Below are 117,500 nucleotides of genomic sequence, written 5' to 3' on the forward strand. Positions count from 1 at the left end.
ATATATATATATATATATATATATATATATATATATATATATATATATATATATATATATATGTATATATATATACATATATATATATATATATATATATATATATATATATATATACTCAGGAAGATCAGATGGAATTGGAAGAGAAAAGGTAGTAGGTTGGTCAGGGCACCAGCCGCCCATTGGGATACTACCACTAGAGAGTTATTGGATCCTTTGACTGGCCAGACAGTAATGCATTGGATCCCTCTCTCTTGTTACAGCTTATTTTTTCTTTGCCTACACACATACACAGAATAGTCTGGCCTATTCTTTACATATTCTCGTCTTTCCTCATACACCTGACAACAATGAGATACTAAACACTTCTTCACCCAAGGGGTTAATTACTGTACTGCAATGGTTCAGTGTACTTTCCTCTTGGTAAGGGTAGAAGAGACTATTTAGCTATGGTAAGCAACTCTTCTAGGAGAAGGACACTCCAAAATTAAACCATTGTTCTTGGGTAGTGCCATAGCCTCTGTACCATGGTCTTCCACTGTCTTGAGTTAGAGTTCTCTTGCTTGAGGGTATACTCGGGCACACTTTACTATATTATTTTTTTTTCTTCCTCTTGTTTTTTTTAAATGGTGTGTTGGGCAAGCTTAATAGAAGGGCCATGGATACCTGGTCGTTTATCAAGAGGTTGTCTTTTCCTTTTCTGATTATTTTTCTTCTCAAAACCATCCTTACTGTCCTCCCTTCAGTTGAAGTGGCTATCCTGGAGGGTATTTAGCCTAGCATGGTGTATCGGCTCCTCCATGTTGACCAGTTTTTCTGACTTTTTACTATAGTCTATGGGTTTCATCAATCACTTTATTTATAATTTTGTACATATTGTTTTTGTTATAATTTTTGTTAATCTAGTTTTTAAGTATGATGTCTTTTTTTACTCCTATTAATTCTTATGCTGTCTGGAGACATTAAGCGAGATCTGGGACCAGTACGTCCTAAATTTCGTCAATGTCGCTTCTGTATTGCAATATTCGTGGTCTTCATGCAAATATTCAAGACCTTACAGTTGCGTCCAGACAGTATGATATTCTTCTGTGCTTCAGTTCCATTATCAGATGGAACCAGTTGCTCTTGGGCCACTTGGGAGCCACTAGAGCTGTCGATCCTCGGAAGGATCTTAGCCTGTTTAGGACCTTCAGCAGGAGATTGGTCAGAGGGAACAGGTGAATCCGGGTCCATTTGTTCCAATTGAGGGACATGGCGTCGGTCGCCTCCGCTAGAGGGTCCTCGTATGGGGCTACATATCGAGGTAGTTTCTTGTTGTCGCTCGTCGCGAAGAGGTCGATCTGCAGTTCTGGAACTTGTTGTAAGATGAAGGAGAATGAGTCTGCGTTTAGGGACCATTCTGACTCTATCGGCTTGAGCCTGGATAGAGCGTCCGCCGTCACATTGTGGAACCCTTGAAGGTGAACTGCTGATAAGTGTCATCTATTCTTTTCCGCCAGACGGAAGATTGCCAATATCACGTGGTTGATATGGAGCGATATCGAGCCTTGTCGGTTCAGACATCTCATTATCACTTCGCAGTCCAAGATCAGCCTGATGTGGGCTGATCTGCGAGGGGAGAGTTTTTTCGTCAAGAGGACTGCCATGGCCTCCAAAATGTTGATGTGAAAGGTCTTGAACAGAGAAGACCAAGTCCCTTGGAATTTCCTTTGGTGGGAGTGACCTCCCCATCCTTCCGTCGAGGCATCCGTGTGGATGGTTATCGATGGTGGAGGTGGTTGTAAGGGTACGGTCCTCTTTAGGTTCTTGGCCTTCGACCATGGCTTGAGAAGTGATCGTAGTTATGTCGGTATCGGTCTTTTTAGATCTCTTCGAGCGTTTGATACATATCTTCTCCAGACTCCTGACGCATCTTTCAGCTGTGCTCTTAGCACTGGGTCTGTTACTGCTGCGAACTGGAGAGAGCCCAGTACTCTTTCCTATTGGCGTCTTGAGATCCTGTCGGATTTCAGTAGTTTCTTGACAGCCCCCGCAATCTCTCTCCTCTTCCCTGGGTGAATGGAGAGGCGGTGTGACTTCATGTTCCAATGGATTCCTAGCATTGAAACTCCTGAGCTGGAGAGAGTCGAGACTTCTTGAAGTTGATGTTCCAGGAACTGGATCACTTTCTTGGATGCTTGCAGACAAGCCGTCCTGGATGCTGCCCACACCAGCCACTCGTCCAGGTACGCTGCTACCTGAACACCTTTTAGGCGTAGTTGTTGAACGACTGCGTCTGCAAGTTTCGTGAAGATCCTTGGGGCTATGTTTAGTCCGAAGGGCATGGCTCTGAAGACGTACTATTTCTTCTGTAACTCGAATCCTAGGTAGGAGGAGAGGGGACGGTTGACTGGAATATGCCAGTAAGCATATGCTAGGTCTATTGAGACTGTGTGCGCCCCTTTTGGTAACAGGGTCCTTATGTGTTGAAGGGTTAACATCCTGAACTTGCTGTTCTCGATGAACTTGTTGAGTGGCGACAAGTCCAGAATGACTCTGAGTTTATCCGAGTCCTTCTTGGGAACACAGAACAGCCTTCCCTGGAATTTGATGGACTTTGCCCTCCTTATTACCTGTTTGCTCAACAGTTCTGGGGTATATTCTTCCAATAAGGGGGTGGAGTGTTGGAAGAATTGAGGAAAAGATGGTGGAGGCTTGCTCCAGCTCCATCCAAGTCCATTCTTGATTAGGCTGTGGGCCCAAGGATTGAAAGGTCCAACAATCCTGAAATTGTTGTAGCCTCCCTCCTACCTGAAGCATCTCATTGCTTCGGTTGTTCGGAGGATTTACCTCCCTGACTGCGTCCTCCCTTACCTCGTGAGGGGTGTCTTGAGGAGCCCCGTCTGGAGCCTCTACCTTTCGGATGAAAGGTAGTGGTTTGCCTCTCGAACCCGGGTTGAATGCTGGGGACTGGGCAACCAGCTGCTGAGGCATCACCTGGAATGTGGTTTGTGGTTGGGCAACCACTTGGGGCATCGCGGTTATGGTGACTGTGGGATGTTGTAGGGCAGGCCGAGGGGGTAGTCTGGGTTTCTTGGTCTTCCTCTTAGGTTGGGGACCCGCATCCGAGGAAGACTTGCGCTTAGACGAAATGCCCCACTTCTGGAAAAGGTTCCTATTCTCCGTGGCGGCTCTATCGACTACATCCTTGACCACTTCATTTGGGAAGAGGTCCTTACCCCAGATATTGGAAACTATCAGCTTCCTGGGTTCGTGTTTCACTGTTGGGGCAGTGAACACGAACTCTCTACATGCTCTCCTGGCCTTCATAAAGGCGTACAGGTCCTTTACTAAGGTGGCCATGTGCATTTTGGCCATGACCATGTTCATGTCTGGGGTGCTCTTTAGGCCTACACACATCTCCATACAGTTCTGTAGGGATAGGGATGCCGCCAGTCTCTCCTTGCTCCCTATGCAAGAGAAAGTCTGACAGTTTCGGGAGATTCTTGCTGAACTGTTATCCCGCAATATCTTCACCAACTTCCCTACTGAGAAGGTTAGGTGGACTTCTTTCCACTCCTTATCCTCCATGGGCAGGGCTAACGACAGAGGTCTACACTCCTCCAGTGTAGGACATGGTTTGCCTGCTCCACTGCCTTGGCAAAGGCTTTAAAAGCCTTCGATGTAAAGGGGAAGGCTATTGAAGCAGGAGCAAGAAAGGTAGGATGCTTCTTGCTCAGGGCTGACACTTTAGAGTTTGTGTAGCCCACCTTCTTCAGGCTGCTCGACAAGAGAGCCTGTGCCTTGTCGTGATCGAATATCATGACCTCCTTGGGTTCCGTCTCCTCTTTCGACGCTGGCTCCTGCTTCAGTCAGATGAAGCAGTCTGGGTAAGCATTAAATCTTTGCCAGAACTGAATGTAATTTAGGGGGACGGCTCCCATCTTCTCTGATATGTAGAGTTTGCCGTTGGTTATTGGCATAAACTCCGCATACCTTCAGGGATTGGTTTCGGAGCAGGATGGGAGGTCTTGGACTCTTGGTCGCTTTTATGACCCTCGAGAGACGGAGAGTCGAGCTTCAAGGATCTCTTTCTTGAATTTTGCTTCCCTAGTTTCACCTTGCTTACGAATGCTCTCCATTAGGGCCGTAAGATGGATGGGCCAGAGCCTGGCCCATGTCGCCTGATGGAGGGGCAGAAGAAGAAAATGTTGAGGGTAACGGCTCTGGTGCCGGCACAGACGGAAGGGACTCCAACTCGTCATCATCATCTTCATCTGGAGGTAGAGTAGACTCTTCCTTGGGATCATCCTTCAGCAGATCCTTTACAGTGTTTGTGAACACTTCAGACATCCTTTTCTCCTGGTGGATGTCCATGCCTTGCAATGCCTCACTGACATACGTCTCAATGGCAATCTGGACGCAAGGAGGTCCGGGTCGTGCTTGGGGTACGACAGCTTTGGTACCCGCTTCAGGGAACAGCAAGTCGCGCTTCCTTTGATTAGGTATGTACGGTCCCGTAGAGTTCTTTTGGAGCCCCTGTACCCATTTGCACAGCTTTGCTCATGCTGCATCCCTCGACTCCGTTGACTTGGGGTCGTCGAAACCTTCGGTCACCAAGGTCCGGCAGATGTTGCAGTCTTGGGGGTCCCAGTACCGCAGGGTTTTGGTAGTCGCGGTGCAGGGGCCATGAGACCAGCTTTGTAACCACAGAAGTCCCTACTCTTGTGGTTGCAGAAGATGACGTCGCACTTCATTTGGTCCTCCTGTAAAGAGAGGAAAATTAAATGAGTATGCGGTTGTGTATCTCAACTGATAAGCAAATTATGCAAAATATTAATATTAATATTTTAACCATTATAGCTTAGGATAGTTAAGCTAGAAGAGAATTAGGAAAGACACATATTTGTGTTTCCTATCCAGCCAATTTCTGTGCCCTCCCCCAAAATTAAAGCTATAGAGTTTCCATGTCCAGGCAAACTCAAAGAGAAGGGTTCTAACCTCTGGGATAGAATAAGTATGTACTAACACTGACCCTTCTCAAGTTCTTTAATATTGTGGGGTAAGTTGTTAACTGATTAACTATCAGTGTATTGAAAGAAATCTTTTCTTTCAATACAGTATAGGATTGGTCTCAACAATAGACTGTGCAAGGATACACAAGGTATGTTGGAAAATAATTACTGTATAATATATACTGTATTATAGTTTTCTATCTGCAGTATATACTATACTGCAAATATTCTGGCTACTGTATAATCATATACTGTAGTTCAGCCGGCATGTTGCCGGCTAGGCTAGCACCTGGCGGCACGGTCCGGCTGGTGACATGCCGGCTGGCTAGTACCTGGCGGCACTGGTTCAGCCGGCAGCAGCCGGCATGCCGCCGGCTTGGCTAGTACCTGACGGCACCGATCCAGTTGGCATACTGCCAGCTGGGTTAGTACCTGACGGCACTAGCTGACAGAGAGAGAGAAAGCATGGAGTGAACGGCTGCCTTAGAGAAAGCATGGAGTGAACGGCTGCCTTAGAGAAAGCATGGAGTGAACGGCTGCCTTAGAGAAAGCATGGAGTGAACGGCTGCCTTAGAGAAAGCATGGAGTGAACGGCTGCCTTATTAAATTGTATGTTTACAGTAAATAAGGGTGTAAGTACTTAACCTTACTGCCTTCCTCCAGAATGAGGGTTCAAATAGAAGGGGAGAATGCATCATTCAAGCTTCCATCCAGCCACAAGACCCGTTGCCGGTCTCTGCCGGCTTCAGGGATGTGGATGGTAATCCAAGGGAGGACTGAAGAACACTTAACAGTAGAGGGGTCTCCCACTGGCAGCCGCCACAGCCGGCACAACCTTTCCCGGAGCCTTGCGTCCATAAGGGAAAGACTGAGTAACTTTACAGTTGCTTATGTAGGAGCCTGGGCGGCACCACAATCTACCCGGCAAGCGGTGAGACTGTAGGACGACGGCCACAGGATTGCGATAGCTAGGCCATCGCTAAAGGACAGAGAGGGGCAGGGAAAAAGGTCCTGTATCAAGTGTGGAAGAAGGCGGCAAGATTGCCGCCACTTTCACACAAGGGAGAAACTTTGTTTCAGTATCAGCGCCATCCTAGGCGGCAGAAGAATATCTATTTTTCAGCCTAGGGTCTGCCGAAACAGGACTAGTCTTCTAGACCGCAGGTGAGAAGGTGGCGGCATCATACTACCACTTCATGTGCGGCCTAGGGAGGCTTAGCCTCCTGTGCCGACAGCTGTAAGCCGGCAGGGGAGTGACTACTCGCCCTGCTGCTCGGCTGCTGGCAGAAAGACTGAATACTCTGAGGTTCTGTCGAAAACCAAAGCCGGGATACTTGCCGGCAAGGGTGGGAGACAGAAAACCCTAGCCTAGTCAAGCCGGAGTGAACTACTCTATGGCAAGACCAGATAGGGTTATTGCCTATGGCGGCACTCAGAGGGAAGGAGAGAATCCCTTAAATCTCCACAGGAGACGAGTATCGTGTTATATCACTAATTCTAGGAGATATACTATCTCCCGTTGAATTGATAAAACAATACACAAGGGTAAATGGGGATAATGTATGAAAGTATACTAAAGCGCATAGGCTAGGTAGCCTAGCACGGAGCAAGATCTCGGTTACCTAAATCGCCGAATCTCTAGCGTATACGATCGACATAAGGAAGAGGAAAATGTATGCATAAATATATATATCTTTACTAGTATAATTGTGCCTAAATAGCTTTTATAATTCATTAATGTTATTACAACCGGGAATTTCATTCTTCTAACTAACACATGCGTCATCAGGGACGTGCAGAGAACTTTTTCAGGGCAGGTGCTCAAGTGAAAAATAGGGCAAAAATATAGGAATGAATGAGGCTAAATATATACCGGCTCAATATTCTTTGAAATTTATTTAAACTAGCCATTAACAATTCAAGAAAGAGATAAACATGACTGATATCATAGGTACCAGTGGGCTAATGTTTTTTTTTATGAACATAAAATCTACAGTACTGACTACCAGTAGAACTAGAAAATTTAACAAAAGAAAAATTAACGGATTTTGAGCGAAGCGAAAAATCTATTTTTGGGTGAGATGGCTATGACGTCCTGATGGAAGGTTCCTTTAGTAGCTTCCCAAGGGTATATATGACTACAGTGATATTCCCAGAGAATCAAACCAAAGGTTTCACAGAATTCTAATTTCTGGCGCGAGTACCCTTAAGATTACTCTCGAGGGTATCGAATATACTCAGGGGACGTATTCTTGATACGCCACATGGCAATCTGCACCCCAAAAAGCCTTTACGCTTCGAGGGGAATACGTGGCAGAATTAGAAGGGTAGCTGCAATAGAGGTTACCCTGGTTCTCCTACTACTATCGTATCACAACCGCGCCAACTCCCTCTGGCGGCCATTCCTTGTAGCGTTGAGCATGGTGCTACAGATACAGTAGTTCAGAGAGGGAAATCGTGAAGATCTTTTCATGGAAAAGAAGGGTGGGTCCATCAGGACGTCATGGCCAACTCACCCAAAAATAGATTTTTCGCTTCGCTCAAAATCCGTTTTTTGGGCTCAAGCCACGACGTCCTGATGGAAGCATACCAGAGAAATAATGTATCTGTGGATTTTCATCAGTGCCTTAACCTTGGGACAATATTTCTACGGCCAAAAGGGGCAATTGAGACAAATGACGTTACCGTTATCCGTCATTATCACTAAGCATAACAATGTTAGTGCTTCCTGGCCCCTGCAGGGAAGAGTCATTTTTAGACGTTAGAAAAGGGGCCTCAAGGTAGCATATATTGTATGAACAAACATAAGTATACACTGAGAATACAAACGGTCTCAAGGCTTGTATATATTACGGAACCAATATCAGTGTCCTCATCCGTTGTTTTTGGGCTCAAGCCATGGCGTCCTGATGGAAGGTTCCTTTTTGGTAGCTTCCTTGGGTATATAACTACTAAATATTCCCAGGAATTTAACCACAGGTTATCACAGAATTCTAACTTCTGGAGCGAGTATCCTAAAGGTTTCCCTTCAAGACATCGTATATCAACAGAGGACGCATGTATTAACGCGCCACATAGCTATCTACACCCTACATAGAGTTAACGCTTCGAAGTGTAGGGGCGGAGAATAGCTGGGGAGCCGTTCCACAGCTAATCTCGTTCGTGGCTACTTTTGGTACTCGAGACGTAAACAAATGGGCGCCATTGCTAAATGACGTCACGTCCGTCCCCATCCTTCGTTTAGTAGCTTGCCTTACTAGTCGGACTTTTCCCTGTGCGTACTTTATCGACTTGCATCTTAGCCATGTCTCTACCCTCGGCCTCGCCTTCTTCTGGAAAGTTGAGTACAAGGTTCCAGTATTGTTTAAATAAGCTCTGACCGTAAAGTAACTTTTACTTTTCGAGATATTTGATGTTTTGTGGCAGAGCTGTGCCTCGACCGGACCCGCCATTTTATGGCGTCGCTGTTGTTTTGCATGCCTTATTTAGATAGCCTCAACAGCGTTTTCCGGCCTCATTAACTAATCGATACTATTAGTTATTTAGTCTTCATAGCTAGAAACTTTTATATCGTGTTTTGACGCCGTGTTATCGGTCATCAATTGACCCCATACCAGTTGGCTAGTCTAGCCCCTAGGCCAAAGCGCCTAACATCAGTGTTCATGCATGATATATTTCAGTGATACTAGGTTTAATTATGAAGATAGTGGCATTATTTTACAATACTATTGACTGTGATGCAAGTATTTTTGCCTTCAGGGACCATATAGGGGACAGGTTAGATAGTATGCCTTTCTAACCTAACCTACAAGTAGGACCCCTATATGCTTCCTTCATCCCCTGCCTTAGGGCATCCCCTCTTTGTAGCCTTGCTCCCCCTACCACGTAAGGTGATCAGGCTCTTATCAGAGTATATATCGCTTCTCTGTCCCCCCTAAGGGAATGATCCCCCCTTAGGGTTGCGTCCGAGAATGAGGAACGGCTAGTCCGTCCTCTATTGCTGGGGCTAGGTCTCCGACCTTTCCTGCAATAGCGATACGTCTTCCATCCTTCCTAGTTCAGGGTGTAACATCCCTGCTCTAGGTTAGGTTTTGGGGGAGTTAGCTCTGTACCTTGCTGAAACGATACCCATGCACCGTTTTCAGACAGGCTGCCTTACCTTAGGCTAGGGAGTGTCCTCCCTTCCTTGGTGGCCGCTTTGGTACAGAGCCTCCTCCACAGAAGACCCTTCTCTTCTCCCCTCCCCACCTATCTCTTGTATGGCCTAGCCTATACTTAGGTTAGTCTATACCTATCTGTCCCCTGTTCTACAACTCCTCCTTAGGGTGGAGTGATAGGGCTACCTTGAGCTCCTGTGTGCATCCGCTCTGGTACATATACCCTTCATAGTGTCCTATGGGGTTAGCCACTGGATGCGTTCTGTCTGCAGGGGTTCTCCCCCCCTCTTGGGTGTTCCCTAGCCCTCCCTTGGGCTACCTTAGCTCCCGGTCCTCTGCGGCCCCTGCTTCTGGGTGATAGGGCTAGCCTCTATCATGGGTACACCCACTCAGGTGGGATGTCTTGGGGTCCGTGGCCGGACCCCTACATCCCTCCCTCTGTCTCTTTCACTATCCTGGTGCCGGTCCCTTGCCGCCTCCACTGTCGGTGATACCCACCTCCTACCTTGGTGACTTATCCCTTGCCCTCTGGGCCGCCAGTCCTCCGTGTGCCGGGGGACTTCCGCCTCCTGCCAGCGTCCAGCCGATGGCCTTCCCTCTTAACTCATAGCTTCGGTCGTCCGTCCACCGGCCGGCCCCCAGTGCCGGCATCCACTGCCGGCAGTCCGGTTCTGCTATAACCATCCTTGTTCCTGTCACCAAGCCGGCATGCCACCGCACCCCGCCGGCGTGCCGCCGGGTCCCGCCGCTGTGCCGGCGGGTCCCGCCGCTGTGCCGGCGGCCGCCACCCTGGTATTACTCCTGACTTTTATATTGTCTTCCCTAATGCCAGAAACTCTGCTGGGGCGGCCTCCGGCGTGCCGTTGGTCTGCCGGAGCCTTCCGGAGGCGTCAAGGCGACTTGCACCCCTTCTACTAGCTATCATCTCATGTTGATAGCCCTACATCGCAACCAGATGGTTTGTTTACGTAAATGGATAGGTATTATCTTACCGTTCTATTAGTGACCATGCTGTCTTCTTGCATATCACAGATTTCCAGCATGCTGTGTGTATCTTAGCACGGCTGGTTGCCGGAAACCGTTACCCTATGGGATCTTCTACGTTCCCAGTTCTAGGGTCTGAGTAGCCTCAGTCCTAGTTTTATATCCTTGACAATTCCCAATAGAATTCCCACTGCCTTCCGGGCATTCCATGTCGAATTCTGTCCTGTGCCTTCGGTCACAACAAATTGTCTATGGATAAGGTCACGGTAACCAGCCGGGCGGGTTACACGGAGTATGTATCTATCTCCTTCTTTTCCGCCCATTCTCTGATCATCACACTTAATATTAAGTTAAAGATTAATCAATTAATATTTAACTTTAGAATAGAAGTCATCCTTATGACTCCCCCATACTCATGTTCTCTTTCTCTTACAGGAGGAGCAACTGAAGTGCGACCACAGCTTCTGTGCAGTGAAGCGCCCGCACTTTTATGGGCACACGGCGTGTAGGACCCACACCCCTTGTGCCAACAAGAAAGGAGATCTGAAGTTCTGGGACCCGCAGAACTGTACGGTCTGCCAGGAACGCCTGGTCGACGCGTTCAATAACCCTCCTTCAGCGGGGGTTAGGGACGCTTCTCGAGAGAAGCTACGCAAATGGGTGCGTGGCTTCCAGAAGAACGCCACTGGACCGTACCTTGCCACTGAAGACATGAGGGCCTTACTGTTCCCAAAGGCATCCCCAGACTCTGTGGTCCCCAAGGATCAGATCCCCACCGTCCAGATCACGGTGGAACCCGATGTTGTCATGGCCCAGTCCATGCACGAGTGTCACCTGGATACCGACAACGCGGAGCGCATGTCGGAGATTTCGGAGACTACGGAGAGGAACCTCATGGCCCAAGAGCTGGACTATGAAGAGGACCAGGTGGAATACACCGAGTCGGAGCAGGAGGTCGCTCCGCCTTCCACCACCGCCCCAACTCCTACACCGACGGAAGTATCTCTCCCGTCTACCTCCGCCACCCCGGATCCCATCCCAACCGCCCAGGAGATGTTCTGTATGCTTGAAGCGCTTATGGACAAGAAACTCCAAGTGACACACGAGTACATCAGGTCCATGGGAAGTTCCAAGGAGCCGAAAAGGATTTCGGTTAAGGACCTCCCGGTATGCTCGCACGCCAACCCCTGGAGGTATGCCGAGCATATGCCCATCGCAACGGGCAGGATCTTCATCAGCGAGAAGGTCGGCTCGGTTGCCCTGGAAGAAGTGGAGTTCTTCCCGAGTTTTGAGGCTTATCCGGACTGTTACGTCCGGCTTCGATCCGAACCTGCCTCTAAAGAAGAGACCGAACCTAAGGAGGTGATAGTGTTCGATCTCCCGAAGGCCCAGGCTATGTTGGCCAACGCTTTTAAAAGTAGGGGTTTTACCTGCTCAAAGCTTCCGGCACTGAGCAAGAAGCATACTACCTATGTCGCACCTGATGATGCGATCCTCCCCTTTATGGAAAAGGCCTTCGCTGCGGTTCACAAGGCAGTGGAAGAAGGGAAACCTTGCCCTGCACTGGAGGAGTGCAGACCCTTCTCCCTGGTGACTCCCCCCGATGTTCGACACTGGAAGGATATCCAGCATACCTTCGTGGTGGGAAAACTAGATCCTGACGTTGCTGGACGTCAGTTTAATGAAGACCTCCCGAAACTTAATGACCATCTCCTTCGTCGGGAACAAGACACGAAGGAAAGGCTCACCGCATCCATGTCCCTCCAAGTACAGCTTGACGTCATGGCTGGTGACACTAGAGTCCCCGACCACTACATGGTGCTCGCCAAGACGCACATGGCGACTCTGGTCAAGGACCTGTACAGCTTCATGAAGGCTCGGAGAGCCTGTCGTGAATTCGTGTTCTCAAGTGCCACAGTGAGACATGAACCCCGGAGGCTGATTTCCTCCAACATCTGGGGTAAACACCTTTTTCCCTCTGATCTTGTGAAAGAGATTACCGACAAGGCCGCCACTGAGAATAGGAACCTTCTCCACAAGTGGGGCATGTCAAAGAAGAGGAAATCCTCTCAGGACGATGGCCCTCAACCTAAGAGGAAATCCTCCAAGCCAAAACCCCAGCAACGTCAACAGAGACGACAGTTTCCGGGACCCGCTACTCCCCAAGTGGCTGCTCAGCCACAGCAGACCTTTCAAGTGGTCACCCAACCGGTCTTGTCCCAGTCACCGGTTTTCACCCCTGCCTTTGAGCAACAGACGACTACCTTTTGTTTTTGGGAAGAGGCTCAAGCAGAGGTGCAGGCAGAGACACATCTCGCCGTCCCTCCAGAGGCAGAGGAGGAAGGGGAGCTAGCGGCCGAGGCGGTAAGCCCTCGGGACACCAGAAGCAATGAAGTGCTTCCGGTGGGAGGAAGACTCCGCCAATTCCAGGATCGTTGGACCTTCGATCCCTGTGCACACAGCATCGTCAAGAAGGGTCTAGGCTGGAGTTGGACTCAACCACCCCCAACCTTCCAGCAATTCTTCCAACAGTCAACCCCCCTTCTGGAAGAATATGTCCTAGATCTCTTGAACAAGAAGGTGATAAGGAGGGTAAAGTCAACCAGGTTCCAAGGGAGACTGTTTTGCGTCCCCAAGAAGGACTCCGACAAGCTCAGAGTCATTCTAGACTTATCCCCCCTCAACAAGTTCATAGCGAACAACAAATTCAAGATGCTGACTCTTCAACAGATAAGGACCCTTCTGCCTCGAGGTTCTTACACGGTCTCCATAGACCTGGCGGATGCCTACTGGCACGTTCCAATGAACCACCACGCTTCCTTCTACCTAGGATTTCGACTCCAAAGGAAAAGCTACGCCTTCAGGGCCATGCCCTTCGGCCTCAACGTGGCCCCTCGGATCTTCACAAAGCTGGCGGACGCCATAGTACAACAGCTCCGCCTCCAAGACGTCCAGGTGATGGCCTACCTCGACGACTGGCTAGTCTGGGCTCCATCGCCCGAGGATTGTTTAAGATCCTGCAGCAAAGTCACCCAGTTCCTAGAACACCTGGTATTCAAGATAAACGCGAAGAAATCTCGCCTCTCTCCAGCTCAAAGGTTCCAATGGCTAGGAATCCAGTGGAACCTTCAGTCACACCCCCTTTCCATCCCCCAGAAGAAAAGGAAGGAAATAGCAGGGTCTGTCAAGCGACTGCTGAAATCCAAACGGATCTCAAGACGTCAGCAGGAACGAGTTCTAGGCTCTCTACAGTTCGCCTCAGTGACAAACCCAGTGCTTTGTGCACAGCTAAAGGATGCCGCTTGAGTCTGGAGACGTTCTGCATCCATCGCTCGAAGAGACCTCAAGAGACGGCTCCCAAACAGACTTCGACTTCTCCTCAAGCCGTGGTCGGAAGTGACGGCCCTGAAAAGGTCCATCCCTCTTCAACACCCACCTCCATCACTCAACATCCACACGGACGCTTCGCTGGAGGGTTGGGGAGGTCACTCCCACCAAAAACAGGGTCAAGGCACATGGTCTCCTCTATTCAAGACGTTTCACATCAACATCTTGGAGGCCATGGCGGTCCTTCTAACACTGAAGAAACTCTCCCCGCCTCCCTCGATCCATATTCGTCTAACCCTAGACAACTCGGTGGTAGTTCGATGTCTCAATCGCCAAGGCTCAAGATCGCCCCAGATAAATCAGGTGCTTCTGACAATCTTCCGTCTGGCAGAGAGGAAGAAGTGGCACCTGTCTGCAGTTCACCTACAAGGATTCCGCAACGTGACGGCGGACGCTCTATCCCGGACAAGCCCGATAGAGTCGGAATGGTCTCTAGACGCAGGATCATTCTCCTTCATCTCTCACCAAGTTCCAGAACTTCAGATCGATCTCTTCGCAACGAGCGACAACAATCAACTTTCTCGATATGTGGCCCCGTACGAGGACCCCAAGGCAGAGGCAATGGACGCCATGTCACTGGACTGGAACAGATGGTCCAAGATCTACCTGTTCCCTCCCACCAACCTAGCTGAAAGTCCTCTCCAAGCTGAGAACCTTCAAAGGGACAGCGGCCCTAGTGGCTCCCAAGTGGCCCCGGAGCAATTGGTACCCCCTGGTCCTGGAGCTGCAGCCCACGCTGATCCCTCTCCCGGGCCCAGTTCTCTCCCAGCAAGTACACAAGTCGACTGTTTTCGCTTCATCATCGAAAATCAAGGACCTTCATCTCATGATTTTCTCTCCCTAGCCGCGAAGAAAAGGTTTGGGATCTCGAAGAAAAGTCTAGACTTCCTCGAGGAATACAAGACCGAATCCACAAGACGGCAATACGAATCATCCTGGAGAAAATGGGTCTCATTCGTCAAGGCAAAAAATCCTACGGAAATCACCATTGATTTTTGCATGTCCTTCTTTATTCACCTTCATGGACAGGGCTTGGCAGCCAACACGATTTCTACTTGCAAATCGGCCTTGACTAGACCACTGATGTATGCCTTCCAGATTGATCTGTCCAACGACATCTTCAATAAACTGCCGAAAGCATGCGCTCGTCTACGCCCAGCACCCCCACCAAAACCGATCTCCTGGTCTCTGGACAAGGTGCTCCATTTTGCCTCCAACTTGGACAATGATTCATGCCCTCTCAAGGATCTGACTCAAAAAGTTATATTTCTTTTTGCTCTTGCCTCAGGAGCCCGAGTCAGCGAAATAGTGGCATTATCAAGGGAAGAGGGTCATATCCTGTTTACTGACTCAGGAGACCTTACCCTCTTCCCGGATCCGACGTTTCTCGCAAAAAACGAATTACCCACCAAAAGATGGGGCCCTTGGAGAATATGCCCCCTGAAAGAAGATGCCTCTCTATGTCCAGTAGAGAGCCTCAAGGTCTATCTTCGTAGAACTTCGGACTTTGGTGGAGGCCAACTCTTCAAAGGAGAAACATCGGGCAGCGACCTGTCACTGAAACAACTAAGAGCGAAAATCACCTACTTCATTCGCAGAGCGGATCCTGACAGTACACCCGCCGGTCACGATCCTAGAAAAGTTGCATCGTCTCTGAATTTCTTTCAGAGTACGGATTTCGAAAGCCTTAAGAGTTTCACAGGCTGGAAATCTTCGCGCGTTTTCTTCAAACATTATGCGAAACAAGTGCACGAAGTCAAACATTTTGTGGTACCCGCAGGTAGTGTGATGAAACCTGCACCTAACTCTGCATAGAACAGTGAGTTACTTGGGACTCTAACTCTACGGGTGCCTATGTTGACCCTTGAGTGATACGTAGTGATTTCAAAAACACTTAGTGCTTTTATATACTGTTCTTATCCCAGGTGAAATGTCATAGTCGTCACACGAGTGCCGCATGCCTAGAGCATGATGTGTTTTACTTTTAAAGACTGACGTTCCTCTGGAACGAGTGCCTACTAATAATTTGAAATTTTCTTTCAGATTCAAGAGCACGTCTTTCATTACTATGTACATTATAATTTGTTGTAAATTACTTTTACATATTTATTGCATTTCATTAATATTCTCTGCAATTGTGAAATAAAATTTCTATTTTATTACTTGTGCGTCTCAATCCGCTCCTACTTATACTATGAAATACACGTCTGTCATAGTTTTATTATCCCCTTCCTCTTATGGTTGATGAAGATTACTAAGGTTTCAACCCTTATTATATACTCACCTGTGCAATGTAATATTCCTACACGAATACTTACTTACTTCATACCTTAGAGACCAGACTATTCTCCATTAACATATAGTGCCTAACCACCACTTGTCTGCCCTTGAGAATGTTCCTATATGAATGCCAACCATTCAGTCTTGTCTCCAAGTTCTTCAGGTTCTCCCAGCAAGGTGAGTAGCCCTTCGATGACCACTTTGATCTCGGCATGGCCCGTGGGGACTTCACTGCTAGGGGGGCAGGAAGTTCTCTTCCCTACGGTTCTTCTATTAAGATTACCATGCTAACCTGTTCAAAGCCGTCGGCACTTACTCTAAAAGGGGAAAATCTACCACGATACATTGATTCTCTGGTATTCTTCCATCAGGACGCCATGGCTCGAGCCCAAAAAACGGATTTTGAGCGAAACGATAAATCTATTTTTGGGTGAGATAGCCATGGCGTCCTGATGGACCCTCCCTGCTACTTTGTCCAGTTTTTCAGGTCCCACCCTGCTCTGCTGTATCATGGTGATCGGCAAGCAACTGGCTTCAGGATGAGGACGGACGTGACGTCATTTAGCAATGGCGCCCGTTTGTTTACGTCTCGAGTACCAAAAGTAGCCACGAACGAGATTAGCTGTGGAACGGCTCCCCAGCTATTCTCCGCCCCTACACTTCGAAGCGTTAACTCTATGTAGGGTGTAGATAGCTATGTGGCACGTTAATACATGCGTCCCCTTTTGATATACGATGTCTTAAAGGGAAACCTTTAGGATACTCGCTCCAGAAGTTAGAATTCTGTGATAACCTGTGGTTAAATTCTCTGGGAATATTTAGTAGTTATATACCCAAGGAAACTACCAAAAAGGAACCTTCCATCAGGACGCTTCGCTCAAAATCCGTTTTGTAAGCATACAATGATATGAGAAATACTTACATGAGTAAGTCAAGGAACTCTGGGAGTTGGCGCGGTTGTGATACGATAGTAGTAGGGGAACCAGGGTAACCTCTATTGCGGCTACCCTTCTAATTCTGCCACGTATCCCCCTCGAAGCGTAAAGGGTATTCGGGGTGCAGATTGCCATGTGGCGTGTCAAGAATCCGTCCCCTGATTATATAGGATACCCTCGAGAGTAATCTTAAGGGTACTCGCGCCAGAAGTTAGAATTCTGTGAAACCTTTGGTTTGATTCTCTGGGAATATCACTGTAGTCATATATACCCTTGGGAAGCTACTAAAGGAACCTTCCATCAGGACGTCATGGCTTGAGCCCAAAAATATATATTACTTTTACATAAATGACTGAAAGAAAATCAGTCAGTATGATCAATACACTTGGCTAATAACTAGATCTTATCATTTTATATTTATAAGAGAACCCTTCTGTGTGCCATTTCTTTGAATATGCTGATAACTTCACTGTTGTTGACTGAGATATCCTTTTCAACTGCTAGCAACAAAAGATCAGATAACCTCTCCTCACTGGACAGGCTGCGTAGCTTTGTCTTCACCAGCTTGAGTTTGGAGAAGATCCTTTCCACTGTTGCAGTTGTGACTGGTAGTGTGGCATAAATTGTTTAAGAGTTCAAGCATAAGTGGCAATATCTCCTGGACATTGTTTTCTTTCATCAGGTTGAGCATTGTAGCTGCAGTGTTCTGTGGCAGGCAAGGAAATGAGGAATAGAAGATCTTTAATTCCAACTGTAGCTTGTCTACTTCTTCTAACTCGTAAAACTGGCATAATTTTTGCAATGAATTTAATGCCTCTTCATTCACAGGTTCTTTCCAGTTATCTTGGACTGTCATGCAATGAAATACATTTAGGATACTCCATGTTGTGTTGTCTCCACCTTTAAATCTTCTTTTTAGCTCTTGGAATATTGTATCTAAAAACATATAAAATACTCTCATACGGTAGTACTCATCCAAGGATTGATGTTGGTGGTCCTCAGTAGCAGATGTAGCACTATACTTGTATCTTTCCGGCATTTTTCTTCTACTGCCTTGTCCAGGAATCCCAGAGGGGAGGTCGATGGCCATGGATTCAGCTCTCTCTTTAACATTTGTAAAAATCTCCTGAAACTTTTCATCATTTCTTAATTCTCCCAAACTTTATAGCACTCCATCTACACTTCTGTAGGAGGCAGCCAAATCAAAGTCTTATGTTGTAGGTCATTAGAGGCATAGGCAGTTTCTTGAAAAACTGGGGTGGCAATCTCAAGACAAACAAGAAATTCAAAGTTAATTCTTTGCATCAATATTGAGGCATCCCCTGCCGATACATCAGGAGGATGTTTTTGCACTATCTCTCCTAAAAATGGCTTCAGAGCTGGGATGACCTTCCTCATAGTTCTAAGATCTGACTCTCTGCAAGCCCATCTTGTGTCTGATAGCTTCTATAAGTTTAAGTGGGCGGTCTTCTGGATACTTTGCTTTCTGGATCTCCATAAAAGCAGCATGACGTTTTGAAGAGTTAGCAATAAAAGCATACAGTTTGTCCATCAAACTGAAAAAAGTTACAAATTGAATACTTGATTTTGCACTTATGACTAATATTAGATTTAGGCTGTGTGGATAGAGTGCCTTTGGGTTCTGTCTTTGGAGTCTGGACTGTAATCCATTGTATATTCCACTCGTATTTGCTGCCCCATCATATCCTTGTCCACACGTATCTATGTTCAGGTTATTTTTATTAAGCATAGAGATCACTTTCTCCAGTGCTTCGCCAGTTGTTGATTGCACATTGAATACTTGTGAAACGTTCTTTTATTGTGAAGTCATGTACATATCTAACAACAAGAGAGACCTGTTCTGTATGTGATACATCAATTGTTTCATCCATGAGGATGGAAAATATTTTGCTCTTGTGAATTTCTTCTAACTGAAATGGCCAAAGCCTTCATCAGGTCATTCTGAGTCCTATTTGAAAGCAATGACACTTGGGGCCTTTTCAGTATTTCTTATTTTTTTTTTAATTACATCAAGGTGCAATTTAACTACGCTGTCATACTTGCTAAACATTGTCTTGCCAAGTATAGAGTGATGGAGATTAACCTACATAAAATTTCTCTGTTTCTCTGCTTCTCTTTGTCTCTAGCAGCTTGTACTTCCTGAATAGCTGTTTCTAAAGCAATATCTAATGCTTGACTTTGGAACCCCTTCCATCGAACCAATCATGGGAGATTCTGAACTAGCATGCTCCTTTATTTACTCTAAAGCTGTCCTCCAACGGCTTATGCCCTCTGATTTCCAAGCTACTCGACCCCCTGTACTTTCCTTCATTCAAAAACAGACGACAGCTGAAGCATAACATGGCCTCTTTCTGAGGTGAATACTCCAACCAAGAGTTAATAATAATAATAATTATTATTATTATTATTATTATTGTTATTATTATTATTATTTTGTTCCGTAACTGAAATACAAACCACGCTATCTAATATGGGTAATTACTTTCAGCGTAGCTAAAATGACGAGCTATTAGAATTTGAATGAGGGTTTACTACCCCACAGCTTGTTAGCAGGAGGTAGGGAGGGTAGCTTGCAACCCCCACCTCACACACACCTGTGCTTGAGCTCACTCTGCTCTCGGCTTGGGTGGTAGTCGGACGTGTCCGCTGTCACCCTCGCCTTCTTTGACAGCCATTGCTAATCTTTTGTTTGCTTTTCCTTTGACAGAGTGTGTGTGAAGTTGGCCTCTGCGATGTGTAAGTGTCCTGGTTTACCTGACCGCCCTTGTGGCACGTGTATGTCAGCGGTCGAAACGGACCCCCACACCTTTTGTCCTTACTGTAGGGGCCAGCAGTGTAATAAGAATAATGTATGTGGTGAGTGTAGGGAGTGGTCTACCTCCCAGTGGGAGAGGTTTTCTCGGCGCCGGAAGAAGTCCAGACGGGATATTTCTCCTTGGGAAGGTTTCTTTGAAAGGAGAAAATCCAAAGGGCTCTTCTTCCGTTGCCCAAACCTCCTCCGAAGCTCCCACTTGATCGGTTTCTCCCGAGAAACTGTCGAGTGGTAGCGTAGGCCGTAGTTCTGTTGATCGATCTCGGGGTTTGGGAGAGGGAGTTGCCTCCCATAGCTAGGCAGCTCCTCCTCCTCCCCTGGGGGATGATTTTAATGTAAATGTGTCTAATAATGATTTGTTGCATCTTTGGGCTTCCTTGGGGCTTGAGGGTTCACCCTCCAAGGAAGCCTTGTTTTACATGATCAGGTTGGGGGCAGCTGTCAAACAGTCGCCGACTTTAGCAGAGGTTGATTCTCTGTCTATCGTCGATGTTGTTGTGGCAGAGGCTTCCGATGAGTTGTATCAAACCTCTGCTCCTGATGTTGCTGATGTAGCTGAAGGCTTAGTTCCCCCCTCTGAACATCCTTCGAGGGAGGAACCAAGTCCAACGGTCTCTTCTGCCGGTATTTCTCCCCCTCGGGGGAGTTCACTCACAGAGACTCCTCTTCGGAGGACTGCTGATGGTCAGCCCGCTGACCCCACAGCCCCCAGAGGGCGTATAAGGCGTAAAGCCCGCCTTCCTCTTCGCCGTAGAGGCCTTCCTTCACTTCACAAGGGTGTTAGGAGGCACCTCTTCGGTTCATCTTTTCCGCAGTCCGCCGCAGAGGAACCTCGCCGTCGTTCTCCGACTCTACCGGCTACATCCCTGGACCTCTCCGCAGATCGTTCGCGATCTCCTTCGGTGGAAGGTCGTCCTTACAAAGAACATGCCGACCTTCCACCCGCCAGACCTGCTGACCTGCCGTCGCCGTTCCTGGCTGCTGACGCGCTGTGGGCGCCAACTCATCCCGTTATTAAACGGGCAACGGTCCCTTCGGGGCACAAAGGGCTTTCGCACAAAATTGTGCCTAAGTCCCTTACGCGTCAGGTCTCCCCTGCACGCCAAAGATCACCTGCGCGCAACTGCGTGCAAGCGCTCGCCTGCAGAAGTTCCTGTTATAATGTGCCAGCGCTCACCTGCGTGCCAGCGCTCTCATGTTCGCCAGCGCGCTACTGCGCGCCCTCATCCTGATGCGCACCATGCGTGTCCGTTCTCCTGCGCGCCAGCGCTCGCCTACGCGCCAGTGCTCTCCTGCGCGCCAGTGCTTGCCTGCGCGCCAACGATCTCCTGCGCGCCCACAATCTTCTGATCTGGGCGCAAGGGGGAAGGTAACCACTTCCCCTGCTCACCAACGCACCATCAATCGCCGACGCGCCATCGGACCCTGCCTGCTCGCCATCCTTCACCTGCGCGCGATGTCTCCGACGCGCGCCCACGAGATTGCACACGCGCACCCTGCGCGCCCACGTCCACAACCAGATGTGCGCTCTCATGTGCGCAAGGGATATATCTCCTGTGCGCGCGCCCAACGTTATCGCCCTAACGGGCTCTTCGGCCAGATCCTGCGCGCCCGCATTCGTGTGAACAATCGCCTTCGCGCGCGTGAGCGCTCATCTAGCCTTCTGCGCACCCTCTGCCATCGCCAGCCCGCGCCCCTGCGCGCTATCGCTCGCCCGCGCGCGCCATCGCACGCCCACTCGCCAATATTCGCCCACTCGCCAATATTCGCCCACTCGCCAATATTCGCCCACTCGCCAATATTCGCCCACTCGCCAATATTCGCCCACTCGCCAATATTCGCCCACTCGCCAATATTCGCCCACTCGCCAATATTCGCCCACTCGCCAATATTCGCCCACTCGCCAATATTCGCCCGCGCGCGACCCAGGACAAATCCAATCGTAGCCCCAGCGCGATCCCCAGTGTGATCCCACGCGCGAGGCTGCAGAACAGCGCGCTCACTGGAGGGAGGGAGGATTCCGGATAGGTCCACGGACTTTTCTCCTTCTTTTCAGGCAAACCCTCCTTTGGTAACTCCTCCTAGGGATTGAATGATCCCCTTCCCTCCAGAGGTAGTTTCTGACAGCAGCCCTGGTTCGGGTCCCTGGTCAGAGCGGTCATGCAGGCTTTTAAGCCTGTTCTCTCTGAGCTGGGCCACAAATCAGTGGCAGCTTCTACTCCCCGGAAGAGGAAGAGAGGAGTATCTGACATGGTGACTTCTCCAAGGGCGAAGCTGACTCCTCGGAAGTCTTTGAGGAAGGCCTCCTCACCCCCCCAGACTTTCACTCCTTCCCCTTCGGACAAAGATTTCCCATCCTCAGGGGAGTCACGCGAGGTGAGGCGTTCCCCCATCGCACCAATGAGGGAAACCCCACCTCGCGCCGGGAAGTCTTCTCAGGTAGGGGTGGAGAAGAGCCTCCCACCATCACTGTTGGAGTCCTGCATCTCTCCCAGGAGGGAGTCGAAGGACTCTTAAGACTTTACCTAAGTCATCCTCAAGGATTAGACCGGAGCCAGCCAAGCCCTCAGAGAACGTCCACGAGTCCCCCCAAGAAGAGCCTTTGGGGACAGGAGATTTCGCTGCTAGCCCTTCAGGAGGAGAGCTTTAGGAATCAGAGCATGTGTTCTGGCAGGTTCTGACCCGTATGAGGAATATCAATGGGTTCGCGGATCCAGAGATTCCCCCTCGTGAGGGCAAGGACACGGTCTTGGACCGAGTCTTTGGCACTCAAAAACCCTCAAAAGCCAGCGCGGCTTTGCCCTGGTCTCAAGGGGTTAAGAGTGCCAGAGATAAGGTCGAAGGCCAGCTCTCCGAGCTTGCCTCCTCCAGCCGATCCAGCGCCGGTAACAAACTCCTCCCGCCTCCTCGTGTCCATCAGAGGAGATACTTTGACATCATGGAGGAGACTTGTTTAGCTCTTCCCCTACACCACTCTTTGGAAGAGCTTGCCAGGGGAGTCCCTTTAGAGAGAGAGACTCCAACCGGCAAGTCTCGTTCTCGGCAACGGAGATCCTTAGCCAGGAGAAGGTGGCGAAGTGTGCCATGCAGGCAACTTCGTGGCTGGACATCTGGCTAGGGTCTCTGGGGCTGTTACGATCTGAGGACTTGTCCAAAGAGAGTACCAGGAAGGCCATGGAGACCTTTTTACTCTCAGGCACTCGTATACTGTAATCGAATTTCTAGCCCACCAACTCTCGAACTTGTGGGCTAATACCATCTTGAAACGTTGAGATGCGGTGTCTGTGAGATTCCGCCAAAAGGTCCCGAATACCGAGATCAGCAGGCTCAGACATTCTTCCATCTTGGGGAGAATATGTTCGAGCCTAAGGACGTGGAACAGGTGGCTGAGAGGTGGAGGAAGTCCAACCAGGACTCTCTCCTACATAGAGCTTTAACATCAAAGCCCTATAAACCTCCAGCAACCCAGCAACCACGTCCTACCAAGACCACGAAACCGGCAGCTACAGCGAAGACAACGGCGTCTAAGCCATTTCCTGTCGAGGTTAAGAAAGGCAAAAAGTCCTCCAGGGGAGGAAAGAATCCTAGGGGGAGTGGCCGAGGCCGCAAACGCTAGGATTGGCAGTCCCCCTGCATGTCCATCAGTGGGGGATGCCTACAAAGTTGCGTAAACAGGTGGCAGCAACTCGGGGCCGATTCCTGGACGATTTCCGTAATCAGTCAAGGATATCGCGTCCCGTTCACAACATCTCTACCTCCCCTGACAGCGAATACAGTGTCGTTGAGTTCCCTTGCCATGGAATTGGCAAGGGGGCAAGCCCTTCAGGCAGAAGTCGAGACCATGTTGAAGAAGGGCCCTCTCCAAGAGGTCGTCGACGGGTCCCCAGGCTTCTTCAGTCGACTCTTTCTTGTAAAGAAGGCGTCTGGAGGCTGGAGACCAGTCATCGACCTCTCAGCTCTGAATAGGTTTGTCAAGCAGACCCCGTTCAGCATGGAGACGGCAGACACGGTCAGACTTGCAGTGAGACCGCAAGACTTCATGTGTACACTGGCCCTGAAGGACGCGTACTTCCAGATCCCAGTCCATCCGTCTTCAAGGAAGTACTTAAGATTCAGCCTAGACAACAAGATCCACCAGTTCAAGGTGCTGTGTTTCGGTCTCTCCACAGCACCACAGGTTTTCATCAGAGTGTCCACCCTAATATCGTCGTGGGCACACAGGATTGGCATCCGTCTCCTCCGTTATCTGGATGACTGGCTGATCCTAGCAGACTCGGAGTCAGCCCTTCTTCGACACCGAGACAAACTTCTGGGACTTTGCCAAGATCTGGGGATCATGGTAAATCTCGAGAAGTCTTCTCTGCTTCCCACTCAAAGACTGGTATATCTAGGCGTGATCATAGACACCAATCTCCACAAAGCCTTCCCATCAGACGACAGGATAGCAAGGCTGAGGAGGGTCGTGAGTCCTTTCCTCAGACGAGAAGAGCTTCCAGCCCAATCGTGGTTACGTCTCCTCGGTCATCTCTCATCCTTGGCCCGTCTAGTTCGCAACGGTCGCCTCAGAATGAGATCTCTCTAATGGCGACTCAAGTCCCTGTGGAATCATGGTCACGATTCCCCGGACGTCATGATCCCTATGGGTCCTGCAGAACAGACGGACCTTCAGTGGTGGGTGACAGACGAGATCCTACGAAGGGGAGTAGATCTTCTCGTCCTCCCCCCAGATTTGATGCTGTTTTCGGACGCCTCAAAGAAAGGGTGGGGGGCCCACGTTCTGCATCACAGGACCTCAGGCCTGTGGTCAGAATCAGAACAGTACCTTCATATAAATCTGCTAGAAATGAAGGCCATATTCCTGGCCCTTCAACAGTTCCAACAAGACCTGGGGGGTCACTCTGTGGTGGTGATGAGCGATAACACCACAGTATTGGCTTACATCAACAAGCAAGGAGGAACCTTTTCAAAGCAGCTATCCCATCTCGCAGTAGAGATACTGAGATGGACCGAAGTCCACTCGATTGTACTATCGGCTCGCTTCATTCCAGGCAAGAGAAATGTGCTCGCCGACAGTCTGAGCAGAGCGTCTCAGATAGTGAGTACCGAGTGGTCTTTGGATCATCTAGTAGCCAACAAAGTCTTGACATTGTGGGGTTCCCCGACAGTGGATCTGTTCGCTACAGCACTGAACTTCAAGCTCCTGCTGTACTGCTCCCCAGTCCCGGATCCCAAGGCACTATGGCAAGATGCCTTCCAACAACGGTGGGACAACATCGACGTGTACGCCTTTCCCCCGTTCTGTCTGATGAGGAGGGTGCTCAACAAGACCAGAATATCGGTCAATCTCTCTATGACCCTTATAGCTCCGCTATGGCATCACGCGGAATGGTTTCCAGACCTTCTGCAACTCCTAACGGAACTTCCGAGAGAACTCCCTCCACGACACAAGCTACTCAAACAACCACGCGCCAACATCATTCACAAAGCCGTTGCTTCGCTACGACTTCACGCCTGGAGACTATCCAGCACCTCCTCGCTGAGAGAGGATTTTCGCAACAAGTTGCGAACAGGATATCTGGACACCTGCGAAGGTCATCCGCAGGGGTCTACCGGGCAAGGTGCCGAGTTTTCTGTGGTTGGTGTCGTGGAAGGGGTATCTACACTCGATGCCACTATTCATACAATAGCGGAGTTCTTCGTGTATTTGTTAGAAGAAATGTGCCTTTCAGTCTCGGCAGTGAAAGGCTATCGCTCAACCTTAAGTCTAGCCTTCAGGCTCAAAGGAGTGGACATTTCTTCCTTGCTGGAACTTTCCCTACTCATACGAAGTTATGAACTTACCTTCCCTCAGTCGGAAGTGAGACCTCCTCCATGGAACGTGGTTCGAGTTCTCAGGTCTCTTAAGAGACCTCCCTACGAATCATTACGCCAGGCTTCAGATCGCCACCTAACTTGGAAGACGGTGTTCCTACTGGCTTTGGCCTCAGCCAAGCGAGTCAGTGAACTTCATGGTCACTCGTATGACATCGCCCATTCAAGGGGATGGGGGGAGGTAACGTTCAGATTCGTCCCTGAGTTTGTTGCTAAGACTCAGAATCCGGGAGTGCCGGACCCTCGGGTCGACTCTTTCCAGATTTTGAGTCTTCGTTCTGTAACAGATGACCCAGACCATATCCTACTGTTCCCAGTAAGGAGTCTGAGGCTATATCTCAAAAGAATGGCTGCAGTTGGTCCCCAAGTGCAGGCATTGTTTGTGAGCACTGGGAGAACAAAGAGGAGGGTTACCAAGAATACTATCTCGGCATGGATTCGTAGGGTAATCCATCTGTCCCTGAATCCTGACCCTCCTCCGTCACGTCCCCCTAAAGCACATGATGTCAGGGTCGTAGCTATGTCCCTGGCCTTCAAGAAGAACTTTTCAGTGATGCAGGTTCTACAAGCGGGGGTGTGGAAGCGTCAAACGACCTTCACAGCCCACTACCTGCAAGACGTGACCCACAGGAGGCTCGATACGTTCTCTATCGGCCCTGTGGTGGGTGCACAACAGCTGGTTTTAAACCTCAGGCTTTTTAATGGACAAGTAGCAGAAGGTTGAGGGCATTGTTACCCGGTCTTAGTCTGCATGAATGAAAAGGTTTGTCTGGTCCTTATTCTTTTCTTCATCCTCCCCTCTCTTGGGGAAAGCAGCATCCTGGGTTCTCTGCACAGCTGACCTCGAACCACTACAGGTAAACCATGTTTCCTTGTGTTCCTAGTATTAAGCTAATACTGTCACGTCCCCATACTCTGACGAAGTGGTATTTAGAGAGTCCTAGCCCAAAGTTACCATCTAAAGGACTACAGGTCAACTTCCTAGGATGAGTCACACTTCATACCTTCACACACAGCTTACGTAGGCCGCAGCCATTGCGTAGCAAGGTTCTAGCGAGGTGCAGGGACTCCTTATTGTTGAGTGCTGACACACTCGATACTGAGTCCCCGGGCAAAGCCAAAAGCCAGTACTGGCTGGGACTTGCCACCCTTCCTAAGGGGTGAGTCACCCATATTAAATAGCGTGGTTTGTATTTCAGTTACGGAACAAATGACAAATTCGTAGGTAATTTGTATTTTTTCTAACTATACAAACCTTAGCTATTTAATCAAACTTGCCCGCCAGCCCTATCCCCTGTGAAGTCCTATCTCTAAGCAAAGTGAGCTCAAGCACAGGTGTGTGCGAGGTGGGGGGTGGGGGGGGGGGAGCAAGGTACCCTCCTTACCCCCGCTAACTAGCGGTGGGGTAGTAAACCCTCGTTAAAATTCTAATGGCTCGTCATTTCAGCTACGCCGAAAGTAATTAACGGATTTTGAGCGAAGCGAAAAATCTATTTTTGGGTAAGATGGCCATGTCGTCCTGATAGAAGTTCCTTAAAGGTAGCTTCCTAGGGTATATTACAACTACGGCGATATTCCCAGAGAATTTACCTTAAGGTACCCAGAATTCTAACTCCTGGAGCGAGTATCCCTAAAAAAGACCTTAGGAATATCGTAAATATCAGCGGACGTATTCTTGACACGCCACATAGCAATCTATACCCCGAATAGAGTTAACACTTCGTAGGGGTTAAATGGCAAGAAAAAGAAAACGATAAGAAAAAGGGGGGAGCCGTTCGTAAGGCATCTCTCCTCCCCGTTTCGTAAGCGTGCCCTGCGCCGCTCGCGGCGCTATCTGTATTCCTTGTAGCAATACACGAGGTGCTACAGATACTGTATGTAGGGAGGGGTCCTACAGCCCTTTTCTTTCTTTTTTTTTTTTTTTTTTGAAAAGGGACAGGACGGGTCCATCAGGACGACATGGCCATCTTACCCAAAAATAGATTTTTCGCTTCGCTCAAAATCCGTTTTTTGGGCTCAAGCCATGTCGTCCTGATGGAAGTATACCAGAGCATTACTGTATCTGTGGATTCTCAATACGTGCCGTACTCCTCAGAAATGTTTCTTAGTCAACTCGACTGAAAGACCTAAGATGTTACCGTTATACATCTTTTCACTAATCATAAACCATGAAAGCGCTTCCTGCCCCCTACAGGGAGGAGTCCTACTAGACTCTAGAAACGAACGAGGAGTACCTATACCTATGTATAATTCACTCGCAAGCCGATACAATATAGTGGTCTCACTCTATATGAAGTAAAGCATAGTCCTTACGGAACTACAGCATCCAAGGGAAAAACCGACCAGCCCCCTGGTCGAAGTAGAATTGGACAAAAGGTTATATCTGCGTAGGATTAAACTTGCTGCCGCTACCGTCCTCTGAGAAGGATGGAGCCCTTTATGCTAAGGAAAGTATAAACCAGTGCAACAAGGCGTGCATTAAGGAACAGGCTATTATAGATATCCCCGATTAATATACATAGGCTGAATGCTCAATAATTGAAATGAAATCAATATAGGTGAAGGAGACGCAAGGTTCCCGAGAACAAGTTTATTGATTAACAATAAATAGACATGGTTACCACAATTATATACATATGATAGGTGGATGACCAACAATTTACACAAGTACTGTAGTACATGGATATATGGTTATCTGAAAGAAAAACAATCAGGTTACTTTTCACATACCAAGGTATCAAAGTTAAAAGTCCATGTTACTAGCCACTGACATTAGCATCAGAAACGCTCGGCACACCTGTCTGTACTTGTGCTACAATCACCATAATGCCGGAACAGTCATTGTGGGCTCCCAGAGCCTTCACTTCTAGTTATAGCAACGCATATAACTATACACTCACCCGAGAATCAAAGTCCCAATTAAATCCACTGTTCCTCGCAGAGTTAAACAACAGGGTTAACGACGCAACCAACTGCTACCACAGACCTCTTTAGCTGCTCCACTTGCTTAGCATAGTGGCGAAAGAATACCCTGGAAGACTTCCAGCCAGTGTATGAACGAAGGTGTTCAAAATCCATAAAGTTAAAGAAGTTTAAGGATGAAGCAACTTTCCTCGGATCATGACCTGCGGGTGAACTGTCAGGATCCGCTCTGCGAATAAAGTATGTAATTTTCGCCCTGAGTTGATTTAAAGATAAATTCGAGCCCGATGTTTCTCCTCTGAATAGTTGACCCCCATGGAAGTCTGAAGTTCTACGAAGATAGACCTTTAGGCATTCTACGGGACATAGAGATGCATCTTCTTTCAGAGGGCAGATTCTCCAGGGACCCCACCTGTTGGTGGGCAACTCGTTCTTAGCGAGAAACGTAGGGTCCGGAAACAGGTTCAGTTCTCCCCCATCCAGGAACTGAACCCGGCCTTCCTCTCTCGAGAGGGCTACAATCTCACTAACTCTGGCCCCAGAAGCTAGGGCAAAAAGGAAGATCACTTTTTGAGTCAGATCCTTCAGTGCACACTCCTCATTATCCAGTAATGATGCAAAATGAAGGACTTTGTCTAAAGACCATGAAATAGGCTTTGGAGGAGCTGAAGGTCTAAGCCTAGCACAGGCCTTTGGGATCTTGTTAAAAATCTCGTTAGCGAGGTCTACCTGGAAGGCATACAGAATGGGTCTTGTCAGAGCCGACTTACATGTAGAAATCGTGTTAGCCGCCAGCCCCTGTCCGTGGAGGTGGATGAAGAAGGATAGGCAGAAATCCGTAGAGATCTCATGCGGATTCTTGTCTTTGACAAAGGCTACCCATTTTTTCCATGCTGATTCGTATTGCCTTCTAGTAGACTTGCACTTATGTTCTTCCAGGAAGTCGATGCTATCTTTCGAAATTCCGAACCGCTTCTTCACCGCTAGGGAGAGAAAATCATGAGCTGCAGGGTCCGGGTTTTCTGTAATGAAGCGTAGACAGTCGACTTCTGGACTTGCTGGGACAGAACTGGGTCCGGGAGTGGTAGAAACTCTAGTCGTAGTTCCAGAGCTAGAGGGAACCATACACTGTTCGGCCACTTGTGGGCCACTATCGCTGCTACTCCCTTGAAGGATCTCAGTTTGTTGAGGACCCTCAACATCAGATTGTGAGGGGGAAACAGGTAGATCCTGGACCATCTGTTCCAATCGAGGGACATCGCATCTACTGCTTCCGCCAAGGGGTCCTCGTACGGGGACACATATCTCGGCAACTTCTTGTTGTCCTTCGTCGCGAAGAGGTCTATCTGCAGTTCTGGGACTTGACTCGAAATGAGGAGAATGATCCTGCGTCTAGGGACCATTCCGACTCTATAGGTGTAACCCTGGATAGAGCGTCCGCGGTCACATTCCGGACTCCTTGAAGGTGAACTGCTGACAGGTGCCACTTCTTCTCCGCCAGTCGGAATATGGCTAACATTACCTGGTTGAGAGGTGGAGATCTCGATCCCCGCCGATTCAGACATTTCACTACCACCTCGCTGTCCAGTACCAACCTTACATGGATCGAGTGACGTGGGGATACTTTCTTCAGGGTAAGAAGCACTGCCATAGCTTCTAGAAAGTTTATGTGAAAAGTCCCAAATAGCTTGGACCAGGTCCCTTGTACTTTTTACCGATGGGAGTGACCTCCCCACCCTACCTTTGAGGCGTCTGTGTGAATTGTCACTGACGGGGGAGGTGGCTGAAGAGGTACTGACCTCTTTAGACGACTGGCTTGAGACCACGGTCTGAGAAGAGAACGTAGCCGAAGTGGGACCGGTCTCTTCAAGTCCCTTCGCGCTTTTGATGCAAAGGTTCTCCAAACTCCCGCTGCATCCTTTAGCTGTGCTCTTAGCACTGGGTCTGTTACTGACGCGAACTGAAGAGAGCCCAGAACCCTCTCTTGTTCGCGTCTTGATATCCTCTCGGAAACTAGAAGTCTCTTGACAGACCCCGCTATCTCCTTCCTCTTTGACATTGGAATGGAAAAACGGTGTGACACTAGGTCCCAGTGAATTCCCAACCACTGGAACCTCTGAGCTGGAGAAAGACGAGACTTCTTTCTGTTGATCATGAAACCTAGATATTCCAGGAACTGAATCACCTGTAGGGAAGCTTGTAAGCATTCCGCTCTGGATGCTGCCCACACCAACCAATCGTCCAGGTAGGCTACTACCTGGAACCCTTTTAGGCGTAACTGTTTGAGCGCTGCGCTCGCAAGCTTCTTAAAGATCCTTGGGGCTATGTTTAGCCCGAAAGGCATCGCTCTGAAAGCGTAAAGTTTTTGTTGTAGCTTGAATCCTAAGTAGGGGGAGAGACGGCGACTTATTGGAACGTGCCAATAGGCGTCTGACAAGTCGATGGAGACGGTATATGCCCTCTTGGGCAGTAAGGCCCTTGTGTGTTGTAATGTTAACATCTTGAACTTGTGGTTCACTATGAACTTGTTGAGTGGTGACAAGTCCAGAATGACTCTGAGTTTCCCCGAGTCTTTCTTGGGAACACAAAACAGCCTCCCTTGGAACCTGATGGACTTTACCCTCCGGATCACCTTTTTCTCCAACAGTTCTTGAATGTACTTCTCCAAAACGGGGGTGGAGTGTTGGAAAAATTGAGGGCAAAGGGGCGGAGTACTGTACCAACTCCAACCCAGTCCATTTTTGAGCAGGCTGTGGGCCCAGGGATCGAAGGTCCAACGATCCCGAAAATACTGTAGTCTCCCTCCTACCGGCGACACTTCACTTTGACTGCTGCCCTGCAGTCTTGCCTCCCTGGCTGCGACCACCTCTGAATCCTCTTCCCCTAGAGGGGCGTCTCGCCGAGCCTCTGGGCTTTGCTCGAAGCGTGGTCGATTGCCCTTCGAACACTGGATTGAATGCCGGGGATGCTGATGACACAGCCTGGGGTACCCATTGGAAGGTGGTCGGGGTCTGGGCTACCAATTGTGGCACCGGAGGCAAAGCTGGCTGCTGCTGCTGCTGACGTTGCGGTCTGAAAGGAGTGGCTGGGCGGGAAGAAAACCTCGATTTCTTCGCCTTTCCTTTCGGCTGGGGGCCTTCATCAGGGGAAGACTTCCTCTTAAGGGACAGGCCCCACTTAAGGAGAAGATTTCGATTCTCAGTGGCTGCCTTGTCCACCACCTCCTTAACCACCTCATTGGGAAAGAGATCTTTACCCCAGATGCTGGATGAGATGAGTTTCTTGGGTTCATGCCTCACTGTGGCCGAGGCGAATACAAACTCCCTGCAGGCCCTCCTCGCTTTGACAAAGCTATAGAGGTCCTTTGTCACCGTGGCCAGATGGATCTTGGCCATTACCATGAACATTTCAGGCATCTTAGGGTCGCTAGCCATTGTCTCCATGTTTGTCTGGAGAGACATCGAGGCTGCCAGACGCTCCTTTGTCTCAAGTTCCCTCCGTAGGAGGAATTCAGACAACTTGGGAAGGTTTTCCCCGAACTGTTGACCTGCAATATCGGCGTCCAACTTCCCAACCGAGAAGGTGAGATGTACCTCCTTCCAGTCCTTGTTGTCCAACGGCAAGGCCAAAGACAAGGGCTTGCATTCCTCCAGGGATGGGCATGGTTTGCCAGCTTCTACCGCCTTCAAAACGGCCGCGAACCCTTTCTGCAGAAAGGGAAAGGCCCTAGCCGGAGAAGATACGAAGGAAGGGTGCTTCTTACTCAAAGCAGCAACTTTTGAGTTTGAGAAGCCCCTCTCCTTCAAAGCAGACGTTAGTGCAGCTTGAGCCTTGGCGTGATCCAAGATGATCACCTCCTTCGGTTCCGTCTCCTCCTTCGAGGCCGGCTCCTTCTTCAGACGGACATAACAGTCCGGGTAGGCCTCTTTGCTGGGCCAGAATTCCACCTCCTCAAGGGGAACTGAACCCAGCTTCTCCGACATGACGATCTTCCCGACCGTCATCGGCATGTGCTCGGCATATCTCCACGGGTTGACATCCGAGCACACAGGAAGGTCCTTCACGTTGAGCTTCTTTGTTGGCCCACGTGACGCTGTAATCTTCTGCATTTGGAGCTCCATTGCAGCGGCCTTCTGACTATTCTCCCTCTGCATCTGTCGTATCATACCAACGATGGAAAAGAGAGCTTGTCCCAGCTCTGCTGGAAGAGCGGACGAAGTAGAGGGAATAGGTTCAGGGGCCTGAACCGGAACGTCTGAAGGTACGGAAACCTCTTCCTCCACGGCAATCGGATCTTGATCCTCCTCCTCACTCTCTGCGAGGAGGTCCTGTTCCGCACGGTCGGACAAGTCCGACATCTTGTCATCCAGCTGGATGTCCTGCATGGCATCCGCAACATCCTCCTCCACTGGGATCTGGACGAGAGGGATCTCCGGCTGAGGCTGGGGAACAACAGCGTCAGTAGAAGCCTTGGGAAAAAGGTACGCCCTCATCTTCTCATTAGGAAAATAAGGTCCAGTGGTGTTCTTCTGGAAACCCCTTACCCATAAACGGAGCTTCTCCCTCGCTGCGTCCCTTGACTCCGCCGACCTAGGGGATTCAAAAGCCTCAGATAGCAGGTTAGTACACACTGAACATACCTGCGGATCCCAGTAGCGGTGATCATCCTACACGAGACATGTCCGCAAAAGTTCTTGCTGCGGACATTGCAGAAAACGCTATCACATTTCGGATGCTCCTCCTGTAAAAGAAGAAAATTTCCATGAATATCAAGTGAATTTCAATTCACATGTATATATGAGCATGCACAAAGAATAAGGGAAAGACACATACTTGTGAATCCCACACAATCACCTGTGGAAGCCCACCAGCCATTAAAATCAAATGGTTAGTCTTTGCTAGAATAACCAGAGATCATATTTCCCGAGGGAAATTAGGTGTAGCTCACACCTAAGGTAAGATTTTACCATTCTGGCTAAAGATGAAAAGAATTCTTTTTTCATCCCTGTAAGGCAACACCAAGTGACTGCACAAGGCAACACAAGTAAGTTAGAAAAGACAGTGTTGTAACCTACTATATCATGGTCTCCCCTGGTAGAATACACCATACAGGGAAGAACTGATACAGTACATGAGGGTGGTGTGCCGGCCGGCTCTTGCCGGTCAGTACCCCCCCCCCCTTTTCCAAAGGTAGGTCTCAAGTATACAACTTAAGATCACCCATACGGGGGAGAACTCCAGTTCCTATGCCTGAACCAGCCGGCAGTGGTTGCCGGTCCGTAGCTACCCGGGTGGCACCCAGCTGCCGGCCATCACTCTTAGTGGCCGGCCAACCGAGTGATGTAGCAGGCCGGCCGGCAGCGGTGAGCAAACCCTGCCGGCTGGCATCCACACCAGGTAGCGCCCGGCTGCCGGCCGCCACTCATAGCGGCCGGCAGGTGAGCAAGGAGACCGGCCGGCAAAGGCATATACAGTAACCACCGCCGACCGACAGCAAGAGAACTAGAGAACACCCCCTACCGACGGCCGGCCCCTAGGCCGGCAGACGGCAAGGACAACACATAAGAAGACAACAGAATGAGTGCCGGGCTAAGAGGCTATGTACCTCCGCGCCCGACACCCGAAAGAGTGCCGAGAGGAAGGGGAGACACTAAGTCAGGCTTCCTAACCACTGCTTACTGAATCTACAGACGGCAGCGGTTGAGGGACCAAGGAAGGACCGGGCAGCACTCAAGGGATAGGGCCTCTGCTGGTCGGCACACACTGCCGGCCGACAGGGGACCATGTCAGCTCCCCATCCTAACCTAGGCTAGGTACAGATGTGAGACGGCTGACACAAAGGAAAACGGAAAAAACAGAAGGGAAGGACAGAGGGTCCTGTCCAACCTTGCCTTGGTTAAGGATCATCCCCAACTAAGAAAGCCCATCTCAGCCAGGGAGAATCCAGGGAGGGAGGCCGGCACTACTGGCTGCCTCCCTAAAACCAAGGCAAGGAAGGAATTGCTAATCCGGAAAGGGAACATATCCCGAACCCGGAACAGCAAAGAGGACAAGTCTGAGGGGTCACCAAGCGAAGGGATCATAACTACAGAAACCCTCCAAGGTGAACCAAGGAGGATAAACCTCCTATGCCCGTGTCAGGCAGCAAGGGAGACTCTGCCCCACGCTAGACCAACACGGACTCAGACTAATACACTGCTGTACTGTCCCTCTCTGAACCAAACCAGTTGGAGCAGGAAGGTACAGTACTACTCCAGCATAGTTATATTTGAAAATTAATTCAAACAAACTACTAGAGTTAAGCCTAAGGCTTAAACAGAGGGAAAGGGTTTGCCTCTTCCCCGAAGAGAAGGGAGCAAACGGGGAAATAGACAATATTTTAATAACCTAAGACAACCTAGTCTAGGCACTAAGAGAATCGATTACCTAAATCACCGAAACTCACTCCAATACTATCTTGGAAAATACTCGAAAAAGGCTTATATGTATAACGTTGCCTAACGCTTTAAACAGTATAAAATCACACTTGGAAGACTAATTATCATGCAGGAAGTACAAGGGCCAACAACTAGGCTACGAAGACTAATGTCGGTCAGCCTAGGCAAATCCTTCGCCAGGCGCTATACTAAAGCATCATAACAGAATTCCTAAATAAGCTAAGCAGCTAATTATTAAAGAGCAGGGGGCTGGGAACGTCGCTCTTGCTAACAAATAAATCCTATTCTAGCGAGCGACAGCGTCCAGGACGCCTCCAGCAGGCCACAGCTCTTGTATCAAAGATAACTCTTTTAATTACTTTAATTTTAATCAAGAGCCTACATTTATACATAAAAGAAATAGTACTCAACTTATCCGAAGCAGAAGTTGGAGAAAGCATAATTAAAGAGTAAATCCAGATTTTGGTAGAAACACAGGGAAAAACACCGAGTTGTATAGCTACGCAAAAAGGAATACAGATGGCGCCGCGAGCGGCGCAGGGCACGCTTACGAAACGGGGAGGAGAGATGCCTTACGAACGGCTCCCCCCTTTTTCTTATCGTTTTCGTTTTCTTGCCATTTGACCCCTAGGAAGTGTTAACTCTACTCGGAGTATAGATTGCTATGTGGCGTGTCAAGAATACGTCCGCTGATATTTACGATATCCCTAAGGTCTTTTTTAGGGATACTCGCTCCAGGAGTTAGAATTCTGGGTACCTTAAGGTAAATTCTCTGGAAATATCGCCGTAGTTGTAATATACCCTAGGAAGCTACCTTTAAGGAACTTCCATCAGGACAACATGGCTTGAGCCCAAAACCCATATTAGATAGCTAAGGTTTGTATAGTTAGGAAAAATACAAATTACCTACGAATTTGTCATATTATCATCATCATCATTGACACAGATAGGCGGCGGACCTACAATACATCCCTCTTAAAAGGGCACTTTTAATACAGTAGCAAAAGGGGCAGGTGCTTGGGCACCCCTAGCACCCCCCTCTACACGTCCCTGTGCGTCATGAACGACAGCGCCCATGGCGCTTCCGGTGACCGGCCAAGCTCTGAACACATTAAATTACACTAATTTCTCTGTGAAGCAGGAGCTAAAAATAATACTCTGTAAAAAATAAATACTCAACTTTCTAGGGGCAGAAGAAGATACTTGTAGTAGTACAGGAGGAAGGGTAACATTGATAATGGCTCCCCTTCTGTTTCGCTTCTCTTCCCCCTCGAAATGAAAACGCTATTCGGGGTGAAGATTGCCATGTGTTGTATCAAGATATACGTCCCCTGATATTATGCAATATCTTTAAGGAAAATTTTAAGGATATTCACGCCAGGAGTTAGAATTCTGGAGACCTAAAGATCAATTCTCTGGGAATATCACTGTAGTGAAATATCCCTTAGAAAGCTACCAATAGGAACCTTCCACCGGGACGACATGGATTGAGCCCAAAAAACAGATTTTTAATCTGGAATGGGGCTACAAGAAGACTGAAGATATGGCAGGTGCTGGCTAGCCACACCTTCATCGTTGCAGTTAGTCACCAGATGTCTCATTGGTGGGCAAGTCATGGCCTCTTGAAGGAAAGACAGAAAATTTTTATTTTTGGGTGATGGCTTTGAGAACAAAGCAATATGATCAGGGAAGATTCATAGAAACTACAGCTATTTGTTTATGTGAAAGAATTTCTGGTATAACATGATTTTACAGTGAACCCTCGTTTGTCACGGTAGATAGGTTCCAGACCCGGCCGCGATAGGTGAAAATCCGCGAAGTAGTAACACCATATTTACCTATTTATTTAACATGTATATTCGGACTTTTAAAACCTTCCCTTGTACGTAGTACTGTTAACAAACTACCCTTTAATGTACAGAACACTTAATGCATGTACTACAGTACCCTAAACTAAAACAGGCACAAATATTAAAGGCGATTTTATATCATGCGTTTCCTAAACACGCTAAAAAGCACGATAAAAAATGGCAACCAATGTTTTGTTTACGTTCATCTCTGATCATAATGAAGAAACAAACTCATTTAGTGTACACATATATGTATAAGTTAGTTTTTGCATCGATTATATTGATTATACAGTATGTTGATTTTGTTATTACCAATGTTTTACTTAATTTTTCTTAGGACTTCCAAATGAAATGTTTTTCTTTATGATGCCGCCTGAAACGACAGCGTCATAAAGTACTGTACGCTCAGTAAACAATCACGCGCAGAACAAAGAAGGCATTTAACGCGCATGATGAAAGTGATAAATAATGATATTTATAGTAAAAGCATTAACAAAATATGTTATTACAAATATAATTTACCGTATCTATATAAAATCATACAGTACATACTGTACGTAGCAAAGCAGGAAAACAATTTAGGAGAGAGAGAGAGAGAGAGAGAGAGAGAGAGAGAGAGAGAGAGAGAGAGAGAGAGAGAGAGAGAGAGAGAGAGAGAGATTGTTTTACGTACGTAAATGTAAATTTAAAAAAAAAAATATGATAGGTTACAACATGTAGACTTTTAAAACCTTCCCTTTAACTTAATGCATACAGTACTAAACTATAAAACAGGAACAAATATTAAAATGTTAGAATATTAAAGTAAAAAATAAAGATTGTTACTGTACTCACCACGAAAGAAGTTCAAGAAAAACTTGAATGATGATGGCGATGAATTTGCTGCACAGTAGAAATTATGATAATGAAGCTGATGATGTCTTCTACTGTGCAGCCAATGATAGTATTTTACGTCTCTTCAGACGGAGGTGCCTTTTCCTGGGACACCTCTTCAACTTCTTCAATTTCTAACGAAGGTGTACTAGCAGGAGGAACTGGCTCTTTTTTGCGAGGCTGGAAGAACATTGTGATCGGAAGTTGCTGCCGCTGCTTCTTTTTTCGCTCTAAGAGCATCCTGTAGGGAGTCATGATGTCATTGACCTTGTTGGAGAATTGCATAGACCGAACCATATCCTCGTCCCACTCTTGCAACATTTCTTTCGCCTCCTTGATATGGTTGCAGAACTTGGCAAGCCGTTCTAGTGTTAAGCCCGTTTCTTCGACATTTTCTTGGGTCTCTTCCTGGGTTTCACTCTCTTCCTTGCTTGCCGATTTCGTCAGGTCTTCTAGGTCTGCGTCAGTTAGCGGCTGGGAATGGCAGTCCAACAACTCGTCGACGTCTTCAGTCGTCATGTTGCCAAACCCGTCACCTCCAATTATAGCAGCCAACTGTACAGATTTGCGTATTGCAGAGTGTTGGATTTCCGACGGAGTAAATCCCTCGTCGTCGTAAACAATCTGGGGCCACAACTTCTTCCAGCTCGCATTCACGGTTGCAGGTTTCATCTCTTGCAGTGCCTTCTGAATATTCTTCAGCTACGTGGCTATGGTGTACTGCCGCCAGTACGCCTTCAAGTTAAAATCTTCATCCTCATCATCTTGGGCAGCATCCACACACGCAACGAGGTCCGCCAAGGTATTCTTCGTGTAGAGGGCCTTGAACGCCCTGATAACCCCCTGGTCCATCGGTTGAATTAATGACGTGGTGTTGGGTGGCAGGAACTCAACCTGAACACCCTCACGCGACAGGCCAGTTGCGTGTCCAGCGTTATCCATAAGGAGAAAGATCTTGAATGGCAAGCCCTTCTCTACGAGATATTCATTGACTTGCGGGATGAAACACTGGTGGAACCAGTTGGAGGTCAGCATCTTTGTAATCCATGCTTTTGGATTATGCATCCAGTACACGGGAAGGAGATTCTTATTCTTATTTTTCAAAGCGCGAGGATTTTTCTACTTATAAATAAGCCCCGGCTTTAGCAAAAATTCAGCAGCATTGCCACACATCACGAGGGTAACGCGATCCTTGAATGCTTTAAAGCTAGAGGCTTTGGCTTCCTCTTTGAACAGGAAAGTTCGCGACGGCATTCTCTTCCAAAACAAGCCGGTCTCATCCATATTAAACACTTTTTCCGGCTTGTATCCACCTTCGGCGATAATATTCTTGAACATCTGGTTCACGTAAGTTTCAGCAGCGGCAGTGTCAGCCGAAGCAGCCTCGCCATGCAGGAAACGCTTTTCAGGGCGAAGCGTTTCTGAAACTTCGCGAACCATCCTTTGCTGGCAGAAAAACGTTGTTTCTGAGGCTGGGCATCAGTGGATGTCCCTGGTTGAGGTTCATCTGCATCATCATCTTCTTCAGCATGGTTGCCGTCGTCGTCTTGAGGTTCCTTTGCAGCAAAATTCTCATACAAGCTCAAAGCCTTTGTTCGGATGGTGTTCGTATCCAAGGCTATGTTCTTCTTCCGGCAGTCGGCAATCCACACAGCTAAAGCACCTTCCATGCGTACGATCGTTTTATTACGCGTGGTAACGACTCGCTTCGCTGATCTGCTAAAGGTGATTGCAGCCGTCTTTCTAATGTTCGCCTCGTCCTTCTTGATATAGCGAACGGTGGATTCGTTGATTCCAAAATGGCGGGCTGCGGACGCAAAACTTCTACCGACTTTCAACATATCGAGAAGCGTCACCTTCTCAGCAATCGTCATCATCCTTTGGTGGCGTTTAGGCTCACTACCAGCCTTAGTAGAAGCAGAATGCTTGGGAGCCATTGTACAGTAAGATTTAACAGAAAGTTCAACAAAAAGTTCAACTTAAAACAGTCGCACACAGCACAGATTAAAGTTCACAAACTTAAGAACGTCTACTCAGCGATACGGCGTAAGAGAAAGTGGCCGCGAGAACCTAGATGCTGTGGGTTGGAGATGCGGGCAAAACACCAATCACAGGCTAGATAACAAAACTTGAGTTCTGATTCGTCATCTATCAGCGCTTGAACCAATCACAACCCGTCTTATATGATGCGTAGGTTACCAACTCAAAGTACAAGATACCCCGCGTATACTGTACGTACAGTATTAATAATAATAATAATAAATAATGATAATAATACAGTAATAATAATAATAATGATAATAATAATAACAATAATAATTTTATTAACAACAACAACAATAATAATAATAATAACAATAATAATAATAGCTTTACGTATGCTATTTCATGCTTTTGTTGTAGGATCTCTCTCTCTCTCTCTCATGCTTATTCGAAATGTGATTTTTGCAACAAAGAATATTATTGAATGCAGTACTACGTACGTATACATACAAAAGATTCATGGAAAAGAAGCACATCCATTACATTTGTAGTACAGTAGTAGCCATCAGCAGCCTTACACCATTCTAATATGGTATGACTGCATCTGATTTGCGTTTCATGTTCGATTTAATTTTACTACGTACTGTATACAGTACTGAATTATTGTATGATCACATTCTCTTTTCGTGTTTTATTTCTTTCTGTGCTGAATTATATATCATATGTAATGCAGTGAACAATCGGTAAGAGCAGATATTACTAATTACAGTATTAATGTAATTACAGGTAACGAAATATCGTATTTGGGGTCCTCAGATATCGCGGTATTTTCGAAATTTCCGGAAAATCCGCGATATGTATATATATATGGGTTATGGAAAAAACCCGCGAAGTGGTGTGTTTGGGATGGTCGAACCGCGAAGTAGCGAGGGTTCACTGTACTGTATTTTATTTTTCAAAGGGAGAATGTTAAATAATAAGTCTGTCAGTAAGAAATTAAACTCAATTGTAAGACTGACATTCCTCATTTCGAAATTAATGCTATACTGGTCCCATTTATTTGTATATTGAAGGTACTGTATATTCCATGTTATCTCCATCCCTATGAGTAGGGAGTGCATTTGAGCATCAACAGGAAAATTTCAATAACTATAAATATTGGACAGAAAATCTTTAAACATCTATAATTTATTAAAGATATAATTCTTAGCAAAATAAAATATTTTATGCTATAATAATGGATTTTCATTAAAAAATGAAATTTTATTGCATACTTACCGAACAATTATATAGCTGTAGGTTTCTTACGATGGCAGACAATAGATTCAAAACCACCGCGGTGGCGCCGCCATCGCTGATGTAAGTGACGTCATCTCCCTCCACTCGAGGGAGCTATAGGTACAACTGTCCAGGTAACATCAATTCGTTCTGCCCAGCCATCCACTAGTGGGGAGGAGGGAGGGCTTTAAATAATAATTGTTCGGTAAGTATGCAATAAAATTCCATTTTATAATGAAAATCCATTTTTATTGAAGCGTCTTACCGAACAATTATATAGCTGATTGATTGATTGATTGAAAGTTTTCAATCAATCAATCAATCAGCTATATAATTGTTCGGTAATTGCAAGGATGGGGGGGGCTGTGGATGTAAGTTTTACTTCAAGAATCGTATACAGTGAACCCTCGTTTATCGCGGTAGATAGGTTCCAGTCGCGGCCGCGATAGGTGAAAATCCGCGAAGTAGTGACACCATATTTACCTATTTATTCAACATGTATATTCAGACTGTTAAAACCTTCCCTTGTACGTAGTTCTGTTAACAAACTACCCTTTAATGTACAGAACACTTAATGCATGTACTACAGTACCCTAAACTAAAACAGGCACAAATATTAAAGGTGATTTTATATCATGCATTTCCTAAACACGCTAAAAAGCACAATAAAAAATGGCAACCAATGTTTTGTTTACATTTATCTCTGATCATAATGAAGAAACAAACTGGAGGTAAGCTTTGCTTATTACCCAGACATATTTCCCATACTTTTCCCTTAGAACTACATCACATCTTCCTACTTTAGATATATATATATATATATATATATATATATATATATATATATATATATATATATATATATATATATATATATATATATATATATATATATATATATGTATATATATATATATATATATATATATATATATATATATATGTGTGTGTGTGTGTATATATATATATTTATATGTATACACATATACATACCTACATATATACATAAATACATGCATACATATATATATATATATTACTGTATATATATGGGTTATGGAAAAAATCCGCGAAGTGGTGAATCCGCGATGGTCGAACCGCGAAGTAGCGAGGGTTCACTGTACGATTCTTGAAAATAAAGTATACCCAAAAGCGCTGTTAGTGCCTGTTGTACCTTATCTTGTAAGAGAGCTACTGCAGGAGAATACTGCCTCTGGTCGGTGCTCATCTTACATAGTAGAAGGCTTGGAATATGACCAATGGGTGCCTCTACATGGAGTGGAAGATCCTCGTAGTCATGATGTTCAACGCTGACTGAACGAAGATACAAGAAAAAATCGCCCTTGCCCTGGGCTAAGACCAGATATAACCAACATGAAAAAACTGTCACCTACACCGAAATAAAAACCTTTACCCACCAAAACTAACACTAAAATCATTGGTGAGTACTCCAGGTACATTGTACCCCCAGACTTCCCGTTAACTCGCCAACCTTGGTACAAGGCGAAACATAGGCTAACAGAGGGAACAACCCCCTATGTCGTTCCTCCCAACACCATGCCAGCTACTGAAAGTGAACCGAGAAACTTACAATCTTCAAACACTGTTTCGATTTCTTTCAAATAATGCATAGCAAACACATATTTAGACCTCCCAAAGGGTACTTTGTAGGATAGTGGATAGTGACTAGTTGTGTCGAAAAGCGAGAGAAGTCGCTACCGCTCAAACTTCGTGCGCTTTCACTCTCAGTAAAGGAAAAACTGTGTTGTTAGCTAGAGAATGTGCTTCTACAATTAACGCTCTCAGAAAACTTTGTTCTGCAGAGATAATATCTTAATGCCCGCACGGGACATAAGAGTTGTTCTTCTTCTTCCTGGCCTGTCAAGTTTGTCAGGTTTTTGAGAACAAATTTTTGCGGTCACGGATTAGAAAAGTTGCGCGAATAATGTATGTGCGACAAATCGCAACATTATTGCCCAAAGAATTTTAATCGTTGATTAACTGTAATATTTTCTTGAAAGAAAACTAATATGTTCTGAAACAATATATACAGTTAAAGAGGCAATCATTTCACCTTTGGTTTACCCCTCCTCTGTATGTGAGGAGCTAGCCAGTGTTCATTTCACAGAAAACGGATGTCTGGTTACCTGTGGGCGGAGTTTGAAACGTTCGTAAACGTAATGAAAAATTGCCCACGCTGTTGCTATCGTTCTTTTAATGTCAGCTAACAACGTTCCTTAGGGACTAATTGTTTGAAACAATAACCCTGTAAGGATAGAAGAAAAGGTCTCGGAAGCCTATCGTGTAAAAAGGAAGTCGTTATTCCCAGGGTACAATGATGGGGGAGACTGCCTCCATCAAACGGTAGAACCAAGTTTAAGATAATAACCTCGCGGTTTTGTCTTGGCTAGAGCGCATGCTCCAGGACGGTCTACGGCCTTCATGAATTTTAAACAACACCCATTGAAGTTCTGTAAACACTTCTCAGGAACGAGTCTCCCGAAAAGGTGAAGTCTCGTATGTGGGAGTTTGCTTCAAGAATGCCAGACATAATTGCCATCGACCGCTTACCCGAAGGGGTTGCCATCTAACGCTTTCTTGCTAGTGAGAAAAACTAATTACTTTTACTTTTATTCTTCGGGGTTTATTTCTCGCCCTCCATCAGGCCTTGATGTGTGAAAATAATTTCTTTCCAGTTTATATTTCGTTCTGTATCTTTTCAGTTATTCGCTAGCATCTGTATTCAGGCTTAATAGTTTTCAGATCACTATTATAACACTTTCCAAAGAGGTAAGTTTTCAGGTTTTTCTTGAAAGTTGCTACCGTCTAAGGCAAAGCCTGCCAGGGAAATGAACTGGGATGTAAAGAATTTTTTATATTCCTCACTCATTTCCGTCTGCTAGCCAAACCACTCGAAGTGGGAAGGTGGAGGAAAAAATGACTGTGATTCGTTCGAAAACGAAAGGATCGGTGCTGGCGAAACCAGACTAGCTGATATAGTAATCAGCTGGGAGCGTAGAGTGACGTAACAAGTCACCTTTTGGAAGGCCCATCCCGTAGAGGGGGAGAGGTCGACCATAGAGTTTTCAGAAACCTCTGGATCACAGAAACTGAGAGAGTTCGGACGAGAACCTAGGGGTTCAGAATCTCTTTGTGAATACCTTTCTCACGACCTTAAGGAATGTTGTGCCGAGAACCCACAGGAACCCTGTCGTAGATTCCTGACGGAATTTTCAGGAATCGTGTTACGTGACTAGGACCCAAAGGAACTGTGTCATAGTTACCAGTAGAGATTCGTAAACCCTTAGGCAGCAGGCATCCCTCTGTCATCAGAGTAAAACTCTTGATGACGATGGGCGCGTGAACAATTCACGGAATGAGAGTTCGAAAACTGTGTCATAAGAGTAAAACTCTTGTGCACTCATGAACACTTCGCGAAACGAGAGTTCGAACAATCCTGTCATAAGAGTTGTTCGCGCACTTCAACTGATTGCGTGCGCCTAGTTGTTCGTGCGCACCAAGTTGGTCATGCGGGCCAATATGGTCCTGTGCGCCACATATCCATTCTAACGGCAGTACTTAAAGAAGGCGACACAGTCCGTTCGCCAACACATTCATTTCCCTTGAACAAATCGAGGGATCAGCGTAACCTGACCAGGTGTAACCAATTTCCCAGAGGAGTTAACGCTCGCGTAAATACTTGCGGTGCTGTCGAGAGGCCGAAGCAAAGAGCTCGAGATTGGTAGATCTTGCCCATGAACACAAGCCGAAGGTATTTCCTGGAGTCCTGGTGAATTAGAATGTAGATGTATGCATCCTGCATATCCAGGAATACCATCCAGTCTCCTTGACGAAGGGATTCCTACACTGAACGAAGCGTTTCCATATTGAATTTGGTCTTCTGGACGAACAAATTCAGTGCGCTTACATCCAGTATGGGCCTCCTGCCCCCGGATGACTTGGGGAGTACGAACAGACGGTTGTAAAACTCCGGGGATGGTCTGTCTCTTATCTCCTCTATGACAGCCTTCTGCACGAGAATCTCTTTGTTGCAACACAGATACAAAACTTCGTTATTTATTAGGGTATTACTTTTGGCGCACCTGAAAGACGACCCATGATAATTTTAGTGAGGGATAACTACCCCATCCGCTAGTTAGTGGGTGGGGGTTGGGGTAGACTGGCTACCCCGCTCACACACCTCTCGGCTGAGTAACCACTTTACTTTTTGGCTCGGTAGAGGACGGACATGCTGCCCTTCTCTCCCTCAAAGACTTGCCTTGATGTTTTTTGTTTATTTTTTTTATTTTTACTTTTTGTTTTTCTTGTGTGTTTTCATTTATCTTACATATATATGAGTGTATATATGTATAAGTGGAAATATCCGTTGTTAGATACGTGTGACTTTAATTGTTGTTGACATCATATCCAACTGCCTCCGCCGTAAAGTAGTTGTCATTGCCGCCCTTTCCTGCGACGGATGGTCGGCAGGTTCTCAACACTGCCGTGTGTTTGTTTCATTACAGAATTAAAGTGTATTACAGTTCAGTTCCCTTTCGAGGAATTATCTTACAAGGAAGGTGACTTATTCCCTGAATAGTGTATTTTGTGCAACGGAGCATGAATTGTAATTGATAACAACTTCCTTTTTTCACAGGTAACAGCGACGTAGAACACAAGGCCGAGTGCTACGGCCGCCCTATTCGTTATCCTACGCTCTATGTGGTAGCTTGTGAGCTGCCCTCATTACGAGGTAGCATTCGCTGTCAACCTTCAACTTGATGTTCCTCCTTCGAGGGGAACTTCTCTCTCTCTCTCGCGAGAGAGAGAGAGAGAGAGTGATTTTTGTTTACGCCCATGCTTTTTTCCCATAGAGCTGGGAGAAAGCTTTACTTAGGCTATGTCCTCTTGCGGGAGGACTTCTCTCCCGTTCGTGAGAGTTTCTTACGCCTACGCTTTTTTCCCATAGAGCTGGGAGAAAGCTTTACTTAGGCTATGTCCTCTTGCGGGAGGACTTCTCTCTTGTTCGCGAGAGAGTTTCTTACGCCTACGTTTTTTTCCCATAGAGCTGGGAGAAAGCTTGTTTTAGGCGATGTCCTTCCTCGGGAGGACTTCACTCTCATTCGCGAGAGAGAGACTATTCCATAGAGCTGGGAGAAAGCTTGTCTTTGGCGATGTCCTCCTTCGGGAGTACTTCTCCCTCGTTCGTGAGAGATATTTTACGCCTACACTTTATTCCCATAGAGCTGGGAGAAAGCTTGTCTTAGGCAATCTCCTTCGGGAGAACTTCCCTCTCGTTCGCGAGAAATAACTCGTAGGAGCTTGCTGATCCACCATGGGCGGGGCCAGAGCTTTCTCCTAAGCAGGTTATCCCTTTGGGGGAACGAGTCTCTCGTCCTCGAGAGAAGACCGCCTCTGGGCATCGGCGGTCCCCCGTTACGCTTATGGTTCTCCTTCAGGGGCGGAGCGAGAGCCTTCTCTTAAGCGACATCCTCCTTCGGGAGAACAAACCTCTTATGCGGAGGTGTTATCTGGAACCTGCTGGTTCTCCTTGATCCTTCGGAGTCTCGTTCGATCACCCTTTGAGCTGGTGTGATCGTTGAGCCTTCGGGGTCTTGTCATGTTGATCATGCGGGTTCTCATGACAGTAGGAGTCCTTCGGGACTCCGCTCGAAACCTTCGAGTTTCAGTTACGCTGAACCTTCGGGCTCTCGTAACGATGGTAACTTTGAGCCTTCGGGAACTTGTGCCATCAATCATGCTGACCTTTCGGGGTCTCGTGACAGAGGAACCTCGGTTCCTCGTTACGCTGATCCTTCGGGGTCTTGTAACATTAGTTATGCAGAACACTTGGGCTCTCGTAACTTTAGTCACTCTGACACTTCGGTGTTTTGTGACAGGGAAACTTCGGTTTCTTGTTGCACTGACCCTTCGGGGTCTCGTAACATTAGTTACGTTGAACACTTGGGCTCTCGTAACTTTAGTCACTCCGACACTTCAGTGTTTAGTGACAGGGAAACTGGTTTCTCGTTGCGCTGACCCTTCGGGTTCGCGCAACATAGTTCACGATGAACTTTCGGGTTCTCGTGACCAGAGTCATTCTTTTTATGACAGATTTTTCAAACTCTCGTTGTGTTGATCGTTCGCGCTCACACAACACAAGCTATCGTGAACCTTCGGGTGAGCGTAGCAGTGAGTTCTCTCACCAACCTGAGAGCTCTCGCGCGCACGACTGTCTTGGCGCGCGCAAGCAAAATGGTGATCATGGAGTGCGGGTTCATCCTATGGTGCGCCATATGTGCGAACATCCTGTTGCTCGCCATGCGCTCGAACATCCTGTGGCGCGCCATGCGCGTGAACAACGCACTGCGCACCATGCGCGCGAGCAACCTTATGTGCGCCAGGTGCGCGAACAACCTCATATGCTCCACGAGTGCGAAAATGGTGCGCGCAATCGGGAAGGGCGCACGCATGAGCTTCCTTCCACCTACCAACAGTTCGGCACAAGAGCGCACGACCATATTGGTGCGCACCCACCATATTGTCGTGCGTGCACGACCACATTAGTGCGCACGCACCATATTGGCACGAGTGCACGACCATATTGGCGCACACGATCGGATAGGAGCGCATGACCATATTGGCATGCGCACACGATGGGATTGGAGCGCACGACTGTATTGGGCGCATCAACAACGAGGCGCACGCAATCGGTTGAAGTGCGTGAACAACTCTTATGACCCATCGGGGTCTCACAACGCAGTTCACACTGAACCTTTGGGTTCTCGTGATCATAGCCATACTTTTATGACAGAGTTTTCGGACTCTCGTTGCACGAAGTGTTCACGAGTGCACAAAAGGTTTACTCTCATGACAAGAGTTTTCGAACTCTCGTCCCGTGAATTGTTTGCGCGCGCCCATCATCATCAGGAGTTTTACTCTGATGACAGAGGGATGCCTGCTGCCTTAGGGTTTACGAATCTCTACAGGTAACTATGACACAGTTCCTTTGGGTCCTGGTCACGTAACACAATTCCTGGAAATTCCATCAGGAATCAGCGACAAAGTTCCTGCCGATCCTCGGCACAACATCCCTTAAGGTCGTGAGAAAGGAATTCACAAATAGATTCTGAACCCCTAGGTTCTCATCCGAATCTCTGTGTTTTCGCGATCCAGAGTTTTCTGAAAACTCTATGGTCGATACTCCCCTCTCTACGGGATGGGTCTTCCAAAGATGTGACTTGATACGTCACTCTACACTCCCAGCTGATTACTATTTCAGCTAATCTGGTTTCGCCAGCACCGATCCTTTCGTTTTCAAATGAACCACTGATATCTTTCTCCACCTTCCCACTTTGAGTGGTTTGGTTAGCAGATGGAAATGAGAGGGGAATGAAAAATTCTTTACATTGCAGTTCATGTCCCCTGGCAGGCCTAGCAAGAAAGCGTTCGATGGCAACCCCTTTGAGTAAGCGGTCGATGGCAATTATGTCGGGCCTTCTTGAAGCAAACCTCCACATATGAGACTTCACCCTTTTTCGGGAGACTCGTTCCTGAGAAGTTTTTACAAAACTTCAATGGTTTTTGTTAAACTTCATGAAGGCCGTAAGCCTTCCCAGACCAAACCGCGAGGTTATTGTCTTAAACTCGGTACTACCGTTTGATGGACTCATCCTCCCCCGTCATTGTACCCTGGGAATAACGACTTCCTTTTTACACGATAGGCTTCCGAGACTTTTTATTCTATCCTTACAGGGTTATTGTTTCGAACAATTAGTCCCAAAGGAACATTGTTAGCTGACATTAAAGAACGATAGCAGGAGTGTGGGCATCTGTTCATTACTTTTATGAACGTTTCAAACCCCTCCCACAGGTAAACAGACATCCGTTTCTGTGTAATGAACACTGGCTAGCCCCTCACATAAAGAGGAGGGGTAAACTAAAGGAAAAATGATCGCCTCTATAACTGTATATTTTGTTTGAGAACATGTTCGCTCTCATTCAAGAAAATATTACAATTAGTCAACGATCAATATTCTTTCGGCAATAATGTTGCGATTCGTCGCACATTCATTATTCCTGCAACCGGATTCGTTGCAAACGTTTCCTGGAGGCAGAGAATACGTATGCGCTAGCGCAAATTGACAAGTACATTTATGCGTGCAAGCCATCTTTTTTTCCAATTAGAACTCCGTTCTATTAAGTTGTATATTTATACCCCTTACTGAAACCAGGTTATTCAGTACATTACTTGGCTACTTTCCTGTAACCAAACATACGGCATTTACATTTTTTCCTTTCCCCCGATCGGAAGTCTTGGTCCCCTACAAAGGCTTTGGCTGGAAACTTCTCATAAGCATATCTGTTAATGCTAGTTTACCGATCGGCGACGGAGAAGTACGGACGTTTTTTGTCCTAAGAAGGAGAAACCTCTGTTACGAACGTTTCCAACGTTCTCCAACTGAGTTCCGGACACGACTTTTAAGTCGAACTACACATGTATGCTTGTCATGCGCACAGTTTGGTGTTAATACTCCGTAGTAGACTTATGCTCTTTACCCACCCAACAATAGATTGAAGATACGTCTCAATCCCCTCTTGGGTTTGGTTGGATGCGTTCAGTGTTTACCGTACAGTCTCTTGTCCGGAAAGTGATCTCTATCGAGATTCACTATTATAACGTAAGCTGTACTGATTAACTGGTTTACCGTTCGGTATCGGTCTTATTCAGCCAACCACACTGGATTAGTGGTAGTTGGAGGGAGAACAGGCTGTTCCCCTTCGTTGCAAGGACGTGCAATTAGTTACACGTCTCGACATCATCTAGAGATATGTTTATTGCTATGCACTTCCCCCCTCATCACTGGACAATCCGCGAATGATGGGTGGCAGACGAGAGCTTCTGCAAAGAGGCCTGTCTTCTCATCTTCCCTCTGGATCTGATGCTCTCTTTAATGTATCAAAAGAGAGAGGGGAGGGGGCATATACCACATCATTCCATCCTCATCCGTTGGCCCGATTAAGAAAGGTACCAGCATTCACCTCTCTTAGAGAACCATCTAGCTCGAAGCCTCAGATGGACAGAGGACAATTAGTTGCCCCCATCTGCTCGCGTCATTCCTGGTATAGGAATGTGCTTGCAAAACCACCCAGATAGTGGGCTCCTTGTGTCTTGGAATCATCTTGTATCCAACGAAGTCTTAACTTTGTAGGGTCCCCGACTGTGGTAATGCTCGCAGCGGCCCTGATCATCAGGCTCCCACTCGACCGTTCCCCAGGCCCTCAAACAAGATGTATTCCAATATCGGTGGGGCGGCCTAGAGGTGTGCCTTGTTTTTTTTCCCCCCATTCGGTCTGGTGAAAAAGTCCTCAGCCAAGTCAGGATAAGCAGGATCTTATCAATGACTCCAATAGCTTCGCTATGGCATCCCGCAGAATGGTTCCCAGACCTTCTGCAGTCCCTGACGGAGCTCCAATAGCTTAGATATGGCAACCCGCAGAATGGTTCCCGGACCTTCTACAGCTCCTGATGGAGTTCCGAGGGATCTTCCTCCACGGCACAATCTTCCAAGCAGCCACATGCTAAAACTTTCCTAAGCCATAGCTTTACTTAGACTTCTCGCCTGGGACGATCCTACACCACCCCTCTGAGAGAGGCCTTTCGCAACAGGTCAAGGAAAAGATGTCTAGGCTCCTCAGACACTTTTCAGCGTTGGTTTATCAGGCGAAATGTTCAGTCCTTTGTGACTGATGTCGTGGAAGGGATTCTCTCCCATCGATGCCTTTACTTATGCAAGTGTGAGATAACTTGTCCACCGTTGGATCTCAACCTCCTCCTGGGAACGCAGTTCGGGTCCTTCAGTCTCTGAAGGCCCCTCTCTACGAACCTTAAGCCCAGCAGCAGATCGCTTCCTTACACGGAAGATGCCCTTTCTACTCACTTGGGCTTTTGACCAAGAGAGTTAGTGTGTTGTATGATCCAACCTCTGATGTCTCCTAGCCTAGGAGACGGGGAGAAGTAATCCTCAGCGGCGTCCCTGAGTGGATTGCCAAGACTCAAATCCGAGTGTGCTGTACCCTAGGTGCAGCCCATTTCGAATGAAGAGTCTTCGTTCGGTAACCGTAAACCCATCAACTGGGGTTTTACCCAGTGAGGAGTCTGTGGGGTTACCTTAAAGAACGATACCAGCTCGCTCCCGTGTGTTGGCATTGTTGACCAGCACGGGGAAGCTCAAGAGGAGGACCTCAAGGATTTCCTTCCCCTCTGGGATCTGAAGCCAATTGAGGTTACTCTTAATCTAGACTCTCCTCCATCTTAAGACCCAGACCTTGTAACGTCACTGGCATTGCTACGTCCCTGCCGTTCAAGAAACTACTCTGTGGTGCAGATACTTTAAGTGGGCTTGTGGAAGCGGCCCACTACCTGCAAAGACGTAACCCACAAGAACATGGAGACCTTTTCCATTGGTCCTGTGGTGGTCGCACAACAAATGTTCTAAACACCTCAGGCTCCTTGATGGACAAGTAGCAGAGGGTTGAGGGCTGAGGCTACCCAGATTAGTCTGGGGTGAATGAGTAAGAATGCCTGGCTCCTTTCTTCCTTTCACTTTCTCCTCTCTGGGGAAAAAAGCTCCGCAAGCCTCAACATAGCTGACCTCGCCTTGCTGCAGGTAAGACCCATTTCCCTTGTGCCTCCTAAGTATAGAAGAATACTTTGTTACGTCCCCAATACCTTTTAGAGGGAGGGTATTGGGTAAGTCTTTAAGAACAATAGGTTCTGTACTCGAGTTCCTATGTTAAAGGCAAGCCACACTGTTAGTTTCACTCACACACAAGCTTCTGCAGGCAGCTATCAGTGCATTACCTCATATCGGCACTTGATTTTAGCGAGGGTAGGGTCCCTTCTACTATCGATCACAGATCGAAATAGAGAGGACCCCGGGTCATGACCAAGGCCAGTTGGTGATGACTTCCTCCCTCCTGAGAGTAAGTCACCCTTATAAATAGCGAAGGTTTGTATCTGTGTCGGAACAAATAACAAATTTGGAAATAATTTGTATTTTTCCTAACATACAAACCTGGAGCTGTTTATATAAATTGGCCTGCCACCCTGTCTCCCGAGAAGTCCTGCCATAAAGCAAAGTGGTTATTCAGCTGAGAGGTGTGAGTGAGCGGGGTAGCCAGTCTACCCCACCCCCCACCCGCTAACTAGCGGATGGGGTAGTTATCCCTCACTAAAATTATCATGGCTCGTCTTTTAGCTGCGCCGAAAGTAATACCCTAATAAATAGCACCAGGTTTGTATGTAAGGAAAAATACAAATTATTTCAAAATTTGTTATATTTCTCGGGTTAGGGCTACAAACTTCTCCGAGCCTGAAGAGCAGGCAGGTAATGTGATGGGAACATTGGATAGAGGCGGAGTGTCTTTGAAAGGAATGGAGTAACCGAACCACAGAATTTGGGTCACCCAGGGCTCTGCGTCTCCATTCCTCCTAAAAAAGGCTCAATCTGCCCCCTATCGAAGCATGAAGGATTGAAAAATCACTTGGATGATTTCGTGTCGGGTTTGGTCGAGGACTTGGTTGGTTGTCGTAAATTCGATCGAGGCCTGACGCACGGTCTAGACCTACCCCCTCGAAAGGGTTTCTTCTGCAAGGGTGATTCCGAGGCGGTAGTCCTCACAGTCGAGGATTTAACCCGCTTAGAAGACTGGACAAGCAAGTCATTAGTAGACTTCTTTTCCAGTGCAGACAGAATCTTGGCCACTATTTCTTCAGGAAACAGATGATCCTTGTCGAGAGGAGAAAACAAAAGTGCGGACTTCTGAGGTGAAGCGACTCCTTTCGAAACAAAAGAACACCCGAGTGTCTTTTCTTGAAAGTCCCGAATGCAAAGAGAGAGGCCAACTCATTGCAACAATCCCGAATTTATTTGTCGGCACGACAAAACACCCCAAGCCAGCCCGATGCCAGGTCTTCCCGAAGAGTAGGGCAATCCTCCATTTCATAGTGAGGACTCTGATTGTCCAGTCCAAGGAAAACTCGGGCTATGTAAAGAATATTTTAGCTGCTGCAAACATGGACCTTCTAGTTGCCTCCCCAAGCCAGAGAAGTCCCTCTGGGATGGGAGGAGGCAGAAACAACCCATAGGTTCCTGGTTTTTTATTGCTCACTCTGCAAAATAAGTTTGCAGGCACTCTATCACTTTATAGATAGCTGCAAAGCTTCTAAGCTTATTCTTATTATTGTTATTAAGTTTAGAATACCGTAGAACCTATACCTCTTCTTAACCCTTTTACCCCCAGGCTATTTGGAACTTTCCAACCCTTAACCCCCAGGGGTTATTTTTTTTTCAAGCACATTTTGCAGTATATATTTTTTTAATTGCTCTAACAGCCTTAATTTTCGTCATAGGGAGGTCAGGTTGGTCTCATTCTCTTGGAAAATGCCTGAAATTTCTCAAAAAATTATCAAAAATATGCAAAAAAAATGTAAAAGGGATGAGTTTTATGAAACGTACCAGTACGTCCTTTGGGGGTATAAGGGTTAATAAGCTTCGACAGAGGATAGGCGAAAGTTGCTTTCCCGAGTTCTCTCTTGACCTTCAACCAATCTTCTATATCCCAAAGCGAATGTTTAGCAGCCTTGGAAAGAACGAGCTTCGGGAAAAGACGATTGAAATTCTTCCTTCTCATCAGGAAGATGGAAACAGCTGGGAGCGGCTGCTACGAAGTAATCCGGGTACAAGTCGAGAAGGTAGCGTAAAAGTTTCGAATAACACGAGGGAGAGATAGAGTCCGCTCTAAGTCCTCCTCGTCATCCGAAGAGATAGACGACAGAGACGGTTCTTGATTCGACTCATTATTCTTCGTACATTGTTTGTTTTCTTTCATCCAGCTCATCAGCTCTAGCAACTGTCGATGTAACAGAATTAAATTCTCGTCTTCTGAGTTGAAGTCGACGTAACTGACTGGGGTCGTGGATTTTGACACGATCGCCACCAGAGGTCTCGCGCCAGTCGAATTATCTGTCGCATGCGAAGTCGAAGGAAAAGTTTCGACAGCTTGACGAGTTGAAGATCTCGACGAACCCAGAATCGGTCGCTCCACAACCGAGTCGAAGGCAGCTGTCGCTGTAGTAAGAATATAAGGTGAAATTCATGTAGCTACGCTACACGACGGGCGAGAGATATCTACTTCTCTGTACCCCTTCACAGGGGGCGGAGATAGCACCTCTTCAGTCGAACGTCTCTTCAACGGACGTGAGACTGAAGAATCACGCCACTTACGACGTTTAATCGGCAACGATTCACTCGACTGTGTCGATAACTGATTACCTAACTACTGTACACGCCTTTCCAATGGTGTTTAGTCGAATCCTGCTGTCGCACCACAGGATCGACGGAGGAAGCGACTGTCTGTGGGCAAACTCCGATAGTCTCCCTTGGACCTCCGGTATGTCTTCTCCCCGAGGCGGGGGAGCGGGACAGTGACCTTCGTCTTGGAGAACTATCGGGAAAAACAGCCACCCCCTCAGATAGCACTGCACTGACATTTTTCACTTTACTAGAAGTCTTTCCTATGAAAGACTTTACAGATAAACCTAACCGCATCACCGTATTAGCCAATACATCAAATTTCTTTTCAAATTTAGACTCGAGGCTGGCAATGGTGTCAGGAGAAACTCTACGGGAAGTTGGCAAAGGAGTTACAGGAGCAGGAGTAGGAGGACTCAAGATCGGAGACATAATAAGAGGAGAAGGAGAAGGAATAGGAACAGGTGCTTCGATGAAGCAGAAGAGGCTAAACTGGACTTAATTTTAGCTCTAAGAGCCGCCTTCCTCTTCCTATCCTTAATTACTTTCCCCGAGTGAGAAACAAAAACTTTCCACTGTTGTTCACTCCAATCCTTGCATTCGTCACAAGTAGATTCTTTAGAGCACTCACAACCCCTACACTTAATGCACTTAGTGTGCGAATCATAAATTAATTTAACTAACCTAGTTTTGCATTATCTCTTCAATATCGGTGAAGTATTCAAACTCCGTGTTGTAGGATTGAAGCTGAATTTTCTTTTCTACAATTTTGTGGTCATACCATCATGTCAGACTGTAGTCCTTCAGTAGTTATGGTTTGCGCCGGCAAACCATAACTACTGAAGGACTACAGTCTGACATGATGGTATGACCACAAAATTGTAGAAAAGAAAATTCAGCTTCAATCCTACAACACGGAGTTTGAATACTTCACCGATATTGAAGAGATAATGCTCCCCAACAAATGAAGAAAAAAAGTCTGCACCGACCACCGATGTTCACCAGAAGCCGGCAGAGAACGAATTGATGTTACCTGAACAGTTCTACCTATAGCTCCCTCGAGTGGAGGGAGATGACGTCACCTACATCAGCGATGGCGGCGCCACCGCGGTAGTTTTGAATCTATTGTTTGCTGTCGTAGGGAACCTACGGCTATATAATTGTTCGGTAGGACTGCAATAAAGATGGTTATTAGGGTTTTTCTGAAAATCATGCTATGAAAATTTGTTTGAAGGTCAATGACTTCCTTAACTCTCTTTGAAGTCTCAATGGTTTTAAAAATGACATTGTAGTATTTGATCAACCATGATACTTGAAGAATGTAGTATTTAATTAACCATGATACTTGAAAATTATTTTTAAAAGCAGTCCACTCCATCTCACTAACATCATTAAATTTAAGATCTGTTTTAGCTTCAAGCAGATAAAGTAGGTTAATAAAAAATAAACACATGTACAGTACTTAAAAACATTCTTTTTTTTTTCTTTTTTCTTTTTTACAAATGTTGGCAACCCAACAACTGTTATTGTCAATATATTCCATCTTGTTCACACAATTAAGAAATTGAACATTAAATGATTATGCAAATACAATAATTTATAAAATATGATTAAGTAGAAATTTACTCAGTAAACAATTGTAAATAATGCATACCTCACATTATAAATAAAGCTACTTTCTTTCCTGTGGCCACTGATATCTCACTGCACTTGCATCATAATTAGGTGTTGGTCGCTGCATCGAAGGAGCCATAGGATCAATGGGAGGACCCGGTCTTTGAATAAATCCTTGGTAAGGGGGTTGCCGATGAAACCTAAACTTGCAGAGATTCATTAATGAACCTCCACCCATCAAGTCATACTCTAGTGGTCGTACAGGGATGTTTTTCTCTCTTTCTAGAGTCATATCACTCCCATGTCCCATCATCTGCCTCTTTTCCAGATGCTGCAATTCATTTACATTCATCTTGGAATGTTCAAATTGCATACCTTGGTGAAGCATTTTATCCCTTTCAAGTTGCATTTCATCAAGAGCTATTTTGTCCCTTTCTATGTGCAAACCTGCCACAGGTATATGGGATTTTTCTTGATCTAGGTGTATTCCTGTCAAATGTATTTTGTCTCTTTCAACATGCAATCCATTTGTAAGCATTTTATCCCTATCAATATGAACTTCATTAGGTATAGGCATAATTTGTTGCTGTGATTGATGAACCTGCGGTTGATGCTGAATTAACATAATTGGCTGTTGTGTCTGCTGCACATGCTGCTGCTGTTGGTGATGAAGCAGGAGATGCTGCTGCTGTTGAGGTAGTGGTGGTTGATGCTGATGCTGTAGCTGATGCTGCAGCTGTTGTTGAAGGTGGTTGTGGTGGTGTTGCTGTTGTTGTTGTTGTTGATGATGATGATGTTGGTGTTGCTGCTGCTGCTGCTGCTGTGTTTGTTGCTGTTGCTGCTGCTGTTGTTGTTGTTGTTGTTGCTGCTGCTGCTGCTGCTGCTGTTGTTGTTGCTGTTGCTGTTGCTGCTGCTGCTGCTGCTGCTGCTGCTGCTGTTGTTGTTGTTGTTGTTTAGCATGAGGGTCTACAATGACAGCATTACATGTGTGTGTGGCCATATGTTTTTTAAGTGATTTGTTAACTTTAAAATCTTTGCTACAAATACTACATTTATAAGGCTTTTCCCCTGTATGCTTTTGTAAGTGACGCTTAAGACTAACATTCTGATTAAATTTCTTACCGCAAATGGTGCATTTAAATGGCTTCTCTCCAGTATGAATGAGGTAATGTGTTTTTAGGCTTGCTTTTTGCGCAAATGCTTTGTCACAAGCGGTACATTTAAAAGGTTTTTCCCCAGTATGCCTCTGCATGTGAGTTTTAAGACTTACATTCTGGATAAAGGCTTTACCACAAATATTGCATTTGAATGGCTTTTCTCCAGAGTGAATAAGCATGTGTGTCTTAAGACTCCCATTTTGCACAAAATCTTGACCACAAATGTTACATTTATATGGTTTTTCCCCTTTGTGAATTAACATATGCGTTTTAAGATTACCATTATGTGTGAAAGCTTTGGAACACACTTTACATTCATAAGGACGCTGCCCAGTGTGGATAAGCATATGAGAGTTAAGACTACCATTACTAGTAAAAGCTTTATCACACAATGTACACTTATATGGCTTCTCTCCAGTATGACCCCTTACATGAACTTTATAATAGCTAAATTTTGTAAAGTCTTTTTTACAGAAGCTACATTTAAAAAGCTCCTGCCCCGTATGCAATTTCATATGAAGCTTATAATCCCCTTTATGAGCAAAATCTTTTCCACATTCTTGGCACTTGTGGGGACGTTCACCAGTGTGAGTGAGTATGTGGGTCTTTAGATTGTTACTCTTTGTGAATCCTTTCTCACAGTGTGGACACTTGAAGGGTTTATCCTGGGAGTGAATCATCATATGAGACTTTAAGCCATCTACTCTTGTGAATTTCTTGGAACAAATTTCACATTTGTAAGGTTTTTCTCCTGTATGTTCCAGCATATGGGTTTTCAAACTCCCATTCTTTATGAAAGCTTTATCACACTGTGTGCATTTATAAGGGCGCTCTCCAGTATGAATTAACATGTGTGCTTTCAAGTGACCAGTTTGACCAAAATCTTTACCACATGTTGGACATTTATAAGGCTTTTCTCCCGTATGACTACGCATGTGAACTTTCAGGTCACATCCCCTTGGAAAATCTTTTTCACAAATATTACACTTGTAAGGACGTTCACCCGTATGTATCAACATGTGCATTTTGAGACCACTATTTTGTGTGAAGCACTTATCACAAACTGTACATTTATGTGGTTTCTCTCCAGTATGAACAAGTATGTGTTTCTTTAATGTTTGCATAGTGGTGAAAGCTTTAAAACACTCGTTACACTTGAAAGGGCGAACACCTGTGTGGGTACGCATATGAACCCTCAAATCTGTGTTTCGAACAAAGTCTTTATCACAATATGAACACTTGGCAGGTCGCTCACCAGTATGTCTAAGTATATGAACACTTAATTCACCCATCAACAGAAATGACCTATCACACAAATGACAACTGAAAGGGCGCTCGCCTGAATGTCTCATCATGTGTGTTGTAAAGTGACTTTTTAATTTGAATAACTGTGAACACTGTGGACACCTGTAGTAACGAAACGTTTTTGGCTTACGCAATTTCCGACCAGTCTTTGCTTTTGGGGCATTGTTTGATGTACTTTGAGGAGGAGGATTCAAAGGAGTTATTGTAAATGGTGCAATGATGGTTCCTGGTATTATTCTGGTTGGCTTTGGCGCAATTGGTGTTAAAGTCTTCATGGAGCTAAAGATTGGTCTATTTTTTTTCAAATTATTTTGACTAACAGATTCTGAACACTCGGATAAAACTTTCTCGGAGTTTTGGATAGATTTCAAAACCTTTGGAACATCATCTGAGGTATGGTTTTCTGCAGATGATACACTCTCTTCATAATTACTTGAAGTTTCTGAGTATTGCTCTTTATTGGGAATGTTCTGTTTTGACTTGGAAACTGTTTGAACACTGTTACCTGGATTTTCTTTTGTAACAATACCAGTTTCACAGTTATTATTAAATTCACCTTTTGCACTTCCTCTTTCACTGATATCTCTATCATCTTCAATCCCAGTAGCAGCTATGTCACATTTATCAATAGAATCCTTGTGTATAACTTTACTTTTAAGGTTACGATTATTTCCTAAAAGATCTTCCTCCTCATCACTCAAGATGATGAGTTTACCTTCTAAATCTTCATTGTCAACACTGTTACTCAACATCTCCTCCTTATTTTCAGTATTTCTGGTTTTCTGATTCATAGTATTATTAGGTTTACTGTCACAGCCACTCATTATGTCTTCAGTAATTTCTGCATTCTTTCTGACAGTAGCATTTTGACCTTCAGCATCACTTAAAATATCAGTAGATATAACTTCTTCAACTATGGCTTTATCATCAGAAATGTCATCATTTATTTGAGTATTAAGTTTACAGTCACAGCCACTCATTATGTCTTCAATAATTTCTGTGTTCTTTATGACTGTTGCATTTTGACCTTCAGCATCACTTAAAATATCAGCAGATAAAACTTCTTCACTTATTTGAGTATTATTAGGTTTACAGTCACTGCCACTCATTATGTCTTTAGTACTTTCTGCATTCTTTATAGCTGTTGCATTTTGACCTCCAGCATCACTTAAAATATCAGCAGATATAACTTCTTCAACTATGGTTTTATCATCAGAAATGTCGTCATTTTCAGATGATAGCCCCTCAAAATGGTGTACTTTTTGTAAGTGAGATTCTTCCATCATGGCTAATATTATAGAAATATTTTTAAGAAAACCTGCTGTGCAATATACAGTAATACAAAAAGAGGTTTTGCAACTCCGTTATAACAAAGTATATAGGTAAACCTTTTCCTTAACCTACCTGCGGAACTTCTTACTCTGAGGTATTTACTATGTTATACAAATTTACCAAGTCAGAAAACCATTTTTCAAGGATAGTTATAAAGAATGGAAACAACTAAAATGAGGACACCATCTTTTGTCATGAAAATGTTATACTGACAAAGCACATTTCACAATCATTAAATGTAAGTAAGGTAAAATAATGGGAATGTTCAAGTCGAAAAATGTTCTCAGGAGGCTAGTGCATTACACGCAGCCTACTCTCCAGGCTGTCATAGTTGAATTCCGCACATCTCTTCGGTATACATCTAAACTGCTCAATAAAGAAGCCAGTAGGACCATCCATTAGGTAGCTTGCATTCTTTCCTTGCCCATCTATTTGCAAAATACAATAAGAATACACAATCAATAAAAGATTCATTCCATGAAGTGCTATATATACATAGGCTAAAGTAATAGTTTTCCATAAATACAAAACTTTAGTTTAACTTTATCATACTACTGCACTTGGTATATAGTATATCACCAACCTAGAATTAGTAAAAGGAAATCCTTGGTGTTATTAGTAAGTGGTGCTTAATTCTCAAAATTAATTCTTTGGTGAATGGAAGTACACAAAAGAGAACCCAACCCAATCAGAGGGAATGTAACGATTACCCTCAGTTAAAGCAAGGTTATATTTATAGAATAAAAATTTTTTACATTTTTAGTATGTGACCCTAGCTTTTGGCAGATTGTAGACTTCATATGTTAGTAAAAAGTGCAGCATTAGTAAACTGTAAGGACATGGTAATTTATCCAATCTATAGCTTCCTAAATATTTACCAAAAAGTAAAACATTGTTTTATTATATTTATGCTACAAGCCGTTGGGCAGAACTAAGAATGCATCCTAGTATGGGATAAGAAATAAAGAATAAACTATAAAAAAGAAATGGACAAATTAAATTAATTTAGATAAATAACAAAACAAATAACCATCAGATAAACTATGAAACAAAAATTAATTTGCACCAAGTCTGAACTTGTCCATTAATTACATTTTAGAATATTAACATCATCTTAATTCTATTGTAAATATACAACAGGATTAAAATGTCTAGAATACTGTGTAGTACTGAACCTAATTGAAAAAATAAGACTAACAAATGCATACCCAGAACTACAGTATGTGATAGTGGTAATAGTCCGGGAATATCTCAATGCAGTGATGGTTCAAAATTGAGAAATCTTATACACCAACCACAACGATCTAAGCGAAGGTGTCAGAAATTTAGATCAAGATCTGGTAATTTACTGAATAATTTAAGATGAGAGTCAGCTGATAAAGATCAGACAATTATTAAAACATGCCAGAATGAAGAAGGAAAACATTACCTCAATGCTGATCATCTGGCCTGAATCCCATGCATTCCCTTGATTCAAAAGTTCCAGAAGACTTTTCCAGTTGATTATATACCAATTTTATTATTATTATTGGCCAGGTTACAGCCATAGATTAAAAAGAAAAAAATGCTACAAAGCCAAGGGCTCTAACAGGTAGCAGCCCAGAGCAGAAAGGAAATAGAGGAGTAATGAATAAACTACAAGTAAGAAATAATAATAAAAAAAAACTTATGAAATATATCAAGAACAGTATTTACATTAAATAGATTAGTCATAAATACTGTAAACTAAGAAATAAGATTTATGTCAACTTGTTCCACAGAAAAGCATCTGCAACAACTTTTAATTCTTAAGTTAAACTTTTGTGCAACTTAAGCGACAGACAAGAAATGTCTCTAAAAGATGAGTTTGCAATAAAAACATAACTTGTAGAATTTTAAAGGACCTGCATGTAGCTAAAGAATAATTGTCAGTGAAAATATCTATGTAGGAGGATATAAAATCATATCCTTACCATTAATCATACTTATCCTTAATTTAGAGTTGTTCCCACACTAACCAACCTTAAGTTGTTTACATTGGATATATCTTTTGGCGAAGCTGGAAGGCAGCCAATAGACTGAAAAAGTGCGAGGTGGCAACCCTACCTTCCCACTGTTGTGGGTTGGGGGGTACCCAAGCCACCTATCTCTACTAACAGCTCACAGAGCTGCTTCATTTTCTTCTTTTGGCTGGTTGAGACTGGACTTATCTGCTCTCCACCTCTTCCCAAGGCTTACCCAAAAGACATACAACATTGCTTTACGCGCATCCTTTTTCTTTTAGGTGCGAGTATGTTCCTTCTTCTAACGCTCCCATGCAAACCTGACCCGGTTGCTAAGGTTGCCCTTGCGGCACCTTCATGTCCTCGGTGGACACAGGTCCCCATCTCCTGTGTCCCGTCTGCCGGGGGTGTACCTGTGACCAGGCTTTGCCTTGCGATGAGTATCATGAGTGGCCTGCCTCCCAGTGGAAGAAGTTCGGGCGGCGCAGAAAGAAGAAAGCCAAGAGAGACCTTTCTCCCCTGGGGTCCAACTCCACAGGGAAATGGGCTAGTGCTTCTTCTTCCAGTACCACTGGATCGCTTCTCAAAAGCTCTTCCTCGCCCGGCAACCTCGGAGTACTGGGGGAGTTGATGCTTCCCCTAGTGAAGGATCTTAACCTCCAGCCACCGAGGAGCCACTTTCTCTTGCAGATGTGCTGCAGGCCTGGCCATCCTTGGGGGTTTTTTCTCCTCCTTTGGACTCCTTCAGAGAAGAGACATCTGCATGCGAGGAGAGAACCGTCAACAGCATCTTTTGCCCAGGACATGTGTGAAGTCCACCTTTCACCCTCTCCTGGCCCTTCCACGTGAGGACGTGATAGCTCTCGTTTACCCCTTACAACGGCCTCCTGCTGACGATGTCCTCGCTCGCCACCCTAGAGCGACATCGTTACCTAACCTTAATCTTGGCCTCTTATCCTCCAACAGAGATGGTTCCAGTTTGCATGCACTGCTCCAGCAAGCTGATGAGGTTAGGCAGAACGATCCTGGTGAGCCGTGTGATCCTCCTACGATGAATGCTCCACCAACTCTCCCTTTCCCGGGGTGAGAGACATGAGACAACATCTTCTCGATCTGTAGTACAATAACCTTTACGAGCTTCACGCTCGCCCAAACCCCGTTTATAAGATTCAAGAGATCGTTCATGATCTAAGCGTTCATCCCATGGGCTAGAGTGCGAACACCCATGGGATGATTGATTGATTGAAAACTTTAAATCAATCAATCAATCATCCCATGGGTGTTCGCACTCTAGCGCCATAAAGGCAGTAGGTCATCACAGTCTATTATTATTATTAGAGGCTAAGCTACACCCTAGTTGGAAAAGCAAGATGCTATAAACCCAAAGGCTCCAACAGGGAAATATAGCCCAGTATGGAAAGGATACAAGGAAATGAATACGTTTCAAGAGAAGTAATGCAATCAAAATAAAATATTTTAAGAACAGTAACAACATTAAATTAGATCTTTCATATATAAACTATAAAAACTTGAAAAAACAAAGAGGAAGATATATAAGATAGAACAGCATGCACGAGTGTACCCTAGAGCGAGAGAACTCTAATCCAAGACAGTGGAAGGCCATGGTACAGAGGCTATTGCACTACCCAAGACTAGAAAACATTGGTTTGATTTTGGAGTGTCCTTCCTGTAGAAGAGCTGCTTACCATAGCTAAAGAGTCTTCTATCCTTACCAAGAGGGAAGTAGCCACTGAACAATAACAATGCAGTAGTTAACCCCTTGAGTGAGAAGAATTGTTTGGTAATCTCAGTATTGTCAGGTGTATGAGGACAGAGGAGACTGTGTAAAGAATATGTGTAGGGAAAGACATAATGAGCCGTAACCAGAGAGAGAGGGATCCACTGTAGTACTGTCTAGTCAGTCGAAGGACCCAATAACTCTATTAGTAGTATCTCAACAGGTGGCTAGTGCCCTCGACAACCTACTAGGCGCAGGTCTTCAAGGAGACATCCTCGATCTAGGGCGCAACGCTTCAGATCAAGAGCTTTACGCTCAAACGCAAGTACACCTTCGCGCTCCACCTCTGGAGATGCGGAATCACGAGCTTCACACTCACGATCACAATCACAGGCTTCTCGCTCACAATCACGAGCTTCGCCCTCGACGTTTCATGCTATGCACTCACTATCAAGAAGATCACGATCGCGAGGCAAGCATTCTAGATCGCGAGGCAAGCATTCTAGATCGCGAGGCAAGCATTCTAGATTGCGAGGCAAGCGCTCATGATCAAAAGTTCGTCACTCCTGGTGATCAAGAGCTAAGCGCTCTAAACGCTCAAGTTTGAGGAGATCCTCTTCCAGCGGACACCGTAAATGCGTGCGCTCTCCATCTGCGCACGGTGCTACATCTCCTGACCCTCATCCCAATCAACCTCAGATCGGACAAGGAAACGAACAAGACCAACCCTCGGAGAAATCTCAGCCAAAAATACCTCCAGATGCTTTCAAAGCCTGGGGTGTCTTTGCCAAGTGTTCGCCTACGTAATGCCCCTCTGCCAGCTGTACTGTACCTAAATGCTCTCCCACCCAGCGTGTTGCCCCCACTCGGAGGCTCCCAGCCCCTCAGAGTGCAGAGTGCCCGTTCGACACAGGAGCCCTAGAGGCCTTCTACCCCTCGCCTGCCTTCAGATGCTCGCGAAAAGAGGACTTCTGCTTGTGATTCATGTGCCACTGAGCACGACTCTTTTGATTCCGCGAGTGAGTCATATTCTCCCACGCGTTGTCACGAGAAAAGTGCCTCCTCAAACAAATGTCTCACGGGCAGAAGCCACAGTTTCAAGAGCTAGTGAGGATCCGACTCATCTAATGAAATCCTCCACTACTGACGGCTCTAGCGGCAGGCCAGTCCCCTTTCCAAAGGGTTTTAAGGAACCTCTTAACAAGTACGCAAACGTTCCCATCTCTCCTGAACGCCCAGTGCGTATCACCAAAGAGCATCTCATTATGGCCAAGAAGCTTCCTCCACCAGAAGCTGGCCCCTCTAAACACCATCCTAAGAGCCAGTCTCCTCCTCCAGGACTCCCTAAGGAAACTCCTGACCTGTCTTTGACTGGAGGGCTTTCTTCCTAGTACAGCACCTTGGTGTCATCTCTGCAGAAGTTGCTGGGTTGTCCATTCCATTTTTCCAACTCTCTCTTCCACGAGCTACTCATCGTATAACACTGGAGAAGTCATCCTTGTCCTCTGCGGATGCTCCTTCTAACCCTAGGAGGAGATCTGGTCAAAATTCTGTTCCTTCTGTGTTTAGGGTAACACCACCTCGAACTAGCACCAAGGAAATACAGGACTCTGCAGCTGACCCACCTACAGGACCTCTTCCCTTAATACTGGTCAAATCGTGTGATAGGATGACAACTAAGCAGAGAAGGAGGATGAAGCGTGTCACACCACCACACGCAGATATCATCCAACCCTGTACAAGTAAGGACATTGTCTCCCTTCGGGAGATCACCATCCACCCCTTCTACCCCAAGCCCATCGAAGGTGTTCCCCCGAATCAAAGTCCTGTATCACTCCCTTTTGAAGAGGAGGAAGTCACGGCTCCCTAACCACACAAGACTAAGGAACCAAAAGTTTCTTCGGAAACAACGGTCCTGGGGAAACGCTTCCCTCCCAAGAAGGAATCTAAAGATTCCAAAGAATTCTAAGGCCAGGGAAGCACAAAGACAGAAACAGGTGAAGGGGTCTCCCGAGGCGGGACCATTACAGGTTCCAGTTGACGACTTTGACCTACCTCAGGTTTTCTCAGACAAGTCTATAGGTAGACAAGTTCAGGGACATGGACGAAGAATTCCTCCCTAAAGCGGCGAGTCCGAAGTTCCACTCTGAAGCTGAGCACAGAGTCGGAACATGCCTTCTGGCAGGTCCTTGCGTGCATGAGGACCTTCAACAAGTCGTTGGATCCCTGCTCTGCACCACAAGAAGGCAAGGACATGGTTCTGAATCAGATCCTTGGATCCAAGAAACCACCCAAGACCAGTGCAGCTCTTCCCTGGTCAATGGGATTTAAGGCAGCCAGAAGGAAAGCTATTTCCTAGATAGCATGCACTTTTAGCTCTCTTAAGGTAGGGTCTTCCACCCAATCTCTGCAACTTCCTTTTGTGCTACAAAGAAAGTACTATGAGATCCAGGACGATTCTCGTCCTACCCTGATTCTTGACCCGTCGGTGGAATCACTCACCCTGAACGTTCCACTACAGAGACTAGCCTCCTTGAGAGCCTCCCTTTCTGCCTCTGAGCTACTAAACATAGAGCAAGGTGCAAGGTACGCCATGCAGGCTGCTTTGTGACTTGACCTATGGTTTGGGTCTCTGGGCCACATTGTTCTCTCCGTGGATCTTTCTAAGGAGATGATCAGGCGATCCTTGGAATCCTTCTTCTGTCTGGTATCCGGACCTTGGAATTCCTTTCACACCGTGGGTGAATGTGATTCTAAAGCAAAGGGATACAGCCATAGGAAGGATCCATAGGCAGGTACCAAAAGTGGAGGTGAAGCGCCTTCGTAATTCGACCCTCAAGGCACCGGCCCTCTTCAACCCTGAAGAGGTGGAACGAGCAGCTGACAGGTGGAGAAAATCCAACAAGGATTCTCTCTTCCACAGAGCAATGACACAGGGGCACCAGTCTCGGACTTAGGGAGGACTCCTTGACCCCTCAGAGATTAGTCCAGCTCTTCCCGTTCCTCGACATCAAAGACAAAGGTGTCTAAAAAGCCCTTTCAGTCCAAGGACCAGAAAGGCAGAAAGTCCTTCAGAGGAAGGAAAGGTGGTGGAGGGGGGTGGTCAAGGATGCCTGCAATACTTCTGGCAGAGGTGGAAATATCACAGGGCTGATCCCTGGACGATTGCATTGGTCAGTACAGGGTATCATGTCCCTTTCATACAATCTCTCCCTCCTCTGACTCGGGATCCAATTCCTCTAAGCTTCTATGAGTAGGGATCCGGGCCGAAGTCCAGACCATGCTGCAGAAGGGTGCTCTCCAAGAGGTCTCGGACAGGTCTCAAGGCTTCTACAGTCAACTTTTTCTGGTAAAAAAGACGACTGGAGGATGGAGACCAGTCATAGATCTCTCGCCCTTGAACAAGTTTATCCTTCAAACTCTGTTCAGGATGGAGATGGCAGACATGGTCATTCAAGCAGTAAGACCAAAGGACTTCATGTGCATGTTGGATCTCCAGGGCGCATACTTCCCAATCCCAATTCGTCCGTCTTCAAGGAAGTATCTCAGGTTCATACACGAGGAAAGACATTATCAGTTCAAGGTTCTCTATTTCGGTCTCTGAGCCCCACCCCAGGTCTTCACCATGGTGTTCCCCCTAGTGTCAGCATGGGCTCACAAGAACAGCATTCGTCTCCTAAGATACCTCGACGACTAGCTAGTTCTAGCAGACTTGGTGTTCCTTTTTCATCATCGAATTATGCTTCTCGAGTTTTGCCAGGATCTAGGGATCACTGCTCCCATCACAGAGACTAGTGTACCTAGGTATGATAATTCCATCAGACGACAGAGTACACAGGCTGAGAGAAGTAGCTCCTCCCTTCTTCAGATGGGAAGACATGCCAGCCCATCAATGGTTGTGCCTTCTAGGCCACCTAACCTTCCTGATTCATCTTGTTCCAAACGGTCGCCTCAAGATAAAATCCCTCCAATGGCATCTAAGTCCTTGTGCGACCAGCACATCGGGTCCTCGGACACCCTAGTGCCAAGAGGCTAGGAACAAGTAACGGATCTCCAATGGAGGGGGGCAGAGGAGAGCCTCCACAAGGGTCAAGATGGTTTCATCCTTCCTTCGGCTTTGTTGCTCTTCACAGACCCATCAAAACAAGGGTGGAGGGCCCACAGATGAGAGCAGCCTTCCTAGCTCTCCAACAGTTGCTCTTGGGTCACTCTGTGGTGTTGATGACCGACAACACCACTGTAGTGGCTTGCATTAAGAAACAAGATGGTACCTTTTGGCAGTAACTATGCCCTCTTGCAGTAGAGATACTGTACCAAGATGGGCAGAAGATCATTCGGAATCACTATTAGCTCGCTTTATTCTAAGCATTAGGTATGTGCTCGCAGACAACTTGAGCAGAGCTACTCAGATAGTGAATTCCGAATGGTCTTTGAATGCTCTGATAGCCAACAAAGTCCTGTTCACCAGTCCGGGACCCTCAGGCTCTATGGCAAGATGCATTCCAACCATGGTGGGACAACATTGACGTGAACTGTACTCCTTTCCCCCGTTTTGTCTGATGAGAGGTTTGCTCAAGAAGATCAGAGCATCCAAAAATCTAATGATGACCATTATAGCTCCGCTAAAGCATCATGCTGAGTGATTCCTGGACCTTCTGCAATTGGTAGCAGATCGCCTGAGAGAACTTCCTCCACGTCCAGATCTACTCAGACAACCACACGCCAACATCTATCTCAAGAACGTCCAGTCGCCTAGGCTTCACGCCTGGAGACTATCCAGTGTCTCCTCTCACAGAGAGGCTTTTCGCGACAAGCTGCAAAGCTAATGTCTTAGCACCTATGTAAGTCCTCCATGGGAATGTACTAGGCAAAGTTGACAGTCTTCAGTGATTGGTGTCGTGGAAGGGGTATCTCTCCCCTCGATGCCACTATTCCTGCAATAGTGGAGTTCCTTATTCTTATTTACCTTTGGGAGGAAAAACTCCTTTCTGTCAGACGGGAAGACATGCCAGCCCATCAGTGGTTGTGCCTCCTAGGCTGCCTAATCTTCCTGATTCATCTTGTTCCAAATGGTCGCCTCAAGATAAGTCCTTGTAGGACCAGCACACCGGGTCCTCGAACACTCTAGTGCCAAGAGGCCAGGAACAAGTAACGGATCTCCACTGAAGGGGGGCAGAGGAGAGCCTCCGCAAGGGTCAAGATGGTTTTGTCCTTCCTTCGGGTTTGTTGCTCTTCACAAACCCATCAAAACAAGGGTGGAGGGCCCGCTTGCTGCACCACAGGATCTCAGGCCTTTAGTCCGAATCCAAAAGGTACTAGCACATAAATCTCCTAGAGATGAGAGCAGCCTTCCTAGCTTTCCAACAGTTGCTCTTGGGTCACTCTGTGGTGTTGATGAGCGACAACACCACTGTAGTGGCTTGCATTAAGAAACAAGATGGTACCTTTTGGCAGTAACTATGCCATTTTGCAATAAGATACTAAGATGGGCAGAAGATCATTCGGAATCACTATCAGCTCGCTTTATTCTAGGCATTAGGTATGTGCTCGCAGACAACTTGAGCAGAGCTACTCAGATAGTGAATTCCGAATGGTCTTTGAATGCTCTGATAGCCAACAAAGTCCTGTTTCCCAGTCCCGGACCCTCAGGCTCTATGGCAGGATGCATTTCAACCATGGTGGGACAACATTGACGTGTACTGTACTCCTTTCCCCCGTTTTGTCTGATGAGAGGTTTGCTCAAGAAGACCAGAGCATCCAAAAATCTAATGATGACCATTATAGCTCCGCTAAAGCATCATGCAGAGTAGTTCCTGGACCTTCTGCAATTGGTAGTAGATCGCCTGAGAGAACTTCCTCCACGTCCAGATCTACTCAGATAACCACACGCAAACATCTATCTCAAGAACGTCCAGTCGCCTAGGCTTCACGCCTGGAGACTATCCAGTGTCTCCTCTCACAGAGAGGCTTTTCGCGACAAGCTGCAAAGCTAATGTCTTAGCACCTACGTAAGTCCTCCATGGCAATGTACTAGGCCAAGTTGACAGTCTTCTGTGGTTGGTGTCGTGGAAGGGGTATCTCTCCCCTTGATGCCACTACTCCTGTAATAGTGGAGTTCCTTATTTACCTTTTGGAGGAAAAATTCCTTTCTGTCTTAGCAATGAAAGGCTATCACTCAACCTTAAGCCTAGCCTTAAGATTGATTGGAGTAGATCTTTTTTCTTCGTTGGAGCTTTCCTTATTCATACGGAGTTATGAGATCACTTTCCCCAACTCAGAGATTAGACCGCCCCCTTGGAATGTGGTTCATGTCCTGAGGTCCCTTTAGGTCCCTAAGGGCCCTCCTTATGAACCACTATGCCATGCAACAGACCGTAATCTCACTTTGAAGAAGGCGTTCCTACTCACTATAGCATCAGCATAGAGATTCAGGAAACTACATGGTCTCTGGTATGACATTGCCCAATCAAGGGGATGGGGGTAAGTAACATTCAGCATAGTCCCTGAGTTTATTACCAAGACTCAAAATCCATCGGTCAAGGATCCTAGATTTGAGGGCCTTCCGGATAGCGAGTCTCCATTCTTTAACCATTGACCCAGATCAGATGTTACTTTGCACAATAAGAAGTTTGAGAATTTATCTTGAATGAACAGCAGCAACAAGACCCCAGCTTTCAGCCTTATTTATTAGCTGGGGTAGAACGAAGAGGAGGGTCACCAAGAACACGATCTTTTCCTGGATTCGCAAAGTCATGGAGTTTGCTCTCCAACAAAACCCTCCTCATGCTCATGATGTTAGGGGCATCAGTACATCCCTGGCATTTAAAAGAAACTACTCAGATTTTCAAGTTTTACAAGCGGGTGTGTGGTTGCATCAAACAACCTTCACTGCCCACTACCTTAAAGATGTGACCCACAGAAGGCTTGATAGATTTATTATTGGCCCTGTGGTGGCTGCACAAGTGGTTTACCAACAAGGGGTTTAAGATGACCTCAGGTTCCTTGTTGGACAAGTAGCAGTTGGTTACCAGGGTTAAGTCTGGAATAAATGAGACTACGTCTTGCATTTTCGTCTCTTCATTTTCCCCCCTCTTTGTGTACAGCTCCTTGGGTCCTCTACAAGCTGACTTCAACCTGTGCAGGTAAGAATCACTTCCCTTGTGTATCATAGTATAGATAATAATTAATTATATTGCGCACGTCCCCAATATTTCCTTGTGAGGAATCATTGGGAACATCTATACAGTATATGCAAGACTCCTGTTTTTTTAACTCGGCTTACCTAGATGTTCAGATGCTATTCTATACAACCGCTTTTTTCTTTTGCTCAGGCCGCAATAACACACACACTGTGATTTATTAGCGAGGTGTCAAGGTTTATCCTCAGATAAAGATTTTATAGTTTATAAGTGGAGGATCTGATTTGATGTTGTTGCTGTTCTTGAAATATTTTCTTTTGATTATTCTTCTCTTGTCAATTATCTGGTTCCCTGTTTCCTCTCCTCACTAGGCTATATTCCCCTGTTGCAGTCCTTGGGCTTATGGTATCTTGCTCTTCTAACTAGGGTTGTAATAATAATAATATGTTATTTTGATAATAAAATAAATTTTTGAATATACTTACCCGGTGATTATAATAGCTGCAACTCTGTTGCTCGACAGAAAACTCTACGGAAAAAATTCGCCAGCGATCGCTACACAGGTAGGGGGTGTACTTCAACAGCGCCATCTGTCGTCCAGATACCCAGTACTCATTGTAAACAAAGAACTCAATTTTCTCCTCGGTCCACTGCGTCTCTATTGGGGAGGAAGGGAGGGTCCTTTAATTTATAATCACCGGGTAAGTATATTCAAAAATTTATTTTATTATCAAAATAACATTTTTCAATATTTAACTTAGCCGGTGATTATAATAGCTGATTCACACCCAGGGGGGTGGGTAGAGACCAGCAATATATGTTTACATCATTATGAGCTAAGAATTTTTTATTTCATTTTAGAAGTTATCAAAATAACAAAAACAAAATAAATAGGTACCTGGTAAGGAAGTCGACTTGAACAATTACTCTGCCTTTTTAAGTACGTCTTCCTTACGGAGCCTCGCGATCCTCTTAGGATGCTGAGCGACCCCTAGGATCTGAAGTATGAAGGGTTGCAACCCATACCACAGGACCTCATCAAAACCTCTAATCTAGGCGCTTCTCAAGAAAAGAATTTGACCACCCGCCAAATCAACCAGGATGTGAAAGGCTTCTTAGCCTTCCGGACAACCCAAAAACAACAATAAAAAACATTTCAAGAGAAAGATTAAAAAGGTTATGGAATTAGGGGATTGTAGTGGTTGAGCCCTCACCCACTACTGCACTCGCTGCTACGAATGGTCCCAGAGTGTAGCAGTCCTCGTAAAGAGACTGGACATCCTTAAGATAAAAAGACGCGAACACTGACTTGCTTCTCCAATAGGTTGCGTCCATTATACTTCGCAGAGATCTATTTTGTTTAAAGGCCACTGAAGTTGCGACAGCTCTAACTTCATGTGTCCTTACCTTCAGCAAAGCTTGGTCTTCCTCACTCAGATGTGAATGAGCTTCTCGTATTAACAGTCTGATAAAATAGGATAAAGCATTCTTTGACATAGGCAAAGATGGTTTCTTAACTGAACACCATAAAGCTTCTGACTGTCCTCGTAAAGGTTTAGTTCGTCTTAAATAGAACTTAAGAGCTCTCACAGGGCATAAGACTCTTTCTAGTTCATTTCCAACCATATTCGATAGGCTTGGAATATCGAATGATTTCGGCCAAGGACGAGAAGGTAGCTCGTTTTTGGCTAGAAAACCAAGTTGTAGAGAACATGTAGCCGTTTCAGATGAAAATCCGATGTTCCTGCTGAAGGCGTGAATCTCACTGACTCTTTTAGCTGTGGCTAAGCAAACCAGGAAAAGAGTCTTTAAGGTGAGATCTTTAAAGGAGGCTGATTGTAGCAGCTCGAACCTTTCTGACATGAGGAATCTTAGAACCACGTCTAAATTCCAACCAGGTGTAACCAAACGACGCTCCTTCGTGGTCTCAAAAGACTTAAGGAGGTCCTGTAGATCTTTATTGTTGGAAAGATCTAAGCCTCTGTGACGGAAGACTGATGCCAACATGCTTCTGTAACCCTTGGTAGTGGGAGCTGAAAGAGATCGTTCTTTCCTCAGGTATAAAAGGAAGTCAGGTATTTGAGTTACAGAGGTACTGGTCGAGGATACAGATACTGACTTGCACCAGTTTCGGAAGACTTCCCACTTCGATTGGTAGACTCTAAGGGTGGATGTCCTCCTTGCTCTAGCAATCGCCCTGGCTGCCTCCTTCGAAAAGCCTCTAGCTCTCGAGAGTCTTTCGATAGTCTGAAGGCAGTCAGACGAAGAGCGTGGAGGCCTTGGTGTACCTTCTTTACGTGTGGCTGACGTAGAAGGTCCACCCTTAGAGGAAGAGTTCTGGGAATGTCCACTAGCCATCGAAGTACCTCGGTGAACCATTCTCTCGCGGGCCAGAGGGGAGCAACTAACGTCAACCTTGTCCCTTTGTGAGAGGCGAACTTCTGCAGTACCTTGTTGACAATCTTGAACGGAGGGAATGCATATAGGTCTAGATGTGACCAATCTAGGAGAAAGGCATCTATATGAACTGCTGCTGGGTCCGGGATTGGTGAGCAATATATTGGGAGCCTCTTGGTCATCGAGGTTGCGAAGAGATCTATGGTTGGGTGGCCCCATGTGGCCCAAAGTCTCTTGCACACATCCTTGTGTAGGGTCCATTCTGTTGGAATGATTTGTCCCTTCCGACTGAGGCAATCTGCCATGACATTCAAGTTGCCTTGGATGAACCTCGTTACTAGTGAAATGTTTTGACCTTTTGACCAGGTGAGGAGGTCCCTTGCGATCTCGTACAACGTCATAGAGTGGGTCCCTCCTTGCTTGGAGATGTACGCCAAAGCCGTGGTGTTGTCCGAGTTCACCTCCACCACTTTGCCTTGAAGGAGAGACTTGAAGCTTTTCAAGGCCAGATGAACTGCCAGTAGCTCCTTGCAGTTGATATGCATTGTCCTTTGACTCGAGTTCCAAGTTCCCGAGCATTCCCGACCGTCTAATGTCGCGCCCCAGCCTGTGTCCGATGCGTCCGAGAAGAGAACGTGGTTGGGAGTCTGAACAGCCAGGGGCAGACCCTCTCTGAGGCTGATACTGTCCTTCCACCAAGTCAGGCCAGACTTCATCTTCTCGGAAATGGGGATCGAGACTGCTTCTAGCGTCTTGTCCTTTTTCCAGTGAAAAGCTAGGTGATATTGAAGAGGATGGAGGTGTAGTCTTCCTAACGATACGAACTGTTCCAGGGATGATAGTGTCCCTATCAGACTCATCCACTGCCTGACTGAACATCGTTCCTTCTTCAGCATGTTCTGGATGCATAACTGGGCTTGGCTTGTTCTGGGGTGGGGGCCGACGGAAAAGCCCGAAAAGCTAGACTGTGAATCTCCATCCCTAAATACACAATAGTTTGGGATGGGACCACTTGAGACTTTTCCAAATTGACAAGGAGACCCAATTCCTTGGTCAGATCTAGAGTCCACTTTAGATCCTTCAGACAGCGACGACTGGAAGAAGCTCTTAGAAGCCAGTCGTCCAAATAGAGGGAGGCTCGGATGTCCGCTAAATGAAGGAATTTGGCTACATTCCTCATCAGCCTCGTAAACACAAGAGGAGCTGTGCTTAGGCCAAAGCACAGGGCTTGAAACTGGTAGACAACCTTTTCGTAAACAAATCTCAGAAAAGGTTGGGAGTCTGGGTGGATGGGGACGTGGAAGTATGCGTCCCTTAGATCTAAAGAGACCATCCAGTCTTCCCTTCTGACCGCTGCTAGAACGGACTTTGTGGTCTCCATGGAGAACGTCTGCTTTGTGACAAAGACATTCAGCGCACTGACGTCTAGCACCGGCCTCCACCCTCCTGTCTTCTTTGCCACTAAGAAGAGACGGTTGTAGAAGCCCGGGGTTTGATGGTCCAGAACTTTGACTACCGCTCCCTTTTCTAGTAAGAGAGACACTTCCTGTTTCAATGCTCGTCTCTTGTCTTCCTCTCTGTACCTGGGAGAGAGATCGATGGGAGACGTTGCTAGAGGGGGTTTTCGTACAAACGGGATCTTGTACCCCTCTCTGAGCAACTTCACAGATTGTGCATCTGCGCCTCTCTTCTCCCAGGTCTGCCAGAAGTTCTTGAGTCTGGCTCCCACTGCTGTCTGAAGAAGCTGGCAGTCAGACTCTGCCTTTAAAGGACTTGGTTTCTTTCTTCTTTCCACGTCTCCCTTCGGCACGAGCACCTCCTCTGCTGGAGGCTCTGCCACGAAAGGGCGGAATAAATCGGGACGCTGGAGTGTCCATCCTTGGTCTAGCTGACAAGGTAGGCAAAGGGGTGGCTTTGCGAGCAGAGGACGCAACCAGATCATGAGTATCCTTCTGTATCAAAGAAGCAGCAATCTCCTTAATCAGGTCCTCTGGAAAGAGGCACTTGGAAAGAGGAGCAAACAGAAGTTCGGATCTTTGGCAAGGTGTAACTCCAGCTGACTGGAAAGAGCAAAGGTTCTCACGCTTCTTGAGGACTCCGGACACGAACGATGCAGCAAGCTCATTAGATCCGTCACGTACGGCCTTGTCCATGCAGGACATGATGAGCAAGGAAGTCTCCTTCTCTGTCGGAGAGATCTTCCTGCTTAGAGCTCCCAGACACCAGTCTAAAAAGTTGAAGACCTCGAAGGCTCTGAATATCCCTTTCAAAAGGTGGTCCAGGTCCGAAGATGACCAACATATTTTTGAGCGTCTCATGGCTAGCCGGCGGGTCGAGTCTACAAGACTTGAGAAGTCGCCCTGGGCAGAGGCAGGAACTCCCAAGCCGAGAACTTCTCCCGTGGCATACCAGACGCTCGATCTAGAAGAGAGTCTAGCAGGGGGAAACGTAAAGGCTGTCTTCCCTAGACTCTTTTTGGACTGCATCCATTCTCCTATCACTCGTAAAGCTCTCTTGGACGAGCGTGCGAGGACAAGTCTAGTAAAGGCAGGCGAGGATGACGGCATACCTAAAATAAACTCTGACGGAGGAGAGCGCGGAGCCACAGACACAAACTGGTCCGGAAACATCTCTTTGAACAGTGCTAAAACCTTCCTAAAGTCCAAAGAGGGTTGCGAGGACTTAGGCTCGTCAAGATCCGAATGTGGTTCATCAACGTGTGCAGCACCATCATCATCAGAAAGTCCATCATCCGAGTATTGAGGAGGAAGCGGCAATGGAGTAGGTAACGGCTGGTTAGCTGAGTCCGGTCGCACGGGTGCATGCGTGACTGAGCCGGACGCAACGTCATGGAACTGTTGCCCAGTCTGTGAGCTGGCAACAACCATAGCAGCGCGGGGACGCACAGCGTCTACTCCAGACTGTCTAGCCTGATGTGGGTGAGCAGTGGCAACCACACTGGGTTGCGGAGGCTGACGCACCGCGTCAAAACAAAACAACTCTGACGGTTGTTGTACCTCACGAACGTCAACGGAAGGCTCCGTGCGTCGCTGAACGTCAACATGCGGCTGGCAGGGCACACTGGAACGCATGGGTGGCGGAACTCTCTCAACTGGAGTGCGCAAGAAGGTCGCCTCAGCGTCCACAGGACGTACAACCGAGTGTGTGGTTGGTTGTAGGCAAGAGGCTGTACTAGCTGGTGCAGCAGCAACCTTCTCCGCACGCAAGTCCTGCATCAGAGACGTTAATTGGGACTGCATGCTCTGCAGCAAAGACCACTTAGGGTCTGCAGGAGCAGGTGCGGCGACAGACGGTGTAACTGTCTGAGGCGGTACCGCTTTGCCTCTCTTAGGAGGTGAGCAGTCATCGGAAGACTGCAGCGAGTCCGAACTGACCCAGTGGCTACAGCTGGGCCGTAGGACTTGCGCGGAAGGAACCGACTTGCGTTTTAATGGTCGTGAGACCTTGGTCCATTGTTTCTTGCGAGAAACACCTTCCGAAGACGAGGAATAAATGGGCTCTCTCGTCTTTGTGCGGCAGGGGCGATCTTGGGAAGATGCGCCCGGTACCACAGAGGGAACGTCTGTTCGCTGATTAAAGCCTCTCGAACCCATTGGTCGTACGACATTGCTTCTCCCCTGGACTTGGGAGCTTGCAAGAGGTCCCGGACTAGGAGGACGACAGGCACGAACAGACGAACCCTCAAGCGCAACACTATTCACAACACTATCACTCACTTTAACACTTCCCACTGCACTTTTACACTTCAGCTCCTTGACATCCGCCATGAGCTGGTTACGGTCACTAGCCAGGGACTCAACTCTCTCACCCAGAGCTTGGATGGCACGCATCATATCAGCCATCGAAGGTTCCTGAGTGCCAGAAGGGGGATTAGGAGCAACCACTACAGGGGAAGGAATAGGTTGTGGGGCATGAGGAGAGGAAATTTCAACAGAACGAGAGGAACTTCTCCTAACTCTATCTCTCTCTAGCCTACGTGTATACTTTTGGAATTCGATAAAATCGAATTCCGAAAGCCCAACGCATTCCTCACATCGATCTTCCAATTGACAGGTTTTATCCCGACAATTGGAACAAACAGTGCGAGGGTCGATAGAGGCCTTCGGAAGACGCCTTGAACAGTCCCTAGCATTACACTTCCAAAATTTTGGGACTTGAGAAGGGTCAGCCATTTTGAATTGGTCAAAGGGGAATTCAAAAACTATCCAAAGTCATCAACAAATAATCCGTAATCAAAAAAAGAATGCAAGGATTTTTGAAGAGAAAGCCTGCACAGCGAAAGCTCAAAACTAGAATAGTGTACTTCACCAAATAGTTGTGAAAACAAATCCAGTTAGCAACAGCGAATTAGTAGGTCTTGCCGGTAGCACGACAGAGAGAAAATTGAGTTCTTTGTTTACAATGAGTACTGGGTATCTGGACGACAGATGGCGCTGTTGAAGTACACCCCCTACCTGTGTAGCGATCGCTGGCGAATTTTTTCCGTAGAGTTTTCTGTCGAGCAACAGAGTTGCAGCTATTATAATCACCGGCTAAGTTAAATATTGAAAAAATAATAATAATAATAATAATAATAATAATAATAATAATAATGATAATGATAATAATTGCTACTTTATCCACTGACTTGACAGGCATACCACCCACAAGTGGTGGACTGAGGAAATTGCTCTCCTTAAGGAGGTCCTCGCATACCATGCCATTGCTTGTCTTGATGCCTTAGACAAAAGTGACAATCGCATGAAAACACCGAAAGGGCTGGTTCTGGTCAGTAGATCTCTTGAACTGGCTGTTGTCGTTGATGTGCCTCTCTCATAAGTGGTTGCCTGTGGGACAAGTTCTTTCATTTAGGGGGTGCTGTAGAAGTGGTGGTTGTTTGAAGGTTGTGGGCCCACTTTGCCGCTACTGCATTCTTTTCGAACGGGGGGAAAGAGCCAGGCACTTTGTTGAGGCCATATGCCTACGAACTTATTTACCACTGCATCCCCACGTTTCAGTATCTAGTTGCTCCACTGGTATGTGATGTGGTATACCAAGAACTCCATTGCCTTTGCACTTGAGAAGGTGAGCTCTTCATACTGTTACTGTATCTTAGACCCCCCCAAGATTTTGAGATAGAGCAAATTATGAGAGTTCTCAAAACCAGCAGTCTACCCAGGAGGAGGCCTGCAAAACTAACATTGCTGCTGCCTCCATATTCATGGCCTCCAAGGCCTTGAAAAGTGAAAGTTGATATGTAAGCCTCTCCGCAAACATTCTTGGCTTGCCACCTCTAGGTCTAGCCAGGAAGAATGAGATCCCTCTGTTACATAAAATTTTCTACGCTTTGAAAAGACAGAAGGGATAATCTTTGAGAAACGAGCCGCTCGCAACAAGTCTGGTTGAAGAAACCTATGCCTTTCAACTTTTGGAGGTTTTTCTTATTCTGACACGACCATGGTAACTTGAGGTGATGCTTCAAGGTGTGTACTTTCTTGAAAAGCAAGTCAATTGATGTCTGTCCTCCAGAGAGGGAAGCTTTCGAAGCATCACCGAGACTGTTTACTTTTCTGATGAGTCCTAAGTCTTGCAAGAGCAAAAACTCCTCCTCATCTGGCTTAGTAGAAGTAGATTGATTTTAAGGGCCTCATGTTATCAGGACCCGCTTTGAAAAGACAGAAAGGGTAATCTTTGAGAAACGAGCCGCTCGCAATAAGTCTGGTTGCAGAAACCTGAGCCTTCTAACTTCTGGATTGTTTTCTTATTCTGACACTACCATGGCAACTCGAGGTGATGCTTCAAGGTGTGTGCTTTCTTGAAAAGCGAGTCAATCGATGTCTGTCTCCCTAAGAGGGAAGCTTTCGAAGCATCACCGAGACTCTCTACTTTTCTGATGAGTCCTAAGTCTTGCAAGAACAAAGGCTCCTCCTCATCTGGCTTGGTAGAAGTAGACAGATTTGAAGGGCCTCATGTCATCAGGACCCGCTTTGAAAAGACAGAAAGTGTAATCTTTGAGAAACGAGCCGCTCGCAACAAGTCTGGTTGCAGAAACCTGTGCCTCCTAACTTCTGGATGGTTTTCTTATTCTGACACAACCATGGTAACTCAAGGTGATGCTTCAAGGTGTGTGCTTTCTTGAAAAGCGAGTCAATCGATGTTTGTCTTCCTGAGAGGGAAGCTTTCGGAGCATCATCGAAACTGTTTACTTTTCTGATGAGTCCTAAGTCTTGCAAGAACAAAGTCTTCTCCTCATCAAGCTTGGTAGAAGTAGATTGATTTTAAGGGCCTCATGTCATCAGGACCTGCTTTGAAAAGACAGAAAGGGTAATCTTTGAGAAACGAGCCGCTCGCAATAAGTCTGGTTGCAGAAACCTGTGCCTCCTAACTTCTGGATGGTTTTCTTATTCTGACATGACCATGGCAACTCAAGGTGATGCTTCAAGGTGTGTGCTTTCTTGAAAAGCGAGTTAATTGATGTCTGTCTTCCTGAGAGGGAAACTTTCGGAGCATCACCGAGACTTTACTTTTCTGATGTGTCGTAAGTCTTGCAAGAACAAAGACTCCTCCTCATCAAGCTTGGTAGAAATAGATTGATTTTAAGGGCCTCATGTCATCAGGACCCGACGATTCAACGATCTAGTTAGTCTTGGGGCTTGAGGGAGGCAGGTTGCCCCTTCCATTAGAGGAGATGTCTGTTTGTGAGATTCTACGGAGTCTTTTATTAAGGGTACCCGTTTGTTGACCCTTTCTGATAGATAATTTCAACGGGAGAGAGCCTATATTGTATTCGCCCGTAAACTTCGGGAGCCCTAGTCTAGGGTCTGTGAAATGTGGCTCCCCTTTCTTGAAGTCCAGAGGTGGAACTCGTAATTTTGATTTTACAACATTAGATCATGAAGTTTCTTTATGATCCTTAATAGGAATGACGAGCTACTCAGAGAATCGCTTGAGTTGGGGCTCTTTCATGGCTATCACAACTCTTGGAAAAGGGGGAATAAGGAACTCGCCTATTGTCCTAGAGAACCGTTCTTTTTTAACCCTTTTACCCCCAAAGGACGAACTGGTACGTTTCACAAAAGCCATCCCTTTACCCCCATGGACGTACCGGTATGTCCTTGCAAAAAAAAGCTATAAAATTTTTTTTTTTATATTTTTGATAATTTTTTTGAAAAAATTCAGGCATTTTCCAAGAGAATGAGACCAACCTGACCTCTCTATGACAAAAATTAAGGCTGTTAGAGCAATTTAAAAAAATATCCTGCAAAATATGCTGGGAAAAAAATAACCCCCTGGGGGTTAAGGGTTGGAAATTTCCAAATAGCATGGGGTTAAAATGGTTAAGCTTTACTCTCATAGAGAACTTCAAGGGGTGTGTCTTCTAAATGCGTCCTCTTTTTAGCTCAAAAGACTGGGGTGTCTGTTCTTGTGGTGGAAGATGAATATAATTGAAGGGTGCATGCTCCCGAGGGTCACGTGCTTGTGGCTGAGAGTTGCATCCCTGTGGCGGCGAATTGCGTCCCTGTGGCGGCGAGTTGCGTCCCTGTGGCTGAGGGTTGTGCTCTCGCGCCTAAGAGCGGTGTGTATATGTTTGACGTGCCTCTTGGTGATGCACCGGTATGTTTCATTATCCTGAGGCTTCTCACTCACAGGTGGGGCCTCACTTTTCAGAGGTTCATGCTGTCTTAACTCTAGTTCAACCTTGAGTTATGGAGTGAAGGCCCTGTCTTACTTTAAATAAGACGGAAACTGTGGAAAGGGAATTGCCTTCCACTCCTGAGCTTCTTCGGAATTCTAACCCTTTCCATCATTCCGATAGAAGCCTGAAAGACAGGTTGGAACTCTATATTGAACTGACACAGTCGGGTTTACCCAATGTGAACATGACAGCTCTGTTAGGTCTTTTGGAACAGGGCTACCCCCTGAATCATCGCCTGATTTTTCTGCATCAGAGGAGTTACAAAAATTTTGTATGTTTTAGTCCATCCGGGGAGACTCCATTTGATCTTGGGTAGAGCAATTAAGTTTGAAAATTTTGAGGGCTTTTATGATCTGTCTTAACTTATTCTTGAATTCGTTTACTGTGTTACAGTACTGTTTACTACATCCACTGGATGTCTGTTCCATCTATTTGCTATTTTGTATGTAAAGAAATTACCACATTGAGTCGTTGGCGCGCAAATACCAGCTGCTATGCCAGTTTATTGACAGGTTAAAGGCACCCTGTTTGTATCTTGAGAATCACCGTCTTAGCCTATCTCCAGTGCTGTGAGAGTGCAATATGGATCGCCAGTAAATTGCTGAATTCTGAGACAGAATTTCGAGACTACAAAGATATATAAATTTTCCAGTGAATCATGTACAGAAGATTTTACCTTAAAAGTTTTTTCAGTATATTAATCACCAATTGTTTTTTTTTTTTTCATTCCTACATTGGGATAGTTGAAGGTTAAGGAACGAATCATGTTATGCGAGGGAAAACTGTTTTGTGTCAATGTTAATGTCATTTAGGCCTAATATGTGCCAAAGAGAGATGTTAGTTTAGCTGAAAAGAATAATACACTTTTTACTGTGAACAATATTGTACTTTTTATTGTGAACAATATTGTATGTGTAAAGAACTAAGTCGAGAATTGAGCATTTGTCTATATGCAGTGGATATGATTTTAATTCTTCCAAAGACTGTAAAGACTATATATGTTATTGATGAATTACTCGAAGGGAAAGATCATAAATTTTAATTCTTTTTATGCACATACTTTGTTCCTTTTAATTTATCATCATATCCTTCTACTGTAATTTTTAACAGTATTGATGAAAAATGCAATAAAACTGTCTAATTATGGTGTAGGGCATTGCTGCCAATTTTAAGATGGGCAAACGAGCTGGTAGGGGAGAAATTTAACTTTCAAAAATGGTTAGTTCAGAAATGATGATTTATTTCATCTTTGGTGTTTTTCATTCCTTGTTTATTTTAACATTACATATGAGGTGTACAGGATCACTACGTCTCAAGCGCCGGTTTTTAAAAAAGGAGAAAAATGCCTCTAAAGTTAAAAGATAAAAGCTCTCTCCTTCAAAATTCTTTGGCAAATAAAAAAAAATTGTATGGTGCGCGCAAGTGCAAAAAAATGTAAAACACATTCATTTTTATATGAAAAATGTTATTTTCATTAGTAAAATAAATTTTTTAATATACTTACCCGATGACCATGTAGCTGTCAACTCTGTTGCCCGACAGAAATCTACGGTCGGGATACGCCAGCGATCGCTATACAGGTGGGGGTGTACACAACAGCGCCATCTGTGAGCAGGTACTCAAGTACTTCTTGTCAACAAGAACTCAATTTTCTCCTCGGTCCACTGGTTCTCTATGGGGAGGAAGGGTGGGTCCTTAAATTCATGATCATCGGGTAAGTATATTCAAAAATTTATTTTACTAATGAAAATAACATTTTTCAATATTAATCTTACCCGATGATCATGTAGCTGATTCACACCCAGGGTGGTGGGTGGAGACCAGCATACATGTTAACAAAGAAGCTAAGTATCCCGTATTTCATTTTATTAGTTATTCAAAAATAACATAAAATAAATAAGTACCTGGTAAGGAAGACGACTTGAACCATTACTCTGCCTTTATTAACCCTGGATAGGTACGGTGGGTCGTTCGCGACCCCGAGCGTCAAAAAAAAACAGGTTTTTCTCACGTGACTCACCCCCGTGACTGAATTTGTGGGTGATCGACCTGCAGGAGGTGTCTCCCCTACACGCTCTAGTAGTGTCCAGATGTGCATTGCTGTAGCTGTACTCCTTCCCCGATTTCTGAGACACGTCGGGGTCGTTCGCGTCCGAGTTTACCCTTCTAAGGTAGTTTCCATAATTATCAAAGTTATTACGTATTATGAAATTGTCGTAGAATGGTGCAACTTGTATAGGTTATCAGTTGTGGAAAGTCTTGGTGGATTGTTTGGCTACCATGTGCATGTTTTTTTTTTTTAGTTAAAATGTCGTTCATCACCACGAGGACCATTTTACCGCGAGTGCCCCTTTTTCATTTTTTTTCATTTTTTTGCCAAGTCATTTTTCCGTAAGATATTGCCAAATAGTGTCGTAAAACTTTTGCTTGTTTAGTGTTTGAAAGTGTGTCTAGATGATCTGGCTACCCATGCATGACTTTGTTTTTGTCAGATACGACGTAGTTATTGGTATATTGGGTATTTAACTGCGGTTACCAATTTCTGTTTTTTTTCAATATTTGTAAAAATTACTACGTAGTAAGGAATTGCCGTATATTATTCATTATTTTTTCATGTTTATGTGTTAGAAAGTGTGCCTTGATGGTTGGGCTAACACGTGCATGTCTTTTTTTTTATCTGAGATGTCGTATATTAGAATGTCGGGCATTTTACCGCGAGTGTCCCTTTTTCATTTTTTTAAATTTTTTTGCCAAGTCATTTTTCCGTAAGATATTGCGAAATAGTGTCGTAAAACTTTTGCTTTTTTAATGTTGGAAAGTGTGTCTAGATGATCTGGCTACCCAAGCGTGATTTTGTTTTTGTCAGATACGACGTAGTTATTGGTATATTGGGTATTTAACTGCGGTTGCCAATTTCTGTTTTTTTTCAATATTTGTAAAAATTTACTACGTAGTAAGGAATTGCCGTATATTATTGATTTTTTTTTTCATGTTTATGTGTTAGAAAGTGTGCCTTGATGGTTGGGCTAACACGTGCATGTCTTTTTTTTTATCTGAGATGCCGTATATTAGAATGTTGGGCATTTTTCCGCGAGTGCCCCTTTTTATTTGTTTTGCATTTTTTTGCTTAGTCATGTTACCGTAAGGAATTGGCAAGTAGTGTCGCGAAACTTATATTTTTATAGTGTTGGAAAGTGTTTCTAGATGATCTGGCTACCCATGCCTATTTTTTTTTTAGCCAGATATGGCGTATATATAAGTATGTGTTTGATTTTCCTGTGATTGCCATTTTTTCGTTTTTTCCCATTTCTTTCAAAATTACTACGTACTAAGGAACTATCACAGAGTAATATTTCATTTATATGTTTATTTGTCGGAAAATATGCCTTGATGGTTTGCCTAGCACGTGGCTGAAATTTTTTTTTCTGAAATGCCGTATATTAGAATGGCCATTTTTCCACGAGTGCCCCTTTTTATTTGTTTTGCATTTTTTTGCTTAGTCATGTTACCGTAAGGAATTGGCAAGTAGTGTCGCAAAACTTATAATTTTATAGTGTTGGAAAGTGTTTCTAGATGATCTGGCTACCCATGCCTATCTTCTTTTTTTAGCCAGATATGGCGTATATATAGGTATGTGTTCGATTTTCCTGTGATTGCCATTTTTTCGTTTTTTCCCATTTCTTTCAAAATTACTACGTACTAAGGAACTATCACAGAGTAATTATTCATTTAGATGTTTATTTATCGGAAAATGTGCCTTGATGGTTTGCCTAGCACGTGGCTGAATTTTTTTTTTCTGAAATGCCGTATATTAGAATGTTAGCCATTTTTCCGCGAGTGCCCCTTTTTATTTGTTTTGCATTTTTTTGCTTAGTCATGTTACCGTAAGGAATTGGCAAGTAGTGTCGCAAAACTTATATTTTTATAGTGTTGGAAAGTGTTTCTAGATGATCTGACTACCCATGCCTATCTTTTTTTTAGCCAGATATGGCGTATATATAGGTATGTGTTCGATTTTCCGGTGATTGCCATTTTTTCGTTTTTTCCCAATTCTTTCAAAATTACTACGTACTAAGGAACTATCACAGAGTAATGATTCCTCTAGATGTTTATTTGTCGGAAAATTTTGTTTACTTTTTTTTTTGATTGAATATCATCAAATTTTCTTAGCTAAAATATTGTTTTACATTTTTTTTTTCGATTTTATTTCCCTTCAAAAAAATTTTTTTGGGTCAGAATTTTAATTTTATAGTCGTAAAATAATCGACAATTATCCAGCAACCCACCATACAATTTTTATGCATATCCAATAATAATTAGATTAGTAAATAACACCTTGAAATTGACATACCCTTCCTACATTTCAAGTGGCAGATTAGGGAGTCTGAGTCAGTGTGGTTGGCGGCCATTTTGTGGACATATCCGAAGCGTAAGCTGCCCTATCTATATATATTCTTGTTCCCTATAGAATTTGTGATATTTTGGTATATTTTTACCTGCATAAATATCATATTATATATTAAATATATGTATTTTTTTACGAAATTTCTAAGTACTCAAAAAATTACCTTTAGATATGGCCCCTGATATAAATGTAATTTACAAAATAATGAAGATTTTTTTACATATTTCTATTTTAGGATAACATATGTTTATTCCCTAAAAAAATTAGCCACTTCCTATTTCATTTGGGTACCCAAAAAAATTCATGGAATTTGGACAAATTTTTTTGGCCAAAAAAAGTTACCCTTTTTTTCTCATTTCAGATCTTCACCTCCATGGGTCTGACTTCATCCAAAATACATCAAGATGTGTCCTAAACATTCAAGAATCAATTCCTAAAAGGATTTGTGTATATATGTATAAACTTTTTTTTTATGAATTTTTACGTCAGGTCTTTTTTTTTTTCTACTTAATTTTTTAAAATATTTATAATAAATAGTTTTTCTGCAGATGAGTAGTATTTATCTTTACAGTTGTTTTAAGCATTCATTGAAGTTTTTTTTGGCAAAAGAAAAAAGGAGGTTACTGCAAAAACTGATTTTTCAAGAATTTTTTTTGGCGTCGGGGTCGTTCGCGTCCGAGTATACCCTTAAAGGGGTGTCCGAGGACCGTACCTATCCAGGGTTAAGTACGTCTTCCTTACTGAGCGTAGCGGTCCTCTTAGGATGCTGAACGACTCTTAGGTGCTGAAGTATAAAGGGCTGCAACCCATACTAAAGGACCTCATCACAACCTTTAACCTCGGCGCTTCTCAAGAAAGAATTGACCACCCGCCAAATCAACAAGGATGTGGAAGGCTTCTTAGCCGACCGTACAACCCATAAAAAGTATTCAAGAGAAAGGTTAAAAAGGTTATGGGATTATGGGAATGTAGTGGCTGAGCCCCCACCTACTACTGCATTCGTTGCTACGAATGGTCCAGGGTGTAGCAGTTCTCGTAAAGAGACTGGACATCTTTGAGATAGAATGATGCGAACACTGACTTGCTTCTCCAATAGGTTGCATCCATAACACTCTGCAGAGAACGGTTCTGTTTGAAGGCCACTGAAGTAGCCACAGCTCTCACTTCATGTGTCCTTACCTTCAGCAAAGCAAGGTCTTCTTCCTTCAGATGAGAATGTGCTTCCCTAATCAGAAGCCTGATTTAGTAAGAAACTGAGTTCTTAGACATTGGAAGAGAAGGCTTCTTGATAGCACACCATAAGGCTTCTGATTGTCCTCGTAAAGGTTATGACCTTTTTAGATAGTACCTAAGAGCTCTAACTGGGCAAAGTACTCTCTCCAGTTCGTTCCCCACCAAGTTGGACAGGCTTGGGATCTCGAACGACTTAGGCCAAGGACGTGAAGGAAGCTCGTTTAGCAAAAAACCGAGCTGCAAGGAACATGTAGCCATTTCAGATGTGAAAACTATGTTCCTGCTGAAGGCGTGGATCTCACTTACTCTTTTAGCTGTTGCCAAGCACACGAGGAAAAGAGTTTTTAATGTGAGGTCCTTAAAAGAGGCTGATTGGAGAGGTTCAAATCTTGATGACATAAGGAACCTTAGGACCACGTCTAGATTCCAGCCTGGAGTGGACAGCCGACGTTCCTTTGAGGTCTCAAAAGACCTAAGGAGGTCCTGTAGATCTTTGTTGGTGGAAAGATCCAAGCCTCTGTGGCGGAAAACCGCTGCCAACATACTTCTGTAACCCTTGATCGTAGGAGCTGAAAGGGATCTTACGTTCCTTAGATGTAACAGGAAGTCAGCAATCTGGGTTACAGTGGTACTGGTTGAGGAAACTGCATTGGCCTTGTACCAGCTTCGGAAGACTTCCCATTTAGACTGATAGACTCTGAGAGTGGATGTCCTCCTTGCTCTGGCAATCGCTCTGGCTGCCTCCTTCGAAAAGCCTCTAGCTCTTGAGAGTCTTTCGATAGTCTGAAGGCAGTCAGACGAAGAGCGTGGAGGTTTGGGTGTACCTTCTTTACGTGAGGTTGACGTAGAAGGTCCACTCCTAGAGGAAGAGTCCTGGGAATGTCGACCAGCCATTGCAGTACCTCTATGAACCATTCTCTCGCGGGCCAGAGGGGAGCAACCAACGTCAGCCGTGTCCCTTTGCGAGAGGCGAACTTCTGAAGTACCCTGTTGACAATCTTGAACGGCGGGAATGCATACAGGTCGAGATGGGACCAATCCAGCAGAAAAGCATCCACGTGAACTGCTGCTGGGTCTGGAATCGGAGAACAATACAACGGGAGCCTCTAGGTTATCGAGGTAGCGAACAGATCTATGGTTGGCTGACCCCACAGGGCCCAAAGTCTGCTGCAAACATTCTTGTGAAGGGTCCACTCTGTGGGGATGACCTGACCCTTCCGGCTGAGGCGATCTGCCATGACATTCATATCGCCCTGAATGAACCTCGTTACCAGCGTGAGCTTTCGATCTTTTGACCAGATGAGGAGGTCCCTTGCGATCTAGAACAACTTCCTCGAATGAGTCCCTCCCTGCTTGGAGATGTAAGCCAAGGCTGTGGTGTTGTCGGAGTCCACCTCCACCACCTTGTTAAGCTGGAGGGACTTGAAGTTTATCAAGGCCAGATGAACCGCCAACAGCTCCTCGCAATTGATGTGAAGTGTCCTTTGCTCCTGATTCCATGTTCCCGAGCATTCCTGTCCGTCCAAAGTCGCACCCCAGCCCGTGTCTGATGCGTCCGAGAAGAGACGGCGGTCGGGTTTCTGAACAGCCAAAGGTAGACCTTCCTTGAGAAGAAAGCTGTTCTTTCACCACGTTAGAGTAGACCTCATCTCTTCGGAAACAGGAACTGAGACCGTCTCTAGCGTCATGTCCTTATCCAGTGAGCAGCTAGATGATACTGAAGGGGGCGGAGGTGGAGTCTCCCTAACTCGATGAACAGGGCCAGCGATGAAAGTGTCCCTGTTAGACTCATCCACTACCTGACTGAGCATCGGTTCCTTCTCAGCATGCTCTGGATGCATTCTAGGGCTTGGTAGATCCTTGGGGCCGACGGAAAAGCCCGAAAAGCTCGACTCTGAAGCTCCATACCCAGGTAGACAATGGTCTGGGATGGGACGAGCTGGGACTCCTCTAAATTGACCAGGAGGCCCAGTTCCTTGGTCAGATCCATAGTCCATCTGAGATTCTCCAGACAGCGACGACTTGTGGGAGCTCTTAAAAGCCAGTCGTCTGACGGAGCCGGACACAAGATCATGGTACTGCTGCACAGTCTGTGAACTGTCAACCATGGGGAAGCGAGGAAGTACAGCGACAACCCGAAACTGTCTAGACTGTCTGGGTAGTACAGACAACTCCTTATCGGGTTGCTGAGGTTGCCGCACTGCGTCACAACAAGTCACCTCTGCTGGTTGTTGAACGTCTTCCCAGTGACACACTGACTCCGTAAACAAAAATCCTCTAACAAGGACTAAGCTTGGACTGCATGTCTTGCAACAAAGCTCAAGGTCTATGGGAGCAGGTGTGGCAACAGACGGGGTTAGCGACTGAAGCGGAACCATTACCCTCCCTGGAAGCATGTTATGCTTAAATAAAAGTCCATAGGAGGCTAAGCAGCTTAAGGCTCCTCTCCAAATGACAGAGTCCTCAAGGGAATATCAGAAGGAGGGAGAATAGCACTTTCTCATCTACAGGAACCATATCCGAGAAAAGCTAAGTTCTCTCAGTGAGGGTTTCACTGGTGCAAAAGCAGCAGACCAGAAGGCAACGTTATGAAACTGCTTGACTGTCTTGTGAGTTGGCAACAACCAAAGATGTGTGATTGAGGAGCATGCGGTAAGGTATGCAGAGCATGCGGTAAGGTATGCAGAGCATGCTGTAAGGTATGCAGAGCATGCTGTAAGGTATGCAGAGCATGCTGTATGCAGAGCATGCTGTAAGGAATGCAGAGCATGTTGTAAGGTATGCAGAGCATGCTGTAAGGAATGCAGAGCATGCTGTATGCAGAGCATGCTGTAAGGTATGCAGAGCATGCTGTATGCAGAGCATGCTGTAAGGTATGCAGAGCATGCTGTATGCAGAGCATGCTGTAAGGTATACAGAGCATGCTGAAAGGTATGCAGAGCATGCTGTAAGGTATGCAGAGCATGCTGTATGTAGAGCATGCTGTAAGGTATGCAGAGCATGTTGCATGGCATGCAGCTTATGCTGCATGGGATGAGGCTCATGCTGCATGGGATGAGGCTCATGCTGCATGGGATGAGGCTCATGCTGCATGGTATGAGGCTCATGCTGCATGGGATGAGGCTCATGCTGCATGGGATGAGGCTCATGCCGCATGGGTTGAGGAGGATGCCGCATAGCATGAGGCTCCTGCCTCATGGGTTGAGGAGGTTGCCGCATAGCATGAGGCTCCTGCCTCATGGGTTGAGGAGGATGCCGCATAGCATGAGGCTCCTCATAGCATGAGGCTCCTGCCTCATGGGTTGAGGAGGATGCCGCATAGCATGAGGCTCCTGCCTCATGGGTTGAGGAGGATGCCGCATAGCATGAGGCTCCTGCCTCATGGGTTGAGGAGGATGCCGCATAGCATGAGGCTCCTGCCTCATGGGTAGAGGAGGTTGCCGCATAGTGCTGGAACCCGGCAACTCCCGATGCGGCAGCTCACGCATGAAAGCAGGAGGCGCAGCAAGAACATGCATCTGGCAGGGTGGACTGCGCATCGGAGGTGGAGCTCTCACAGGTGGAGGGTGGGAGCAGGCAGCCGCAGTATCTGCTGCGCGCACAACCTCGGCGGGTTGTAGGTTAACAGGCTGCATTGTCAACCTTCCAGCATGATACTCCTGTATGAAGGAGCAAGCTGAGACTGTATAGTCTGCAGCATGGACCACTAGGGTCTATGAAAGACAACAACAAACGGAGCTACTGTCCATTGTGACTGAGGGTCTAAAACAGCTGGTGCGGCAACAGACGGAGTTACTGCCTGTTGCGGAACCACCTTGCCTCTCTGGGAGGTGTGCAGTTGTCGTACTGCAGCAAGTCCGAACTGACCCAGTTGCTACATCTAGGCTGTTGGACTTGTGCGGAAGGGACCTACTTGCACTTAAAAGCTGCAAGATTTGGTCCATGGTTTCTGCGAGAAACCTCTTCCGCAGACGAGGAATAAATGGGCTCTCTCGTCTTTGTGTGGGTGGGGTGATCACGTCGGCAACGTGTGTAGATACACCCGAAACCACGGAGGGAAACGTCTGTTCGTCGATCAAGGCCTGATGAACCCATAAGTCCTTCGACATTACTTCTCCCCTGGGCTTGGGAGCTTGTAAGAGGTCCCAGACTAGGCGAACAACTGGCACGAACAGACGAACCCTCGAACGCAACACTGTAACACTTTGCGCTTATCACTTTATCACTTTGATTTTCTGTTTGCACTTATTTCACTGAACTCGAAACTTTAAGTGGTTTGTACCTGAAACACGCAATCCTATCCTTCATTAAAAGTTAGTAATTGCGAAAACAGTATTACAATGTAACAGAAAAACATAATGAAAGATAAAGAATTCAGTGGCTGGAAAAGAGACTAAACACTAGATCAAATAAACTACGTTTAAAATCTCTCACCGCATAAAGCCTGGGAACAAGAATAAAACTCTAGAAACGTTTTACCTTCTTCCCCTAAAGAGACTAGGGAGAAGAGCAAAAACGATAACAACGTTACCCGCTTGAACGAAACGTTTATCCTCCTCTCTCTCCCTCCGTCTCTATCTCTCTCTCTCTCTCTTGACTTAGAACCTGAGAGATGAGCCCAATTATATATATCGTTAAAACATATTATTTGTTAAAGGAAAAAAAAAAGAAAGATTTCCCAAATAAAAAGTTCCTTTTATTAGAATTAAAACCATTTAAGCTAAGAAAGAATGAACAAAACGCTAGAATCGGTTTACTCTTACTGCAACGTGAAACCGTGAATACTCTCTCTCTATCGTAACGATAGAGCGCAAGTTGAACGGTCTGAACGTCAACAACTGCGGAGACAAAACAAAACGTTAGTTCAACTTTGAAAACAGTACGAGACTATCAAAGAAATTCTTTCAAAAACATTAAAATTAAAATAGCATAAAATCTTAACAGGAAAAACGATATGACGGGCTCAATGTTAATTAACTTCGGTTCCAAGTAATGACCGCCTACTATTAGGAAAGGTCGCATATAAACAAACATAAAAATTAATTTTTATAAGTTTATAATAAAAGGAAGTTAATCGAAGAGGCCTATAAAAGGCGGAGAGATATAAAATAAATCAATAACTTTGTTAAGCAAAATTAAGAAAGAGAGTCTATACTCTCTTCGACACCAACACTTCCGTCTAAGGGAAGGGTCGGCCATTTAAAAGTGAAAGAGAGTTCATAGTCTCTTTGTCACCATAATTAAATCAAATTAATTCCAAAAGCTTGCTAAGCTAATGATAAAGCTTCCTGAATAGCGAAGGCTAAACTCTAGAGCAAATACATCACCAAATCATGAACAATAACTCCAGAATCAACAGCGTATCCAAGTAGGTCTAGCCGGTGGCACGACAGAGGAAAAATTGAGTTCTTGTTGACAAGAAGTACTTGAGTACCTGCTCACAGATGGCGCTGTTGTGTACACCCCCACCTGTATAGCGATCGCTGGCGTATCCCGACCGTAGATTTCTGTCGGGCAACAGAGTTGACAGCTACATGATCATCGGGTAATATTAATATTGAAAATAAACAATTTCAATTGCAATAGACATAGATAAACTTTTTATTTTCATTTCTATACACCCTCCATGTATCTTAGCATCATGTATCTTAGCATCAAGGACAGTGTTCTTACCAACTATAATAACAGTAATAATAATTATGAAAAATAATGAGGAATACCATCTCAGTAATATTAGTACCAAGAATAATTAAAATGAAGATAGCAAAGAGGGCCAGGACTACTGTACACTCTAGTGTAGAATAACGGGAAAAATCTAAACCCAGCACCTAATAATGAGCCCCCCCATTTAAGTAAAAAAAAAAAATAAAATGTAACTAAACTCCCCTAACATTAATGAAAAATAAACAATTTAAAGTTTTCTTAAATAAATTTCCACTTGTAATCAAAGAAGTTGCAGATGAAAGCTCTATCCTTCAGAATGTTTTGAAGATAAAAAAAAAAACTTTGCCAATACCAAGCATCCATGTTGACGCTGAAGAGTTACCTTTGGACCTTTAACAAAAGTCTTCTATTTTTTGGTATTGGTTTTGGTTGCAAAGACTCCATAATTTTTTAGCCTATCAGGCTGCAACCCTTGTAAGGCATTCAACATACTATGAGTTGTACCCAAAACCTCCTCAACCTTATGGTTTTCGGGTGAAGCAATTATTGAACAGCCTTGATATTATGATTATTACTTGCTAAGCTACAACCCTAGTTGGAAAAGCAGGATGCTATAAGCCCAGGGGCCCCAACAAGGAAAATAGCCAAGTGAGGAAAGGAAACATGGAAAAAAAATATTTCAAGAACAGTAACAACATTAAAATAAATAATTTCTATATAAACTATAAAAACTTTAACAAAAGAGGAAGAGAAATTAGATAGAATAGTGTCCTTGAGTGTACCCTCAAGCAAGAGAACTCTAACCCAAGACAGTGGAAAACCATGGTACAGAGTCTATGCCACTACCCAAAACTAGAGAACAATGGTTTGATTTTGGAGTGACTTCTCCTAGAAGAGCTGCTTACCATAGCTAAAGAGTCTCTTCTACCCTTACCAAGAGGAAAGTAGCCACTGAATAATTGCAGTGCAGTAGTTAACCCCTTGGGGTGAAGTAGAATTGTTTGTTAATCTCAGATTTTCAGGTGTATGAGGACAGAGGAGAATCTGTAAAGAGTAGGCCAGACTATTCAGTGTATGCGTAGGCCTGTAACCAGAGAGAAGGATCCAGTGAAGTACTGTCTAGCCAGTCAAAGGACCACATAACTCTCTAGCTGTAGTATCTCAACAGACAGGGGATGGGGGGTCGTCAGCAGGATCCATAACAAAAGGCCAAGTTTAGTTTGTTTTTGTTGTTGGTTGGTTTACTTGCTTGAGAATATTAATAAAGTACTGTATCATACATTGGAATGGAAATTTGCATTCTCCACTATCGGCACAATGAGAGTATACTTCCCAGGTGGTCTACTCCATACCCAACCCAAAGGATATCACCAAAACAGATATAGAGGCACAGGTGTAACCTAAGACGGCCTGTTAGGTCCGAGACCCAAAAATAATGGAATCATCCCCCCCATATCTGTAATGCTGGGCTTCCTTAGGGATTGGATCCCCCCAGATTCTGATGACCTAACCCTTGAGAATAGTTCGGTCAAAAAGGCCCAAACCATCTTTGGGATGGCCGAGATCATCTGATACTCTCGCATATAGCTTTGAATGCAATTACCTCCCAACCGTGATCCCTTCTCCCATTCATCTAAGTAGACAGTAATAACAAATGTGGAAATATCCACACCATATAAATAACAAAATTAAATAAATAAATGAACAAATAGAATAAGAAATATATACTGTATATGCATACACACATACATATATATATATATATATATATATATATATATATATATATATATATATATATATATATATATATATATATATATATATATATATATATATATATATATATATATATATATATGTATATAATATATATATATATATATTAAGAGAAATAATACTCATAGAGTTAGGATAGCAAGACAAAAGAAAGTTTATAAAATTAGAGGGTCGAAGTAATATCGAGAAAAAGGAATAGATAAGAGAGAAATTTAGATTCGAACTGAGGGAGCAATTTCCCCATGTTTGAGTGCCCTCTTGCCTGTCACAATTCTTCAACAATATGAAGAAACCACATGACTCCGTCAAGGCATTCTCTTGTTAAGAGGATTTCATGCCAAGACAAGGTCCTATATCACAGGACACTGGTGCTGTTGTTTAAACTCAAAGATTGTAGTGTAAGGACTGATATGCAGTATATATGTCTTGCTGCTACAGTTGTCTCTTTATTTCTTTGGCTGGTCCTTCAAACTTTTGAGTTGTGTATATTTCCAATATATGGGAAGTGAACTAATGAAAGTGTATCTTTAAGAGGATGTCTTGTACCAGTGGTGTCTAGAAAATACTAGTGAGCTACCATGAAATCATTCATGTTAAAGATATTATAAATTTTCAATATTAATCTTACCCGATGATCATGTAGCTGTCAACTCTGTTGCCCGACAGAAATCTAAGGTCGGGATACGCCAGCGATCGCTATACAGGTGGGGGTGTACACAACAGCGCCATCTGTGAGCAGGTACTCAAGTACTTCTTGTCAACAAGAACTCAATTTTTCCTCTGTCGTGCCACAGGCAAGACCTACTAAATACGCCGTCCCTAACTGGATTTGTTTTCACAACTTTTTGGTGAAGTACACTATTCCAGTTTTGAGCTTTCGCTATGCAGGGGTTTTATCTTCATTTCAAAACTTGAACTCGTTTTGGATAGATTTAATTATGGTGTCGAAGAGAGTATGGACTCTCTTTCACTTTTAAATGGCCGACCCTTCCCTTAGACGGAAGTGTTGGTGACGAAGAGAGTATGGACTCTCTTTCACTTTTAAATGACCGACCCTTCCCTTAGACGGAAGTGTGTTTAGGTTTTTGGTAATTTTGCTTAACAAGTTATAGATTTATTTTATATCTCTCCGCCATTTATAGGCCTCTTCGATTAACTTTCCATTTATTATAAACTTATAAAAATTAATTTTTATGTTTGTTTATATGCGACCTTTCCTAATAGTAGGCGGTCCTTACTTGGAACCGAAGTTAATTAACATTGAGCCCGTCATATCGTATTTCCTTTTAAGAATTTATGCTTTGTTAATTTTAATGTTTTTGAAAGAATTTCTTTGATAGTCTCGTACTGTTTTCAAAGATGAACTAACGTTTAGTTTAGTCTCCGCAGTTGTTGACGTTCAGAACGTTCAACTTGCGCTCTATCGTTACGATAGAGAGAGAGTATTTCACGGTTTCACGTTACAGTAAGAGTAAACCGATTCTAGCGTTTCGTTCATTCTTTCTTAGCTTAAATGGTTTTAATTCTAATAAAGGAACTTTTTATTTGGGAAACCTTTGTTTTTTTCCTTTAACAAATAATATGTTTTAAGGATATATAATTGGGCTCATCTCTCAGGTTCTAAGTCAAGAGAGAGAGAGAGAGAGAGAGATAGAGACGGAGGGAGAGAGAGGAGAATAAACGTTTCGTTCAAACGGGTAACGTTGTTCTCGTTTTTTACTCTTCTCCCTAGTCGCTATAGGGGAAGAAGGTAAAACGTTTCTAGAGTTTTATTCTTGTTCCCAGGCTTTATGCGGTGAGAGATTTTAAACGTAGTTTATTTGATCTAGTGTTTAGTCTCTTTTCCAGCCACTGAATTCTTTATCTTTCATTATGTTTTTCTGTTACATTGTAAAACTGTTTTCGAAATTACTACCTTTTAATGAAGGATAGGATTGCGTGTTTCAGGTACAAATCACTTAAAGTTTCGAGTTCAGTGAAATAAGTGCAAACAGAAAATCAAAAGTGATAAAGTGATATGCGCAAAGTGTAACAGTGTTGCGTTCGAGGGTTCGTCTGTTCGTGCCAGTTGTTCACCTAGTCCGATACCTCTTACAAGCTCCCAAGCCCAGGGGAGAAGTAATGTCGAAGGACTTATGGGTTCCACAGGCCTTGATCGACGAACAGACGTTTCCCTCCGTGGTTTCGGGTGTATCTACACACGTTGCCGACGTGATCACCCCACCCACACAAAGACGAGAGAGCCCATTTATTCCTCGTCTGCGGAAGAGGTTTCTCGCAGAAACCATGGAGCAAATCTTGCAGCTTTTAAGTGCAAGTCGGTCCCTTCCGCGCAAGTCCAACGGCCTAGGTGTAGCCACTGGGTCAATTCGGACTCGCTCCAGTCATTCGACGACTGCACACCTCCCAAGAGAGGCAAGGTGGTACCGCAACAGGCAGTAACTCCGTCTGTTACCGCACCAGCTGTTTTAGACCCTCAGTCACAACGGACAGTAGCTCCGTTTGTTGCCGTCTTTCATAGACCCTAGTGGTCCATGCTGCAGACTATACAGTCTCAGCTTGCTCCTTCATGCAGGAGTATCGTGCTGAGAAGGTTGACAATGCACCTGTTAATCTACAACCTGCCACGGTTGTGCGCTCAGCAGATACTGCGGCTGCCTGCTCCCACACTACACCTGTGAGAGCTCCACCTCCGATGCGCAGTCGACCCTGCCAGACGCATGTTCATGCTGCACCCTCCATTGACATGCGTGAGCTACCGCATCAGCAGTGGGAAGGTGCTGTAGAGCTGCCGTGTTTTGACACAATGCGGCATGCTCCGCAACCCATGCGGCATGCTCCGCATCCCATACGGCATGCTCCGCAACCCACGGCAGTCCCTCCCACGCACCAGCACTCCGCTTTTGTTGTTGCCAGCTCCCACACTCCGACTGCGGAGAAGGTTGACGATGCACCCGTGGGCCTACAGCCTACCACGGTTGTGCGCCCGGCATGGCTTCCTGCTCCCTCACTCTTGTTGTGAGAGCTCCTCCACCCATGCACAGTCAACCCTGCCAGATGTATGATGACTCCCACAGACACACGGAGCACTCCGTTGCCGTGCGTGAGCTACCACAAGCTGCCGTGTTTTGACACGGTGTGTCAGCCTCCGCAACACACTGTGGTTACCGCCACTCGCCCGCAGCAAACTAGTCAGTCAGGAGTTGAGGCTTCCCCACACAACTTTGGTTGTTGCCAACTCACAGACTGTCAAACAGTTACATGACGTTGCCTTCTGGTCTGCTACTAATACACCAGTGCTGTATGTCCTCACGCTCCTGTTGTGGTTGACAGTTCAGTTTTTTGACAGTTCACAGACTGTCAAGCAGTTTCATAACGTTGCCTTCTGGTCTGCTGCTTTTGCACCAGTGAAACCCTCACTGAGATAACCTAGCTTTTCTCGGACATGGTTCCTGTAGATGAGAAAGTGCTGTTCTCCCTCCTTCTGATATTCCCTTGAGGACTCTGTCATTTGGAGAGGAGCCTTAAGCTGCTTAGCCTCCTATGGACTTTAATTAAAGCATTAAAGCATAACATGCTTCCAGGGAGGGTAAATGGTTCCGCTTCAGTCGCTAACCCCGTCTGTTGCCACACCTGCTCCCATAGACCTTGGGCTTTGTTGCAAGACATGCAGTCCAAGCTTAGTCCTTGATAGAGGATTTTTTACGGAGAAGAACCTTCTTGCCAACGACCTTCCTACCGGTTGGTTGTACGCCCTGTTGACGCTGAGGTATCCTACTCACGTCCGCCAGTTGAGATGGTTCCTCCACAGGTGCGACCCAGTGTGGGTTGCCAGTCGCACGTTGACGTTAAGCTACTCTCGGAGGTGGTTGTGGACGTTCAGTGTGTCACTGGGAAGACGTTCAACAACCAGCAGAGGTGACTTGTTGTGTCGCAGTGCGGCAACCTCAGCAACCCGATAAGGGGTTGTCTGCACTACCCAGACAGTCTAGACAGTTTCGGGTTGTCGCTGTACTTCCTCGCATCCCCATGGTTGACAGTTCACAGACTGTGCAGCAGTACCATGATCTTGTGTCCGGCTCCGTCACGCATCCACCAGTGCGACCGGATTCAGCGAGTCAGACGTTGCCCACTCCGTTGCCGTTTCCTCATCAGTTTCGGATGAGGAACCCTCTGATGAGGACATGGCTGAACAAGACGATCAACCCCCAGCCCTGCTATCCATCCAGAAGATGCTGAAGAAGGAATACGGCCCTGTCAGGCTTTGGATGAGTCTGGTTAGGACACTGTCATCCGTGGTTCAATTGGTGTCACTTGGAAGACTACACCTCCGTCCTCTTCGGTTTCATCTAGCTCTTCACTGGAAAAGGACAAGACGCTAGAAGCGGTCTCGATCCCGGTTTCCGGAAGATAAGTCTGGTCTAACTTGATGAAAGGACTTTATCAACCTTTTATAGGGTCTTCCCCTGACTGTTCAGACTCCCAACCACGTTCTCTTCTCAGACGCATCGGACGTAGGCTGGGGTGCGACCTTAGGCGGTAGGGAATGCTCGGGATTATGGAACTCGAGTCAAAGGACAATGCATTTTAATTGCAAGAAGCTTCTGGCAGTACGTCTGACCTGGAAAAGCTTCAGGTCTCTCCTTCAAGGCAAAGTAGTGGAGGTGAACACGGACAACTCCCTGCTTTGATGTTCATCTCCTAGCAAGGAGGGACCTACTCTCTGACATGGTGCGAGTTCGCTAGTGACCTCCTCTCCTGTTCAACAGGTCTAGACTTTTCACTAGTAACAAGTTTCTTCCAAGGCAACTTGAATGTCTTAGCAGATTGTCTCAGTAGGAAGGGACAATAATTCCAACATATTGGACCCTCCACAAAGATGTATGCAAGAGACTTTGGTTCACCTGGGGCCAGCCAACCATAGATCTCTTCGCAACCTCGATGTCCAAGAGGCTCTCAATACTTTGCTCACCTATCCCGGACCCAGCAGTGGTTCTTTTAGATGCCTTTCTACTAGATTAGTCTCATCTAGATCTATATGCATTCCCTCCGTTCTAGATTGTCAACAAGGTACTGCAGAAGTTCGCCTCTCACGATGGGACAAAGTTGACACTAGTTGCTTCCCTCTGGCCCGCGAGAGAATAACTTACCGAGGTACTTCGATGGCTAGTAGACGTTCCCAGAACTCTTCCCCTAAGGGTAGACCTGCTACGTCTGCCACGCGTAAGAAGGTTCTCCAAGGCCTCCACGCTCTTCGTCTCACTGCCTTCAGAGTATCGAAAGACTCTCGAGAACTAGAGGTTTTTCGAAGGAGGCAACCAGAGCGATTGTTAGAGCAAGGAGAACATCCACCCTTAGAGTCTACCAATCGAAGTGGGAAATCTTCCGAAACTGGTGCAAGTCAGTATCAGTATCCTCGACCAGTACCTCTGTAACTCAAATAGCTGACTTCCTCTTATATCTGAGGAAAGAGCGATCTCTTTCAGCTCCCACTTTCAAGGGTTACAGAAGCATGTTGGCATCAGTCTTCCGTCACAGAGGCTTAGATCTTTCCAACAATAAAGATCTACAGGACCTCCTTAAGTCTTTTGAGACCACGAAGGAGCGTCGTTTGGTTACACCTGGTTGGAATTTAGACGTGGTTCTAAGATTCCTTATGTTAGACAGGTTCGAACCACTTCAATCAGCCTCCCTGAAAGATCTCACCTTTAAGACTCTTTTCCTGATATGCTTAACCACAGCTAAAAGAGTCAGTGAGATTCATGCCTTCAGCAAGAACATCGGATTTTCATCCGAAACGGCTACATGTTCTACATCTTGGTTTTCTAGCCAAACACGAGCTGCCTTCTCGGCCTTGACCAATATCGTTCGATATTCCAAACTTATCGTATGGTTGGAAATGAACTAGAAAGAGTATTATGTCCTGTAAGAGCTCTTAAGTTCTATTTTAAAAACCTTTACGAGGCCCGTCTGAAGCTTTATGGTGTTCAGTTAAGAATTCATCTTTGCCTATGTCAGAGAATTCTTTATCCTATTATTTTCAGACTGTTAATACGAGAAGCTCATTCCCTTCTGAATGAGGAAGACCAAGCTTGGCTGAAGGTAAGGACACACGAAGTTAGAGCTGTCACAACTTCCGTGACCTTTAAACAAAATAGATCTCTGCAAAATATATTCGACGCAACCTTTTGGAAAAGCTAATCAGTGTTCGCGTCTTTTATCTTAAGAATGTCCAGTCTCTTTACGAGAACTGCTACACTCTGGGACCATTCGTAGCAACGAGTGCAGTAGTGGTGGGGGCTCCACCACTACAATTCCCTAATTCCAGAACCTTTTTAATCTTTCTCTTGAAATATTTTTGGGTTGTCCGGAAGGCTAAGAAGCCTTCCGCATCCTGGTTGATTTGGCGGGTGGTCAAATTCTTTCTTGAGAAGCGCCTAGATTAGAGGTTGTGATGAGGTCCTTTAGTATGGGTTGCAGCCCTTCATACTTCAGCACCTAAGAGTCGCTCAGCATCCTAAGAGGATCGCTAGGCTCAGTAAGGAAGACGTACTTAAAAAGGCAGAGTAATGGTTCAAGTCGACTTCCTTACCAGGTACTTATTTATTTTATGTTTGTTATTTTGAATAACTGCTAAAATAAGATACGGGATACTTAGCTTCTAATGTTAACATGTATGCTGGTCTCCACCCACCACCCTGGGTGTGAATCAGCTACATCGGGTAAGATTAATATTGAAAAATGTTATTTTCCTTAGTAAAATAAATTTTTGAATATACTTACCCGATGATCATGAATTTAAGGACCCTCCCTTCCTCCCCATAGAGAACCAGTGGACCGAGGAGAAAATTGAGTTCTTGTTGACAAGAAGTACTTGAGTACCTGCTCACAGATTGCGCTGTTGTGTACACCCCCACCTGTATAGCGATCGCTGGCGTATCCCGACCTTAGATTTCTGTCGGGCAACAGAGTTGACAGCTACATGATCATCGGGTAAGTATATTCAAAAATTTATTTTACTAAGGAAAATAACATTTTAAGTGTGTCAGTTGTTTTACATGTAAAAATTATATAAATCTGATTGCCTTATTCTAGGCCTGTAAATACTTAAAGGTTTAAAGGCCGCTCATGAATGGCAGAGGCAAGGAACAGTGACATTACCCCATCGAGCAGGATATATCCTAGAGACTGACCACATATATGATCAGTGCCAACCCCCCCCCACCTCTCCATCCAAGCTAGAACCAAGGAGGGCTAGGCAATGGCTGCTGATGACTCACCAGATAAACCTATAGGTTACCCCAGAACCCCCATTCAAACCCCAGTCTGGCATTCACCAATCGGGTACGTTACCACATCGGCCACCACAACCCTTGTATAAAAGGCCTGTGAAGTAAATATCAATGATATTTTTTTCATATTTATCAGTGTTCCACTAGAACCAAGGAGGGCTAGGCAATGGCTGCTGATGACTCACCAGATAAACCTATAGGTTACCCCAGAACCCCCATTCGAACCCCAGTCTGGCATTCACCAATCGGGTACGTTACCACATCGGCCACCACAACCCTTGTATAAAAGGCCTGTGAAGTAAATATCAATGATATTTTTTTCATATTTATCAGTGTTCCACTTATTATTAGGACCAAGTTTTTTTTTCATATAAATTTAGCTTTAGTAGAAGAAATATTTTTAAATTCTTTATTGGTTTTGGCTATTCGGCAATTAAATTGACTCATTTATCAACAATCTCAATAACATCAACCCAAGATTCAAGCTATACTGTACAGTAATTATCCAGAAGAGAGCGTAAGTAAATGTAATGCAGCTGGATTATGGTCGGCATCCCGAATCAGGCAGTCTGCCTGCTAAATCTGGCCGCAGTCTGTAAACCACTACAGTGATGGTGCACAGCCTCTGAAAGGCTGGGTAGTTGATAGCGCTGTTTGACCTTATATGCCTCTAGGAGTTTGTAATAGATCTCTCCAAACTGCAGCACGAAGAGATACTGAAGTGCTCTTCTCTGGCTTAGACACCAAACCAGGACAATCAATTAGGCTATAGCCCTAGAAACTGCTTACCAGGCTCCCAGGGTTCTCGGAGACAAAATCTTTAACATAAAAGTCGATGCTCATGGGTGGCGAAGAGGGCTATGGCGCAACAGGATGCTTCTTATCCTAAACTTGGAGAACTTTAGCCGGAGCAAGCTCAATGGCTCGCATATAAAAAAAAAATGAAGACTGAGGATCGTCCACAAGGGCAGATCTCCATGTTTCTCTAGGGGAAGCAGGGAGATATACCATCTTGGAAGCTTGCCTTTCAGTCTCCTTCACTCCACCTTCCAAAAGATTCTCCGAAGAAGGGCCGGATCAACGAGCTTCAGTTGTCGGAAGTCATGACCTCGCCGACTTTTCAACTTTGAGGCGGAGAGGTATAACAGTTCAATTTTGTTGGGTTCCAGCACATGTAGGTGTGTCCGGGAATGAGAAGGCAGATTCACTGGCTAAGGAGGCTGCATCCGAGTTGCTGCCAAGAAGGTATCCCATTCCCTGTAATGATTTCTTACCCGACATCAAGAAATTGGTTTGCAATAAATGGCAACAGCAATGGGATAGTCAAGATGGCAATAAAATGCGAGAGATAACAAATGACATATCTCCTTGGAGGTATAATATGATGCCCCGAAAATGGGAGACGTCTCTTTGTCGTCTCCGTATTGGTCACACTCGGTTGACACACGAGTTTCTGCTGAAGGGCCAACACCAACCGTATTGTGACGACTGTTTAGTACCTCTAACAGTAAGGCATTTGTTGACCGAATGCCCCAATTATAACAACTTGCGGAATAGATATTTGTTTGAGGCTCGAGGTGAGGGTGGCAGGTTCATCCTTGCCAAGATTCTGGGAAATGATGTGTCCTACCATGCAAGTGGCATTTTTAGATTTATTTCAGAAGCAGGTCTTCTGAAAAATATTTAACTTATATGACATTAAATTTTTATGATTTTAATTGAATACTCTTTTATTTTTTATTTTATTTTATTTTTTATTTTTGTATACATAAATTAAATGTTACAGGCGTCAATGACCTCAGATGTCAGGATGCCTGAAAACTTTAAATCAATCAATCAACTTTGAGGACGAGTCCAAAGGAGAATGATCACTACCGTATTGGTCTGTTCTTCCTACCCTGGGCATGCAGGAGAAATGCTAACATATGTCTGTCTCTTCTTAAGGTTGTGCACATTCATTAATAATTGATGATACTACTGTGTAGTCCAAAATCTGCATGCTTAAAGCCAAAGTTTTCTTAAGCACACAGAATATCGAAGTACAGTATATGTCTTCTGATAAGGAAAACATATTCTTCCCAAAACTTGTTTTCTTGTACTCTCGTAGGGGAAATGTCATAAGATGCTACTGGGGAGCAAGCGCACTCTCTGAAGAGCTGATGTGCTCAGATGAGGACTAGCAGGCATATTTGCACACTTGCTGAGAGATATGTTGCTTACCAACACAAGGATCCTGTGAGAAGTGTACTTTTCAAGATCAGAGATTGCTCTAGTCATAGGGATTATTCCTAATTCAAGGAATTAAGTTTGCGTCAATGACGGGAACAAGTGTCCCAGAGTTAAAGACAAGTTTGTCTTTTACTAAGTTGATTCACACTCATACTGAAATGGGATATACTGTACTTTATGTGGAAAACTTCAGGCCAGCTGGAGAGCGTGGAGAACACACCTGTGTAGCTTGACAGCCAGAATCATAATGGAGACTCCGAGTGTTGTCAGACCTGGACCACCAGTGGATACTGGGTGAAAGTTGCTAGAGCCTCGATACAGGGATTTTTCATTGGCCGTTTTCAGCTTTTGCCACAATCTTATCCATACAAAGGATGAAGGTTGGTATTTGTGTAGGAAAAAGTAGTAAATGGAGCTTGAAAAGTTATTTAATGGTAAGCAATTGTATGTGTGTATAGGTATATACATAAATTTTCTTAATAAATGCAATTTATACTCACCTCTAATACAAGGTTCCATTTTTACAATCAATTAACATATTCAGTTGCTTATACTGTACTGTATTAAGTAATTAGTTCACCAATAGTACTGTATAATCCAATTGCTACATAGGTCCAACTCAAAAGAAGATGCTTGAGTCCCTTGGCTGCTCATTTGCCCTGAAAATATACACAGTACTGTACATACTGTATTTATAAAAACCTTTATATTTTACTCGTAGTTAAAAAAATTGTTCAAGAAATGAAAAATTATAAATTTGGAGATAATTTGTATTTTCCATAATTACACGATACAAACCAGTCCTTTAAAAAGGTGAAATAACAAAAAAGCTGGAGAATGCAGCAGTTAAAACTTTTACAATGTGTAAACAGGTGGTCTGTAGTCACCTGGCCGGGAACAGAGAAGCCCTGCCCATCTGCTTCCTCACTGAGTAATCACTTTAATTGCAGCTGGGGCTTTGTAGGTGGTAGGTGATGGCAGGAAAATATGGGTAAAGGACTCGAGTTTGAATATTTAGGAAAGATACGAGTTTCCGGTCTATCTGTTTAGCCAACTACTCAGTAGGGCACCCAATACGACCCGCGGACTGTGTCTGACAAATACCCCGAAGGGTCGAATAAGTGATTAAATTGACAGGAACAATGATCACTTGACTCTCAAGAGAAAGACCAACTCCCATCTGAGTGCCAGGGGTTGCCGAGAGGTTGCTTAAAAAGCGAAGATTTCAAGTCGATAGCTATCAAGTCATGCAACTGCTTCTGTAAGAGGAGGATAAAATGTTGTCCCCCCAACTGCCCAGCAGATTGGAGTTATTTGCATATGTCTGCCCATGGGCTGGTAAACGCCTGAGTAAGCCATTACAGTATTTCAAATGGATATCGGTATTACAGCGAACTTCTAGGCTGATCACTGTCAGACAGACAATCAGTTGCAAGCAACAACTTCCAAAAGACAAGGTTGAAACACATCATTAATCACATTTGTTAGGAAGGCAGCCATGCGCATAAGTCCGGCCATGGATCAATAAATACACACGGAAAAATTAGCTCTATGAAGGGTATACGTTACCCAGTCATGTTGTCCTCCAACTTCCCTTGCTAGGATTGGAGTCGTTTGCACATGTCCGCCAACTTCCAAAAGACAAGGTTGAAATGTATCATCAATCACATTTATCAAGAGGGAAGTCATGTGCATAAGCCCGGCCACGAACCACTAAACACACATAGAAAAAATACCTCAATGGAAGGTATATGTTCCTTGGGGCAGACCAAAGATACAGGAACAGCTTGAATGATTTGTTACGCCTGAGACGCCTTTCTCCCTGCTGCGGACAGATATTCTTTGGAAAAAAGGCGAATACCGTCTTGGATCTCTCCGTTCCTGATTGGAACAACTAGAATAAGCTCCGATCCCCCCCCTCCCCGAAACTGTTACTCAGTTAATTAGTTTAAAGCAGGCAGGTCATCAGACCAGAGAAATTTCCAAATTGACGGGTGTTAGTGAACAATCTGTGCGTAGGTGGTTATCAAAAAGTCTGAAGGAAAACACTGGACTCATTACGGTTCGTAGAAGCAGCCCTTGTAGGCTTAGGAAAAACATAAAAAGGCTACAAACATATTAAAATGTTCATTATAATCTAATCCTCGTGTTAGTATTAGTCAAATAAAGGAAGGAGACCACAATATCTTTGGGAAAGTGTCGATATCTACGATAAACAGATGTATGCATGAACTTGGATTAATGAGTCACCGCACCATTAAGAAACCCCCTTCAAAGGCTCAGAGGAAAAAATGCATTGCATTTGCAAAATAAATATTTAGCTTGGAATGAAACTAAATCCTTAGACATGCTGTGGAATGACGAATCAACATTTACAGTGACGTGTAATTATGGTGGAAATGTTAAAGTAGGCAAGGTAGCGATCCTCTAGAGTCTAGACCCAAATTACACATGCAGTACCGTAAAACACCTGGACTTATTAATGATATGGAGGTGTTTCAGTGGTAGAGGTTTAAGCAAGCTAATTTTCTTACCAAAGAAACAAACAGTAAACCAGGACATATTTTGAACTTCTTAATGACCTTCTATTCGACAATTTTGTCTTAACCGGGCTAAAGTTGCAAAATGTTTACGGCATATGGTTCACAGACTGACATACCTCTTATACAAGACTAGCCTGGTAATAGTCCAGATTTATCTTCAATAGAAAACTTTTGGCATATCATAAAGAGGGATCTACAAGGGAAAGTCATCAGCCTGCACCCCCTACTTCAAGCTGCAATCCAGGAATTTTAGAACTATCTCACCTCAAATATTACATAACCTTGCTATACAATATATGTTACAAACCATCCACAAGAGGTAATCAAACATGGTGGACATCGAATTAAATATAAAAATAAGGTAAAGTTCTTGTTGAAGTGTTTTATTTATGATTGTACTTTTGATTTACTGAAAGCGGAGGTAGCGGCCACTCTTTAAGCCGGTTGATTTACATATGATCCAGAGATATTAGGGAGGCCCTAACAGGGATGAAGGCGGAGCCCACTTGAGGGCAAACCTATGTCTGGGGTCGACGGGAAGGTAGGGTGGGTCTCTTTTGAAAACCAGATTTCCCCCAAGGGATACAGCCATCGGCTGAGAAAGAGAGCTATTGATGCATTGGAACAAGGTTCCAACTTGTTTGATTCCCAGCTTCAATTGGCTGAACCCAAGAGTGACCTTCATGAACAAAGAGACATCAGTAGGTTCTGTATGATGGTAGCTAGCCCTTACTACTTCTCACGAGCATGCGTGAGCCTGCTAGGCAGTGCATGCAACTGGCGAAGCACACACACTTTGTTGGCAGTAGGAGCTCGCCTGCCCACATGCAGGTGTGTCAACTCTCAACTGCCCTGCCACAGGGGAAGCTATCGTTCATTAGCTGTAGCATCGTGAGCACATTAGCACGTGTGAGCCCCCGAGGTAGCTTGCTCAGTCGGTTTTGAGATAATGTGTGTGCACCAATGTGCAACGTCATTGCTCAAAAGGAATTGACCGTTCACATGCTGTAGCATTGTGAATATGTTCTTGAGCACTCGTGCACCCTAGAGGTAGCGCATATATGTAGCTGGGAAAGCAATCAGACTTTCGTTTGCACTGACAAATCTCTGTTTCTCTGGGAAAGCATACTGAAGTGTGCATTACCAGGGTAACTTGAGCAGTCAGAGAAGTGAACAGACCTTTGTCAGTGAGAGAAGCTGAGTCGCAAGCCGAAGCATCGCAAACTGGGAAGTGAACACTCTTCCAAAGAACCTGCTAGAGGTGGATGAGTTGCCTTGGACACTCCTGCAGGAGGGGCGTGCTCGGTTGGTAACTAGCAAGGCAGAAAAGGCTTGTCTATGGACAACAGAATAAGATGCCTGTGCCCCGTAAGGGGTAGAGGTCTGGGCCAATAACACCGAAGGGTAATGTCCCATAAGACTCGCTGTTTGGCAGTCATAAAGGCGAGTGCAACAGAAGTAGCATGTGGCAGAACCTCACTATGGGGGTGTGAAAATGTGACCAAAGTCACGTGCAGACCTTCATCGGCAAAAGGAGCTCGCCCACCTGCTTTGCTTACGCTCAATGGCTGGTGCGCAACACTGTGCAAGAGTCTCTCACGAGACTAGGGTCTGTTCGTTCATGCCCGAACCTGCGTGAAATGAAGCATAAACACTGATGATTGTCAGCGTAGTAGGTTGGCCTTGTGTGCTCCTACAGGAGGAGGCATGCACTCGGATGCTGGCGAGCAAGGCTGAGAAGGCTTTCTTGTGTGCTGATGCACAGCATGAAATGTAGTCCATTTTCAGTAACGGGAAGAAGCATGCACGCGGCGGAGGTCCCGAAAGGCCAGGCTTCACAAAGAGAGAGCATTGTTGTGCCCTTGTAGCGAGGGACTGGGGTTACGAACAGTTGGCAAGCACCATTGTCATTTTGCTCCGAAGAGCTGGAAAGAGACATGGACGAATGGAGCACTCTTTTCTGAAACCTCTGGGGCGGGGACCACTTGGGAAAGGAGGGCCTAACTTGCAAACAGGAAATGTTCTTAACACCGAAGGGTTGAGGGTGCATAGCATAATGAGCGAGCTCTGAAGTCTGAACATAATCAGCTTCGAGATTCACCTTGTAAGGATCACCTGACTGGTTGGGACTCCATGGAGCCCAAGCCTGCTACTGCTCAGGTAGGAGAGCAGATGCAGAGGATGCTGCAGCTAAGGCCACAGGAAGCTTTGGAGGGTCAACCACCCCAGACTCTCAGAGGAGAAAACCGTGATCAGCCCCTGGGGAGGTGGCAGTGCGCTCTTGATGTGCCGCTAACAGCAGCACCCCCAAATTCTGTTCCTTAGTGAGGGGATTTGAAAGCCCCAAGGAAGGCAAGAGTTGCCGCTTGTGAAAGACTCCCCTGTGGTAGTGGGCGCCACCGCTTCACTGGGGAACTGAAGGTGTCCTCCACACCTAAGGGTTGCCTGGGGGTTACTTGGTCATCTCTCTTCCTCATTCGTCCTCCGGAGAAGGCCTAACAAGCAGAGACAACGGGGAGGGAATGAGACGGTGAAGTAAGAAGTTGGGACTTAGACTTCAAGGAAGACCCTAATGGAGAAGAATCCCTTTAAACTTTTTCCATCATCTCCTGAATATTAAAAACTAAAGGGTTACTGGAATTAAAAAACTTCTAAAGCTTGCAGGACACTCCTTGCATCACTAAAAAATGGTAAAATTGCCCTCTTTTAATGCTATTTTTTCAATAGCAGTAAGTATGCCATATAGTTAGATAGTAAATATAAGAGACTAGAGGAAGTGCACTTCTACAATTAAAAGCATAGCTATATACTCCAAATCCAACGTGAGCATCAGATTTGGAGCCATCAGTATACAGTATATGAAAGTCGATTCCCTATGTTATGTAACATATTCCATAAAAAGAGACCTTGCATAGAAGTCAGTCGTATTCTTCTTTGTAGCAATGAAATATTTTCAAAAAGATATTGGGTAATTTCTTTGGAGGGGTTGATGATATCTAAAATGGGAGCACTTTACTTCTAACTACGTATACCAATGCTGCTTAATAATTGTTTCACCTGAAAACCATAAGGTTGAGGAGATTTTGGGTGCAACTCAAAATACTTTCCTTAATGATACATGGGGGGGGGGGGGGTTTACCCGTATACGCAGATCACACACACTTGTGTTCTATCGTCACTTTTGCTTGCATGCAGGACTTACCAGGGGAGCTCAAGGTTAGTATTGTTAGGAAAAATACAAATTCCTTTCAAATTTGTCGTTTGTTCTGACACTTTTGCTTTTTATTAGGGATGACTCACACATTTGGAGGGTTGAAGTTAAAAAAAAAAGAATAAAACAAAAACCCTCACTCAGGAGAACAACTTAACCCCAGATGGAAAAGGTGTCCCCAAGAGGTACAGGAACATGCTTCAGACTATGCACTCCCTCTGCCAGCTGGCATCGCAGAATGAGGAAGACCAAAGTCAAGCTCTGGATAGACTGCAAGCGGCCTTCCATCCTATGAACTTGCAGGGAGCAAGCGACATCTACTTCAGGACAGAGGAGTATTCACATGACGTCGTACCCTGTACTCGGAGAAATGGGGGAGGCCACCAGCCTACAAGTTGTCCTGTGTCAAAAGGGGGGGAAGAGATGGAAAGAGGTTTCTCTGCCCTCGGGAAAACACCTCACTACATTGTCTCCAAAACAGCAACACTCACACGTGTAATAATAAAAGAATGCTTATACAGAAGGTTTTTAATTTAATTGGTTCCAAGAAGTTATTTGTAGGTTGGGTTACTTGTAATTCAAATTTTGTTGAATTTTGACCTAGGGTAGGCCTAACCTGAATCCCATGCCTATGATTTCCAGCTGCAAAAGTCAACAAATAGTTTGGTTTCATATGAAATAGATATCAGGTTATTACAATTGCCATTTCACTTTCTATATTATATAATACAATAGTTTTATTACAGTACTTCTTTATCTGATCTTGTTATTTTCAACCGGATTTGTTTGTAAGTTGTTGTCTTATTAGATCTGAAGAATTTGAACCCTTTCTGATCTCTGGCTTAAAAGGGACGTTTAAACACTATGGGTGGTCCTGAGGACCTAGGAGTCATTTGGTTAAAGGTGTTTTGCTGATTCCTGGCCTGGTAGACTGAAGAGCCCTACTGCAGGTCCGGGAAGTCATTGCCTTGTGGAAGAGAAAATCATTGGAAGATTTCCTCCACCTATCAGCTGCCCTCTCTACCTCCTCTGGAATGAAGAGTGAGGAACCTTCAAGAGTTGAATTTCTCAGATGCGTAACCTCCATTTTTTGGCACCTGTATAGAACTGACCTATTACGGTATCTCGACGTTCGAGAATGGCATTCGCCCACTCGTTAACTGCGTGGTGCGACAGGACCTCTAACGTACGGGTACCTGATAACAGGAAGGATTCCATGGATTTTCTCGTGGACTCCTTGGATAAATCTTCAGAGTGCACAATCCGGCCTAATGCTCCAAACCATAGGTCAAGCCTAGAAGCAGCCTGAGTGGCATACAGTACTTCGCACCTCTCTCTATGTTCAGGAGCACAGATGCCGAGAGGGAAGCTCTCAATAAAGTGTGTCCGAGTTGGAATACCCCTAGTCAGCTGTTCGACTGAGGGGCCAAGGGTCAAGGTTGAGTGAGGCTCGTTCTTGATCTCATAATACTATACTTCCTTTGGAGTATAAAAGGAAGTGGAAGAGACCAAGAGGAGGAGCCTGCTCGCAGGGAACTAGAAGTTCCTGCTATTTGGGAGATATACTTTCTCCTAGCAGCTGTCAGGCCCTTCGACTAGAACAAAACTGCACTAATCTTAGGGGGCCTGTGTGTTCCAAAGATCTGGTCTAGGACCATTTCTTTGCCCTTCTTGGAGATAGTACTAGGATCTGAGAGCTTGTTGAAGGATCTCATACAAGCAAGGACCTGCCAAAACACATGTTCAAAATCTCTTCGCTCCTGTTCTGAATGGATGGTGGGACTCGCTACCCTTGGAAGGAATTCCTCATCTGTGTCCACATCATCATCTACCTCCAAGTATTCATTCATAGAAGCCTGGAGGAAAATGCTTATTCAAGATCAAAGTCTTTGGAATAGCTTGCAGTTCTTCCAAAATGCCAGACTTAAGGACAGAAGGTTTGATAGGAATCTCCCTGGGCGATCCAAGATCTCTGTTTGTGCGGGGTTGAACGAGATCCGCATGAGGAGGAGTACTGTATAGATTGTCCTCCTCCTTTTCTGTTTAGAAGTCAGCCTGTGGATCTACCGAAGTTAGAGGAAGTCATTGCAGACTTGGGTCTTAAATAGAGGACATTCCTTCCTTAGCACTGGGTTTGGATGTAAAGCTCTGTGCTAAGGATACGCTAAGCTGAGCAGAAGTTCTCATGGGGTCCGAGGGACTGTCATGGCGAGAGAAAAAAAGACGCCGAACTCTCTAATGGAATTTGCGGGGTAGTCCTGGTCTGAGAAGGCCAAGGCTGAGGTGGAAAAGCAAAACCAAAGGACTTTGGAGGTCTGATAACAAAGTATCATACCAAGAAGGAAGCATTCTTCCTTTCGAAAGATCTGGGGTTCCCTTCGGAAGTCCAGGAGGAGAACATCTATGAATGGGAGGATGTTCAGATGTCCGAGGAGCTTCGGGGGAGTCTCTCTGCGGCATGAGGAGATCCTCTTTCATTGTTTGAAGGGGCCAACTGGGTGAGATAGGAATGTCCGCAAATTTATTTGGTGGTTCTTTAAAACCCTTCAGTCAGGGAAGGGAATCGGCCTACCGCTCGCTAGCGGTAGTTTTAGCGGAGATCATTGCCGAAGGTGTTGGATTTGCAAACAATTTTGATTCCGGAACTGTACCTTGTGAAAAACTCAAGAAATAGACCGATTTTCTCGTGAAATCATGAGATTCACACGTGAAAACATGAGAATCACACGCTTTAGCGGTTGCGTGTCACGACTAGGAACGTCGGATTTATGAGGAACCAAGGGTGAACCAGAAGCATGATGCCCTACAGGTACCTGAGGAACCGGTGGGCGACTAACACTCACTCCAGGCGATGATAGAGGCCTCAGACCCGGAGCGACTGGAAGTGTTAGAGAGCACTTCGCTGCGGTCGAGTGCGTTAGCGTGGCCGATCGCTTGGCTATAGCACCCCAGGCCATAAAAGGGATAGGGGGTTAGCTAAACAAAACGCACATCGGTGAATTGTCCTTTATCGGCTGTAGGTCATTGGGAAGACGAACGCCTAGAACGTCCTGCCCCCGATCGTGAGTGTTCCGTTCGTTATTGTAAGTGTCTTGCTCATGATCGTGAACGTTCTGCTCATGAAAGTGAAGTAGACTAATTCATGAACGTGAGCGTCGGGAACACCTAGAGGGTCTTCCTTGTGATTGTGAACGCAACCCTTGCGATTGTGAATGTCGCCCTCGTGAACATAAGCGTCACTCTCGTGAACATCTAGATCGTGAACGTCAACGTCCAGATCGTGACTGAGATCGTTTATCTTGTGATCATTAGTGTGAATCTCATAATCATGAGCTTAGATCTCGTGATTGTGAGCGTATAGCTTGTAATCTTGAACTCTTAAAAGAATGCCTTCATGAAGAAGAACGCTGAAACTGTGATAACCTTTGGTCTCGTGAGCGTGAAGCTCTACAGTTAGAATGCCTATATGAAGAAGAGCACCGAGATCATGATAACCTGCAAACTCTTTTCTCATTATTGGATCATTGTGAACGTCTTGAAGATGATCGACCAGGAAGAAGAGTTGATGAGTCTCGTCCCTGCGATCGACGATCGACCAGGAAGACGAGTTGATGAGTCTCGTCCCTGCGATCGACGATCGACCAGGAAGACGAGTTGATGAGTCTCTTCCCTGCGATCGACGATTAGATGAAGCGCTGGTCGCCTGAAGATCGTCTACAGCTGCAGTAGGAAGGAGGTTAGCCTGTGGTTTGGAAACATCGTTAATGGGAGAAATAAAGGGCTGTATATTAAAAGACGACGATTCCACAGTAGGGCAAGAAGACTGTTTGGAGGGCGAAAGGAGAACCTCAGAAATGTCTAGTGCGAAGTTAGCCAAAGGCGAATGATCCTTATTAGCCCCACATTGAAGGAGATTTAAAGTGCTTCCTTAGAAGGGGAAGCAGAAGTTCCCAAGGACGGACAAGCCTGCGATACATCTGAACGGGAGAAGGGTAGCTTAGCGGAAGGAGGAGAAGGTGCTCCGCTGGGGGAAGCAACAACTCCTCCAAGTCCACAAGGCTGCCCAGGAGTTAAAGGGACTGCGCTCCTACTCGAACATTCCCCAGAGGAAGACGGGCGAGGAGCAGCTTCAGAAAAAGGTGTAGGAGAGCGCAAAGAAGAGGAAACTCGCGATCTCTTCACCTCCAAGTTAGACTCTGAGTGAGAGTGATCACACTTGGCCTTCTTCTTCCTGAGTTGCCCAAACCTCTTCCACGGGGAGGAGAACACTCCCTACACTTGTCACAAGGCGAGTCTTGTTTGTAAGGAGGACCAACAGTACCAGGGCAGGTTCACCTGGAAGCGTCAATAAAGAAGCACGATCACACCTAGAAAAGAGAAAGATGAGCGAAAAGCAACAATTTTTCTTGTCAATTTATATGGGGATAAACCTTGAGGAGAAGAGAGGGGAGACAACCACTCTCTACCAACCAAAGAGAAAAAGTGACTAGATCACCGTTCCGTGAGTATATTGTATAGGCGGCTAGTGCCCCTAGCCACCCCCTGCTCAGTGTCAGGGTAAGGTTGCCACCTCGCACCAAAAGTCTAATTGGCTACCTTCCAGCTTTCCCGAAAGAATATCCATAATAAATAACGAAAGGTTTGCTAGTTTGGTGAACAAAAGGTTATTATAAGTGCTCTTCTCGAGTTCATACGAACAATAAAGACGGTTATCATGAGTAATCCTCACTATAATGGGTTATGTTTCTCTAGCCTACAAATTTAAAGTCTTGATGTAGGAGCTGAAGACAAGAGAAACAAAAAAGTTGATTTCATTATACTGTACTAGTATAATATAATAAGCTTAAAAAGTCACCTAGGCTACCCATCAATAGTTAACTACTTTTAAACCACCTTTATGACAGAGGATTTACTTTGTCACAAATTCTTTTTGATATGCTTGACATTAAATCATTCCAAATCTACTGGAAATTTACCTCGCCAAGATACAGAATTTATTGACATACATTGTTGGCCACTCCCTAAGTTTTTAAAATAATATGTGCAGTACAAGAATTCCTGATCAGATTTTATTATATCTGTTGCTTTGGGGGGGGGGGGATGGGAAGAATGCCTTATCTTAATTTGCTTTTTCAAATTGAGTTGTAACAACCAAACAATGAGGTAAAACCTGATTATGGTAGTTCTTTCACTTTCATTTTAACCAATCACATTCTATTTGAATTGGACGCTGTAGACTTTGAATCCTGCATGGCCCCATAAAATATTTAATTTATCTAATTTTTGCTGCTACAGCTGTAATGTGTTTGTGTATATTAAAAAGGTTATAAAACTGTTTGAAATAAAAAAAATACAGAGCTTCTAAAAGAAAAGTGGTTCAAGTGGACCTTTATAAACTACAGTAAACCCACCTGTGGCCATTTGAAGATTTGCAGTCCTTGATACTATTGTGTTTCATGGTAACTGGAGTTTTCTATGGAGTCTTTCCTAGTCATGTCTGTCATCACTCACTCTTAGTTATGTGTTATCACTTACTGGTCTTTGCTTGGCCAGGTTTGCTTCACTTGCAATTTAACATTACCTCCTCGCTCCTCTGTTTTGCAATACATTTTTTGCAATACACACCAGTCATGTGGGTGAGTATTTTGGCATTACTTCAATTATCTAATTTTATAATTTTACCACTTGCATCAATTTGTCTTTTGGCCAATAGGTTGTGTTAATAACTGAATAACAAACAGCAATGCATGAGAAGGCCAAATAACTACCAACAACAATGTTGATGAATATTTCAAAATATAAATTGTTGAATAACAGGGGTCCCAGTTTAGTCCCCATGTAGTTAAGGGGTCCCCCTTCCATCCAATAAACACAGCAGTACATCCTTTGATTTTCTTCAAAAAGGAAATTACTATGTTTGGCAATATTGCAACAGCAGGTTTCTTCCCAACCTGAGAATTTGTAGGAGGTTGGGTCACAGTTAAAAGAATAAGTAAAAATGGCCTTACCTTATCAAATACACTACCCAACCATAACCCACCAAATCCTAACTACAGTATTTAAAGAACTTATTTGATATTCCCAACCTATCACAAACTACCCACCTAGTTTATGCAGCCTTATAATTAAAATGGTAAAATAACAACCTCATTTACAGGAGTTTTATGTAAAATCCATCAGAGTTATATGACAAGCATCCGAGTAAGTCGTAAGTATTGTGAGATATTGTAAAAATAAATGGAATGGAGTGATACTGCATTCCATAAGATTACCCAATCAACTTAGGGTTTGTTATAATAGGTTAGTTTAATTTATGGTATATTGAAATGTACAAACTATAAGGGACTTACTACCAAATAAGTCTTCTGTTGATATATCATAGGCTAGGCCAGGGAACCTGTTGTTGAAGGGAAGAGCTAGCTGTAATCTAGCAGAATAGCCTATCAGTAACTGCCTTTAGTTATACGGTAGAATTAAAAAAAAATCATACGTAGATAGATATCTTTTGTTATTACTAGTAAGATTAGTCTGTGTTTATGGTAGTCGTCCTCTTCTTCTTCTTAAGTTTTGTAGCACGCTGCACACTTCGCCCTATGTTTTATTCCACATACTAAATGGGCACACTATCCTATGGAGATAGGCCCAGAGCAAAGATAATTACCAATGGCTTTATCTTAAATATGCTCTATAAATATATTTATATGTACAATATAATTTGGACACCAACCTAACCCCGTTTTCAACATTTCTTTATATGTAGTGTAATATTTCTAGATCTGGCAATCATCGCACCTGGTGCAGTGAAGTTTCATATGCTTAATGTTTGGTTTCTGGATAAGTTGTGTACTACGTATTTTCAGTGTTTCTATGTATATGCATGTCAGTCTTGACAGTCCGATTTTTTTCAGTAATTAGCTTCTTCGATATCTCTTTCTTGCATACATCGCAAGGCTGTCTATACTTTCCTCAAATATTTGCTGTTAAACCTAACACATTCAATCTAGTATTCATGATTACCTTTATTTCCACTTTATTTTATATTTTGAAGTTTCTTTTCAATTAAATTTACACATTCTTATTTGGTTTTTCTGTTTCGTAACTTTATTTTTATTTCTTATTCCAGCGCCCACTTTTGATAACTTTCAACCATTTTATGTCTGTTTTACACTTATCATATATAATACTCAAACTTTTTGTCCTGGAATTCCCATATGGACCTTCAATTTTGTTTGTCATTCTCTCTTGTGTTTATTTTTTTTCTGACTATCACACTTGAAAACACCATATTCAGATACGTTCTATTCTGCTGAAGACTGGTTGTAGTTGTGTATTGAAGAGAACTTGAGTAAGCTCTCATCATTTTGTTAATCAAAGAAAAACAGTTATACTACAATCCATCATAAACAATACACGTTGGAAAATATTCAAAGGAAAGGGCTGCACTATGCTATATAATATATTGATGGCTGTAAGTCTTCGATGAGTGCTGGTTGTGCTGCAATATCCCCAGACGAAACAAGTCGGCCCTCATCACCTAGTGAAACATCAGTATTTACATGAGGAATATCGACCATTTGCTAGCAATTGCCGTTGTTAAAACTACTGAGGGTAGTGTGAATCTTAGATTTGTCATATATTCTGATTCAGGAAGTATCACAGAAACCCTTAAAGGTTACAGATATAAGAAGTATCTGGTATTGCAAATGAAAGGTATTCTTAAATTTTATTCTCAATAGTGTAAATATAGAAATTTGTTGGATTCTTGCCCATGTTGGAGTTGTTAGTAATTGCTTTTGTGGCCTGTTGGTAACATCCTTTCCTTGTGATCGGCACTGGGGTTCGAGTCCCGCTCAAACTCGTTAGTTGCTTTGGTTGCTGCAAACTCATCATCCTTGTGAGATAAGGATGTGGGGTTTGGGGGAGTCTATAGGTTTACTGCTGAGTCATCAGCAGTAATTGATGGCCCTCCCTGGACCTAGATAGGATGGAGAGGGGGCTTTGGCGCTGATCACATGTACAGTATATAGATAGTCAGTCTCTAGGGCATTGTCCTGCTTGATAGGGCAGTGTCACTGTCTCTTGCCACTGCCATTAATGAGTGGCCTTTAAAACCTAAATTATGCAGATGCCGTTGCAAAATCAGAAATAACATTACCACAACTTTTCATCAAATTCTCCCATTAAGGATTACTTAACAACAATATGGCATTTCATAATAAGAAAATGACAAACAATGTGGAATGTTAAATAAGAAAACAGTAAATTGAGGCAAATCAAGTCAACTGTTTCTCTGAATTTATTTTAGCGAGATTAAGTATTGGTCATACAAGATTGAACCCATGTGCACACTTCATGAGGTAGTTCCCGAGTGCAATAAGTGTAACATGATTTTAACCAAACGACATATTCTTTACGAATGAATAGTATTTAGAAAACAAAGCAAATTATGCACCAGTCAGAAAACCATGTCCACCATTTTATCGATAGGTAAAATTTACATTTCTATTTATCGTAGATTTTTATCTCTTAATTTCCGTTTTTCATCGCTGAGAACTAGTATATAACTTATTTTTATCGCATTTGATCTATTATGTTTATTATGTATTGTATTTTTCCTTCCCGAATTTATTCTGGTCAGTTTTGTAAAACCCCGATCACACCTACGTGCGGATGGTTGTGTAGAG

At 45.0% G+C, this 117,500-nt stretch overlaps 1 protein-coding gene across 2 annotated transcripts; it reads right to left on the reverse strand.

Annotated features, from left to right (window-relative positions):
- Window positions 1-55,567: 55,567 nt before the first annotated feature.
- Window positions 55,568-115,396, reverse strand: LOC137645809 (zinc finger protein 227-like). 2 transcript variants are annotated; one of them, XM_068378764.1, is made up of 4 exons: window positions 115,167-115,396; window positions 114,228-114,409; window positions 103,563-103,721; window positions 55,568-59,936 (listed from the first exon to the last, which is right to left on the reverse strand). In XM_068378764.1, the coding sequence occupies exon 4, from the start codon at window positions 59,460-59,462 to the stop codon at window positions 55,773-55,775; it is 3,690 nt and encodes a 1,229-aa protein (XP_068234865.1). In that variant the 5' UTR covers window positions 59,463-59,936; window positions 103,563-103,721; window positions 114,228-114,409; window positions 115,167-115,396; the 3' UTR covers window positions 55,568-55,772. The 2 variants fall into 2 exon arrangements, with proteins under 2 accessions (XP_068234865.1, XP_068234863.1); XM_068378762.1 differs by lacking the exon at window positions 114,228-114,409.
- Window positions 115,397-117,500: the final 2,104 nt, after the last annotated feature.

The sequence above is a fragment of the Palaemon carinicauda genome, chromosome 8 (genome assembly GCF_036898095.1).
Source record: "Palaemon carinicauda isolate YSFRI2023 chromosome 8, ASM3689809v2, whole genome shotgun sequence".
Classification (NCBI taxonomy): Eukaryota; Metazoa; Arthropoda; class Malacostraca; order Decapoda; family Palaemonidae; genus Palaemon; species Palaemon carinicauda.

Excerpts from the sequence above, each read along its gene's own strand:
- LOC137645809 (XM_068378762.1), bottom strand. The coding sequence starts at position 59,462 with ATGATGGAAGAATCTCACTTACAAAAAGTACACCATTTTGAGGGGCTA.